Source organism: Panulirus ornatus, chromosome 20 (assembly GCF_036320965.1).
Source record: "Panulirus ornatus isolate Po-2019 chromosome 20, ASM3632096v1, whole genome shotgun sequence".
NCBI lineage: Eukaryota > Metazoa > Arthropoda > Malacostraca > Decapoda > Palinuridae > Panulirus > Panulirus ornatus.
The window spans coordinates 66,599,759-66,743,937 of record NC_092243.1 but is presented as its reverse complement, the minus strand read 5'-3'; the positions used below and the strand labels follow the sequence as shown (position 1 = coordinate 66,743,937).

General features: G+C 38.9%; 6 protein-coding genes across 12 annotated transcripts in view; 5 read left to right on the top strand and 1 right to left on the bottom strand.

Annotated features, from left to right (window-relative positions):
• Positions 1-18,713, top strand: part of LOC139756082 (beta-hexosaminidase subunit beta-like) — an 89,149-nt gene extending 70,436 nt beyond the window's left edge. Inside the window, exons 3-12 of the mRNA XM_071675105.1 lie at positions 1-41; positions 363-499; positions 929-1,086; positions 2,004-2,108; positions 2,929-3,036; positions 5,277-5,415; positions 11,137-11,234; positions 13,662-13,742; positions 16,159-16,332; positions 18,395-18,713. The exon at positions 1-41 is cut by the window's left edge and continues 102 nt beyond it. Of these exons, the coding sequence (XP_071531206.1) occupies positions 1-41; positions 363-499; positions 929-1,086; positions 2,004-2,108; positions 2,929-3,036; positions 5,277-5,415; positions 11,137-11,234; positions 13,662-13,742; positions 16,159-16,332; positions 18,395-18,610 (1,257 nt within the window). The 3' untranslated portion in view covers positions 18,611-18,713. The remainder of the gene's footprint in view (positions 42-362; positions 500-928; positions 1,087-2,003; positions 2,109-2,928; positions 3,037-5,276; positions 5,416-11,136; positions 11,235-13,661; positions 13,743-16,158; positions 16,333-18,394) is intronic.
• Positions 18,714-26,475: 7,762 nt separating this feature from the next.
• On the top strand, positions 26,476-28,202 carry LOC139755758 (uncharacterized; the record flags this gene model as incomplete). Its single annotated transcript, XM_071674384.1, has 1 exon — positions 26,476-28,202. A coding segment is annotated over one exon (546 nt), but the record flags the coding sequence as incomplete, so codon positions are not given.
• A 25,944-nt stretch (positions 28,203-54,146) lies between these two features.
• On the top strand, positions 54,147-89,759 carry Taldo (transaldolase). Of its 4 annotated transcripts, none has more exons than XM_071675102.1 (9): positions 54,147-54,334; positions 63,812-63,932; positions 70,850-71,089; positions 72,968-73,093; positions 75,261-75,397; positions 77,445-77,555; positions 78,929-79,085; positions 80,547-80,666; positions 89,586-89,759. In XM_071675102.1, exons 1-9 carry the CDS (start codon positions 54,238-54,240, stop codon positions 89,626-89,628), a joined length of 1,152 nt encoding a protein of 383 aa, XP_071531203.1. In that variant the 5' UTR covers positions 54,147-54,237; the 3' UTR covers positions 89,629-89,759. The 4 variants fall into 4 exon arrangements, with proteins under 4 accessions (XP_071531203.1, XP_071531202.1, XP_071531204.1 ...); XM_071675101.1 differs by having other exon boundaries at positions 80,547-80,681; XM_071675103.1 differs by lacking the exon at positions 80,547-80,666.
• On the bottom strand, positions 89,644-101,963 carry ND-39 (NADH:ubiquinone oxidoreductase subunit 39). The gene is made up of 8 exons (XM_071675100.1): positions 101,838-101,963; positions 98,847-99,061; positions 98,162-98,353; positions 96,553-96,654; positions 95,103-95,236; positions 94,814-94,975; positions 93,048-93,235; positions 89,644-90,094 (listed from the first exon to the last, which is right to left on the bottom strand). Exons 1-8 carry the CDS (start codon positions 101,899-101,901, stop codon positions 89,919-89,921), a joined length of 1,233 nt encoding a protein of 410 aa, XP_071531201.1. The 5' UTR covers positions 101,902-101,963; the 3' UTR covers positions 89,644-89,918.
• Positions 101,964-108,222: 6,259 nt separating this feature from the next.
• LOC139756079 (uncharacterized) lies at positions 108,223-134,273 on the top strand. 2 transcript variants are annotated; one of them, XM_071675097.1, is made up of 7 exons: positions 108,223-108,509; positions 113,059-113,155; positions 118,686-118,891; positions 124,837-124,965; positions 129,032-129,196; positions 131,352-131,577; positions 132,819-134,273. In XM_071675097.1, exons 1-7 carry the CDS (start codon positions 108,459-108,461, stop codon positions 133,523-133,525), a joined length of 1,581 nt encoding a protein of 526 aa, XP_071531198.1. In that variant the 5' UTR covers positions 108,223-108,458; the 3' UTR covers positions 133,526-134,273. The 2 variants fall into 2 exon arrangements, with proteins under 2 accessions (XP_071531198.1, XP_071531199.1); XM_071675098.1 differs by lacking the exon at positions 129,032-129,196 and having other exon boundaries at positions 108,347-108,509.
• Positions 134,274-143,705: 9,432 nt separating this feature from the next.
• LOC139756077 (protein lin-9 homolog) overlaps positions 143,706-144,179 on the top strand; it is a 100,377-nt gene continuing 99,903 nt past the window's right edge. For all 3 annotated transcript variants that reach the window (XM_071675095.1, XM_071675093.1, XM_071675094.1), the window contains exon 1: positions 143,706-143,798. In XM_071675095.1, the coding sequence (XP_071531196.1) occupies positions 143,744-143,798 (55 nt within the window). In that variant the 5' untranslated portion in view covers positions 143,706-143,743. The remainder of the gene's footprint in view (positions 143,799-144,179) is intronic.

Sequence of the window (144,179 nt, the reverse complement as noted above, 5' to 3'; positions counted from 1 at the left end):
GACCTCACTGGATGTGATGTCATTGATGCTGCCTTACATAGGTATGTCTTTTTTTTTTAGAATGATTATTAAATAAGATTGTAGGTTTGTTTTGTCATTAGCATGAGCATGCATTCCATTTTCTCTACAGATAAAATTTTATTGATAGCGGTTTTACTGAACATCCTCCTTTATGTGTCTTATTTCTGTCAATCACAGTCTCAGTGCATTTTTGATAACTTACCTCCCCAGTCCTTATCATATGCTGTACCATGTTGTGCAACTAACAGTGAACCAAAAATCTTCCCACTGCACCTTTAGAATTCATCGTATCCTTTTAGAGAATTTACACAATATGACCCATTTTAATCCCATTTTTACAGGTATCAGAATCTGGTATTGATTGACCCTGAGGCCACTCCTGACCCAGGACTGACTCTGTTACCATTCCTGAACGTGTCAGTGACCTCAGGCTGTGATCACACACCACATCTGAACCACCGCCCAGACTATGAATCTTGTTAGTATGAATAGTTTCATTGCAGGATTAGTACCTGTAGAGGTACTTTTTTCAGGTTGTTAAACTGTATGCGATACATATTCTCTTATTTGAGCCAAGGAATTCCTTGTAAAATTATCTGTGAAGCATACGGTTTTAATACTTTTACATGTATTTTGGTATTGGAGACAGAACAAGGAAATCGAGACCTAAATTTCTAGGCCTTTTTTACTCAGAAATAATTATCTTGATGCAGATGACATACACATACTTTACTCTACTATATTTCTCTAATTTTTGGCAGTATTGCTTGAGTGAGACTGTTACTGGAAGAACTTGATGAGACATCATTTAAACTTATTTCAAACATTACTCCACAATATATTTTACTGAAATGAAAACATTTCTTAGAAGCCACCAGAAGCTTTTCTTACCTTTCTTCTGCTACAGACACACTGGAAGTGGCCCTCACTGAGGAGACAAAGACAGAGGGAGCTGAGCCAGTAATGCGGGGTTCTGCCCAGCTGAAGGCTCATACCGTCTGGGGAGCCCTTAGAGGCCTAGAGACCTTTTCACAACTGGTCCACATCACTGAACCTGAGAATCATGTGAGTATTATGCTAATATCAAAAGGTGGAAAAATTTCATCTTAATCAAAAGTAAGGGAGCATTCCTGCTGCTAATTCTGTAAGTGAGGGAAATGGTAGAGTACATATTTTTTTCTAAGACTTATTTACCTTTCTTTCATATCCTTTTTGTCATAGTTTTATTTCGACATTCCTGTATTCACCTAAATCATTTACTTGTATACCTGTGTTGCTGTCATTATTTTGTCCTAACAGAATCTAATCCCTCAAATTCCCTGCAACCCATGCATTGCCTGTATCCTTGATGCTACTGAGGTTTCCTGTGCTCCATCGTACAGAAAGTGATTTCCATCACTCCATCACATCCTCATGCTTATCTCCCCTCGCTTCCTCATTTCTGCATGTTCCCTTCGGCCATTGCCATCAACAGTGGTTAAAGTGAAGGGTGGCAGCCCTTCCAGCTAAGAAAATTACAAAATAGAGCTCCCCCACCCTCATCAGTAGGAACATGTCTCAATGTAAGTTTTATGCCTTTTTAGTATGTTGCACACAATTTGGTATCTTTATTTTCAAACATATTTGTTGAATATCATCTTGGATTGTGGTTTTCTATTTTTAAAGGACTTGGTGGGTTAGGCATGGTCTTCCTACACCACCAGATCTCTACTTCAGCTGTTGGCCAACAGTATGGCATACTTTTTCCTCCACATTTTTAACAGTTATTGCTTACCATGGCCCTTAATTCTTCTACAAGGCAGAGTACCTTTATACCTAATTACCATATTGCTATGCTTTTATACTTTACCATAATGTCAGCTCCCTGAGAAGCACTAACCCCTCTCATGTTCCCACATTCCTTTTATCCCTTGCATTATTCCCTCAACATGACTCACATCCTCAGTGCCCCTGTGTGTGACTGACGTCTGCTGTGCCCGCAGTATCGGGTGAATGTGACGCATGTGGAGGATGCCCCGAGGTTTCCCCACCGTGGGCTGCTGCTCGACACCGCCAGACATTTCCTGCCCAAGAACACTCTTCTTCAGGTATATCCTCATCCATGTTTGTAGACTCATAAGAGCATCAGCATTTTGAAAATAATGAAAAGATTAGTATGCTGTGAACTTCTGCAGTTACATTTACACCTCAGCCAATGGGAGATGGTGATAAGAAGAAAGTTCCAAGTGATATGTCTTTAGAATATGTATTTTCAACACAGGTATGTGGAGTGTTTCTCTTATACATAGTTACAGCATTATAGATGCAGTGTATAATACACATCCTCTGCTAGTGTGGATGGACTAATATCCCTATATCATATTCAGATTATGTGTATCTGCTGGCACACAAACACTCATCCTGTAAGATGTACTAAACAAGGTTTTGTCAGATGTGTTAGTGATGCTTAATCAATACATCCACACATGGAATCATCATTTGTTAGTGGTACTACATTATTTGTGTAATTATAGCAATCACTTTATTGTACAGTTATTATAATAGTGGAACTGTTTCATGTTAGTTTTTAATTATGCAAACTTACATATTGACAGAAATCGACATACATACATTTGGATTATACTGTATTTTGTTCAACTTCGTTGTTTTCAGCTATAGAAATCAATGATATCATATGCATCATTAGCAATCACTTTATTGTACAGTTATTATAATAGTGGATCTATTTCATGTTAGTTTTTAATTATGCAAACTTACATATCAACTAATTAACATACATACATTTGGATTATACTGTATTTTGTTCAACCTCATTGTTTTCAGCTATAGAAATCACTGATATCATATGCACCTTGCTCTTACATTCCTTGTTATTTCATGATCACTAAGAATCTGTTTATTTTGTAGGCATTGGATTCAATGGCTTGGAACAAACTGAATGTTCTTCACTGGCACATCGTTGATGATCAAAGCTTCCCCTATGAGTCCAAGATCTTCCCCAACCTCACCCACCATGTAGGTCCCATACATTTGTTTTTTGTTTGTTTGTTTTTTCCACAGCCCTCTATGTGTCTTTCACCATCCTCAACCATTGATATCAGTACTTCTTCCCTATCTTTACCTTTCATGTGACAATAGTTTCATGACCAGACTCCACCTGGCCCATTTCTTTGCCTGAAACATTTGTTATGCTGTCTCTGCTTTCAAATTTTGCTGAACATAACGTGAAACTACATTGTATAAAGAACTTTTTATCTGTCTACCACTGATATCTTGTCTTAGAAAGTTTAAATATGCAACTCGTATCTTAATTTTGCAAAAATGCCTTTATCCCACATTCTCCCACTCTATGTACTTTTTGCCTTGAACTTGGTGCCCCTTGCTCCTTCAAAGTATGTTACTTTATATTTGTAGAAACTCCTGAGTAAGCCTTCCATCTCCATTCTTCTTATATTTTCTCTGCCCCTTCCCACATCCTTTGTATTTCTCTTAACCCCAGCTCCACCCTTCATGTGAGTCTGTACCTCAGTCTCACCCTCCACATGAAACTTCTTTCCCTCAACCATGTCCTTCATGTGAGGCTTTATTCCTCACTTCACATTGTTTGTGAATCTACTTGACAAAATTATCCACATGATTCTGTCTTCCTTTACTTTACCTTCCACATTAGTTAGTTTTAGCTGCCTATTGTTCTGTACCATAGTGTAATTCCCCATCCTTACACTTTAAATTAATTTGACTCTCTAAGCCTCGACATCAATATTGATTTCATTCTGTGTGTTAATTAGGCTTTCTAAGCCAGACTACCTGTAGATTAAATTTTCTTAGCCTCAGCCCTTTGCAGGTTTCTCCCAGCATCACCCACCTTTGAGTTTCTTTTTAAACTTCGGTTTTCAAGTGAGTTTTCCTCCTCAAACTGACTCTCCTTATTAGTACTCTTCCCTCTCTTTGCCTCCTAAGTATTTGCCCTCCATCCTAACCCTTCTCATGGGCTCCTCTTGCAACTTTCTTCTCTGTGACTTTGTTCTCAGCAAGTCTCACTCTTTTTGACAACTTCCCCAGCTATTCCTCCCATAGGAGTTTCTCCCCCACTTTCTTTCCAGTCTAACACTATTTTGTAAGTGAGGTTTTCGTACCCAGCCACACTCTTCATGTGATGTCCATCTTCAATTTAACTGTGCTCATGATTACTTTCCTCAACCTCACATTCCACATGAGCTTCTCATTCTTTTAAACTTCAGTCTTCCCCAATCTCACTTGCCACCTTAGTTCTTTCGTCATTTATTTTTCATATGGATTTTTCTTTCTATCTTCAACTATTACTTGAGTTTCTTCTATTATCTCATTCTTCATGAGAGATTTCCTCTCCAGCCATACCTTCTATTTGTCTCACTTTGCCTGTCTCAATCTCAATGTTAGTTTTTGTTTGTAAAGTCACCATATGTGCAAGCAGTTTATATCCCTATTGTACTTATAAGTCCTTATTCCTCATCCTCAAACACCATGTTAATTAGCTTCCTCCAACTATACTCCACCTGACATGAACATGTGTGCATTACCTTGGTTTTTAAAGCAACTAGTTTTGTGAATTAGAAGCACAACAGAATGTGATTTTGTTTGAATTACAGGAAAAAGAAATTGTTTGCTCTGCAATTTCTTACATTTAAACATTAAGAGAACAGTTTATCACAAATAGAAATGTGACTATTCTATATCAGTGTTTTTAACCTTTTCTTATGGAGGAACCCTATAAGCAAAATGTTATATTTTCTGGAATCCCCCAACTTCTCCACTCCTTCTTTACCTTTGTTGTAAGCATGGTTTTAGAGCTCCATAGGCAATTTTGTAGCATAGCTAGCCAAATTCAAATTAAAAGAGCTCTGTTTATGAATAAGTAGGCTTCCATTGATTTTTTTTAACTACAAAATTTTGTAGAACCCTTGATTGAAAATCACTGTTCTACACACTACAATTTCTGTACACTACTGCTTTGTCCAAAAACATAACAGGGGCTTTTAGAAAATAGCTAAATACCCATCAGTTGTTAAAAATTACTATGAATCACCATCTGGATAATTTTATGTCATTACTTATGATTTCTAAGAGTGGTTTACTTCTTAATGATTTGATTTTCATTTGACATTTAAATTCAAACTAATATAGGTCTCTGGTAACCCCAAATAATTGTTTTGTTTATTTTCTCATCTGTAATGCCTTCCCTCTGGTTGTTGTTGGACTTACTGTTTTGCTTTTAGGGTGCATACACACCAAGGCACGTGTACAGTCAGCGAGATGTGATGGACATAGTGGAGTATGCTAGGTACCGTGGCATAAGGGTCATTCCAGAGTTTGACACCCCAGGGCATGCTCAGGGCTTTGGCAAGGCCTTTCCACGTAAGTATATGAGTACCTTTCATTGTGCATTGTGCTGTCTGTCTTTATGTATGTTTCTTGGTAATAGCTTGGTTGAAAAAGTAAATACCAATGGTATATGAAATCAGACTTCAGTCATATATGAAAGAACCTTCTCCATTTAGCAAAAATTATTGCATGGTATGTATTAGGTTTTTGATAGTGATCTTTAAATCTAATATTACTTTTTTTTGTAATCAAATGCCATTAATATCCCATACTTGATTTTTGGTACTCAGCACATAGATATGTAACTTGCAGTTTGTTAAAACTAACAGATTGATTGACCTTGGTCACTTTGAAGTTATACAGGCTTGACTTTACCCCAGTTGATGGTTATTTTCCATATTTAGGTTTATATCTATTTTATTTATTTTGCTTTGTCACTGTCTCCCGCATTAGCGAGGTAGCGCAAGGAAACAGATGAAAGAATGGACCAACCCACCCACATACACATGTATATACATACACGTCCACACACGCCAATATACATACCTTACATCTCAACGTATACATATATATACACACACAGACATATACATATATACACATGTACATAGTTCATAGTCTGCCTTTATTCATTCCCATCGCTACACATGAAATAACAACCCCTCCCCCCTCATGTGTGCGAGGGAGCGCTAGGAAAAGACAACAAAGGCCACATTCGTTCACACTCAGTCTCTAGCTTTCATGTAATAATGCACCAAAAGCCACAGCTCCCTTTCCACATCCAGGCCCCACAGAACTTTCCATGGTTTACCCCTGACGCTTCACATGCCCTGGTTCAATTCATTGACAGCACGTCAACCCCGGTATACCACATAGTTCCAATTCACTCTATTCCTTAGATTTAGGTAAAACTACTAAATCTAAGAAAGCAGGACTTTACCTTGTATGATCGCTGTGGGCAACCATCCCTCGCTGCATGAAAAGAAATCCAAGTTTCTCACCATTATCATTGGAATGATCGAATACTGACAACAAACCTTCCCTTCCTACCTTACCTAGCCTTCTTTTCTCCTTAGTAAACCTTCATCGTGGGTTCTTATTATGTTCTACCCAGCAGACGGTTCTCTCTTGTGTCTGCTTTTTCTGATGTACTCATTCTGTTTGAAAGTTTAACATGAAATAAATCAGTGTGTTAACTGCCTTGATTTCTCTCTCTCTCACTCCTCTGATGCAGATGGAGCAACGGAACAAAACTATTCATGGGCACATTAAAAAGATTATATAACAAATGGATTTGTATGTAGCATTTATGGATCTGGAGAAGGCATATGATAGAGTTGATAGAGATGCTCTGTGGAAGGTATTAAGAATATATGGTGTGGGAGGAAAGTTGTTAGAAGCAGTGAAAAGTTTTTATCGAGGATGTAAGGCATGTGTACGTGTAGGAAGAGAGGAAAGTGATTGGTTCTCAGTGAATGTAGGTTTGCGGCAGGGGTGTGTGATGTCTCCATGGTTGTTTAATTTGTTTATGGATGGGGTTGTTAGGGAGGTAAATGCTAGAGTTTTGGAAAGAGGGGCAAGTATGAAGTCTGTTGGGGATGAGAGAGCTTGGGAAGTGAGTCAGTTGTTGTTCGCTGATGATACAGCGCTGGTGGCTGATTCATGTGAGAAACTGCAGAAGCTGGTGACTGAGTTTGGTAAAGTGTGTGGAAGAAGAAAGTTAAGAGTAAATGTGGATAAGAGCAAGGTTATTAGGTACAGTAGGGTTGAGGGTCAAGTCAATTGGGAGGTGAGTGTGAATGGAGAAAAACTGGAGGAAGTGAAGTGTTTTAGATATCTGGGAGTGGATCTGGCAGCGGATGGAACCATGGAAGCGGAAGTGGATCATAGGGTGGGGGAGGGGGCGAAAATTCTGGGGGTCTTGAAGAATGTGTGGAAGTCGAGAACATTATCTCGGAAAGCAAAAATGGGTATGTTTGAAGGAATAGTGGTTCCAACAATGTTGTATGGTTGCGAGGCGTGGGCTATGGATAGAGTTGTGCGCAGGAGGATGGATGTGCTGGAAATGAGATGTTTGAGGACAATGTGTGGTGTGAGGTGGTTTGATCGAGTGAGTAACGTAAGGGTAAGAGAGATGTGTGGAAATAAAAAGAGCGTGGTTGAGAGAGCAGAAGAGGGTGTTTTGAAGTGGTTTGGGCACATGGAGAGGATGAGTGAGGAAAGATTGACCAAGAGGATATATGTGTCGGAGGTGGAGGGAGCAAGGAGAAGAGGGAGACCAAATTGGAGGTGGAAAGATGGAGTGAAAAAGATTTTGTGTGATCGGGGCCTGAACATGCAGGAGGGTGAAAGGAGGGCAAGGAATAGAGTGAACTGGAGCGATGTGGTATACCGGGGTTGACGTGCTGTCAGTGGATTGAATCAAGGCATGTGAAGCGTCTGGGGTAAACCATGGAAAGCTGTGTAGGTATGTATATTTGCATGTGTGGACGTATGTATATACATGTGTATTGGGGGGGTTGGGCCATTTCTTTCGTCTGTTTCCTTGCGCTACCTCGCAAACGCGGGAGACAGCGACAATGTATAAAAAAAAAAAAAATAACAACAACAAGCATCATTTCTCAGAATATGGTCTCTGACAGAATAAGCTATTGGATTTTTTTTACAGAAACCTGCGTGGGGGGTGTTCTTAATCCCCTGTCCCCAGGGATAATATATATGTATATATATATATATATATATATATATATATATATATATATATATATATATATATATATGTATAGAGTTTTGGAAAGGGGGGCGGGTATGAGGTCTGTTGGGGATGGGAGAGCTTGGGAGGTGAGTCAGTTGTTGTTCGCTGATGGTGCAGCGCTGGTGGCTGATTCATGTGGGAAGCTGCAGAGGCTGGTGACTGAGTTTGGTAAAGTGTGTGGAAGGGGAGAGTTGGGAGTGGGTGTGAATGAGAGCAGGGTTATTGGGTGCGGTGGGGTTGGGGGTCGGGTCAATTGGGAGGTGGGTTTGAGTGGAGAGGAACTGGAGGAGGTGGGGTGTTTTAGGTGTCTGGGAGTGGATCTGGCAGCGGGTGGAGCCGTGGAGGCGGAGGTGGATCATAGGGTGGGGGAGGGGGCGAAGGTTCTGGGGGCCTTGAAGAGTGTGTGGAGGTCGAGAGCGTTATCTCGGAGAGCGGAAATGGGTGTGTTTGAGGGAATGGTGGTTTCAGCAATGTTGTGTGGTTGCGAGGCGTGGGCTATGGATAGAGTTGTGCGCAGGAGGATGGATGTGCTGGAGGTGAGGTGTTTGAGGACAGTGTGTGGTGTGGGGTGGTTTGGTCGAGTGAGTGACGTGGGGGTGAGAGAGATGTGTGGAAATAGAAAGAGCGTGGTTGAGGGAGCAGAGGAGGGTGTTTTGAGGTGGTTTGGGCACATGGAGAGGATGAGTGAGGAGAGATTGACCAGGAGGATGTGTGTGTCGGAGGTGGAGGGAGCGGGGAGAGGAGGGAGACCGGATTGGGGGTGGAGGGATGGAGTGAAGGGGATTTTGTGTGATCGGGGCCTGAACATGCAGGAGGGTGAGAGGAGGGCAAGGAATAGAGTGAATTGGAGCGATGTGGTATACCGGGGTTGGCGTGCTGTCGGTGGATTGAATCGGGGCGTGTGAGGCGTCTGGGGTGAACCATGGAAAGCTGTGAAGGTATGTATATTTGCGTGTGTGGACGTATGTATATACATGTGTATGGGGGGGGGTTGGGCCATTTCTTTCGTCTGTTTCCTTGCGCTACCTCGCAAACGCAGAAGCTGGTGACGGAGTTTGGTAAAGTGTGTGGAAGAAGAAAGTTAAGAGTAAATGTGAATAAGAGCAAGGTTATTAGGTACAGTAGGGTTGAGGGTCAAGTCAATTGGGAGGTGAGTTTGAATGGAGAAAAACTGGAGGAAGTGAAGTGTTTTAGATATCTGGGAGTGGATCTGTCAGCGGATGGAACCATGGGAGCGGAAGTGGATCATAGGGTGGGGGAGGGGGCGAAAATTTTGGGAGCCTTGAAAAATGTGTGGAAGTCGAGAACATTATCCCGGAAAGCAAAAATGGGTATGTTTGAAGGAATAGTAGTTCCAACAATGTTGTATGGTTGCGAGGCGTGGGCTATGGATAGAGTTGTGCGCAGGAGGATGGATGTGCTGGAAATGAGATGTTTGAGGACAATGTGTGGTGTGAGGTGGTTTGATCGAGTAAGTAACGTAAGGGTGAGAGAGATGTGTGGAAATAAAAAGAGCGTGGTTGAGAGAGCAGAAGAGGGTGTTTTGAAATGGTTTGGGCACATGGAGAGAATGAGTGAGGAAAGATTGACCAAGAGGATATATGTGTCGGAGGTGGAGGGAACGAGGAGAAGAGGGAGACCAAATTGGAGGTGGAAAGATGGAGTGAAGAGGATTTTGTGTGATCGGGGCCTGAACATGCAGGAGGGTGAAAGGAGGGCAAGGAATAGAGTGAATTGGAGCGATGTGGTATACAGGGGTTGACGTGCTGTCAGTGGATTGAATCAAGGCATGTGAAGCGTCCGGGGTAAACCATGGAAAGCTGTGTAGGTATGTATATTTGCGTGTGTGGACGTGTGTATGTACATGTGTATGGGGAGGGTTGGGCCATTTCTTTCGTCTGTTTCCTTGCGCTACCTCGCAAACGCGGGAGACAGCGACAAAGTATAAAAAAAAAAAAAAAAAAACCTCGCAAACACGGGAGACAGCGAAAAAAAAAAGAAAAAAAAAAGAAAAAAAAGAATAGGAGTAAAGGACATGAGAGGATAAATAGAAAAATTATTGTGAGAAAGGGAAACACTATGAAGAATGGCATTGGACTGTCTCTAATTAACCAAATAATGTAAGGAAAGGGATGAATGAGACCAAATGAACAAAAGGCAAAGAAAGGCTGAAATAATATTAAGAAAATTATGAAAGATCATGTTCATACATTTGCAAAGATTATTAAATGAAGATTCAGACTGAAAGCAAAGTGCTTCATTAAATACACAAAGGATAATGATACGGTAATTAGTAATAAGACATTAGTATGGCACATTAACAAAATATGAGAAAGAGCAGTATGAAACTTTCTAAGCAGATAGAACTAAAGTTAAACAGTGTGGACGGGCAGTCTATGCAAATAGTAAACTTGAGGGAAGAAAGCTAAAGAAGATAGGGTACTTTTATATTCTTTCACAGGCTGATGGGTACACATTTAGGTTGTCACTAAAGGAAAGGTGGCCTTTATCATATATACTCATCTGTCTCCAAAGGAAAGGTAGGAAGTAGAAAAACTGCAGCTTCTGTGATGTTATGTGTTTTATTTTCCAGCTGTAGGCTCTCCTTTGAAAACTTATTTTCCCATTTATGATTTCCTCACATTTTTACGTATATTCCTTTTTGTCTTTCTTGTATTCCAGATGTATTCATGCTGAGGTAACTCCCATTATCTTTCACATTACATTAGCTTGACACAAGGAGTTGCCAGCTATTTGACTCATAAGATAATTAAACCAATAGTCTGTGTCCTTTAGCAAATGTTTTAACCTTTGCTGTTGGATCATTACCACTTGAAGGTGTGGATATGGTCAGTAGCTAGAATGTTTGGAAAAGATTTTGAATGAGTTGTCAAGCTTTGACATTAAATATATACACTGATATGGATGAACATGTAGGTATAACACATGTGGTGAATTTCAAGATGTAAATGTTATTGAATAAAGGCATTTGTCACCAGACCTGTTGACTCCATGTTATGGTGATGGTCAGACAGCAGGCACTCCCAAATTCCCCTACCATGCTGCCTACGAGAACCTCGACCCCACAAACCCACAGGTAAGTCAAGTGCAGCACTGGTAAGTCCATAAGGATGATGAGCTGAGAATAGATTAATGAATGATAGGGCACAACCTTTACAAGTGAGAAGTGAGAGGCCTCCATGAAAAAACAATGGAAGAATTAATGGCTAGTTGGATGAAGGGGACTGTTTTGGAAGATGTACATTGTTTGACTGATGTTTTTGAAATAAACACCACTTTTGGAAAAAAGTAGTTGTGAAGGTTATGTGGCTGAGACACTTACTTATATACTAAAGTGCTCTTTACCTATTTTTTTTCTCATAAAAAAAAAATAAGATTTGTACTTGAAAATTTAGGTACAATTGTCCACTGACTGTAAGATCCCTGTATGATTCTTCAAATAGAAGGTTATTTATGCCTGTGACAGAGAACATAAGCAGTAAGGGGAAGTAATTAGAATTATTGGTACTAATCTACCAATTAGATAATCCATGTAAATCATTAATAGAAGTCAGGTGCATGAGCACAGAATGAACTTGTTGGTAGCTTTCCCTTCAGGAAAACACACCAATGGTAAATTCATTAGTGCTAGTATGTCCCATGAAGGCTAAAACTTAGTTGATCTCGACAGAGTAGTTTAAAAATGTACTGTTGAAGAGTACTGCAAAAGATTCTGGAATTTATGTGAAAACAGCAAGAGACATTAATGTAGATTTTGTCATTTTGCCAGTCTTTGGTTTGTGGTTATGACCCTCATTTGTGCAAAATTTATTTTTATGAAAGCTGCATGTATGCACTTGATCCATACCATGTATACAGGAATAGATGTAATGATAATAGTTATAAAGGATAATACATATTGTCACTCATTTAAGTGTAGCAAAGTACAGCAGAGGAATGATAATAGAAAATTGAAACAATGTACATACATACTCATAGATAAAGCTGTTAATAATTAAAGATATTAGTTGATTATTTATTTGAGATGTGATTTGATCAGCAAGGTTACAGTGTGTCTTAAAAAGTTGCTTTTATAAACTGCCAATGAGATGAAATAGGAGAGAGGAAAAACTGTGAGGCATGAATGGAATGCCAGGCTTTCTTTCACATACTGAATTATGTAACTAGAATTAACTTGATGTATAAATGCTAGGGGTTGAGGGTCAAGTCAATTGGGAGGTGAGTTTGAATGGAGAAAAACTGGAGGAAGTGAAGTGTTTTAGATATCTGGGAGTGGATCTGTCAGCGGATGGAACCATGGAAGCGGAAGTGGATCATAGGGTGGGGGAGGGGGCGAAAATTTTGGGAGCCTTGAAAAATGTGTGGAAGTCGAGAACATTATCTCGGAAAGCAAAAATGGGTATGTTTGAAGGAATAGTGGTTCCAACAATGTTGTATGGTTGCGAGGCGTGGGCTATGGATAGAGTTGTGCGCAGGAGGATGGATGTGCTGGAAATGAGATGTTTGAGGACAATGTGTGGTGTGAGGTGGTTTGATCGAGTAAGTAACGTAAGGGTAAGAGAGATGTGTGGAAATAAAAAGAGCGTGGTTGAGAGAGCAGAAGAGGGTGTTTTGAAATGGTTTGGGCACATGGAGAGAATGAGTGAGGAAAAATTGACCAAGAGGATATATGTGTCGGAGGTGGAGGGAACGAGGAGAAGAGGGAGACCAAATTGGAGGTGGAAAGATGGAGTGAAAAAGATTTTGTGTGATCGGGGCCTGAACATGCAGGAGGGTGAAAGGAGGGCAAGGAGTAGAGTGAATTGGAGCGATGTGGTGTACAGGGGTTGACGTGCTGTCAGTGGATTGAATCAAGGCATGTGAAGCGTCTGGGGTAAACCATGGAAAGCTGTGTAGGTATGTATATTTGCGTGTGTGGACGTGTGTATGTACATGTGTATGGGGGGGGGGGTTGGGCCATTTCTTTCGTCTGTTTCCTTGCGCTACCTCGCAAACGCGGGAGACAGCGACAAAGTATAAAAAAAAAAAAAAAAAAATAAATGCTAATATGAAGCCACAGTAGTGAGATTATGATATTAGAATTGTGAATTTGATTTTCACAAATCTATAGAAAAAATAAGTTCTAAACCAGAATGATTAAGTTAATTCTCTACACAGTAGTACAAATATTATGGAACACTTGCTTTAAGAAATTATTTCTAAGGTTTTTCGTATGATTGTTTACCGTAATATAGTGCCATTATTTGTATACATTGTAGTGTTTCCTTTAGCACCAAAATGATGCTATTCATAAAATTTCATTGTTATGTATTTTCAGGTATAAGATTTTCTCAAAGATTTGCAAAATATCAATCTTTCATTTGTTACATCTTATAGCAGATCTAGGTATTATTTAGTTAAAGACTTAGTATATAAAATTTCATTGCTTATTTCTCCAAGAAGTTATAGAAGTCTGTCATAAAGATTCATTAGATAAAGTTTCATGGGATGTATTTTGCTACAGGTGTATGACTTCCTGAAGGCCTTCCTAGTAGACCTGAAACACACTTTTGTCGATGGGTACATCCACTTGGGTCTGGATGAGGTGAGGCACTATTCCTGTTTATTGTTATCCCTGAGTAGAATTCTGTGTATCTGTTAAATTATATATGATAGACTTAAGGAGGATCTTCAATATTTGACTTTATGTGTATATTTCTTTTAAGTTAGAGCAATTGCAGTAGATTAATAAGGTACTAACTTTAATTAGTTTATTTTAGTCAGTGATGCACTTCAAGATCTGAGGATATATGTATACGATCATTGTTAACACTCACATTCCCTTGTCTTTTGAATTGTATATATGTACTATGTCTTTTACTCATGGTGGACACACACACACACACACACCAGCCTTAGCAAGGTACCCATTTATTGACCAGCCCCAAGGTGAGGGTGAACACGTAGGTTGGGTGGGGTTCAACTGCCATGCCCACACCCCAGGCAGGCCCATGTTGACTTTTGGTTAGTAATGCTATACCATGGAGGCCAATGTATGTATTTATATTATTCATTTATTATACTTTGTCAGTCTCCCACATTAGCAAGGTAGGGCAAGGAAACAGATGAAAGAATGGCCCAACCCACCCACATACACGTATATACATACATGCACACATACATATCTATACATTTCAGCGTATACAGGCATATACACAGACATATACCTATATACACATGAACATATTCATACTTGCTGCCCTCATCCATTCCCGTTGCAACCCTGCCACACATGAAATGGCAAACACACACACACACACACACACACACCGCTAGGAAAAGACAGTGAAGGCCACATTCATTAACACTCAGTCTCTAGCTGTCATGCACCAAAACCACAGCTTCCTTTCCACATCTAGGCCCCACAAAACTTTCCATGGTTTACCCCAGATGCTTCACATGCCCTGGTTCAATCCATTGACAGCACGTCAACCCCAGTATACCACATTGTTCCAATTCACTCTATTCCTTTCCTACCTTTCACCCTCCTGCATGTTCAGGACCCGATCGTTCAAAATCAATGTATGTATATGTTTGGTATTAATTTACTGATGTTGATAAAACTGTGAGATTATATTGGTCTCCAAGAATAGGGTGTGGTTATACTTCAAGAATTCCTTTTCTGCAGAAGCATGCTATTTAACTGCTCTCTTATGCTGAAGTCATGAGATGTTATTCTGTGAGTTTACTGACACAAGGTTTTGTGAGAACCAAAAATATGATTGTTTTTTAAAATCCTTTTGCACCTGACAGAAGTGATATTTTGGTGTAAAACTATCACAAATAAAATTCTTCTTTTGAAGGATAAAGGTTACCTGTAGGGAGGATAGATTTTAGAATTTCTTATACAGGATATACAGAGCTAAATAGTGCCTTTGAAGAATTCCAAAACATTATTATAGAAATCTATAATGAGGCTATGACATGAGTACCATTGGCAGAGAATAAAGCAGGTAAGAAATGAAAGAGCTATGGTTTAACAAAAGACAAAGAAAATCTGAAAAACACAGATATACTGTTCTATGCGGAGGAAACAACTTCAATGACATCTGTGATTAATTCTTACAGTGCTTTCCCGGAGTGAGTATGATACCATCCCAATACTATGCTTTTGAATACAAGTATGATAAAACATAAAAGTTGTTGCCTATATAATGGTCTTACATTATCTAATATTTCTCCTGATAATTTTCACAAATATTAACTAGTCAACTTGATAGCCAGCCCATGCTGTTCTTTCATTTTTATAATCCAATATTATGAATTTATGCATATTACCAGTGGTTAGTATCTCTGACCACCATCACTCCCTACTAATGACTTTAGTTTTAGGCTCTTTTCTAAAACTTTTGAATAACTGAAGTATTACTCCCATAGATCTTGAAAAGACACAAATGTTATATCTTTTCCTATTAGTGTATTTCTTTAAACAGCTGCATGGGAGAACAGCAGCAAAAAATATGAAAGCATCGTGAACAACATCAGACATGACTAAAATCCAAGATTACATAATATTTATGCATGTACAAACTGCAGTTTTTATGATGCATCATTTGTACAAAGGATATTGTATATAGTAACTCCTTATCTCCAGCAGCAAATCAATTCATATATCATCTAAAAAACACTAGTGAAGCTTGTATATTCAAATGTTTACCCAGTTAAATGCACTGGGATGCTAAGCATCAACTAGTTTCCTTATTTTCGGTTTTAGATTTGTTCATTATGTAATGTTAATTCTTCAAAAAATTATAGATAAGTTGGTCTATAAACATTACCATCCATTCTGTAGTGCTTTACTTGACATAACACAAAATCTTTGGTTCCACCAGATTACAGAACTTGTTCACCCAGAGGTCTGTTAATGATATTTACTATTAACTTTCCTTTCTCACTGTGTTGTTTTTCTCATGTATCATTTTATACCAGTAATCTTAACACTTTCCCGTGATGCTCCATAGGTGTCTCTGCCCTGCTGGTCAAGTTCTCCTGTAGTTCGAGCCTTCATGAACCGTCACAACTACACAGAAGTGCGCCAAGTAGAGCAACACTATGTTGAGAAAGTCCTTGAGCTGGCTGACCTTACACCTATCAATTATATTACCTGGCAGGACCCAGCTGACCGTGGCACAAAGGTAGGTCATAAACTAATGACAAAACCTATATGTACATGACATTCAGATTGAACATTCAGATTTGGGACTCAGTAGACATGGTCATCTGGATGGATCATCAGAAAACTGCAGGAGTTAACTGTAAGCAGGGTATAATTAGGTTATTTTCTAATAAGAAAATTCAGCTGATTTCTAAACATGTATGGCTCAGAAGTTGTTTCATGTGGTATGATTATAGGTGATACCATTATGTATAATAGCTAGAGGATGGATGTGAGTGAATGAGGACTTTCGTTGTCATAAACACGATAAATGGCAAACGAGTGGGAAGGAAAGAAAAGAAATCATTAAACAATACAAATGTTCATAAAAGGTGGCAAACATGTATCAGGGTTTGCTGTTACTGGTGTTGTATGTTTAGAAGAGTGAAAACTCCAGATATTATTGACTATTTGCAGTGGTGTCTTTATGATGTAACCCTTTGCTCTGATGGAAATATGAATATGTTAATGCAGTGGCTCCTTACCCATTTAAACTGCTTATCACCAACATGTCCTCTTCACTTTGTGTACTAGATTATAACTAAAATCTCAATTTTACATAATAATTTACTTTGAACTTGTATAACCCTTTATGTTTATGGCTTTACTGAACTGTATTAGTTTTTCAGGAGACTTTGAGAAATTATTTTTTATTTCTTTAGTGCTCATATGTGAAGATTGCTTTAGTTTATTCATTTATGCCATTGTTTGTATACATTTTCCATACTACTTAACTTTCTAATCATTGACCATGCTAAGTCATTTTGGATTTTGACTTTTTTAGTGAGATTTGATATTTGATTGCTCTTCAACTCATCTTGAGGGAAGCAAATTATGCTTTCCTTTTTAGAAACATCAAGTATGCCTTAGCCAAAACCATGTCATTTAAAAAGGCAAAGCCTCAGTCAAAGCTGTATCAGCTGAAAAGGTAAATTCATAAGTGTGATAACCCCTTGAGGGTTACATTAGTTTTCCTTGAGCCTTTTCACAGGTTGCATATAAACTTTTTTTTTTTTTTCAATGAAATGAAAGGCTGTCATGGACTTTGAGTTTATGAAAAAAATCATATATTATGATGCAAAACAATAGATAAAATTTTGACATTCTTGAATGTGGAGGACCATAGGAATAAGCCTTAGAGAGGTAAGATTGGAGTTGGTTGTTAGATACCGCTATGCAGTTGTCTAGTTTCATTCATTTAGCAATAGTTGGAAGTAGGTTTTTCTAGGGGACTTTTCAAGGCCCTTATGACGTATGACAAATATACGTGATAGCTTTAGCCATCTTTAATGCAAACCACAGATGGAAATGATGATACACAAGCTCTGACTTGTATCCGGCCTCAAGCGAATTCATAAATTTATATCAGTAACCTGTTAAGCATTAAAGAAAAAGAAAAAGTACTTGGGGATATACCTCCATGTGTACATTCTGTATTTCAAACTTAGTTATTGGTCAATAGCCTTGCTTGGTTATGTTGAACAGACATCACAGTTAATATGAATGCTTACTGTTCCTCAGGTTCTGAGATGGAGGTGAATCATGCATCCATGCACCTGCCCTTATATGCATCTCAGATTGTTCTAATTTTTGACTACTTTGGTAAACTTGGTAATGCATGGGCCACTAGCTGAGGGCAATTCTAGCGCAGTGTTTTCAGAGGAAATTCACTGAGTTTTAAAATGTTATTGACAATTTGCCCACTGTGACACCCAGCACTCAGATTACCCCTCCTTAGTATGGACTAGCAAATCAAGCTGCATTGTGATCACTGCATTGAAAGAAATCATAGCAAGGACATTATTTGATGTTTGTTTTTTTTGGCCACTGGAAAAAACCTCATAGAATGTGAAAATTTCGAATATGTCTTTCTGAATTATCATTACTCAAGTATAGATTGTACAGTTCAGAGTTTGCTGTCTTCAGATAACTTGATCCTTGGAAATTTACTTCAAGAGGCTAATATCTCTTGTACATTATTTAGATAGGTAACAAACTAGAGACTTGTCACAGACATTTCAGCTGCATCTCTATGTTTCCAGATGGCAAACACAAGTGTTGTTCAGGTGTGGAAGGATGTATCCCTCTCACCATCCAAGATAAAAGGATGGCGAGAGTATTTGCACGACCTGACAGCAGCTGGCCACCAGGTCATCTTATCTTCTTGCTGGTACATCAACTTCATTACATATGGCCAGGACTGGAAGAACTTCTACAACTGTGACCCCACTGATTTCCAAGGTTTGATAATGTGGTGAAATGTTTTAACTCATAATGTTTGCTTGGTTTGCAGACCTACAGGATTGGATAGTACATAGACTCATGAATACATATTGATTACAATAGTTATAATTTAGAATTCTAGGGTTTTATTTTACTGTTACACATAATTATCTAAGATTTCTGGTCTTAGATATATATGTTTCACAAGTCTTTGAACATACAATTGTGTGCATATATTAATGGATAGTATCTGAAATTGGCATAGATGTGGATATTTACAGCAAGTATAATCACTGATTTTTTTTTTTGAAAAAATACTGTGAAAAATGAAGAAATTAAAGTTTATACACAGAAATGTCACAAAAGTACCTGTCACATGGCATTATCGTCCAGGAATCCTGATGTAGTTTTTTAATCTTGTAATCAGATCTCATTTAAATGTGTTGCTCAGTGACATCCATTGTTCAATACGCTCAGTTTCAAATGCCTGCTTAGGGGTTAACCTGAATTAAATGTACCATCACCACACACTTGTGCATGGAAAATATCTTTATATAGACCATATTTTCTTTATTATTTTGAGATACCACATACTGTGGGTAGTGTATTTATTTGATAAGTGACTAATATTTATAATTGTGAAAACATTTGTCAACTCAATAGACATCAGTCCCAGCAACTAAGAGTGAAAGAAATCATTTATTGTTGAGATGGATTTTGTGCTGTATGAGGCTAAATACTATTCACTTTTATGATTATCACTTATGATCTGAAGAATAACATGAAGGCTGGAGAGAGTTTGACTGATTCGTGTACATATTAGAGATAAAGAAACAGGACAAGCAGGGTGCCACCCATCATATGTCACCTATGCACCATGTTGTGTTGCCACTCACACTGCTAACAGTGTCAGTCAGTATTTGATGATTTATGGTGAATGATATTTTAAAAAATTTTTCATTAATGAATGTTAATTTATTGTAACAAAATGTTACAAAAACCATATTATATATATATATATATATATATATATATATATATATATATATATATATATAGGGTTGAGGGTCAAGTCAATTGGGAGGTGAGTTTGAATGGAGAAAAACTGGAGGAAGTGAAGTGTTTTAGATATCTGGGAGTGGATCTGTCAGCGGATGGAACCATGGAAGCGGAAGTGGATCATAGGGTGGGGGAGGGGGCGAAAATTTTGGGAGCCTTGAAAAATGTGTGGAAGTCGAGAACATTATCCCGGAAAGCAAAAATGGGTATGTTTGAAGGAATAGTAGTTCCAACAATGTTGTATGGTTGCGAGGCGTGGGCTATGGATAGAGTTGTGCGCAGGAGGATGGATGTGCTGGAAATGAGATGTTTGAGGACAATGTGTGGTGTGAGGTGGTTTGATCGAGTAAGTAACGTAAGGGTAAGAGAGATGTGTGGAAATAAAAAGAGCGTGGTTGAGAGAGCAGAAGAGGGTGTTTTGAAATGGTTTGGGCACATGGAGAGAATGAGTGAGGAAAGATTGACCAAGAGGATATATGTGTCGGAGGTGGAGGGAACGAGGAGAAGAGGGAGACCAAATTGGAGGTGGAAAGATGGAGTGAAAAGGATTTTGTGTGATCGGGGCCTGAACATGCAGGAGGGTGAAAGGAGGGCAAGGAATAGAGTGAATTGGAGCGATGTGGTATACAGGGGTTGACGTGCTGTCAGTGGATTGAATCAAGGCATGTGAAGCGTCCGGGGTAAACCATGGAAAGCTGTGTAGGTATGTATATTTGTGTGTGTGGACGTGTGTATGTACATGTGTATGGGGGGGGTTGGGCCATTTCTTTCGTCTGTTTCCTTGCGCTACCTCGCAAACGCGGGAGACAGCGACAAAGTATAAAAAAAAAAAAAAAATATATATATATATATATATATATATATATATATATATATATATATATATTATCCCTGGGGATAGGGGATTAAGAATACTTCCCACGTATTCCCTGCGTGTCGTAGAAGGCGACTAAAAGGGGAGGGAGCGGGGGGCTGGAAATCCTCCCCTCTCGTTTTTTTTTGTTTTTTTTTAAATTTTCCAAAAGAAGGAACAGAGGGGGCCAGTTGAGGATATTCCAAAAAAGGCCCAGTCCTCTGTTCTTAACGCTACCTCGCTAACGCGGGAAATGGCGAATAGTTTAAAAGAAAGAAAAAGAATAATTATCTAAGATTTCTGGTATGAATTCAGTCTAATAAGAGATATGATCAGTCCCATGAGCTCCTGTAGGATATCACTCAAATTTATCATGAATAAGGTGCATTTACTATCTTGAATAACATGAATACAGTATTTGATTTATCAGTACAGCACAATATTTAACAAGCCTGAACAACTAAAGATACATGAATTCATGAAAAGGGACTCAACTTTTGGTTGTTAATGCTCTTACTTCCATTACTTGAATATCAGGTTGAGATGTTGCAAGTCTTTTTTTAATTTATGATGTCCTTTATGTTATTTTTCCATGAAGCTTAAGGGCATGGCTACAGAATTGCTATTTATGCTGATTTGTAAATGGCTGAAACTATAGATTTAGTCACATTTAGTTAGTATTGATAGGTTTTTATCTGCAAAACTTATATCATCTGCCATCAGTCCAGTATCTACAAATACTCATGACAAGATTTTACCTAAGGCATGGCCAGCATGTATTACTCATTACATATCTGTTTTTGTTTTTTTTCAAGATTTTATGGTACCCAATCTTTACACAGCTACAGTGCTTATTAGATTTAGGTTGATAATCATTTTCTTCAGTCAGCTGATGGTCAGTGAAACAGAATTGTTTTTATTTTTCTTGTAGTGGGTATGATCAAAACTGAACATACCATCAGCAACAGTAGAGATAACTAACACAGTACCTTATATTCAAGCTGAGAGAGCTCAAGAGGGTTTGATATATGGAGAGAATGAGTGAGGAGAGGCTATATCTCTGATGCTTGTTCCCACACAACAGAGTATCCATAACTAGTGAATTCCAGGGCTGGTTCTTAACCTTTAGTGCTTCACACTTAGCAGGCCACTGACAGAGGGCAACTCTAGTGTAGTGTTTGCAGAGGCTGAAGTAGCCCATCATTTTTTTTTTCCTTCTTTTTTTTTTTACATTCAGTTTCTAAGGCTTGTTTCAGTTACCTTAATAAGTATTAAGGTTATAAAGGTTGTATTTCAAGCTGAGAGAGCTCAAGAGGGTTTGATATATGGAGAGAATGAGTGAGGAGAGGCTATATCTCTGATGCTTGTTCCCACAGCATCAGAGTATCCATAACTAGTGAATTCCAGGGCTGGTTCTTAACCTTTAGTGCTTCACACTTAGCAGGCCACTGACAGAGGGCAACTCTAGTGTAGTGTTTGCAGAGGCTGAAGTAGCCCATCATTTTTTTTTTCCTTCTTTTTTTTTTTACATTCAGTTTCTAAGGCTTGTTTCAGTTACCTTAATAAGTATTAAGGTTATAAAGGTTGTATTTCAAGCTGAGAGAGCTCAAGAGGGTTTGATATATGGAGAGAATGAGTGAGGAGAGGCTATATCTCTGATGCTTGTTCCCACAGCAACAGTAGTATCCATAACTAGTGAATTCCAGGGCTGGTTCTTAACCTTTAGTGCTTCACACTTAGCAGGCCACTGACAGAGGGCAACTCTAGTGTAGTGTTTGCAGAGGCTGAAGTAGCCCATCATTTTTTTTTTCCTTCTTTTTTTTTTTACATTCAGTTTCTAAGGCTTGTTTCAGTTACCTTAATAAGTATTAAGGTTATAAAGGTTGTATTTCAAGCTGAGAGAGCTCAAGAGGGTTTGATATATGGAGAGAATGAGTGAGGAGAGGCTATATCTCTGATGCTTGTTCCCACAGCATCAGAGTATCCATAACTAGTGAATTCCAGGGCTGGTTCTTAACCTTTAGTGCCTCACCCTTAACAAGCCACTAGTAGAAGGCAACTCTAGTGTAGTGTTTGCAGAGGCTGAAGTAGCCCATCATTTTTTTTTTCCTTCTTTTTTTTTTTTACATTCAGTTTCTAAGGCTTGTTTCAGTTACCTTAATAAGTATTAAGGTTATAAAGGTTGTATTTCAAGCTGAGAGAGCTCAAGAGGGTTTGATATATGGAGAGAATGAGTGAGGAGAGGCTATATCTCTGATGCTTGTTCCCACAGCAACAGAGTATCCATAACTAGTGAATTCCAGGGCTGGTTCTTAACCTTTAGTGCTTCACACTTAGCAGGCCACTGACAGAGGGCAACTCTAGCTCAGTGTTTGTATAGGCTCCTATCTAATGGTCCTACTGACTACTACTACCTAATGCCCCTGCCTAATATTCTTACCTGTTATTTCTACCTAATGGTCCTGCCTAAATTTTCCTACCAACTAACCCTGACTATTGCTCATACCATTTTGCCAAAAGGCAAGGCTAGTGCATAGTACTTTCCACAGGAAAATCTAGAGTTACAAAGAATGAGCTAGGTGAGTTAATTGTTGTTCAGTGTTATGTATAACAAGAAGAGATTTTATGTTTGTAGACAGAATGCCAGTTGTCCACGTGTGGGTGAGGCAGAAGGAAAAGACAGCTACCTTGGTCAGAGAAGTGTAACATGACAATCACTGAAGTGCTGGCATACTATGCAGCAAAGATGATATAGATCAGAAGTGGATGGAGCAAGCAGATGAAAGGACAAGAGTGAAAAAGATTTAGTGTGTTCAAGGTCTGAACATGCAGGAGTGACAGTGATGCATGGGATAGATTAAATTGGAGGAATGGGGTATCCAGCAGATGACATGCTGTTAATAGACTGACCCAGGGCATATGATGTAGCCAGAGGAAACCTTAGAAATATTTGTAGGGCATGGTTTTGATTAGGGGGCTGAGGTTATGTTACATTGCACATGACAGTTGGAGAGTGGATGTGAGCAAATGAGGCCTTTTCTTCATCTGTTCCTGCTACCTCATTAATAAGAGTAACAGCAGACAAATATGAAAGAAAGAGTTGGGTCACTTCATCAGGTATCTGATGCTTGAACAGCTTGCAGGTGACTGAAAGCTTAACTGCTGGAGGAAGATTTTGTAAGTGGCACCCAACTCTAAAAAGGAAATACAATGCCAAAAGAAGTCAGTTTTCATGTACATGGACAATACCTCATGAATAATAGGTACAGATACCTTTAATATAAGTAATCTTCATACAAACATCAACTGTATTTGCGCTGTAGCACAGATAGTTCTCACCTGCAGTAATAGAATAAGAAAACTTGATTTTACTTTCATTAGTAGATTTATGGTTTACATATATAAACACAGCCCCACTAAACATACTCCCATCTGAAATCTCATTCTCCAAGTTACAATTTCTTGTTTGCTCCATGAATCCCACCCATCTCTTCAACAACACAAATCTCTGATTCAACATATCACAAGACCCCTTTTATTCATAGCACACGCATACTAGGAATAAAAAGCTTATCCCAGCCTCACACTTGAGTAACCGCTACTCACAGATCCCACCACCCCATATACATACAACTGACAAAATACATATGGAGAAATAATCCAGCAAGCCTTAAATAACCAACCTCTCACCTAAGTCTTATAATCCAACCCCCTCCCTAGAGAAACATGATTCATTTGTCTATCTAAGCTCTGGACATAGCCCATCACTTCAACACCACCAACACCATTTCAACATATCCCAAGACCATTCATGCCCATGATGAAACTACCATAAAGAAGACACTGAGCACCTTCTACTCAGTTGCCCTGCGCTCTTTGGACATAGACATACTTACATCACAACACTTTATGACCTGTGGTCCTGCCTGGTAGACATACTTAATTTCCTGAGTGTTGCCAGAGCCTCATAAAGATAAAAGGAACTTGGGGCAGGAAGTAAGTATACGTATATATTTTTTCATAATTGGCCACTGTTTCCTGCATTAATAGGATAATGGCAGGAACAGACAATGAAAGGCCATATACACTCATATCCATTCTCTATCATATGCAATGCACTGAAACTGTAGCCTCACATCCACAACCAGGCCCAACAGACCTTTCTTAGTTTCCCCATATATTTTTTTTATTTATTTTACATATTATACTTTGTCGCTGTCTCCTGCATTAGCGAGGTAGCGCAAGGAAACAGATGAAAGAATGGCCTAACCCACCCACATCCACATGTATATCCATACGCATCCACACATGCACATATACATACCTATACATCTCAACGTAAACATATATATACACACACAGACATATACATATATACACATGTACATAATTCATACTGTCTGCCCCTATTCATTCCTGTCACCACCCCGCCACACATGAAATGACAACCCTCTCCCCCTGTATGTGTGCGAGGTAGTGCTAGGAAAAGACAACAAAGGCCACATTCGTTCACACTCAGTCTCTAGCTGTCATGTATAATGCACTGAAACCACAGCTCCCTTTCCACATCCAGGCCCCACAAAACTTTCCTTGGTTTACCCCAGACGCTTCACATGCCCTGGTTCAATCCACTGACAGCACGTCAACCCCTGTATACCACATCGTTCCAATTCATTCTATTCTTTGTATGCCTTTCACCCTCCTGTATGTTCAGGCCCCAATCGCTCAAAATCTTTTTCACTCCATCCTACCACTTCCAATCTGGTCTCCCACTTCTCCTCGTTCCCTCTGCCTATGACACATATATCTTGTTTGTCAACCTTTCCTTACTTATTAGTTCAATATGTCCAAACCATTTTAACATACCCTCTTCTGCTCTTTCAACCACACTCCTTTTATTACCATACATCTCTCTTATCCTTTCATTACTTAATCAAACCACCTCACACCATATATTGTCCTCAAGCATTTCATTTCCAACACATCCACCCTCCTCCATACATCCCTATCTATAGCCCATGCCTCACAACCATACAATATTGTTGGAACTAATATTCCTTCAAACTACCCATTTTTGATCTTCAAGATAAGGTTATCTCTTTCCACACATTCTTCATCGTTCCCAGAACTCTTACCCCCTCCCCTACCCTATGACGCACTTCCGTTTCCATGGTTCTATTTGCTGCCAAGGCCTCTCCCAGAAATACTTCACTTCCCCAGTTTTTCTCCATTCAAACTTACATACCAACTAACTCGTCCCTCAAGCCTGCTGAAACAAATAACCTTTCTCTTATTCACATTCACTCTCAACCTTCTCCTTTCACACACTTTTCCAAATTCAGTCACCAACTATTGCAGTTTCTCACTCAAATCAGCCCCCAGTGCTGTATCATTGGCAAACAACAATTGACTCACTTCCCTGGCACTCTCATCCCCAACAGACTGCATACTTGCCACTCTCTCCAAAACTCTTGCATTTACCACCCTCACCACCCCATCCATAAACAAATCAAACATCCATGGGGGCATCACACATCCTTGCTGCAGACCAACCCTGACTGGGAACTAATCACTCTTCTTTCTTCCTACTCGTACACATGCCTTACACCTTTAATAAAAACTTCCCAGCAAATGAAAATTGTCATAGTTTTTGTCTTTCATTGTAATACTGATTGTGCTTGATTTCTTTTGTTTTTATCATTTAGGTAATTTTGACTATTTCTTTGGCTCTCCTTGAAATAAGAACTTACCACCTCATTACATGATTACTGGCTGTCACAGAGTATATGGAATTAGAACTAATAGCTTTTTTAACTATATTTCTAATTTTAGCTGCTTTTCCTTTCATGTCCATGAAACTTCCCCAAGCTAATGTATTTCTGGCTACATTAGAACATGGATATAACTAATGTAATACTGAAGTATACTCTTCTTATCATTCCCAAGCTAATGTATTTCTGACTGTTTTACAACATTGATATTAATAATGTAATACTGAAGTATACTCATCTTATCATTTTATGTTGCATAAATTTTTTTTTGTTATATCACAGACGAGGTGTCCCAGCCCAACCTATCCTGAATGGTTACTGTGGTGAATGGGAGGTTCCTCAAGATGTTATGATGTCTACACCTCCCCCCACCACAACTACAACTACCACCACAACTACTCCACCTCCAACTACCACCACCACCACAACGACACCATCTACTACTCCATCTACCACCTCTTCTACCACCACAACCACTACAGCTCCTACTACTACCACCACCACCACTACCACCACCACAGCTTCATATTCACCACCGACCCCAGCACCTAAAGATCCACCTTCCCCAGCTTCCCAAGCACCATCAGCAGGGCAGCAGCAAGTAGAAAGCCATACTAATATAGAGCAGCCTCAGCAGCCACAGCAGCCTGCAGCTGCTGCATCAGACCCTGCTGTTGCAGCCACCTCACAGGCAACCCCTGTAGCTACACCTGCGGGAGATGCAACTGTTAATGAGCAAGCTGAAGCTGTGCCTGGAGCGTAGGATCCTAATGGGCTATACTTATAAACTCTTGACAGTGTCATGTGCATTTTTGCTGTGAAAGTATTATTGGTCTATTTTTTTGTTTTCAGTAATTTTTCACAGTGACTGATTTTGCTGAACTGCAAACAGTGGCAATCCATACTAAATTCTGCAGCCTTGTTTTTCTTTGACACTTGTCTCTTGCTCATGTGACTTGGACTGCAATGAATGTAATTATTGTTGTCATTTGTTAAATTGTGTTTGTTTTATATATTTTTTTTAATTCAGAGCATGTGTGCAATTTTTTATATGTTAAGCTCAGTAGACAGATATGCCATACACATGTATATTCCTGTTTGTTGATTTACCTATTCTCTATTACAGCTGAAGTGCACCAATTTATTTGAATTTCGGGAAAAACTAAACCAATAAATTCTAAAGGGCGAAGACCCATTAGTGTGGAATCAAAATCCATTTCCAGAAATAAGGATTTGGAAGTGAGTTATTACATCGTTTGTTTTAAGCTTCCAAAAGAGGAATAAAGTGTGAAGTCTAGTGTAGTTAATAAGACACAGTTCTACACAGAGAAAAGTTCTTGCTGTGGTTTTCATATATGTGATCAATAGTGCTTCATACAAAGACTGCCTATATTAGCAGCATGAAAGAAAATGAAGTTGAATATACAATTTTTTTCTGAAGATTGTAATCAAATCGATACATTATATGTATACAGGGTATTTCATGATGCAGCGCTTATTGGCACTGACAAACAAGTATGGTCTGTTACTCTTTTTTTATGCCCATGAGTGATATATCCATCTCATTACCACTGTTGTCCATGTCTTTGGAATCATTGAAGTGTCATCATATCATCCCAAACATACTTAAGAATATCATGTCTTTCACACATTATTTAATATTGCCATATCTGTCACACACTATTATAACTTTTACAAGCACACATATAAACAATACTACACCCCTCACACGTTCTGCCCATGAGCATGATTTTCTTTGTATACTACTACTGTGTTTTTACTTGGTCTGTGCCTAGATGGTGCTAAATTTGTGAAACATGCTGTATGTGTTATGGTGATAAATAGAAGATGTAGAATAACTACATTGCTATTTATTTAGGAGTGTTTTGTAATACATGTACACAGATCATATTTTACTGAGATTCTAATAAATATACTACTTAAGGTCCTTGTTTTATATTGAAAATGGAATTGTTCATGGTAAAATAAGATATTTTGTGGGACATGAGATGTTGTACATTTACAGAGACTAATTTGCCCTAACAGTTATTGAACCCTCTTTTCACATATTCTTCAATGCTCCCAGAACCTTCACTGTTATGTCTCACTTCTACTCCCATGATTCCACTTGCTGCCATGTCCACTCCCAGGTATTTAAAACACTTCATTTTCTCCATATTTCTTCCATTCAAATCTGTCACCAGTGCTATGTTGTCAACAAACAATATCTGACTCTATTCCCAGGCCCCCACCTCATCCTCTGCAAACTGCATACTCTCTCTCTCTCCAAGACTTGCGTGTACCCCCCTCACCACCAAATCAAACAGCCTTGGCAACATCACACTTCCTGGCTGCAGACTAACTTTTGCCAGGTACCACTAACACACCTTTCTTCCTACTCTTACATGTACCTTACACCTTTGATAAAAACTTCTCATTGCTTCTAACAGCTTTCTTCACACACCAAATATTCTTAAAACCTTCCACAAAGCATGTCTGTCAGCCCTCTCATGTGCTTTCTCCAGATCCATAAATGCAACGTACAAATACTATAGTTTCTTCTAGGTATCTTTCACACATTTTTTAAGCAATCACCTAATCCACACATCCTTTACTAATGGAACCACATTGTTCCTCCCCAACTTGATGCTCTGTACATGCCTACCTCATTTGTCTTCACCAAACCATTTTCTCTCACTTCCCATACCACCTCAACCCAAATGCCCATACATCTGTCACTATATCATCAAGCACATTCAACAGTCCTTCAACACACTCACTCTACCTCCTCCTACTTCATCACTTCATGTTACCACCTCCCTATATGTCCCCATCACAGATGTTTCCATTTGTTTTCTTGTTTTATGCAGACTACTAACCTCTTTCCAAAACATCATCTGATTCTCCCTGAAGTTTACTGATATTTCTCACCCTAACTCTCATTTACCCTCTTTTTCAGTCCTTACACCTTCATTTTGATCACCTGCCACTATCTTAAAAAACTCCCAATCATTTGCACTCTTTCTCTGTATACCTCTTTTTTTCTCTTCCCTAACAACTTTATGTTGTCATCCCACCACTGACTACCCTTTCTAACTTTCCCACCTTCCACCTTGTGCATGCTACAAACTCCTCTTGTACATGCCAGCACAGCTTCCCTAAATACCTCCCATTCCTCACCCACTACCCTAGCCTCATTTACTCTCATCTTTTCCCAATCTATGCTCAATTTCTCTTGATAATTCTCCACACAAGTCTCTTTTCCAAGTTCACATATTTTCACCACCCTTTTCTCACTCCTAAGGTTTCCTCTTTTCCAAAACCTTCTACAAACCTTCATCCTTGCCTCCACAACGTAATGATCAGATATCTCACCAGCTGTCCCTCTGTGCACATTCACTTTCACAATTCTCTCTTTTACACGCCTATCAATTAGTATGTAATCAAATGATGCTATCATTCATCTTTCCTACTCACATATGTCCTTTTTAAGCCAGGTGTTCCCAATCACCAGCCCTCGCTCAGCACACAACTCCACAAGCTGTTTACCATTTCTATCAACTTTATTGAATACCCAATGGCCCCAGTTTTCCCACAACTGTCACATTACTCACCTTTGTGTGTAAATCACTCAACACTAATACCCAGTCTCTTGCATCAAAACTGTTGACACAATCAGTCAGTTGTTCCTCAAACATTTGCCTCTCATGATCTTTTCATGACTGGATGCATAAGCACCAATAATCATTCATCAATCACAGTACACTGGAATTTTTTAGCCATATCAGTCTTGAGTTCACTTCCTTACACTCTTTCACACACTCCCTTCTGCTTCAGCAGTAGTGGTATCCCTTCCTTAGCTCTTGCCCTCACCCCAACCCCTGACTATATCATCTGTCTATCTATCTACCTGATGCCCATTCCCTCCATGCTACAGCAAAAGAGTCTCCACTTATCTAAGTCCTTACATGCCTCCCTCACATACACCATTCCATGCATTCTTCCACCACTTCTTTCTCTCTAGTACTTTTCAACTCTGTTACCCACCATCACAGATGATCTTCCTCCCACAATGACCCCTTAATTGTACTGTCATACACTCGCCTTGTTGTATTCTTTCCACATACCCAAACCACCTCAACATATTACATTTCACCCACTCTGTCACTTCACAATCCATTCCCTGCCTTACTAAATCTCCCATACACCCCTTCACTTCTTTTATCATTCCATCTAGTCATACCACATGCTCCTTTCAAGTAGCTCATTTCCACAGCCTGGATTCGTGATCACTGTGGCTGATTCCATGTCCATGTTCTAGGTGCATGGGTCAAGGTCAAGAGGACTGTATGGTCTTTACAGCCTTTCTTCACTTCCATACTTACACCTCTACCCTTCATTACTCTATTAAAGGACTCAGTGACTCTTCTAACCTGTACTGCTCTTTGCCTTATCCCTCCTTCATTATCACCAAACTTACCCAAGATAACTATCATATACTTAAATTTTGTCACCTCTTCCAGTCTTTCTTTCCCCATATCTGTAACACAGTTTAGTACTGTTTCCTTTCTTATTCTACAGAGCTTTGCAAAATCTATACTTTCACTCTGTTACCTTTAAAACACCATTAGTTGACTCTTACTCACATTTACTTCAATTGTCAACACTTACACACATCATAAAGCACACTTACAACCTTCAGCAACTCCTCTTCATACTCAGCAAACAGCACAGCATCATACACAAATAGGTCTGTCACAAGCTGCCACACCTCACCACCACACTAAATCTCTAAACCCCCCTTTCCCTACTTTTGCTTTCATCTGTTTTATCACCCCATCAATACATATGTTAAAAAAACCTCTGTGACATCACACAGCCCTGCCGCACACCCCACCCTCATGCAAACCGAAACCTTTGCCCAACTCTCCCTCCAATCTTATATGTGCATTTGCTCCTCTATAGGATGCTTAAACACCATCTAACAGTTGTCCATCTACCCCATGTATCCTCAATACATCCCATACAGCATTCCACTCAACTCTGTCATATGCTTTTCTCTAGATCCATAAAAGCTACTTACAGGTTTTTGCCTGTTCCTGAATACTGTTTTGCAGTCATTCTCGCCACAAGAATCAAATCCATACGTCCCCTACCTTTCCTAAAACCCCCTTGTTCTTCATCTATTCAGCATTCAGTCAGTCAGTCAACATTTGCATAAACTTTTACTAGTATACTTTCTAGACTTACCCCCCTTATAATTGCTACATACATACTTAGCAACTTTTCTTTTGAATAAAGGGACAATGATAGCTTTCACCCAATCCTCAGGCAAAGAACTGTGAAAGCTATTATTATTCCTAAGACATTTCCAAACCATTCTTCCCCTTTACCCTTGATCTTTGTTTTGCTCAAGAGCCAGAGCCTCCAGGTTCCTTTCCTCAAACATACTACTTATCTCTCCTTTCTTCTAACCTTTGTTACATCCACAAACATTAAGACATTCCAGCCTGAGCTTTCAAGGAAGATATGCACTTCCTGCTTGGCTCCTTCTGTTCCATCTTTTAGAAATTGAAATACAGATGAAAAGGCCTCATTTGCTCACATTTATTCTGTAGCTGTCTATGTGTAATGCACCAAAACCACATTCCCCTAACCACAACCGGGCACCACAAACCTTTCCATGGTTTCCCCCACCTGATTCATAAGCCCTAGTTCAGACTGGCAATATGTTGTCCTTTGTACACCACATCACTCCAGTTCATAATGTCCCATGCACGCCTCTCATCCTCCACCATGCTCAGGCCCCAAACAATCAAAATCCTTTTCACTCCCCTTCCATCTCCAATTTGGTGTACCCCTTCTCCTTGTCCTTTCCACCTTCTATCACTAATTATCTACATATGTCCAAACCATTTCAGCACACCCTCTTTAGCTGTCTACCACACTCTCATTACCAGGTCTCTCTTTCACCCTTTTATTGCTCACTCAATTAAATCTTATCACACCACATACTGTACTGAGAGATTTCATTTCCAACATATCACTCTACTTTGCATATTCTCATCTACAGCCCATGCCTTGCATCCATACAGCACTGATGAGACTACTGTACCTTCAAACATATCCATTTTCACCCTCCCAGAAAAGAAATTCTCTTCCCACACATTCCTTAATGCTCCTAGAACCTTCACCACTCAAGCCCATCCTTTGACTCACTTATGCTCCCATGGTTTCATACACTGCCATATCTACTCCCAGGTATCTAAAACACTTCACTTCCTCTAAACCTTCCCCATTTAAACTCACACCCCAACGAACCTGTCCCTCTGCCCTTCTAAACCTAATAACTGCTTTTATTTACAGTCACTCTGAACTTCCTCCTTCCACACACACTCCCAAACTCAGGCACTGACTTCAGCAGTTTTTCACTTGAATCAGCCACCAAAGCTGTCATCAGTGAGCAACTGACACACTTCCCAGTTCCTCTCATCCCCTGCAGATTGCATACTCACCCCTCTCCCTCACCACTGTATCCATAAAAATATCAGCCATGATGACATCACACCCCAGCCACAGACATCGTCACCTGGACCCACTCGCCCTCTTCTCTGCCTATTTGCACACGTGCTGTACACTTGATGAAAACTTCTCACTGCTTCTAGTACCTTCCTTCCAACATATATTTGTAAGACCTTCCACAAGGCACCTCTATCATATGCTATCTCATACAATCCCAATATTTCTCTTAAGTATTTCTTACGCATATTCTATAAAGAAAACACCTGATCCACACATCTTCTACTGCTTCTAAAACCAATCTGTTGCTCTGTCCATGCCTTTACTGTACCATTCATAGGATGAAAATCTTAATTACCTAAAGAACAACACAGTAACCCCCTTTGCAATACCATCTACTGCAGCCACTTTGCCACTTTTAATCTTACACAAGGCTTATACTACCTCTTCTCTTTTTATCAGACCACTTTCCATGACTCTCTCACTTCACATAGCTCCCCAATGCAAACGTCCAACATCTGCCATTCTATCAAACACACTCAACAATCCTTCCAAATACTACATCTCCTCAACTCATCATGACTTCCCCATTTGTCCCTTCATCGGTATTCCCACCTGTTTTTTCCCATTTGTCCTTTCACCAATATTCCCACCTGTTTTTGTTTTTCTCACATTAATCACCTAACAAAACAACTTATTCTTGCGGAAGTATATTGATAATACTTGCTCACCCCAACTCTTATTTGCCCCCTTTTTCTACCCTTGCACCTTTCTCTTGACCTTCTGCCACTTTTTCTCGTGCATCTCCCAATCATCTGCACTCCATTCCTGTAAGCACTGCCCATGCATCTCTCTTTTCTCCTTCACTAGCAATTTCACTTCATGATTCCTCCATTCTTACCAGCCCACCTAACACCTTCCACATGTTACACACTTCTCTTGCACATGCCAGCACTGTTTCCCTAAATAACTTCCATTCCTCACCCACTCCCCTTGCTTCATTTACTCTCACCTTTTGCTATCATGTTCCCAATCTGACATACACCGATCTGAAACCACACTCCCCAGAAAAACACAAGTTACAGTCTTCTGCTTGCCTCTGCACATCACCTATCACTACAACACTACAAACACCATTTCAACACATCCCCAGACCCTTCATGCCCATGATGCAATTGCCATAAAGGAGACACCAACCATTTACTAGCCTGTGTTCCTGAGTGCTGCAGAAGCCTCATAAGGATAGAAGGGACTTGTGGAGCAGGGAGGTAAGGTATAAACATTCTTTTTCTTTCTTTTCTTTGTGTGTGTCTAAAGTTAATTAGATGGTTAGTTAGTAAGTTATGAGGAAAAAGTGGTAACTGAGAGGGTGGTGGCATGCACAGAGCATGACTTGGGAGGAACAATGTGGTTTCAGAAGTGGTAGAGGACGTGTGGATCAGTTGTTTACTTTGAAGAATAAGAGTAAGACATACACAAGAATTGGTATGTAGTAATTATGAGGCTGGAGAAAGCATGTGAAGGGGATGATAGAGAAGCTTTATGAAACACGTTATGAATATAAAGTGTTGGAGGAAGGCTATTGGAAGCAGTGGGGAGTTTTTATGAAGAGATTAAGGCATGTGTGTAAGTAGGTAGAGAGGAGGGTGTGGTTTCAGTTAGAGATGAGTTGCAACAGGGGGGGGGGTGTTATCATGGCTGTTTTTTTTTGTTTTGTTTTGTTTTTCTTCCCAGATAAAATGGCACTGGTGACACATTTGAGAGATACAATTATTTTTAATTGGGAAAATATGCAGAATGAGAAAGTTGAGAGCAAATTTGAATAAAAGCAAATTTATTGGGTTTAGTGCTGAAGAGAGAGAGAGAGAGTGGTTGGGGTTTGAATGGAGAAAACTTCGAGAACATGAAGTATATCAGATGGCAGAAAATGAAACAATGGGAGCTAAAGTGAGTCATATGGTGGGTAAGGGGGAAAAGGTCTTGGGAGCACTGAAGAGGGTGTGGAAAGAGAGGTCACTATCTGGGAAGGCAAAGATGGGCATGTTTATATGTATACAGTATTAAATGTATGCCATGGGCTATTGGTATGGATGTACAAAAGAGGGTGAATCTGTCAGAAATGAAACATCTTGAGAACAATTCAGGTTGAGGAAGGTTGACCTTGTAAGAAACGATAAGGTAAGAGAGAATTGTGGTAATAAGAAGAGCATGGTAGAGAAAGCTGAAAAGAATGTGTTGAAATGATTTGGACATATGGACACAATGAGAGGAAAGGTTGACAAAAAGGATATATGTGTCAGAAGTAAAGGGGACAAGGAGACCAAACTGGAGATGGAAGGATGGAGTGAAAAATGTTTTAAGTGGGTCTGAACATACAGGAGGATGTAAGTCAGGCATGGAATTGCATGTATTTGAGCAATGTGGTATATGGGGGATATGTGCTGTCAATGGACTGAACCAGGGCATATGAAGTAACCGGAGGAAACCAGGGAAGGTTTGTTGGGCCTGGCTGTGGATAGGGAGCCGTGGTTTCAGTACATCATACCACATGACAGCTAGAGAATTGATGTGAATACTGCCTAAGTATTCCCAGTATTTCATAGCGGGTGACTAAAAGGGGTGGGAGCGGAGGGCTGGAAATCCTCCCCTGCTGTTTTACCTCACAAAAAGAAGGAACAGAGGAGACCAAGTGAGAATTTTTCCCTCTAGGGCTAAGTTACCTGCTCATGAAGTTACCTCGCTAAGACGGGAAATGGAGAATATATATATTGTAGGTGGAAGGATGAAGTGAAAAAGATTTTGAGCGACTGGGACCTAAACATACAGGAGGGTGAGAGGCATGAATTGGGACGATATGATAAAACAGGGTCAATGTGCTGTTAATGGACTGAACCAGGGAATGTGAAACGTCTGGAGTAAAACATAGAAAGGTCTGTGGGGCCTGGATGTGAATAGGGATCTGTGGTTTCGGTGCATTACACATGACAGCGAGAGACTGAATGTGAATGAATGTGGCCTTTTTTGTCTGTTTTCCTGGCTTTACCTCACTGTTTCCTGTGGGGCGGGGTAGCGCCAAGAATGGATGAAGGCAAGTATGAATATGTACATATGTATATGTCTATGTATACGTACGTATATATTGATATGCATATGTGTATGGGCGTTTATGTGTACATAGGTGTATGTGAGTGGATGGACCATTCTTCTTCTGTTTCGTGGCGCTACCTCGCTGACCTGGGAAACGGCTTTCTGCACAGTTCTTAAGAAGTGGCGATCTGGCCCAGCATGACCCCTTAGTCTCTCAAACAAAAATTCCCGCATTTTTTCCCCACGTTATGCAGTGTTCACGGAGAGGTCTCTCGTCAATGAGTCCCATCCTCATAGTCTGGCACTTTTTTTGGACTGAATTTCAAAATTCATTTATCAGGTCAATTTTGATAGTCTGTCCAGGTCCTCATATATGCTGATGAAATCCTCGGGATTCCTTTGTTTGTTTGTTTGTTTCTCCGCCCATGACCTTGACATCAACCGTAAATATAAATATTCCATCTGACTAAATAACCTCTGAATAATGGATGCTGTATTAAATGCATGTGTGGTGCAATGAGTCTGGTTCACGTCCCAGACTTTTATTAATGGTGGAGTGATATATGTGACCAGTCTGAGTCAGCTGCCACCTGCGTATTGGCACGTAGCCGTTTAGCTTTGATCACACGAGCCTAAACCATCTACCATCGATGGAACATGGCTCCCAGGTTGTAAGGAGAGGTATGTCATTTTCTTTAATCATCATAGTGTGTCTGGCTTTATGTGATCACTTTTGATTAATGAGAAGTCTGACCAGATATAAAGTTCGAGGTACTGTGGGGGAAATCGTGACCTTCTCTTTACTTGACAGGATTAATGGCTTAAACATAATAGTGTGCGTGTATATGTGCACTCCAATGTACCTAGTTGCATAACATTATGGACTTATAGACTCTATTTCGTCAGTTCAACTGTTATTCACATCTAAAGATAACCAGCCAAATTAAGTAAATCGCACAGAGATCCTACTCAAGTCTTTGAATCTTCACGAATGTCTTGAGACAGGAGATGGAACACATGCACTGTCCTTTAGAACTTTGTGCCACCTGTCTCTACAGCTTCTGACATGGTCGATGGTTAGAGGAGAGATGGCAGAACCAACCATTTCTCCCCTGTTCACCACTATCAGAGCAACTCTAACACTATGACGGCAAGACATGACCGTACATCTTACTCCCCTACCACCACCGGTGTCACAAGATGCTACACTTTATCTACAGACGCATAACATCCAACACAAAGTCAGTTCTGAGACTTAACTCTCATCATTAAACACTTGAGTGTACAACAACGGGTCTCATTCCTGGGCGGCCCCAAGAAATGACTGTGTTTTACAATTATCTTGGATTTTCTAATCCTGTCAAAGAATATAAAAAAAAGTTTGAGCCTATAAACTGACAAGGGTCATTATGGCCGTTAAAATGGTCCCCATCCACGTACCGAAAAACTGCCTTCTTCAGAAGAGGTGTTAGGGATAATTCTGAAGACTAAATACACTCTAACTGCAAACTATGAAAAGTAAAAATTATTACAAGAATCTTTTTACCTACAGACGTGTGTGTGTGTGTGTTACCGGACTCCACCTGCTCCAGGTCACACCACGAGTGAAGAGTTCAAAGGAGTTTACATTTCCCTCCTACAAATGGAAGTAGCGCAACTTTGGGTTGCAGGAACCTTGAGAAAGGTCCTTGATAACACCACGAGCCGTAAAAAGAAATTAGTCCTAAGGTAATCGTCATCATATAAATTTATATAGAGTTTGTTGAAATATAGCTGTTGCTGTTGGTTCATTCCTAACGCTAAGAGCTGATATATATATATATATATATATATATATATATATATATATATATATATATATATATATATATATTGAACTGAATTCCCTGGGGATAGGGGAAAAAAGAATACTTCCCACGTATTCCCTGCGTGTCCTAGAGGGCGACTGAAAGGGGAGGGAGCGGGGGGCTGGAAATCCTTCCCTCTTGTTTTTTTTTTTTTAATTTTCCAAAAGAAGGAACAGAGAAGGGGGCCAGGTGAGGATATTCCCTCAGAGGCCCAGTCCTCTGTTCTTAACGCTACCTTGTTAACGCGGGAAATGGCGAATAGTTTGAAAGAAAGAAAAAAAAAAAAAAAAATATATATATATATATATATATATATATATATATATATATATATATATATATAAGATCTTTTTTTAATAGTTGCTACCTTTAATGGTCAGTTATGCTCTTGACATACAGTCAGTATGCCACACCTTTCTAGGCTTCGGTCATGATGAAAAATCGTCATAGTTACATGAAGGTCACTTTACATTTAAGATGGTGAAATCAACGAGGCAATGCAACCTGAATAATGAATGTGTACATTGACCAACATTTCAACCATTGTTTCCCCAACTACAGCCGTGGTGCTGTGTTGCTTTACACAAAACCTTGGAGAAATATACCACATATTTTTTTTGTTTGTAATATATCAGTTTATACGCTCATAAGTTTCCATCAGGATTTCTGAATATGCTAAGGAAAAAGTCATCATCTCTTCCAACTGTAGGCCTGCCTTTTTGTACATACGGCAAACACCTATGGAAATACGTGACTTTTGGATAAACTTTAGACTTGCTAGAAATATATATGTGTGTGTGTGTGTGTGTGTGTGTGTGTGTGTGTGTGTGTGTGTGTGTGTGTGTGTGTGTGTGTGTTTGGTTTTGATGGGAAGTGGGGAAACTAGATATAGAGTTTGTAGCTGGGGGTGAGGTGTGTCCAAGCGTAGAAAGGTCGGCCACCGACCATGGAGGATGTAAGTCAAGGTGCTGTGCTAGACTGCCTGCCACTGGCTACCCCCACCGCAAGTTTCCCATGCGCGCTTTGTTCAAGCCCTCGAGGACAACGGCTTAACTCCTTGGGGTACGAAAACTTAACCTCTTTGGTATGATGACTTCAAGCCCTTGGTTGCGAAGGGTACGATGACGGCCCTTGAGTACGATAGCCACACTAATACGATACCATAACCTCCTAGTACGACCATTTAAACCCTTAAATACGATACTATTATCATTATCTGTACGATGATGTACATCACTGTACTCAAGAAATGTCTCATCGAACTCAAGATAAAAACAGAGAGAGAGAGAGAGAGAGAGAGAGAGAGAGAGAGAGAGAGAGAGAGAGAGAGAGAGAGAGAGAGAGAGAGAGAGTTTCCAGTGAAAATAATTTCACCGAAGAAAATCAATTTAGAGCCTGGTAAGTCTCTGTTAGCAGGGGTGTAGCCAGGGGAGGGAGGCGGGGAGCCGAATGCCACCTCCCTTCGAGCTGAACAGGTGTTGATAATAATTACAATTACAATTATCTTAACCCTTTCAATTCCGCGGAAGGAAACATAATAATTGTACGTATATGTCAACTGTTCCAATGATCTCCATCCTTGATCATAGTTATCATGTTTGATGAATGTTATCATACATTATACATCAAAATTAGTCGCCGGACACTTAAAATACTAACTTCTTTACAATCTCTGTCCAGTTTTCACGAGAATTTCCCTAATATTACTGACTAAATTTAACATTCAAATAAACTCCAGGAAGCGCTGCGTTCTCTAATATAGTAGAATCAATGAGTTCTTACATACACTCTTGTTTTTGAGTTTTTAATCATTTTCTTGGCGAGTTCTTTGACCCTTCCTCTCTCCCCTTCCATCGACCAAATCCTGGATGTACAGTGTCCCCCAGCCCCCCTCGCCTCCTCCCATCACGTCTAGTGTTTCCGCTACCACGCATAGCAACTGGCTATACCTGACTCTATCTACTTGTGGTTTGCACCGCGGGTGAAAATTCACTTACCTTCGGCGAGGACGTAGCGTCAGTAGTAAACTGTATAGTCTCGTCCAAGAACTTCTCACTGTTACAGGAGTGCCACAGCCTTGCAGCGGCAGGAGCTCCTGTAGAAGGGATCCTAGGATTAAACAGTAATAATATGGAGTGATGATAGTCAATGTGTAAGATATACTTTGCATTTAGTCATAAGATTTCTGCAATGAAGAATCCTTGTAAGCGGATGTACACATCACTGGGGGACGGAAGTATACAGTAAAGTAGGGAAGTCAAAACTAAAGCCTTTAATATGTAAAGAAAAAACAGGAATGTATATAAACTTGGTTTCATATATACACAGCTAAGCTACACAGTCCATATGAGTACAAAAGCACACACTTTATATATATATATATATATATATATATATATATATATATATATATATATATATATATATATATATATAAAGAAGACATCGATCACATACTACTAAACTGCCCTCCACTGTTTGCAGGTTGACGCACAAACACTATAACTTGTCACGACCGGCGGACATGGCCACCTTCCTGAGTGCTGTAGAAGCCTCATAATGATAAAAAGGGACTCCTGGAGGCAGGAATTTTTAAGGCAGTGCCTAACTCCATCCGCCTTTAGGGTATGCGAGTGGAAAGCTACCTTTGACGAGGCTGTACCACAAAGATTAGTCCTACAGTCGTCGGCTTGTTTTGCGGAAGACTCTGGAAAGAACCTGGTGTAATATATAGTAAAAATATGTATTCTGTGTTAAGTTATAGTCGGCATGGGTAACCGAATGCCCTTATTAAGGCCATTTCTTTACTTCTAATGTATGAGTATTCCCTATGCTAAGTTACGTACCCAGGTTCTCAGTCATCCGGTAAGGGATGATGAACAGCTGTGTGGACTGTGGACTGGCTGCAGCGAGCAGGGTATCGAACACAGCCAAGCTCGAATCCGGGAGGCCCGGGAATGCGCCACACGGCCAGCAATACAAAACGTTATACCACAATATGTCGTAAACATACTGAATAAAAACAAACATGAAGTTCAAACATTTGTGCGACAGCAAAGAAAAACTGGGTCCCTCGGAATGTAAAACTATTTCACCAAGCAACACAAATAGGTAAGAACATGTTGCCATTACTCTTATAGACAGTTACGAAACCTGCTTTTAATTTGTGGAAATCACTGGCTGGGGTGGATGTGAGTGTTGCCATCTTTGTGGGAGGGAGGCGAGAGAGAGGAACATACCCGTGGGGAGTCCAAGTGTAAAAACAGAGACGCAGACACGGCCACTTGAGCGGAATAAATGGAAGAAAATCGTATAGTAGTTACGCCATTGTGGCGCGTCAAGGCAAACACTTGGAAGGGAATATAGTTACCATGAGGGAATAATGAACATCTGCAGTGCCCCGAGGATTGTGAGCTTAAGTGATTAGCAAGTAATCGGGGAAACAGAAAGTAAATAGCACATCGGAGACACGGGAAGGAGAAAGACGTAAGTTATGGGAAGCATAAAAAGTAAAAATTTGTGTATTATGTCTACTGGCAACTTGAAGCAGCCGGAAGAGCACGACAAATGACTTTAAGATGTACCAAAAATTGGATGAAGGATTAAGAAGAATGAAAGTAAAAAAAAAAAAGACATAACAACAGTGATATTAACAGCGAAGCAGCAAAAAGTTAACACGGTGAAGAAAGATAAAAATGGTCTTGGGACCTTCGACATAGAGGTAAAGTTGTCATGTCAGCCGTGACGTCACGTCAACCGAGCGTCACGACGTCACGTCAACAGGTCCGTCACGACCTGCGGCCATGACTCACACACGTCCAGGAGAAAGTCGCTGGGTCCGGCAGGCTTCCAGGACGACGTGTTAACTCCTGGGGGGGAAAAAAAAAAACGTACCTGCAAACCTCAGGTGAAGGCGAAGAAACTTGGCCTATGGAGAGTCGTGATATATCCAAACGAAGACAGTAAATAGCAAACCCTTGAAAGAGCAGGTTGGGGGTAATCAAAGAAAGGTAACGTTATTGAGTTTTTGATTAATTATATAGTTTACGTAAATAAATAAGGTCGGGCGGAGGACTTTACAACTTACTTTTTGAGTTTTTGATTATAAAGTTTACGTACTGAAGGTCGGACGGAGGACTTTAGAACTTACATACTTTAAGACGGTTAGGGAGTGGAAAACAAGAAATGTTCGCTTGTTTACGGCAAAGTTTAAGGCTTAGTAGAAACGTAAATAAAGTAGGGAAATCAGTTTTAGGGATGCATGTATGAAAGCAAATACATGATAGGCGCTGTGGTTTCATTTCGCCATTCTTAGCTTAGTAACATAGGTGTTGAAGGTAAACCAGTAATAATATTAAAAACAAAGACCATACTGAATTGAGAGGAGAGTAAATACAGGAAAAAAAAAAATTGTGAAAATTGTAGTCACTAAATGTAAACGATAAATGCCTCGGGCGACAGAACGGCCAAGGACAACTGGAAGATATTTACATATTTACATCGGAGACGAGTCAAATCGTGGAACACAGGCAGCAGATGTTGTTTGCCTAGCTCATTTTACATGGCGCTCTGGTGAGAGCTAAGAAAGACGAATAGCACAGTCGGGACAGTCTTCCTAAACCAGACAAAATCTAAATCACCCTAAACGTACAAGTTTATGGAAATTCAGACTTTTTATCTGGTAGCCACTTCGTACAGTTTACCTTCTTAACAGACGACTGTAGTGTGTACTCTGGCAGCTAAATATCCTTGTAAAACATTAAGGTATACATCTAAAAAAAAAAAAAAAAAAAGGGTCAGAACAAGGAAGTAACTTGAAAAATGATAAACCTACCCGAATAAATACAGATGATGAAAGTTGGTAAAATGATGAAGAAAACCGCACTACATAGATCGGATCAAATCAAGTGAGGAGTGTGTGCTTTCAGGCTATTAGAAAGCACTAGACACCTTTATAAAGAGAAAAGTAAGCGAGATTCCAAAAAGAAATAATGAAGGCCATTTTACTTCGATGACAAATGATATACATCCGAGGTTCCCATTCCAGTCAGTCTGGCGTCCCTGATCTCCATAAATGCATACAGAGATGCTCAGTTGGTTAGAGAAATGCATCATATCCGCCACCAGTGTAAAAAAAAAAAATGGCTAAGCTCCTGTACTGTTTCCATGAATGGCTCATGTATTTTTTGATACTAGTAAATGTAGAGTGATAAAAATGAGTAATAAAGAACTCGTACCCAGTCTATATGGCTAGCCATCATGCAAGAGAGAACCCAGAAAGATCGCCCAAACTGAGCAACTCAAAGCTAAAAACTTTAATTTGTCACTAGAAAAATATATAAGTTCTATGACTGAAAAGCATATCCACATTGCGTCCAGATATATGGACAAGACACTCGAGATGTTTACTGCAAATTAGAATATGCATCTCTTAGTTTCGTCTTTTCATTTTGAGAAGCATCACAGAAATTAGACTAAAGACCTGCGGTGGGCGGTAGAAATTATCATCTGAACTTACAAACAGGAAAACAACTCCTTAGGCTGGAAGGAGCAATTTCCCGAGAACACTTAACAATAAAACGAAGCAAAATAAGAACTGGGAAAGATAAAAGAAAATTGAGAGATAAGATTACTGGACGAATACTTTAGATTTAAAATTGTATAATACAACATGAGGCAGAGACATAAGCCCCTACGAATGTCACCTTTCCCATACATATGACTCAGCCCCACGACATCACACACACACATTCAACATTCCTCATGACCGTTCATGCTCACGCTGCAGTGACCGGTCATGCTCACGCTGCAGTGACCGTTCATGCTCACGCTGCAGTGACCGGTCATGCTCGCGCTGCAGTGACCGGTCATGCTCACGATGCAGTGACCGTTCATGCTCACGCTGCAGTGACCGGTCATGCTCACCCTGCAGTGACCGGTCATGCTCACGCTGCAGTGACCGTTTATGCTCACGCTGCGGTGACCGTTCATGCTCTTGCTGCAGTGACCGTTCATGCTCACGCTGCAATGACCGTTCATGCTCACGATGCAGTGACCGGTCATGATCACGATGCAGTGACCGTTCATGCTCACGCTGCAGTGACCAGTCATGTTCACGATGCAGTGACCGGTCATGCTCTAGATGCAGTGATCGTCTGAGGAAACCGACCACTTTACCGTTCAGTTTCCCCCGCGCTCTCTACACACAGACACATACACATTAGGACGCTTTATGTAGCCGGAGGTCCATTACAGCTGCTAATACTTCCAAGGAAGGGCAGAAAATTATGTAATCTTTGAATCACAGGGTGTAACAGTTTTGATTAGAAGCGGTATCTCGCTTGCAATGACTTCTTTGGTACTTCCCTACCATGAACACTGTGCAGTACAGTCTCTCATGTTCAAATTAATTCACGCTCTCAACATTTATTTTTTCGGGTTAGCTGTAATTACACTGTATTATTTGGACTCAAAACGGGGTAAAAACAGTGACTACCAGACGGTAACACCGCCTTCACCTTGGAAAGTTGCGGGAACTTTCCGGGAGAAACATCTTCCCAGTCATAATGGCGCTCGGCTCGGCTCGGCTCGGCTGGGGCGACGTCAACCACTGTTACCAACGTAGCTACACCATAAACTACACTCACATTACTCAAAATTGCTCTGTATAAAATTTATAGTACTGTAGTGCTTGACGTGCGACTTATGACATCTGTGCATGTACGGGAGGGAATTATACACTAGTGAGGCCTACATCATTATTATTATTATACAACTCATGGTAGTTTGCCCCTCATGATGATAATGAAAAGACGAAATGTGAACTTTGCCATCCACGTTAATTCCACAACCTGCAACACAATTATGTATTTAGAGTTCAGATACTATTTTACCGAACATATCACACAAACTTTACTTACTTCCAAACCAATAATTTTCTCTCGAGCAGTTGCAAAGTATCTTAACTTTGCTTACTATAGAGAGATCACATGTTTATATCTTCAAACAATCCAAACACTGTTGTTCAGTTTTTCTGAGCAAGTCACATAAAAATGTAAATTTCAGAATAAAGACTCCAGTACTACCCAATCTTTGTTATCACTTCCATGCAAAGTAACTTTTTACTGTAATTCAATCACAGAGGCCCAGTTCCTAGACCATTTGTTCACTGTATCCTCGTATGCGTCACCGCCCATAGGATGGGTGAGTGGACAATAAATTTGTCAGACTTGCAACAATAATTAAAATGAACGTTTTAAACAAGTTTAGTTTCATAGCTCAGTTGTTGTTCATGCATCATATTTAGTCTAATAGTACTTCTTTACATTCTTTGTAACGCGTCTCTTGGTTTATGTTTGATTCTTTTGACGTTGCATTCTCGCACCATTCAAAGAACCGTTCACTGTAGGCGTCATCGAACTAGTTTAAAAACAAAGGTTATGATCAGGTCACCCCTTACTCTTATCTCTTCCAAGGTGAACAGATTGGTGGCCTTTAACCTTTCACCGTAACCCTGTTATGCAGTTCTCTTCATTCTGGTCCCATCTTGGTTGCCCTCCTCTAGACCTTATAAAACACTTTTGTGAGAATATTATAAAATTAATCATAATATTGACAGTCAAGTGTTTGCTGAATGTATATAATTTCTATACATGTTAAGTCCGCTTGAATTGCTTGCCTGCAGATAATTAGTCGCCTTTACAATTCTCGTACGATTGCGATAAGACAGATACAATGTCGACCTGCAATTTCGTCTCACACACAGATTACTGCAGGGAAATTTCTCGTTATCTGCCCACCAAGCCATGCCTCGTCTACCCTGCAAGCAGCGCCTTAGGACATTATCAACGCCTCTTCCCTCGTGCACCACAGGTAGAGTACCTCTTTTCATTCCTGTTCATGAACCAACAGCAGCAGCTCACTCCTAAGGTGCATTTCCCGGCATATAAAGGTGTAGCATTATTATGATTCTCGTGTGTCTGAATCCCCCCTCATCCCTAAAATTCCATGATGAAATTCATCTTAATAAACACGAATCATTGCCCGGAAATTATATCATCGCCAGTATTAGAAAAGTCCAGTGCTGACTTCGACCTATGACAATTTTGACCCAAAAATCAATCGCGGTTTTTTTTTAATGTATGCCTTAGACCTTCACACCACATATGAATATAATGGGATACTGGGTTTAGCAGCCATCCTACATAAACTAAATCGTGAACTATCAGATGGAGAAATTTACTACAATCGTAACACAACTTCATTACGTTGAGCCGTAGATAAAGCAAAACAAAAACGAAAACGAACAAAAAAAACGCACCAGACGAAATCATTTTCAGAACCGAAGTGCATCGGTGACCTTAACCCTAGACCTTTCGAGACACAATCAATGTTCGACGTTTTCCCGTAGTATCTTTAAACTGATATTAACAAAAATGGGATTTAATAATTTCGCAGTTACAATGCAGAAACTACAGTGTGTCGAACGGACAATAGACGGAGCTCATCTCTGAAGAGCCACACATTAATTCCAAACTGTGGGCCTTAACATAATGATTACACCATTCATCCCGACAATGACAGTGACGCTATTTCATTTGGCTGACACTCCTGGTGTGCCATCTTTATCTCATTTATAGCTAAGTAGGTATACAATTCTTGCACGTAGCTCTCTAAAAAGAACAAATCTCGTGAACTGCATTACATTAGACTATATATATATATATATATATATTGCCATATCTAGTAAGGAGAAAAAATTACGGACAACGGTAACGATTTAAAAGAAGAAAACGGAGAAAATAAGTGCAAGATCTTTCTCCATACCTAACACTAATGGAAAATACATCATACGCTCTGGATATACGTTCATACATTCTATAATATCTCGTTTTCGGACCTGTCACAGGTGATACTAACAACATTCAAATAAACTCGAGATACAGGTTTAATGGTGGGTCTGCCTCCTTAACCCCCATACGCTTTGGAGATTCTATAATATCTCGTTTTCGGACCTCTCACAGGTGATACTAACAACATTCAAATAAAACTCGAGATATAGGTTTAATGGTGGGTCTGCCTCCTTAACCCCCCAACCCTCCTTCCTTCAATCTCCGACTTCCCCAGGGAAGTCCAGAATAGACTGAGGCGTTCAAGGTTAAGTCGTATGACCACAAGACGATGATACCGCAATGAACCTGGGGAAGAGACATATTATCCTCTCTCTCTCTCTCTCTCTCTCTCTCTCTCTCTCTCTCTCTCTCTCTCTCTCTCTCTCTCTATCTATCTATCTATCTATCTATATCCGTCTATTATATATATATATATATATATATATATATATATATATATATATATATATAAAGATCACCTAGAACAAGTTAATAATATATATTTTTTACTATTTTCATATCCTTTTAACGAAGCGTCAAAATTTGAATCTCTCTCTCCCCAACGGTTATAACTGGCAGGCGGTCGGGGGATTTTACCAAGTGCCCTGCGGTCAAGAGTGTAAAGAAGGGTAAAACTGGATTACTTTTTAAGACTCTTCGAACAAGAACAGAAATTAGTAACTTAATATTTGCAACGAGAATCTATAAAAGTCATTATCCCCATACAGTAATAATTTTCTTCACCAGAAACAAGACGAAAGGAGAGGTTGATTTCTTGAAAGCGGACGAAAATATACGATAAATTTGATGCCATACTGAAAAAAAAATACAAACGAGGTACTCCGATCACCTGTAATTGAGTAAATGAGTTTCAAATTAATTCCCGTCCCTGGAGGTATATCAGAATAAAGTTGTTCCTAGACACAAAACCTCCGTTGATCGCCTAAACTACCTATAATCACGGAATATCATGTAATGGCGGACGTGGGATAGATTTTAGTACGAGTGTTCCAAGGAGAAAATTCTATATGCTTACATTGTGGTGAGGTGTTGAGTGTAAGATATGTCTTGCCTCTTTTCCTACTTTATAGAGTGACACTGACCCATTTCACTATGTGATACGGAAGAGATATGAGTCTATAGTTGACCAGGGCATGAGATGCAGGTCAACGAAGAGATTCAAAAGGGGAAAGTTGAGAATATTTGTGTCACTTGTGCAACAAGCAGTAGGCAGCCATGACCTTCCGCTCGACTCGTCCGAGACTTCGGCGGCAACTGGAATCATAAGTTTTAGGCGTTTTAGGGAAAACCCAGCACAATTTTAGGAAATTACTTCCTGCGTTCTTCCATTATGCTTACAAGTTTCCAATATATGACGCCGTTACTCGTCCAAAAGCAAGTAATAGAGACAATTCTAATGTAATTGTAAGGACACGTGTGTGTGTGTGTGTGTGTCTGTAATGGCAACAAACCCTGGAATGATTCATCGTTTCAATAAAGAGTCCGAGGAAACAAAGCAGGCAAGCCTAGCTCGCCTGCAGCACCTCCAGCAGGATGTGGAGGCCCCGGCCTCAGTGACGTTACGTGACGTCACCAATAAGAGTCCTACCATTGGCTGGGCTCAAATAAATACCTGCGCTCGCCACCTCAGCTCACATTCCGACCATCTGAACTACCCTCCTCCAATATATGACTATGGCTCCGACGAGTCCGTATGACGGTGTACCTGATCGTGGTATCTTGTCGCGATTAAAGCCATTCTTTTGTACAATATTTTGAAAAGGTCAGCATGTCTGTGATTCATCCGAATACCAAAAAAAAAAAAAAATAAAAAAAACAGCGATGCATCAGCCCATGGCGCACCCAGTATGGCCGCCAGGCTCAAGCTTACTGAAGTAATCATGAACAACCGGTTTTGGATGCGTACCTGAAGGAGTGAGAGTACGTTGTCTTGTTTCAGCAGGAGAACACTGCAGGTTTCAGGCAACTGAGTGAAACAGAGATACGAGGAGTTATGAACGGAAACACTTGGTACACCCGTGTAAGCCTATGTACAACTTGGTCTCCAAGCTATATTCACTCTTAAGCTAAAATCACAACAAATGAAATTATATGAGTCATGAAAGGTGTGAAAGAGTCATTATGCCTCCGGATTACAATATCTAATTCGCATGGACACCTTATGCACCAAGGAAAGGTTATGGTCGGGAAGAGAATATATTGCCAAATTATGTTCTTTCGATTGTTCCCTCTTCCATGAACGTGTAGTAAATCTATAAAATGACTAACTATACAGTGGAGGGAGACTAATACTTCATATATATATATATATATATATATATATATATATATATATATATATATATATATATATATATATAAAGTATATTCAGCTTCCAAAGTGTCGCTTTGAATTCATTACCATTTTCAGATATACAATTATTCAGTCTCTGCTTCTCTTGCGTGTTGACAGGACGAACTACGTAACTTCAAAAGTGCCACTAGGGACACTAATGTCACGAAAGAAGAAAATAAAATACCTTGTTTTTTTTATATTTATTTCCGGTCGTCTGGCTGTGTGTGTGTGTGTGTGTGTGTGTGTGTGTCCGCCATGACATCACTTCCGCAGACCAAGACGCAAAACGACTGAAAACTGCCTTCAAAAACGTCTGTCACCATGACAGGGTAATTACCCACTTTAAAGTTTATTCGCGAGACTTTGATAAGTCATCATATTCGGTATGGGTTACAAGAGTACTACAGGACTAGGCGTTGACGTTTTAATACATTATCTTTGAATTCGAATGCCCAAGTTTCAGTGAGGAACAGCACATAGCTCTCCAACCTAAACTTTCCAGTACATGATAATTGACAGACTTGCTAATATATAATGCTATTAGCTACCCACAATCTTCATACTGAATGCTTGTTACCATAGGTACAAACCTCATCTAACACGAAAAAATATGGAAATGGATGTAACGAATTTACTTTGTTCAATTTTAATCACTGGTTTACATTTCTCTGATACATTCTAGAAGGTTATCTATGACATGTGAAGGAACTGAACGAGTCACTTCTCTCGTTCTCCATCACTAATGTAACTACAGGCCCACATCATGAAAGTTCTTCACATAATAGTATCCTAGGATGTCGTATAATTGTAGCCTAGTGACAAAGATGGCGAGAGCCCTTCTATGGGTACAGAGTGTAGAGCGACCCCACTTGTAGATATTGACGTTAGGGTTATTAACTGTAGGTTCTTATCTACAACTAGACAGGATAGCTTCCAGGACTGTGCAGTTATATAAATCTCTGAACTTCAATATCTGCCAACGTTTCCACCTGAAAGTGGAATGCCCAATATTACAACAACAATATTACAATATTACAACTCACATTGCTCAAAATTTCTCTAACCCCTACAACTTTCCATCTATATTTCCCTACATTTTCCTTTCCAGTTCCACCATTTGTGTAAGCTCTCCCCTTATTGGACTTCCTGCCACGAAGCACTGTTCTCACCCATGCGTCCAACTCACTGCAGAGGGTTGCAATATACGCCACAATCTTTCCCCGTGTCTGTAAACCTACATATTTCCCTCCCCATCCCTAGGAACCATCCATGCCTTGGTGCAGCCAGCCTATCCCTAAAGAAAAGATAATACTCTATCCCCACCAACTATAACCCCAATGTGCTCATTCCCGCCATCTCATCTCAATGCTCACTACCTCAAGCACTCGGTATACAATTTCCTCCTGCCTGATCACCGATGCAGATTTTGTAGTTGTTGTATTCTGACTCACCTTACAATTAAGACTGATCAAGGCTGCTGGCCCAGACCGAATCAATGGACATATTTTGATGTTGTGTTTAAAGAGCCGTCGACACTTATTTCACGTAATATCTTTCAACAGTCTTCGGGTAATGATGTTCATATACCACCAACACTATGCAAGACAACTGGACATGATGCGATCGCTTCTAAAGCGAAATCGATGTGCAGAAGATGCATCTCTGTTCTTTGTTGATCACGTACTCGAGCACATGGACAAATCTAATACTATTGATCTAAACCTTTTTGGTAAAGACACTTTATGTAGATTATTTTTTTTTAGTGCTTTTAGCACTATTCAGCCTCATATTAGTGATGCGAAAACTTGAATAACTTGATTCTCAGATATTAATCTAGAGAATTAAGTTAGAATTTATATTCATATCATTCCATTTTAGCATCATTACATGAGGCTAAATCAATGTGAATCAATGTATGAAATCAATGTATGAATGATGACGTGTATCGAGCGGAAGTAAGAAATTTTCGATTATGGCATAATGATAATCACCTTGAATTCAATGTTCAGAAAAAAAAAGAATTTTTTCTTTAATTACAGGACCTTGCCAGTCGCTCAGGTACCTATGTATATGAGTGGCGACCTTGTAGAATATGTGAAGGAATATGAATATCTTGGTACAATCTTTGATCATTTCTTTCGATAAGATGTGGAGGAACTGTGCAAAAGGGTAAATTCTAAAACGTGTTTTGTTGGGAAGCTTAACAACCTTGAAATTGATAGTGTAATCATGGATTCATTTTATACAGCTGTTATACACTCAGCAATTTCAATTTCAGTCACTTAATGTGGAAACTGTAATTTAGATTCAAAGCAAATATAAACAGTTAAGAACTGTATTAAATCAAGTGTCCAGAAATTCACACAAAAAAAATGCATGATACAAAGATATAAAGTAATTCAGTGACCAAAATCATCCAAAGAATAATACATTTCAAATGCTACCCTCAGGAAGATTAGAATCAAAAAAACCTTTATACCAGCGAGTATAACAATAATTAATAATGGGTAAATTAGTTTCAATTGGTACTCCTGATTGCTTAAGGTTCGCAAATTAAGTTAATGTGACTTGTATGTTGTATTTCATAAATGTTATATGACAATGATTTAGGATTTTTTTTAGGTGATGAATATAAAGATACATCTGTGTGAAACTCCTTAACTGTCCTTGAAAAATAAACAGGCCAAATTCACATTATGACATGACCAATAAGGCATTTTGATTTATTTGATTAACCTCTGCTGGTCCTTCTCTCTCAAGAGTGTGTCGTAGCACCGCGACATCTGCAGATCACCTGGCAGTGCATAACGTCAGTCTCTGCTTGCTAAAACTCGCCTCCCTTTGGCTCCTCCGCTTCTCTCCGTTCCTCATGCCCAACTCCCGTCACGACCACTCCATGACAGTGGCTAGTGATGCAGTGACTACCCCCCCCCCCTGCGTATCCCATCAACAGTGGTGTCCATCAGGGCTCTATCCCATCACCCGCTCTCATCCCCCTATTAACGACATTCTCTCTTCAACATAGAACGCGTTTCGGTATGATGCTGATGATGCCAATGTCCACACTTCAACCCATTTTCCCTTCACCACTCCTTCTAATACTCGTTTTCTTGAAAGTGCTTAACAGATTTCTCTCTCTCTCTCTCTCTCTCTCTCTCTCTCTCTCTCTCTCTCTCTCTCTCTCTCTCTCTCTCTCTCTCTCTCTCTCTCTCTCTCTGCGAGAGTTATTCTTTTCCCTTCATTCAGTTTCAGAAACGACATTATTCACCCCTGTAATGATTAACATAGACATATCCTCCACTCTATTCCAGACACCCTATATGATCAGCATAACAGTATATGCTCCTCAAAAACTGGGACTGTTGTATGTATATACGTGCAATGATTATATTTCCTAAACATCAATTTCATATTAACTGAGGTTGTATTCGCCCCAGTACTGCTCAGATCTCAGATAAGGTTCATCCTTCGACTCATTGTTAACGAAAGTCTCTCTCTCTCTCTCTCTCTCTCTCTCTCTCTCTCTCTCTCTCTCTCTCTCTCTCTCTCTCTCTCTCTCTCTCTCTCAATCTGTTCTGCAAGTATTATTCACTATTCTGTAAGGTGTTTTCAAATGTCCCTTCTTCCAAGACTTAGACCGAGGGCACGGGTCTGGCTGCTGCTTCCTACAGTTTGTGTGCAGAGGCCGACGACCACTCGAGGATTGACCGTTATGATACCTCCTCCTTCCTTCCTTCCTGCAGCTAAACCGAGGAAAATTCTATCCTGCTTTCGTCTCTTTCAGAATCAGGTATACAAACACCAAAACGGAGCCATTATCAATTTCTTACATTTTATCTTTATCTGCTTCACCCCAGATGACCTTTGACCGGGTCATTTTTTTTTTTTACCCATGTCATGCTGGTCATTTCTTGATTTAAAAAGAAAATGTAGACCCCCTCGCCCCAAGGAGATCCACGCCCCCTTCCTCTTTGCCCCCCCCCCGCCTCTCCTCGTAATGACTGTGTCTCTGTCATGATAAGTACATAAAGCATAGGACTATGGGGGAAGAATCTGAGCGACATTATACGCAAGGATATACTGCACACCTGCCGCTAATCCTATGGACCATGCTACCACCAGAGCCACGCCATGATGAGTTGAAGAAACCAATATTCCCTGGGGGCTACCAGAGCCGCCATGGGCTGACGCGGGCCCCAGGGAATGGGCGGTATTTGGCCCCGCTAAAAGGGGAAAGGGGGGCCTGCGACAAGATAGATGACAACAAAAAATAAATACTATATTTTGTTTTTATATTCTAGTTTTTGTTCAGTTACTCTTTTGATATTTCCTGGCCTCGGGGATTTTGGCCAATATATTCCCGCCCTCTCCGTGAGCCTGGCCTTGCCCGATTTTCTTAGATTTCGTTTATTTCCTCCTTTTATTGATTGCGTCCCTGGGGAAGTGACCTTGATACATAACTATATCATGAAACAAACTTCTATCATTTATTCTTGATAGATAGATCTCAACGTGATTATTCTAAGTGGACTATTCTAGAGACAGACCTTTTACTCATATCGGTTGAGACAAAGGTGAAATCCATGTCGGCAAAGTTGACAGGTTTCCTTATTCACTTATATTTTCTTGGATGACATTATCAGCAATGCAAATGCTGAACAGCAATTCAAATGCTTTCTTTCTTTTCTTTAAGATTTTGATTCTGTAATATGTACACAGTGAGGCTATGAATAGGATCCATTACACTTTTTTAGTTTGAAGCATCAAGATCGTCCATTTGGTAGAAACAATTGTAGACTGTTGTAGACAGTCCATTATCTGCTAACTCAACCCCATAGCGTTTAATGGCGGGTTATCACTAAAGAAAATAATCTCTACTCTTATATAATCTCTTCCTTAAGCTGTACATGTAGGGGATGATTAGCCATAGTAGTTATCTGTAAATAAAATCAGTAAAGACCACTGCATGCAACTCATTTCTATCTCCACATTTCTACTACTTCCGCCATTGTAGTGGGCAGAGTGCAGTTACACCTATACCCACAATTCTGTGCTTATCTTCAGATTTGTTTTACCGCAATGAGACTTACTGATAAGAAATATTGGATAACACGGGATGTTACACGACATACAAAGAGGTTGAACAGCGCGCGGTCTACCATACTGTGCTGCCCCCTACCGACCGGCCAGCCAAACAATTAGTGTGTGGTTTGTGGGCGGCGCGTGTAGGCTGACGTCACGGTGAAATCAATATATAAAGCCTGTCACGTGTGATCACGATGTCAGAGTCACCTAAAAAGAAGAGCAAGATGGCTACGTCGCTGGACCAGCTGAAGGAGATGACGGTGGTGGTGGCGGACACCGGAGATTTCGAGAGTAAGGGGCTTCTCACCTGTGTGGCCACCTGTTGTTGTTGTTATCGTTGCCGACTTGGTAGTACTACCTGGGCGGTGGTGCCCCCATCCCCCCTCCCTTTTTGAGTGCCGATACCTCAACAGCTTATAACCATTAGAGTGAACCATTTCTCTGCTGTGGATTTTTTTTTTAATCAATCGATAAATGAGTGATGTAAGAATGCGCGTTGCTGGTGACAGCTCAAGGTGTGAAAATCTACCTGACTTATTCTGTCATGATTACAGTGACCCAACGAGTGAAACAATTGCTGGATATTTTCCTCAGTGTCAGTAAAGAAACAAATATCCCTTAAACTACACATTCTCATCTTACGTTCAGCATTTCATGAAAGTGTGGAAATGTCAAGTGTTGTCACTGTCCAGCAGTGGCTGACTGTCACCCACAAGCCTATGCGGCGCTTTGGCATGCTGTCACTGAAAATATATATTATCAGCGGATTAGTCAGTTTGATGACTGTAAATTGCCATTGATCCGATATACATCAGATGTATAACTTTCAAACAAGGCAGTCAAGCTTGTTCGGCCCTGACTGGAACATGGAACGACACGCCCACCACACACGTAACTCGGACTACCATGTTCCATGAAGAATGATGGTATATCTTATTATATATATATATATATATATATATATATATATATATATATATATATATATATATATAAGATGTTTTGCGTTATGGGCACCACTGGAAAGACTTTTTTGGATATGGAAAATACATATGTCCATCAAATACTTGGTAAAAGTAACTGAGGAATGAGATTGATGTCGTGATGAGGTGATGATGATGAGGTCTTTGAAGGCTGGGGAAACTGTTGAGGTGATTAATGTAAAGGTCAGTGAAACGTCAAGAAATCGCCAGAACCTATTCAAACCACCTGAATTACCCACACAGTTTGTCTTATTGTAGTAGAGTAGAAACAGCATCTGTGTTCTACCACATATGGTAGAATGTTCACTGAGAGGTTCATTATATGACACATTTATGTGCTTGAATGCACAGTGCACAAGAATTATCTAAATTTTCAGTACTCTACCACAACATGAGATTCAAATACATGTACTGTTACATGGTAACACCTCTATGTCAGTATGCTTGATGTCCTATCAAGATGTGTTGTTCAAAAACACAGCTAATGACCTACAGTGTTCCAAATCCAACCAAAGAGATTAAATACAAGAGGGAAAGAATTTGACCTTAATTACAATATCTTCAGCATTTATTAGGGGTTTCATTTGGATCCAGATACATTTCCAAAACTCAAAATGTATCTTTTTAGGTTATCATGCTTTACATATATATTTTACTTTTATACCATTGTCCTAAAATTTGCCCAGTTTTTGCTGCTGACATAACTATTTGATTAATATCATAAATTGAGGGAAAGCTTACCCTTGAAAAGTCCCCTTCTCATAAGGTATATCATCATCTGTACCTGGAAAATCTTACTCCAGAATAATATCCTGCTGGCATATCTGGTATGATGGAGAGTAGAGATAGACCCACATTAAAAAGGTCTGGTGCTGGGGATTGCATCGCCTCTTGGTCTGTTGTCTGTGATTGACATTCAACGGCATAATCTCCTTAGTTACCTATTTGTACTGAATAAAGAGGGAGTTATACATTTATGGGGCCCCATTTCTTTGACACTGTTATCATACTTCTTGAATTTCTGTATTCTTTTTGCATTTACCATTTCCAGTCAATCTCTTGCAATCATCAACGACTCTTATACTATGTACAAGTTTCTTACTTAATTCTGTTATGCTCTCTGGTTCATCTATCCCTACACTTCTTAGAATACTGTCCACTGTCAGCTTTGGTGATCACTTTTAAAAACTTAAAGATTGTGGTTAGGTCACCCCTCACACTTCACTCTTCCAAGGCGGGTAGATTTAATGCCTCCAGCCTTTCCCTGTAGCTTAGCTATCTTAATTCTGGTATCTTTGTTGCCCTCCTCTGGACTTTATCAGGTCTTTCTGCTTCGTTAGGTGCAGTGACCAAAGCTGGAAAGCATATTCAAGGTTTAGCCTTATGTAGGATATGGATAGTTTGCTGAATATTTCTTTATCCATATACTTGAAAGCTATTCTTATATTTGCCAGCAGACAAGTATAGATTTACTTTTGGCCTTTTGTAGGATATGAATAGTTTGCTAATATTTCTTTGTCCATATACTTGAAAGCTATTCCAACATGTGCCAGCAGACAGCTATTCTCCTAATAAGAGGCTATGACAACAGGTTAGGGATCAATGTTTGCTACCAAGTCCCTCTCGCACACAGAATCTTGAAGCTTACTTGCTGCGAGATGATAATTATATTGAAGCTGTCTTTAACTTATTTCCATCTTGAGTCATTCCTTAACATCTGCTTGGGTTGACTTTCATCTGTCACGATTCTGACCAACTTTGGATTATGTTTTAGGCTGATGCAGTTCTCTTCACTTTTCACTTGTATCAACTTAAAACATATTCAGGTTGGATTCTGTACCTTAAAGCTAGTCATTTATGTAGATCAGTAGAGTCATGGTCCCAAAACTGAACCCTGTGGCACTTCGCTCTTTACTCAACCTATTCGAAAAAAGCTCATCTGACATGCATCTTTTATTCCCTCTGAGATAACTTTTATCCAACAAGAGAGTGTCCCTTTATTCTTGCTTGGTGATTCACTTTCGTGATCAGCCTCTTATGTGGTACAGTGTCGAATGCCATTTGGCATTCCACAAACACAAGTCTTTCCAGCCTTCTGTTTTGTCCAAAAATGAGCTCACTTTCTCGTAAAACTGGAAGAGGTTAGTTACATGTTATCTCCTTTTCCTAAACCATGCTTTCTCTCAGGAATTTTTCCCTATGGTTTCTAATGATCTTTTCTGAAACTTTATTCACCACACTCATTAGTAAGACTGACCTGTGGCTCAGTGTCTGTTCCTGGTCTCTTATGTCAAGGTATGATATTTTCCCTTTTCCATTCCCTTGGCACTATGCCTCTCCCCAAAAACAGCTTGAACACTTATGTTGCTCACCTGTTTCACACATATGATGAAATTTCATCAGTACTATGAGCCTTTTATGGGTAAGTCCTTTTAATATTCTGTTAATATTTCCTCTAAGAATCTCAACTTCCAAAACTTCCACTCCATTCCATCTCATGGTTGTTTGGGTGAAAACACTCTTGAACTTACTGTTCAGTTCCTCCCATATCATAACATCATCCTCTACAATATTTCCCTCTGAATCCTGTATCCTGATTAGCTGCTCCTTAATTGACAACTGGCTCCTGATCAATTTATGGAATAGTTTTGATTTACACCCATCTTGTCTTCATATCCTTTCAAAATTTCTTTGGTTCCTTTCTAATCCTGCTATACTTGGTCTGTGCTTTCTTATACCTTGCCATTGTGAGTCATCTAGAGTGCCATCTATATCTTCACCACTGCATGTCTCGAATCTCTTTTGCTTTATGACATCTTTTATTTTACTGTTTCCCCTGAATTGTTATTGGTGATACATGCTCAGTCATTGATGTAATTGTTGTATTTCAATGACAAAACAGTATTCTGTCCCCAGTAATATGTGACATTATGATAAGTTTTCGCATGCTACCACATAAAATTTTATGACAATAAATCACACTTAACCCTTTAAGGATGGGACCAAGAAAATTTGAACAAGTCCCTCAGATGGAGGTTTACTGAGAAATTCTTAAAGAATGTATAAGTGTTACCAGTTAATAGGAAATATCAAGAAAAGTTGAAAAAAAAAGAGATCTTGCTGCACAGACATTTAGATTTTAATGGATGTTATTTTTATTTTATAATTTGTCGCTGTCTCCCGCGTTAGAAAGGTAGTGCAAGGAGGCAGACAAAAGAATGGCCCAACCCACCCACATACACATGTATATACATACATGTCCACAAATGCACATATATATACCTATACATTTCAATGTACACATATATATACATACAGAGACATACATATATACACATGTACATAATTCATACTTGCTGCCTTTATTCATTCCGTCGCCACCCCACCACACATGAAATGACCCCCCCCCCTGCACACACGCGAGGTACCACCAGGAAAAGACAACAAAGGCCACATTTGTTTACACTCATTCTCTAGCTGTCATGTATAATGCACCGAAACTACAGCTCCCTGTCCACATCCAGGCCCCACAAAATTTTCCATGGTTTACCCCAGATGCTTCACATTCCCTGTTTCAATCCATTGACAGCACGTCGACCCAGGTATACCACATCATTCCAGTTCACTCTATTCCTTGCACGCCTTTCACCTTCCTGTATGTTCAAGCCCCGATCGCTCAAAATCTTTTCCATTCCATCTTTCGACCTCTAATTTGGTCTCCCACTTCTCGTTCCCTCCACCTCTGATACATATATCCTCTTGGTCAATCTTTCATCACTCATTCTCTACATGTGACCAAACCATTTCAAAACACCTTCTTCTGCTCTCTGAACCACGCTCCTTTTATTACCACACATCTCTTACCCTTTCATTACTTACTTGATCAAACCACCTCACACCACATATTGTCCTCAAACATCTCATTTCCAACAAATCCACCCTTCTCTGCACAACCTTATCTATAACCCATGCCTCGCAACCATATAACATTGTTGGAACCACTATTCCTTCAAACATACCCATTTTCAATTTCCAAGATAATGTTCTCGCCTTCCACACATTTTTCAACGCTCCCAGAACCTTTGCCCTCTCCCCACCCTGTGACTTGCTTCCACTTCCATGGTTCCATCAGCTGCCAAATCCACTCCCAGATATCTAAAACACTTCACTTCCTCCAGTTTTTCTCCATTCAAACTTACTTCCTGATTGACTTGTCCCTCAACCCTACTGTACCTAATAACCTTGCTCATATTCACATTTACTCTCGGCTTTCTTCTTTCACGCACTTTACCAAACTCAGTCACCAGCTTCTGCAGTTTCTCACCTGAATCAGCTACCAGCGCTGTATCATCAACGAACAACAGCTGACTCGCTTCCCAAGCCCTCTCGTCCCCAACAGACTTCATACTTGCCCCTCTCCAAAACTCTTGCATTCACCTCCCTAACAACCCCATCCTTGAACAAATTAAACAACCATGGAGACAGCATGCACTCCTGCTGCAAACCGACAGTCACTGAGAACCAATCACTTTCCTCTCTTCCTACTTGCTACATACAAATCCATTTGTTTTTCAAAGTATTTCTCGTATACATTCTTCAAAGCAAACACGTAATCCACACATCCTCTACCACTTCTGAAACCACACTGCACTTCCCCAATCTGATACTCTGTACATGCCTTCACCCTCTCAATCAATCCCCTCCCATATGATTTCCCAGGAATACTCAACTAACTTATACCTCTGTAATTTGAGCACTCGTCTTTATCACCTTTGCCTTTGTACAATGGCACTATACATGCATTCCCCCAACCCTCAGGCACTTCACCATGAGCCATACAAATATTAAATATCCTTACCAACCAGTTAACAACTCAGTCACCCCCTTTTTTAATAAATTCCACTGCATTACCATCCAAACCCACTGCCTTGCCGGCTTTCATCTTCTGGAATGCTTTCACTACCTCTTCTCCATTTACCGAATCATTCTCCCTAACCGTTTCACTTCACACAACACCTCAACCAAAATATATCTGCCACTTTATCATCACACATTCAACAGACCTTCAAAATACTCACTCCATCTTCTCACATCACCACTACTTGTTATTACCTCCCCATTACCCCCCTTCACTGATGTTCCCATTTGTCCTCTTGCCTTGCACATTTTATTTACCTCCTTCCAAAATATCTTTTTATTCTCCCTAAAATTTAATGATACTCTCTTACCCCAACTCTCATTTGCCCTCTTTTTCACCTCTTGCACTCTTCTCTTGACCTCCTGCCTCTTTCTTTTATACATCTCCCAGTCATTTGCACAATTTCCTTGCACAGCTCGTCCAAATGCCTCTCTCTTCTCTTTCACTAATAATCTTACTTATTCATTAACATATGACATTTGAATTGCCAGAAATCTAGAAGCTTCATGAGAGTTCGTGAATATATTGTTTCGAAGTGTTCTATATAGTTAGAAGGGATCACTGATATCATTTATCTCTTGTATTTTTTTCTCGATATTCCTAGGTATGTTATTACCTTTTTTCTAGTTACCCCTGCCATACCACTCTCCCTTTTAGAAGAACTTTCTTAAAATGTGACATTATATTTTACTACTCTGTCACGTTCACTTTTTACTTTTCCATCCAATGCAGCTGGTGTGTGTGTGTGCTGAGCTGATATTTGGGTCAGGTTGCAAGTTTCCCTCACCATCAGAGCAACCAAGGCCTCCTTGTATATTAAAACCTGTTATTATGTTTAGGCAGAATAGACCTTGTTCCTCCTTACATAGATAGTGCTTCTGAATTAATTTGATTAAAATTTTTGTAGTACTTGGTAAAAAGAATTTGAAATATAGAATTTAGGTAGCAGTGAGGAGTTTGCATACTGTTCCTTATACTGAAGTGAATTTGGTATCCTCTATAGAGACTTGGTTAATGTTATTAGAATAGTGATTGTAAGTGGAGGTTTGTTGTGTTTAAGACTATGTTGAGGGCAGTTGTTTAATGTTTGTTGGATCATTTTTGTCTGTATGTTTTCTCATTCTTGTGAAGAATGAGTAAGCTGTTTATTTCTGCTCTGAGTTGGTGGTTAGTTATAGTGGGGACTGGTGCTGTTTAAAAGAATTTAGTGCCAAGGATATTGAGATTGGATTGCATTGGGAGGATCCTCATTTTGTTTTGTTGATGTTAAGTGTTTATGGTTGTTGGGAAGCCAGTGATTGTTATGAGTGTGCTGTTTTATGGTTTTATGCCTTCATTTGACAATGGATGACAAGGTAGGTGAGGCATAGTATTTGGTGGAGCAAATTAGTTTTGTATTGAGAATATTATGGGATTATTTTCCTTGTCCAAATTGGTACCAATAAGTGTTATGAGAGCATTTAGTTTGTTGCTTTTGTGTTAATGTTTGTGGTGTGGGGTTGAATATTTTGTGTGCTGTATGTAATATTTTGTGTGCTGTATGTCATGGCCAGAATAACTGAAATTTTTTTGGTGGGAGCTATTGTCCATTCAAGGTGATGGGATGATGCAGGCTGAGATCTTGTCTTTCTGGGTTTAAAAGGGTGATTGGAGACTTCTATGGAAAATGCACACATTTTGTTCTGGGTAAGCCACTGTTCTAGTTTTGTGAAATCTGTTGCATGTTTATTGTTGCACTTGCAGTCTTTGTATGCTGTCATATGATTCTCATGTTGTTTGTGCATAATAAGACTGTCACACTCATATCTGCAAAGGTTGATGAAAAGCCATGTAGGAAGAGATTAAAGAGGATTGGAGAAAGAATTGCTTCTTAGGGAATTCCAGGGTAATGCTTAAGTGTTTTAGGGGTGAAGCCTTTGTAAGAAACTCAGGCTTGGCTGCCAGCTGTAAAGTTGGTCACCCACTTTTAGTAATTATTTTGGAGGGTGGTGTCAAGTATCTATTGTATGAGAATGTGTTGAGGGACAGTGTCAGATGTTTTGATGATGTTTATGGCCATTGAGATTGTGCAAGAGAGAGAGGGGGGAGGAGTGGGGGTCATGAAGCCACCCAATATTTCTTGTGCAAGATTTGTGTGCAGTATGGTTTTTGAGTGATTTTGTCTAAAGTCATAGATGAGGGTGGAATAATTTACTTATTTTTTTTTTGTTCAGTTTTTCAAAGAGTTAGGATACTAAAGACATAGGTGGCAAATGATGAAAGGGGAAGGGATAATTCGATTGTTTGTTGTGTTTTAGGGTCCTGTGTTGGCACTTTTCAGGATGCTCAGGATTGTATGTCCCAGAATTTATTGAAAATATTATAAAGCATTTGGATTGCAGTTAGGCCAAAGTGGTGTATGTTGAAGTAGCAAGTTGCAGTAGAATTCTTAAAAAGTTTTGATTGTTTTATGTACATCAGAGAACATGAGAAGTTTTATGTTGAATCATTGTTTGTAATGCTGGAGAGATCGCTGGTACCTAGAACGCAGATCAGGTAGTATAATTAATGCAAACCTACCAATGTATTCCCTGTGAGTTGTAGAAGGTGACTAAAATGGATGGGAGCAGGGGACAAAATCCTTCCCTCCTGTTTTACTTTTCCAAAAGAAGGAATGGGGGGCTCAGCCATCTGTTCTTGATGCTATTGCAGGAAATGGCGAATATGTATAAGGGAAAAGAAAGAAGAAAAATATATATATATATATATATATATATATATATATATATATATATATATATATATATATATATATATATATGTATATATATATGTGTGTGTGTTTATGGATGTAGAAAAATATAAGATTTTAAGATTGAAATATTGTATATTGTAGTTTGATTGATAGAAAGTTACATATGTTACTCTAATGAAGAAAGTCCAGTACCTCATTGTATTTTTCAAAGAGAAACAGTTTGTAATTCCTCTGTTGTTGTGCTTAGGCATGCTGACTCAGTAGTGTGCTAGTGCCTGAGATGGTAATCAATACTACATTCTTGTTGAATATTTTAGTGTTCATGGAACAGCTTTCATGAGTTGATTGTATGATTGCATTCTTAGCATTATTATTTTGATATAGTTACACCCTTAGACACTGGCTCACACAAAAATTTTGAAGGTAAAGTTTGGGAACTTAATACTCAGGAAATGTACTAAATTGAATCCTAGTTTTTGTAATAGAAAAGGTAGGGAAAATAAGTGATATAGCTTTGCCTTGCAGGTAATCATGATAAAATATCAAAAGAATTTAGATTGCATTGCAATTGAATTTATCATTTACAGTCTTTCTTCCTGATTCTAGTCTCTAAGAACATACATTGTTGGTCAGCAAGATTGATATGTGGAAACCTTCACTAAGGGTCCAAATTTTTCATGTAGTTTTCTTTTTTGCCTTTATTATTCACAGCAGTAACAGCTTCCTTGTCTTTATGCTTCACTCTTTAGCTTTTTACCCTGCATGGCAGGAATGTGATCCCCTCGTATAAAGAAAGCTGGTTCTGATTAGTGTTATATAAGATACTTTTAGGATGTTTTCCTGAATGTGTTCCTCATATTGCTTTATTTAGAAAAAATGTCTGTGTAGCTGGCAGCTTTTCAGCATGCAGTCTTTCAGAGCTGCTGTGGTGGATAGTTGGAAACTAGTGGTAATTTATTTTTCTATGGATTACCTAATGTTACTTTTTAATATTGACATTGCTTCTGGACAGAGTAGATGATTGGTAAGGATGAAAGACTTAAATTTACCTTAACTGCCACAGGATTCTTTTACAGGAGGAAAATTTTGAAACTGCTGAAGCTAAAGAAAATTCCTTTTCTTCCTCTCCCCAGCAATGAAGAAATACAAACCTACGGATGCCACCACAAACCCCTCACTCATCCTGCAGGCAGCCAACATGCCGCAGTATGCCTCACTTATTGATGAAGCTGTGGAATATGGCAAGAATAGCAAGTATGTTTGCTTTTATACTTATTTATTAAAGCATCTCATTTAAGAACATGCTAATATTAACTGGTAGTGTGGTAAGGGCATTTTCATGAATCGCTTCATTATTTTTGTACGTCATTGAAAAGTCAATGAAATTACATTTACATCTCAATGAAAATGGTGTTACATGACTGGTGCTAAACTTAAAAAATATGGTTTATTTATATAGAGAAGGGCCTTTACTATCAAGCTGGCCTTGTATGAAAGGTTTAGTTGTGTTGAGGGTTGTCTGCTCTGGTGGTCAGTGCTGGTGTGTGGAAACATTGGTGATTACTGACTCGGAAGAGAAAGTCTTGCTCAAGGTTGAAGTCGGCTTAAGTGATGAAATATTTTCTAGAATGATTTCTTTTTTCATCTTTTGCTCTCTCATACCAGCTTTGTTTGTTTTATGTTCTTTTGAGTTTGGTATATTCTTTCATAGAGGACCAAGCATTTAAACATATTGATAGTGAACACCAATACATTATATGATGAGGGAAATTTAGTGATATTGATTGCCCATTCAGGTATACCTTATATTTTTGATATGATGTTTATAGCATAGTGAACAGTCATAAAGGTATAGTTATATAAACATTACTCTTTTCAAGCCTGCCAGTTGAAATTATTCTTGTATTATACAAGGAATTGAGAGATTACTTTTCAAGACTGTAGGAAAGTGTTCTTGACATATCAGGGCTGTGACACTCCAGTTTGTAGGAAGTTCTGTAAGGAAAAATTAGATGTATTTGTTCTAATCAGCATCAGATATAGTTTGTTTGGTACAACTTTTGTATGTTGATTTTTTTTAAGGGCTGAATTGAACTACCGTAATTAAAGTTGGATTGTAGCAAATAGTTTGAATAAAAGTATGAACTTTGAATTACTTAGTGTTCTATATTAGGTGTTTAGTCATAGTTGGTTTCATACTGTGGTCAGAGTGGAGTGTTTAAGTTGTGGGTTGCCATAGTTCATTTTGTTAAATGCTTTCTAAAATTTGTATTTACTTTATCCACCCAGTTGAAATTAGTTTGGGATAATGGACAGTTAAAAATATTTACACTTTCAGATTTCAACTCGTGCTACCTACATTTGATAGATGATATGACTAATGTTTGTTGAAGATTCCCTACTGATATCGCATTTGCTTTGACTGGTAGTTGATTGGGGTATACAAAAAACATACAGATTTAAGAGAAAATTTTTTGATGTATATAAAAAATGGAAAAATTTTCTGAAATGTGATTACTTTAGCTTTAGCTATTCTCAGTAAACATTGCTTGAAGAAGGATTGGTACTTTTAAGTCCATTTTGATGTATGTACCAGAATTTTAGTTGTGCCATTTCTTGGTAAACTGAACTTTATTATTCAAAGTTCATGTGTTTTCTGCTTGATGTAGAGGTGGGGATTGTTATGATTCATTCCTTAAAGGAATCATAAATGAATTTTAACTCTTTTAGTTGATGTAGATTGCTTTATCAGTTATAATTCTTGCAGTAAATCCTAAATTTTTATTTAAAGGAAAGATATGGAGTCCCATATGTCCATTTTAAAGATGCATGACAGCAATGATGAATTTGATTAGTAAATTAGTAATGTTATACTCTAGCATAAGAAATAAGTAAAAAAACAGCATTTCCTTTATCAGCTTGAATTAACGACAGTATAGTTTTTGTAAGTTTTGGAAGGAATGGTGTGCTTGTCTCTTTTAAGTATTAGTACTTAATAACATTCAAGAATTATGATATTAAAATGTTCAGTGCAAGTGATTAATAAAAGGTGCTGCATTATCAGCAACATTAACTTTATAAAGCTTTGATGTGGATTTCCCTTCTCACTGAAGTTGAGCTTCTGGTGAGCACATCCCTGTCAAGGGTTGTAGAGCATAAAGCATGTCATTGGTGCCTAGTCAGGCACAGCACTGACTCATGCTAATTCCTGCTACTCGGAGAATGTGGTTGTACCTCGGTTATGAAGATAACTTGGACTGTGTGATTTTTTAGGAATTCTTCATTTAACTGGTTTTTAGTTTGTCACAAAATACAGTTGTATTAGTTGAGTAGTTTATGTATACTTATAGGTTTAATGATTTTGATGATGTGAGAGAGTAGATAAGAGGAACATTTGTTAGGGGAAATTACTTTTTGCTTTTTTGAACTGACAAAATTGTGTAAGTTGCATATATTTTTTAATATCATTATACATATAATCGGTTTCCTGCGTCAGCGAGGTAGTGCCAGGAAACAGACGAACAGTGGCCCATCCACTCGTATACATACACATATGCAACATATACAGACATACATATGTACATATTCATACTTCCTTGCCTTCGTCCATTCCTGTTGCAACCCAGCCCCACAGGAAAGAGCATTGCTACCCCTTGCTTCAGGAAGGTAGCTCCAGGAAAACAGACAAAAATGGCCACATTCGTCCACACTTGGTCTATATCATGTGTAGTGGGGTGGCAACGGGAATGGATGAAGGCAGCAAATATGAATTTGTATGTGTGTATATATGTATATGTCTGTGTATGCATATGTTGAAATGTATAGGTATGTATATGTGCATGTGTGGGCATTTATTTATATACATATGTATGTGGGTGGGTTGGCCCATTCTTTCGTCTGTTTTCTTGCCCTACCTCACTAATGCGGGAGACAGCGACAAAGTATGAATATATGAAATATATATATATATATATATATCCCTATCCCTGGGGATAGGGGAGAAAGAATACTTACCATGTATTCCCTGCTAGTTGTAGAAGGCGACTAAAAGGGAAGGGAGCGGGGGGGGCGGGAAATCCTCCCCTCTCTTTTTTTTTTTTTTTTTTTTTTTTTTTTCCCCCAAAGGAAGGAACAGAGAAGGGGGCTGGATGAGGATGTTTCCTCAGAGGCCCAGTCCTCTGTTCTTAACGCTACCTCGCTGACACGGGAAATGGCGAATAGTATGAAAGAAAGAAAAGATATATATATATATATATATATATATATATATATATATATATATATATATATATATATTTTTTTTTTTTTTTTTTTTTTATACCTCGTCGCTGTCTCCCGCGATTGCGAGGTAGCGCAAGGAAACAGACGAAAGAAATGGCCCAACCCCCCCCATACACATGTACATACACACGTCCACACACGCAAATATACATACCTACACAGCTTTCCATGGTTTATCCCCAGACGCTTCACATGCCTTGATTCAATCCACTGACAGCACGTCAACCCCTGTATACCACATCGCTCCAATTCACTCTATTCCTTGCCCTCCTTTCACCCTCCTGCATGTTCAGGCCCCGATCACACAAAATCCTTTTCACTCCATCTTTCCACCTCCAATTTGGTCTCCCTCTTCTCCTCGTTCCCTCCACCTCCGACACATATATCCTCTTGGTCAATCTTTCCTCACTCATTCTCTCCATGTGCCCAAACCATTTCAAAACACCCTCTTCTGCTCTCTCAACCACGCTCTTTTTATTTCCACACATCTCTCTTACCCTTACGTTACTTACTCGATCAAACCACCTCACACCACACATTGTCCTCAAACATCTCATTTCCAGCACATCCATCCTCCTGCGCACAACTCTATCCATAGCCCACGCCTCGCAACCATACAACATTGTTGGAACCACTATTCCTTCAAACATACCCATTTTTGCTTTCCGAGATAATGTTCTCGACTTCCACACATTTTTCAAGGCTCCCAAAATTTTCGCCCCCTCCCCCACCCTATGATCCACTTCCGCTTCCATGGTTCCATCCGCTGACAGATCCACTCCCAGATATCTAAAACACTTCACTTCCTCCAGTTTTTCTCCATTCAAACTCACCTCCCAATTGACTTGACCCTCAACCCTACTGTACCTAATAACCTTGCTCTTATTCACATTTACTCTTAACTTTCTTCTTCCACACACTTTACCAAACTCCGTCACCAGCTTCTGCAGTTTCTCACATGAATCCGCCACCAGCGCTGTATCATCAGCGAACAACAACTGACTCACTTCCCAAGCTCTCTCATCCCCAACAGACTTCATACTTGCCCCTCTTTCCAAGACTCTTGCATTTACCTCCCTAACAACCCCATCCACAAACAAATTAAACAACCATGGAGACATCACACACCCCTGCCGCAAACCTACATTCACTGAGAACCAATCACTTTCCTCTCTTCCTACACGTACACATGCCTTACATCCTTGATAAAAACTTTTCACTGCTTCTAACAACTTGCCTCCCACACCATATATTCTTAATACCTTCCACAGAGCATCTCTATCAACTCTATCATATGCCTTCTCCAGATCCATAAATGCTACATACAAATCCATTTGCTTTTCTAAGTATTTCTCACATACATTCTTCAAAGCAAACACCTGATCCACACATCCTCTACCACTTCTGAAACCACACTGCTCTTCCCCAATCTGATGCTCTGTACCTGCCTTCACCCTCTCAATCAATACCCTCCCATATAATTTACCAGGAATACTCAACAAACTTATACCTCTGTAATTTGAGCACTCACTCTTATCCCCTTTGCCTTTGTACAATGGCACTATGCACGCATTCCGCCAATCCTCAGGCACCTCACCATGAGTCATACATACATTAAATAACCTTACCAACCAGTCCACAATACAGTCACCCCCTTTTTTAATAAATTCCACTGCAATACCATCCAAACCTGCTGCCTTGCCGGCTTTCATCTTCCGCAAAGCTTTTACTACCTCTTCTCTGTTTACCAAATCATTTTCCCTAACCCTCTCACTTTGCACACCACCTCGACCAAAACACCCTATATCTGCCACTCTATCATCAAACACATTCAACAAACCTTCAAAATACTCACTCCATCTCCTTCTCACATCACCACTACTTGTTATCACCTCCCCATTTGCGCCCTTCACTGAAGTTCCCATTTGCTCCCTTGTCTTACGCACTTTATTTACCTCCTTCCAGAACATCTTTTTATTCTCTCTAAAATTTAATGATACTCTCTCACCCCAACTCTCATTTGCCCTTTTTTTTCACCTCTTGCACCTTTCTCTTGACCTCCTGTCTCTTTCTTTTATACATCTCCCACTCAATTGCATTTTTTCCCTGCAAAAATCGTCCAAATGCCTCTCTCTTCTCTTTCACTAATACTCTTACTTCTTCATCCCACCACTCACTACCCTTTCTAATCAACCCACCTCCCACTTTTCTCATGCCACAAGCATATTTTGCGCAATCCATCACTGATTCCCTAAATACACGTATATATATATACGTGTAGGAAGAGAGGAAAGTGATTGGTTCTCAGTGAATGTAGGTTTGCGGCAGGGGTGTGTGATGTCTCCATGGTTGTTTAATTTGTTTATGAATGGGGTTGTTAGGGAGGTGAATGCAAGAGTTTTGGAAAGAGGGGCAAGTATGAAGTCTGTTGGGGATGAGAGAGCTTGGGAAGTGAGTCAGTTGTTGTTCGCTGATGATACAGCGCTGGTGGCTGATTCATGTGAGAAACTGCAGAAGCTGGTGACTGAGTTTGGTAAAGTGTGTGAAAGAAGAAAGTTAAGAGTAAATGTGAATAAGAGCAAGGTTATTAGGTACAGTAGGGTTGAGGGTCAAGTCAATTGGGAGGTGAGTTTGAATGGAGAAAAACTGGAGGAAGTAAAGTGTTTTAGATATCTGGGAGTGGATCTGGCAGCGGATGGAACCATGGAAGCAGAAGTGGATCATAGGGTGGGGGAGGGGGCGAAAATCCTGGGATCCTTGAAGAATGTTTGGAAGTCGAGAACATTATCTCAGAAAGCAAAAATGGGTATGTTTGAAGGAATAGTGGTTCCAACAATGTTGTATGGTTGCGTGGCGTGGGCTGTGGATAGAGATGTGCGCAGGAGGGTGGATGTGCTGGAAATGAGATGTTTGAGGACAATGTGTGGTGTGAGGTGGTTTGATCGAGTAAGTAATGTAAGGGTAAGAGAGATGTGTGGAAATAAAAAGAGCGTGGTTAAGAGAGCAGAAGAGGGTGTTTTGAAATGGTTTGGGCACATGGAGAGAATGAGTGAGGAAAGATTGACCAAGAGGATATATGTGTCGGAGGTGGAGGGAACGAGGAGAAGTGGGAGACCAAAATGGAGGTGGAAAGATGGAGTGAAAAAGGTTTTGTGTGATCGGGGCCTGAACATGCAGGAGGGTGAAAGGCGGGCAAGGAATAGAGTGAATTGGATCGATGTGGTATACCAGGGTGGACGTGCTGTCAGTGGATTGAATCAGGGCATGTGAAGTGTCTGGGGTAAACCATGGAAAGTTGTGTGGGGCCTGGATGTGGAAAGGGAGCTGTGGTTTCGGGCATTATTGCATGACACCTAGAGACTGAGTGTGAACGAATGGGGCCTTTGTTGTCTTTTCCTAGTGCTACCTCGCACACATGAGGGGGGAGGGGGATGGTATTCCATGTGTGGCGAGGGGAATGAATAAAGGCAGACAGTGTGAATTGTGTGCATGGATATATATGTATGTGTCTGTGCGTGTATATATATGTGTACATTGAGATGTATAGGTATGTATATTTGCGTGTGTGGACGTGTATGTATATACATTGTGTACGGGGGTGGGTTGGGCCATTTCTTTCGTGTTTCCTTGCGCTACCTCACAAACGCGGGAGACAGCGACAAAGCAAAGTAAATAAATAGATAAAATATATATATATATATATATATATATATATATATATATATATATATATATATATATATGTGTGTGTGTGTGTGTGTGTGTTTACCATTAAGGATATGTTTTTGTAATTACTAAAAAGATTTGTTAGCTTTTCATATTCCTCCATTTCAGTAAATTTCTGTTAGATACTTGTGTGACTTGAAGTGGATTAATTTATTATCTTTCAGGAACAAGGATGACCAGGCGACTGAAGCAATGGATAAGTTGTTTGTCTTGTTTGGATGTGAGATTCTTGGCATTGTCCCTGGGCGAGTGAGTATTGAAGTTGATGCTCGTTTGAGCTATGATAAGGAAGCTAGCATCAGCAAGGCTAAAAAATTCATTGCTATGTTTGAAGAACAGGGCTTCAGCAAGGAGCGGATACTGATTAAGCTTGCTTCCACTTGGGAGGGAATTCAAGCAGCCAAGTAAGTTAAGACTAGAAAACCCATTTTTGTTGTTAGAAGTAATAGTAGATTAGTTATCCCTAGTTGACTTTGAGGATGGTCTTTTCTTTTTCCTTGTACTTCAGTACTTTCAACTTTTCTCCTCTTAGTTCTCTCTTAGAAAAGAGCATCTTTATCTTTTTAATTGATCACTTACCTTTCATTTTGATGGAAGCAAGGTATCGAGTATTTCTTGAAACTTCAGGCTATCTTTTGTTAATAGGACTAATCCTCCCCTTCCTTTGCCTTCTCTTTTCTTTCTTCTTGTACCTTTCTGTGTCCACAGCTCCAGTAATATCATGTGCACCTTACCTTTTACAATTCTTTGATTTTAGCTCTTTACCTCCAACTATCAATCAGTCATCATTTGAATACATTATTTCTAATCTGACATTACCATCTTCTAACACTCCTGCCCTCTCTGCTGTTCTAGCTGAGCTGCTCTATCCTTTTGCTACATGTGTCATCTTCAGTTTTTTGTCTCCCGACTGTACTCCTTGATTTCTTCTATTTCGTTGAAATTGTCACATATGATGAATATCCTACTAAATTTCACCATGCCTTTATGATCCTTAGATTTTCTGAGTGCTTCCTGGGTTGATGAATGGCAAGGCAGACATATTCATAACTGGTTTTCCCCCTACGTCATGGTTATTACTACCAATTCTTCTCCTTTTTGTTATCCTGGAAATCACATCTGGCAGTCCCACAGCATCCAGTAATCTTTTAGTATGCATTTCCTCCTATATTCCTCTTTCTTCTCTATCTGATGTATGATCTTACAAGCCAAATATAATTGAATGATTTATGCCTTTCAATTTCCTGATTTCCTAATCTCTTTAATTTTATCCCTTTTATCTTTTAATTTTATCCCTTGGTGTGGAATTGTCAGCCTCTGTGTGTCTAACTTTCTCTATTGGAGGCCTAGTTTTAGGTACTTGATACATTACAGCTAAAGAGTGGTTGTGGGCTATTCATTCTTTTGCATGTACCTAGTGCTTCATTGCTATACTAGAAACAGTGAATAAGTTTGAATATGAAGTAACTATAATTGTCAAGGGTCAGGTAATTCCTTGAGATTTTTTCACTGATTATGCATAGATTTATGTACACTTATTTTGAATTAAATTTCATCAAACTATTCATCTTTTCAATTAATGTGAAACTTGAATTTCTAAACATTTTTATGCAAGAAAGAATTTACAAATAAGATTAGAAAAGCTGGGTAACCTTAGTGTTTTGTTTAAACTTTCTTTTTTTTCAAAATATATCTGCTGTGGATGTAATGGAATCATTTAGAATGTAGGGATGGTGTGGTTGGAGACTGGTTCCACTTTATAAGTAAACTTAGAAAGTAAAGTGAAAGGTAAGAAGCACTCTTATAAGTTTGGGAGTTATGTTTTGTTTTTGATATGCCAGGTATGGGTTAAGTATCTAGGGGCTTTGTTCACCTGACCTACTATACTGAATTGTGTGAATGGGATGATACTGATAAGTAGATGGATGGATGTTTTCTGCAATGTATATGCACTTTTTTTCATTTTAAGATAATCCCAGTCATTTTAATATTGTGCCACATCGACATTTAAACCTAGGGACGCTGCTGAGGCCTTTCAAATCTTCACTTGTGAGTTAGAATTGGGCAGCACGTGGCATTTGTACATGCCATTAGTCAGAAAAGAAAGTATGCGATCCTTCAAACAGGTGGGAAGATTATGCTTACAACTGTGTTGTCAGGCTTGTCTGACTTGCTTGCATATGTTGCAGGAATTGTCCTTTTGAGGGTTACATCTTTAATGCATTCACATTAATAGAATGTGAAAGGGACATGTATTCAGTGAATCTTTTCTTCATCCTTAGGGTGCTGGAGGAAGAGTTCGGCATTCATTGTAACCTGACGTTATTGTTTGGTTTTGCTCAGGCCGTAGCTTGTGCGGAAGCTGGGGTGACCCTTATCTCTCCTTTTGTTGGACGTATCCTAGATTGGTAAGTTTGATTTTGTTATAATAAAGGAAATTATATTATCTAGTGGGAGCCACTGAGCTAATCTGTTTTGTAGTTTACTTTACATTATGTTCTGTGTGCTGAATGGTATTATCTTAAGGAGTCAGATAATAAAGAAGTGTGCATAGCGGGGAGAAATGATGTATCTTATAGTTATGTTCCTGAATGGGTGTGAGATATGTAATTAATAACCATGATTCTATGTATGAGTGAGAAACACACAATTACAAAATTTCTTGCACAGTTTTCTTGTGAATTTTTGGAAATGATTTGACAATGTTACTTAGTCTTGGGAAGAAGTCAATGACACAAACATGAATGGAGGATGGCTAAAAATATGACTTTATAGGCTTTTTTCAAAACGGCATAGTGTAAGAGATTGTGGACCTTATCCATCATGAAGGTTTTGCAGAAATAGAAGACAGTGATATAAAAAACTTCTTGTATCATGTGCAGAGGAACTCATGAATGAAGATTTGATGGAAGTAGAGCAAGATTGGTTTGCTTTAGCTTTAGTTTACAAATAATTAGTTTAGAAAAGTTTTTTCATGAACAGGTCCCTTTCATAAGTTAAGGTGTAGGTGGAGTGTATTGGCTACAGGAATTGTATTTGATTATGTGAAAGAGATATTGGCATGATATTGGATGAGAGACAATATAGGAGACAAGGCAGTTCTTTGTCAAGAATTTTTAGCAGAGAAAATATTGTGCATATTATTCTTTGGTCAGGTGGTACAACCTAACTTGCTAAAAGCATTTATGTTCTTAGCACCTATTAAAAAGGAATTGGTGAAAATAATATTCATTATGTACATCAAGAAGGATGTTTGATAAGCACTGGAATTGATAAAACTGAAAACAGAAGAGAAGGTTGCAAGATCATTTGGAACTATGGATGAAATAAATATGAAGACTCTACTTAAGGAACCATGTACATTGACAAGATTCACAGGAGAAATGGACTTGAGATGCATATGAGTAATGAGTTTATATGGTATGTCATAGATTTCATTTGAACTAGACATGATACATAAAGCATTGAATAAGGGCATAGTCAAGATTTCATTGTTAGTAGCTTGTCTGACAGTTAATGGGATGTAAATAGAGTTCCATAAACATAACTTGTCTAGTAACACATTAATGAATTATGGGAAAATACTTCTTAGCCTTTAGTTCCTCGTATTGCCACTGGCAGAGGGCAGTTCTAGCACAATGTTTCCAGAGGCTCTCACCCAATGTTCCCATCAACTACTACTACTTAACGTTCCAGCCTGTTACTTCTTCCTAATGCTCCTGCCAAATGTTCCTACCTATTTCTTCTACCTAATGCTTCTGCCTAATATTCATACTTATTGCTTTTATTTATTGTTCTTACTCTTTTGCCAAAAGGCAAAGCTAGAGATTGTGCTGACCTCAGGAAAATCTAGAGTTAGGAAGAATGTGTTGGGTGAGTTAAGTGTTGTCATGTATGTTTGTGAACAGAATACCAGCAGTCCATGTGTGGGTGAAGTATGAATAAAAAGACAATTACCTGAATCAGGGGAGTGCAGCTTGACAACCACAGAAGTACTGGTTCACTATGCAGCCTCCAGTAACACTGCTGACACCTAAGTGGGTAGTACCCCTCTGGTCAGTGGCAGGCCAGTAGCTACTACCTACTTTTACTGTGGCCATCCTCTTGAGGGAGTTCCTGGAGGGGACGGGCATCGGAGATATATAGAATTGAAAATGCCCAAAAATTTCTTAGTCCAATCTAATTTAAACATTTCTTGGTGGGTGTTGAAACTGACTGAAACAAAATTGTTGATACTGGTTGAGAGTATCCTTATTCTGAAATTTTGAAAGTTTTATAGCTTTTTCTTTGAAGGTATGGAATTTTCTTCAGTTCTTTTGTTTGCTGAATCATTTTTCATATGTTGCTGGCATTATTGCTTGGTCATTCATACCAAAAATAATGACTGGAGTTATTGGAAAGACTTGATGTGGCACCTTATAGAAAGGATAAGAAAATAACACGATAGATAAATATTATCTTCTCTAAAGCAGGTGTAAAGTAGTATTACACCACTGTGAGTAAAAAGAAGCACATGTGACATAGTTAAACATATATATATGTAAACATTCTTAATCCTTTTCTGTTCTTCATCAGGTATGTGGCAAACACAGACCAGAAGTCCTTTGAACCCCACGAAGATCCAGGAGTGAAGAGTGTCACTCGGATCTACAACTACTACAAGAAGTTTGAATACAAGACAGTTGTTATGGGAGCTTCATTCAGGAATAGTGGTAAGTATTAATAACCCTTACATGATAGTATTGATTTCATTGCCTATCTTCATGAGCATTTTAAAGAAATTATATATTTTCCTTTATGAGGTGATAGATTGACATTTAAAAGTAACAGAATTATTCAGAAAGTTTTGTAAACCCATTTACTGCTAATGTGCTGTATATGGTATGGGACACCTCTGGCAGTTAAATTCGAGTGCTCTGTAGACTCTGGATCATTTGAAAATACCGAGTGCTGAAAATAGCAGTGGTGAGTTTGGAAATAATTACTGGCAACTCAGACAATGTTGCCATACCCCTTACCCAAATTTTTTCACCTTTGCTGGTTAGTAACCATTAAATGCCATGGAGGATAAAACTGGCAAGAGAGGAAGCTAGATATAAATGAACAAAGTGAGAGAGGGAAGCCAAAAGAGGGAGGTTAGAGATGAGACACTGATGCCTCACCCTTAGATATTTCAAGGGTAGCTACACATGACTTCTTAAAATCTTTCAAGGATGATGACCAGACATTAGTAAGATAGAAAAGAATATTACTAGTGTATCTCCTCTTACAAAAGCCATACTGGTGATCAGAGAGAAGACTATGATTTTCAAGGTTTTTCATGATATGGGAGTTGAGGAGGGGTTAAAAGACTGAAAATTGTATATGTCAAAGCAATAGGATGATAGTTAGAGGGGTCAAAATGGTCACCCTTCTTAGGGATGGGATGTATCAATGCATGTTTCCAAGAAGGAAAAGTTTTGGTTTTTCAGCAGAAACAACAGACATGCAAGCACATGTGAGTTCAGAGGCACACTTCCTTAGGACACGGGGATGGATGCCATCAGGACCATAAGCCTTTCTTATATCCAGAGAAAGAAGCACTTTTCAGACTGTCTGAAAAAAGATTATGAAAAGAGGCATAGGATTAGTAAGAGGTTCGTCAGGGGGTGAAGGAATGTTAGAGTCATCCAAAGTGGAGTTAGAGGAGAAGTAGGAACCAAAGAGAGTTGCTTTGTCTCTGGGCATGCATGAAATAGAGTGAATTGGAACAGATGTGGTATACTGGTATCAGTGTGCCATCAGTGGACTGAACTAGTGCATGTGAAATGTCTGGAAAGATCTATGGGGCCTGGATGTGGATAGGGAGCTGTGTTTATGATGCATTAGACATGACAGCTCTTTTATGGATGTGAGCAGATGTGGCCTTTATTCATGTGTTTCCTGAAGCTACCTCATGGGCACATGGGGTGGCGATGGTATTGCCTGTGTTGTGGGATGGCACTGGAAATGGATGAAGGAGAGAGAGAATACTTCCTGCACATTCCCTTCGGGTTGTAAAGGTGACTAAAAGGGGAGGGTGTGGGGGTTAAAAATCCTCACCTCCCATATTTTTGCTTTTCCAAAAGAAGGAGTAGAGAAGGAGGCCAAGTGAGGATATTCCTTCTAAGGCTCAGTCCTCTGTTCTTAATGCTACCTCACTAATGTGTGAAATGGTGAATACGTATGAATGGATGTATTGATATTGAACATTCATTAACTGAAATATTTGAAGAACACATCTGTACATTAAATCAATGAAATTGGCTTCAAAACATGGAAAGTGAGTGATCGGCTCATCATGTGGTCAGTCTGCTGGTTTGTGTATACAAATATTCAGTGCAGTGTTAATCACAGATAGCTGCACACAAGGAGATATGGCAGGCCTGTTGGGGATGTATATGGTATTTCCATTTGTTGTAGCAGAAGGAAAATATTTGTGATGCTTGTTGGATAAGTCCTGTTGTTGTTAATGGGAGTAAATATGTGAGCAGATGTGTCCATTCGATGCTGCAAAATGGTTAAGAGAGACATGTTATGCGTTGAACTGCACATTGAAAAAACTCTCCTTGTATGTTGTGTGCACAGCACGTTGCTTGCTTTTTATTACAAGAAAGTATGAGAAATCCCTTTACATTACTTTTAGAATAAAGTATTATTAGAAGTGTGATATGAAAGCATTAGAATGTGCATTTCCATCTGGTATTGCTTGTACCTCTTAAAATCATATACTTCGTTCAGGTGAGGTCCGTGAACTTGCTGGCTGTGATCTCCTAACTATTGGGCCAAAGTTCTTGGAGGAACTGCAAAATTCTACTGAACCTGTTACACAACATCTTTCAGAGGCCAGTGGTATGTATATCTTTTTGTTTGACAAATGATGTTGGAATATGTGCATACTTTGTTACTAAAGTGATATTTTGTAAGTAATAAAAGTATAAAGAATGTCTCATTTATTGCATAAGTAAGTTAAAGTATTCATTTTATGAAAAAGTTTGGGTCATGCATTATCTTTGTCTATTAGACATGAAGTATTGAAAGAAATAGGCATTTGCAGAAAAAAATCCTACGTTTGTAAAAAAATTGAGGATCAAGACTAAAGATTGTTGTGTTTTAAGAAAAGGGAAGTGTAATGAATAGTAAATAAAGGTTGTCCAGTTATATAGATTGTGGAATAAGGCTAAGCATCACCGGAGTCATAGATTATAAATGCAAAACATAGTGCAGGAGCTCTTGTACTTCCTTTTGATTTTGAAGACATTCTCAACTCCTGTGTATGATAAATTCATTACGTTGTGAAATGTACACTGGCAAAAATTTTCCCTTCCTCTATATTTTAGTCTCTTTTAGTCCATTTATTCACTTACAATCTTACATACTTATGTATTGCAATTAGTTCTGATCACTGCACATGTTTGATTACGACTTATAGAAACTCTGATTCACTTTTCTTTATTGAGACTTTTCTTTCTCCATTATTGTTCAGCTATTCATGTGTCAACAGGGTAGTGCCAGGAACAGATGAAAAAAAGGTTTTGTTTGCTGATATCCATTCTCTAGTTGTCATGTGAAATGCATTGGAACCTCAGTGTTAAGTGTTAGAAATTCAAGATACCAACATTGGTAATAGTCAGTAAACTAAATCTCTGTAGCCAGTATTTTGATTGTTGCTACTTGAGCCTTTCCAAGTGAACAATATTTGTGTAGGATTACTCATGTTATCCTTAAAATGGGGAAAACACATCTTTTTACAAAGATGATTCAAGTTACATTATTTTTTTCATCTACCTCTGATAACATTCTGGGGTAAGCCATGGAAAGCTGTGTAGGTATGTATATTTGCGTGTGTGGACGTATGTATATACATGTGTATGGGGGGGGTTGGGCCATTTCTTTCGTCTGTTTCCTTGCGCTACCTCGCAAACGCGGGAGACAGCGACAAAGTATAATAAAAAAAAAAATACCTCTGATTACTTATTCTCAAGATTTTTTCAGTTAGTTCACCTTTATTTACAAAAATTTATATTGTCATATTATGTTGTCTCTTGCTTTGCTTGCTCTTTTTCTGCTATGTTAAAGCGTACTTTCATTTCTTTTCATATTGATTTCGAATCTTGGTGTTCCCCATCTCTGCCATTTTTTCCCACATTGCTGAATCAGAATTTTCGTAGAACTTTTTTTATGTGGTTAAAGTCAGTATTATCCTGCTCTTGTTCCTCCAACAGCCAAAAAACACGACTTTGAGAAGGTAGAGATGACTGAAGAAGTGTTTCGATGTGAACTAAAGAAGGATCAAATGGCCGATGACAAACTCTCTGAAGGAATCGTAAAGTTTGAAGCAGATGCAATGAAGCTGGAGAAGATGCTACAGGAGAAGCTGAAGTAATATTTTTTGTTTGTGACATTGTTCCTAGTGGGTTGTGTGAGCTTTTAGCTGCCAAAAATATTTAGTTCCAGATAGTTAAAAATCATTGATAGGAATTTGCAGTTGCAATTATTAGTTAGGAAATTTCTCAAGATTTCCTTAGAAGTTGTGTTTAAATTTCTTTTCAGAAAAAGGGTGAATGGCTTGATATATAGTGCTCTCACATTCCACAGTGCATTCCATCTTCCTCTTTTCAAGTAGTAGTTTTTTATTCACACTGCAGGAACACTAACTTGTGGAAAATTATCTAGTTTATGCAAAAGGTTATTTAACCTCCAGTATTAGATCATTTAATTTATATCAGTTAGTTGCTATGAACTTTAGGAAAATTTAAAGAAGTAAATGCACTTGAAATTTGATACAATTAGAAGGGAAATTGATTAATTTTTAGTTACATAAATGAAAACTCAGTTCCTGTGAAACTTTTATTCTTGTACATTCCAGAGCTGGTCCATTCGATATTTTACTTTTAAGGTACCTTGGGGTTAATTTGCCAGACCTAAAATTGCCAAAAGGAGTTCTTGAAAAATATTAAGAAAAAACAGTGTAAGCTGTAACCCTGCAATTTATGTTGATCTTTTTTCCAATATTAGCTTGTAATTATTTAAAGTTTATACAGAACCATGCTTACAGTGATTACATTAATAGTTTATAATAGAGGTACATAACTGCATTTATTTTAATAGAATGTTAATTTAATACAGTACAACTGTTGACATGATGTACATAAACTAACTTATGTAGCAAAATTTTTTTTATACACAAATATTCCTCATTGAATAAAGATTATCCACACCAGATCCAATATCTTTGTACACAGTCATATGCACAAACCAGAACAGCATGTCATATATTTGATACAGGTTTGAATTACAGGGAATCTTCATGTGTAATTGTATTCTTTAAATTTGTTAGTCAAATAAATGTAAAAAATATTAAAACTTTTCTTATAGAGATGTCCTGGTTGTAGTTTTCTGCTATACAATCTATTGATAGACATAGATTTGTTTATTTTGTTTTTTGATCAAGGGGAGTAATTTTAAAATCCTACTTTGACCATTATTTATGCCTTTGTGTGGTGGAAGGTTAAAGAACTTTACTGGGATACTGAATTGTAGATATTACTGTAAAGCAAACAGTAGTAAACATTTAATGAATTTGAAAAAATAAAAGCAATTATTTGTATAGAAAATATTAAAGAAACAATTACACATCTGGGAAGACATCTTGTGGAACACCTTTTCATTCAAGCTTTTTCCACAATTAAACAGTTATGGAGGTGATTGGAAGTAGATAAAGGGTGATGGCAGAATTCACTATTTAAGCATTGTACATTGTATGCTTTGCATTTTAAGAATGGTAAGATTGGACTGCACTGTGCTGTATTAAAAAGCTTCCACTGATGATGTGTGGACCAGGGATTGCTGGAGCCTTAACAGGTTAATCGTGCTGGGGAAATTGAAGCCTGGGTGCAGTGATGCAGGTGTGGACATGAAAGCTAAGGATAGAACTGACCAGCTGTGTAAGACCAGGAGCAGGTATGATGTAAACAAGTAGGTACTCAATCTTTAAGGTAACATCTCTTCTTGGCCTTGTTATAGCGGAATGGACAAAGGGCTGGGAAATGCGGACTTGTAATATGGATGCATTGGTTACATGGTTGACTGTTTCATTTTTACTGAGGACTGTGTTCATAGACAAGACCAGTTTGAGTGAAGTCAGTACAAAGACAGTTTTCCATTGTTGAAAGGGGGTTATTGTTCCAAGCCAACATCAAAGTTCACCTTTTGACAAGCATTCTCTTTTATTAAGTTTTTATGTGTGCATTAATATAAAAAAAAAAGGCATAAATGTTGAATGAACATGAGTATACTGTACTCGCCTACATATTTTGTTTTCTACACAAGTAAAGGTTGATGTTAGGAGAGTGTAGAGAACTACAGGATTGTATGAGAATAGAATGGCATAAGAGTCATCAGCAAATAGCTGGAGGGTCACTTAAAGTGAAGACGAGGGATTAACAAGGACTGTTGTGATAAGATGGAGTAACAGAACTTAGCAGTGCTGATTTTTTTATTCTGTTCAATCCATACAGCTATCTCACTCCATTTTTTTTCTGTGTTCCTTTCTCCTGTTGCTATTTGGCTGTAAGTGCAGCGGCATTTAACTGTGCTCTCATTTTGTCTGAATTCTTCTTGGTAGCACATGATTTATTCACACTGAATGCCCTTAAAAGTGCAAAGTTTTTCACCATTTTCAAGTCTATTAAATATCTCTAATCTAATTTCTAAGACTTTGCATCTTCTTAGGCTTCTTCACAGGCAGCCAACAACTAGGGAGGTATATTACCAGGTAGGTGTCTTTCTATTTCACCCACACATGGACGACTTGAATTCTGCCAACAAACATACAGTCTCTCCTTGTCACACATTACACTTGAAGACACTGAACTCACACAGCTCATTCTACGTAATTTTAGATGTTCCTGCAGAGAGCGCTATGCACTAGCCCCATTTTTGGCAAAATGGTTAGGAGCAATAGACAGAGGTAGTAGGTAGGAACATGTAGGCAGAAGCATTAGGCAGAAACATTAGGTACATGTAGTAGGTAGGACCATTAGGCAGGATCATCTGGTAGTAGTAGTTAGTAGTAACATTAGTGCAAACACTGCACTAGAATAACTGTTTGCCTGAGGCCTCTTAAGGGTGCAACACTGGACCTCACAAGTCATGGAAATCTATTTCTGTGGCCACCCCCTTAAGAGAGTTCCAGGTGGGAACGTGTCAGAGATATAAATTTAAAGGATGTTTTGGGGAAGCCATTATCATTAGGAAGGAGAAGAGATCATGGCAGTCTTCAACATATTTTTCCAAGGTACATTTTGTACAAAGATGAAATATGTGATGTGCAACTGCAAAAGTATGAATTTTAGCTTGGTATAAGCAAGCTTTGAGTGGAAAATAGTAAATTGCATATGTGTAAATTTCATTCTTGTGGAATTGGTGTAAATAAGGGTTTGATGCACAGTTAAAAAGGTATTGCTAAACTTGCCAGCTCTAGCTTTTGAAACACAAAACAAAGTGTTTTTATATATTACCTTGGTGCCTTCTCTCCTTATTTGGCGATGACACTATAAAGATAGGAAACTGTCTAGTACCATTGGAGGGTTGAAGGAACTTTCATGGATGGAATTGTCAGATACTTGTACACTCCTGTTATTTATATTGAGAATTTGCTTCCATTTGATAGTAAAACACCTGCATATTGAAAAAAAAATTATTTAATTGAAATCAAATATAACAGTATAACATGATAGAGTTGATAGAGATGCTCTGTGGAAGGTATTAAGAATATATGGTGTGGGAGGCAAGTTGTTAGAAGCAGTGAAAAGTTTTTATCGAGGATGTAAGGCATGTGTACGTGTAGGAAGAGAGGAAAGTGATTGGTTCTCAGTGAATGTAGGTTTGCGGCAGGGGTGTGTGATGTCTCCATGGTTGTTTAATTTGTTTATGGATGGGGTTGTTAGGGAGGTAAATGCAAGAGTCCTGGAAAGAGGGGCAAGTATGAAGTCTGTTGGGGATGAGAGAGCTTGGGAAGTGAGTCAGTTGTTGTTCGCTGATGATACAGCGCTGGTGGCTGATTCATGTGAGAAACTGCAGAAGCTGGTGACTGAGTTTGGTAAAGTGTGTGGAAGAAGAAAGTTAAGAGTAAATGTGAATAAGAGCAAGGTTATTAGGTACAGTAGGGTTGAGGGTCAAGTCAATTGGGAGGTGAGTTTGAATGGAGAAAAACTGGAGGAAGTGAAGTGTTTTAGATATCTGGGAGTGGATCTGTCAGCGGATGGAACCATGGAAGCGGAAGTGGATCATAGGGTGGGGGAGGGGGCGAAAATTTTGGGAGCCTTGAAAAATGTGTGGAAGTCGAGAACATTATCTCGGAAAGCAAAAATGGGTATGTTTGAAGGAATAGTGGTTCCAACAATGTTGTATGGTTGCGAGGCGTGGGCTATGGATAGAGTTGTGCGCAGGAGGATGGATGTGCTGGAAATGAGATGTTTGAGGACAATGTGTGGTGTGAGGTGGTTTGATCGAGTAAGTAACGTAAGGGTAAGAGAGATGTGTGGAAATAAAAAGAGCGTGGTTGAGAGAGCAGAAGAGGGTGTTTTGAAATGGTTTGGGCACATGGAGAGAATGAGTGAGGAAAGATTGACCAAGAGGATATATGTGTCGGAGGTGGAGGGAACGAGGAGAAGAGGGAGACCAAATTGGAGGTGGAAAGATGGAGTGAAAAAGATTTTGTGTGATCGGGGCCTGAACATGCAGGAGGGTGAAAGGAGGGCAAGGAATAGAGTGAATTGGAGCGATGTGGTATACAGGGGTTGACGTGCTGTCAGTGGATTGAATCAAGGCATGTGAAGCGTCTGGGGTAAACCATGGAAAGCTGTGTAGGTATGTATATTTGCGTGTGTGGACGTGTGTATGTATGTGTGTATGGGGGTTGGGCCATTTCTTTCGTCTGTTTCCTCGCGCTACCTCGCAAACGCGGGAGACAGCGACAAAGTATAAAAAAAAAAAAAAAAAAAAAAAAAAAAAAAAATTTAGAAAATCTGGCTGTTCTAAAACTTGCATTTTGAAACAAAAACAATGCAGTTATATTTCAGCTGAATTATTGTATTTCATTTGCATTTCATTTGAAGACTCATTATGTGTGCATTACATTCTTTGAAGGGTTTGTTGATGACTAGAATAACCACTCACAGCCACATATGACATCGTCCAATTCGGATGATTTTGCTTATAGGTTTGTATCTTGAAAATTTTGGTCAATCATGTTAAAAGTCATGAAATTATTGGAAAATTAGCATGCATTGGTTTGATAATCTTATTTAGCAATTTGATAGTCTTGTTAATTAATGTAATGTATTTTTGTCTTCCTATTCAAATATTTCCTCACTACTGCCAGACTATGCCTGCCAGAGGTTACACCATGAGTGAAAAGACATCTTTGGGGGTCATTTTTGTCAAAGAACTCACTTCAAGGTAGTCTACTTGTCCTTGCTACTGAGAGTAGTGCAGCCTTAGGCTACTGGAAATTGTAGAAAGAGGCCCTAGGTAAAACCAGAACTGTTTTATAGAAATTCGCCATATTTATTTATTATACTTTGTCGCTGTCTCCCACGTTAGCGAGGTAGCGGAAGGAAACAGATGAAAGAATGGCCCAACCCACCCACATACACATGTATATACATGCATGTCCACACACGCACATATACATACCTATACCTCTCAATGTATACATATTTATACACACAGACATATACATATATACACATGTACATAATTCATACTGTCTGCCCTTATTCATTCCCATCGCCACCCCACTACACATGAAATGACAACCCCCTCCCCCCACATGTGCGCGAGGTAGCGCTAGGAAAAGACAACAAAGGCCACATTCATTCACACTCACTCTCTAGCTGTCATGTATAATGTACTGAAACCACAGCTCCCTTTCCACATCCAGCCCCCTCAAAACTTTCCATGGTTTACCCCAGACGCTTCACATGCCCTGGTTCAATCCATTGACAGCACGTCGACCCCGGTATACCACATCGTTCCAATTCAATCTATTCCTTGCACGCCTTTCACCCTCCTGCATGTTCAGGCCCCGATCACTCAAAATCTTTTTCACTCCATCTCTCCACCTCCAATTTGGTCTCCCACTTCTCATTCCCTCCACCTCTGACACATATATCCTCTTTGTCAATCTTTCCTCACTCATTCTCTCCATGTGACCAAACCATTTCAAAACACCCTCTTCTGCTTTCTCAACCACACTCTTTTTATTACCGTACATTCTCTTACCCTTTCATTACTTACTTGATCAAACCACCTCACACCACATATTGTCCTCGAACATCTCATTTCCAGCACATCCACCCTCCTCCGCACAACTCTATCTATAGCCCATGCCTCACAACCATACAACATTGATGGAACTGCTATTCCTTCAAACATACCCATTTTTGCTTTCCAAGATAACATTCTCGACTTCCACACAATTTTCAACACTCCCAGAACTTTCGCCCCCTCCCCCACTCTATGATTCACTTCCGCTTCCATGGTTGCATCTGCTGCCAAATCCACTCCCAAATATCTAAAACACTTCTTCCTCCAGTTTTTCTCCATTCAAATTTACCTCCCAGTTGACTTGTTCCTCAACCCTACTGTACCTAATAACCTTGCTCTTATTCATGTTTACTCTCAGCTTTCTTCTTTCACACACCTTACCAAACTCAAGTCACCAGCTTCTGCAGTTTCTCGCCCGAATCAGCCACCAGCACTGTATCATCAGTGAACAACAACTGACTCACTTCCCAGCTCTCTCATCCACAAGACTTGCCCCTCTTTCCAACACTCTTGCATTCACCTCCTTAACAACCCCATCCATAAACAAATTAAACAACCATGGAGACATCACGCACCTCTGCCGCAAACCAGCATTCACTGAGAACCAATCGCTTTCCTCCCTTCCTACTCGTACACATGCCTTACATCCTCGATAAAAACTTTTCACTGCTTCAAACAACTTGCCTCCTACACCATATAATCTAAATATCTTCCACAGAGCATCTCTATGAACTCTTATCATATGCCTTCTCCAGATCCATAAATGCTACATACAAATCCTTTTGCTTTTGTAAGTATTTCTCGCATACATTCTTTGCATTATTACATGACAGCTAGAGAATGAGTGTGAACGAATGGGGCCTTTGTGTCTTCCGAGCACTACCCCGCACACATGAGGGGGGAGGGGGTTATTTCATGTGTGGTGGGGTAGCGATGGGAGTAAATAAAGGCAGACAGTATGAATTATGTACATGTGTATATACATATATGTCTATGTGTGTATATATACGTATACGTTGAGATGTATAGGTATGTATATTTGTGTGTGTGGACATGTATGTAAATACATGTGTATGTGGGTGGGTTGGGCCATTCTTTCATCTGTTTCCTTGCGCTACCTCGCGAACGCTGGATACAGCGACAAAGCAAAATAATAATAAAAAATAACATTCTTCGCCATATGTTAGTTATAAATAAAAGTAACAAGTGAATATGTTTCCCTCAGTGAAACTATTATATTTTCTAACGACGTTCATCATCCCTTCATTTACTTATTGTGATTTTTCATAACCACATTAATATTTGGTAAATGGCAATTCATCACTTTGGCTCTAAAATTCTTCTTAAATGAGTTTCACTAAAGCAGGGAATTATGTTTACTTGTACAGTTTCAATAACTAAAAAATTCCAAGAATTAAGCATCTATGTTGAAAAAAATATGCCTTAAAGAAGGGATTTTTTGTGTAGAAAATACAGAGATTAGCAGAAGTACCAACCAAATCGAAACTTTTGAATTCCAGTTAACCAAGGGTAGCAGTACTTTATTGTTGCTGACTGAACAAGTGCTGTACAACAATACCAACTCATCGTGACCTCCAAAGCTAGTGACATGTTCTGTTGGTCTCAAATTGATTATGGCTAGGACTTACCAATCTGGTTTAATATTGTCCTTTGCTTCTCTTTGGAATTTAGTTTTGCTTAACTTCTTGTGTAAACATAGAGCTTTGGGATCATAACCAAATAATTAAAGGAATGCAAACAGCAACAGTTTACTGGGTCCTGACGAGGCTGTTTGTAATGGTGGTAGAGATCAGAAACTCAAATTTTTGTGGTTAAAGTAGAAGACACTTATGTTTCAAAGATAAAAACTAGTAAACTTTCCATGTAACTAAAGAAGCACATAGAATTCAGTCATGGATTTAAAGCAAAATATTTTTAAAGTCTGTTCATCAATGTCTCAATGGTACTGCTTTCAAGTACTCTAATTTTTTAATAATTCTATGTGTTAATAGGTAATTGCTGGTAGACTGCCAACTAGTAGAGGTAGTGACCACTGTGTAGTGAGCCAGTACTTCAGTGGTTGTCAAGTTTCACTCCTCTGACCCACGTAGCTGTTTCTTCTTTCCGTTTAATCCACATGTGGACTATTGGCATTCTGTTCAGAAACATACAATCTCTCCTTGTTGCATATAACACTTGACAAGACTTAACTTGCGTAGCTCATTATATGTAACTCTAGCTTTTCCTGCAGAGCACTATGCACGAGCCATGCCTTTTGGCAAAATGGTAGGAGTAGTAGACAGAAGTAAAGTAAACCCTCAGTTCAATGGACTAATTAGGAGAAGGGGTGTCCATTAATTCCAAAAGTCCATTAAAGTGAATGTAACCTATTTCTGTGTCACATTTAAGTTCACACGCTTTCTTTTAACTCCTCCATCTCTTGAGGGTTTAGTGTGTAGTACAATAGTTGGGCGGCCGAAACCGGCAGTGTGTGTGAACGCTCGCTGGGCAGTTGGAGGCAGGAGTCGACTGAAATAGAGGTGATGCCACCCCTCTCCTGTGAAAGGATACTTTCTTATGATAAAGTGAGGGTGGACTACCTGCTTTCATTGCACCTCTTTCAATCACTTGATGCCATTTTGAACTGTAAGGTTTGCAAAATTATTTAGTAAATAGTCATGATTCTGAAATAACAGAAACGCTCTGTGTACAACCTGACTACAGGATAGCTTGAGGCAGACTGAGACAGAAACAAAGGGAGTCTACCCCACACTACCAAAAACAAGTGCGATATGAAATGCACATGGTGCGGCTTCTGAGACTTTTTTTTTTGATTAATTAATATACTTTATTTTTTTGTCCATTTTATCGGGATCTGTTGAATCAAGGGTTTGCTGTAGTAAGTCGGAACATTTAGGCAGGAGCATTAGGTAGTGGTACTTAGGAGGAACATTAGGTAGGAACCTCTGCAAACTGCTCTAAGAGTTTCCCTCTGCCTGTGACCTATTAAAGGTGAGGCACAAAAGGTAAAGAAGTGCCACTGGAGTTTACTAATTATGGAGTCCATTGCCATGGCCACCCCCATGAGGGAGTTCCTGTTTAGGAAAAAAGTACTTTTCCTAACTCAAGGTAAAACATTTGGACACGAGTTTCTATCCATTACTATGAGTGAACTCAGATGAATTTATACCTAAGTAGTTTATTAGATTGAGACTATTGAAGCCTTTGATTTTAAATACCTGTATTAGATTGTCTGTTAACCTCCATTTGAAGCTATATAAATTTGTGTCATTAAGTTGACTCTCGTAAGATTTGTTTCTCAGTCTGTGATCTTAGTAGCCTGCATATCTACTTATGCTGTTTTGTCAATATATTTTTGAGTGAAGTGACCAAAGCTTGAACTCAGTTTTCAAGGTGGGTATGCACTATTGAAAGATAAAAGAGTGCAGATGTTTTTCCAAGGATTGAATTTTGTTTGCCCTTTCTCTATTGTGCACTGCTTACTTGGCACTAGGCCACCAGAGATTATTACACCCATCTTTTTCTTCATTTCCCTTTTATAATTCAGTGGAATTCTTACTGTAGCTTGCCTTCTCATTTTTACCACTGTTCTATCAAACTTTGTGCTTATTAATGTGAAAATTCATTTGCCAGATGTAAGAGCAGTCCACCTGTTTGTCAATATCAGTTTGAAGCTGGAGACGTTGAATTTCTGTATTGAATTTATTACTCAGCTTAGAATTGTCTGCAAATTTTGATGTCTTAAGATGTAGCCCATTATCAGTATCGTTATTATACACAAAAAAGAGAACCAAACCCAAGACTGATCCCTGTGGCCCATCACTTGTTATATTTAACTTTTCTGAGGCTTGACCATTAATTTCTATTCTTTGTGTATGGCCAGTCAACCAACATCTTCTCAACTTAAGCTTATCTTTAATTTCTACAGAAATGAAGTTATGAACAATTTCATAACTCAGTTTCCAGCACATTCATCCACCTCAACTGACTGTCAGTCACATGCACCTTCAGTTTTCTTCATTATCTGTCTACCTATATCTCTGATGCCCATTCCCTCTGGGAACTCCCATCAAAGGAGTAGCCACAGTAAAAGTCTCCACATATCCCTGTCTTTACATGCCTTCCTCACATATGCCATTCCATGCATTCTTCCACTATGATTCCCCATGTCAGAGCTAGTCTTCCTCCCACACCAACCCCTTTAATCATACTATCAAACACTCATAGCTACTTTTTTTCCACCATACTAACATTCAGCCTAAATCTACAACCCTCTTAAATCTTTCTATCAATCTTTTGTCTTCTTATTCAACTGCTGAATCACCTTTTTCCACTTAACTTCGTTTTTCAATTCAAAGCTTTTCTTTCTCATAAAAAATAAAAAGTCACAGGCCTCACTATTAAAGTGAACTTGTAATCATTATTGTTCATCTGAAACTTGAGAAAAGGGAAGAGCGATAACTCAAAACTGGCTAAGAGGTAAGAATGTCTGTGGAATATGTTAGCTAAAACAGGTTTACATTTCAGGGCTGCTCCTGGCCGGTCTCTCCTCTGCTGCTACAAGGCATGAAATGAAAATCCTATACTAGATTGTAACTTTATATTTATATCTCCTGAAATTCATGTACAATACTATTTACAATGTCTTGGAGTATATCTATATTTTCTGGATATAGATTTTTAAATAAATAAGTAAAATTCTATGTGTTGTAATTGCCAGTTATTTCATTTTCAATTCATAAAAATGATCTCCAAGATGAAATGAGAAACTACTATTTTACAATTAGTTTACAAAATACATGACCTAATTTTCAAAACATACATGGTTTACCACTGACCTATACTTATCATAACTATAATTCAGTTTGCTGAAATGAACTTAGGAGGTTCAGGGGGTTCAAATTCACCAACTTCTTCTTCATAGTAGCGATCAGCTCTGAATGGTTTAAGCTCCCAATCTATGCGATCCTCCATCTTTGTAAGAGTGACCCCAAGATCCTCCAGGGTGGGTAGACCTGTTGTTACATCTGACACTGCTTCCTGAAAGAGCATATTAAATGTGAAACATCACATACATAATATATCTACAGACTTGAGTCTTCAAAGGCAATGCAAGAGACATTTCTTAATTCAACAATCTCTCAGTTATAAAACTGAAGGTAAGAGAGAGGTGTGGTAATAAAAAGAGTGTAGTTGAGAGAGCTTAATAAGAGGGTGTAATGAAATGGTTTGGACATATGGAGAGAATGAGTGATGAGAGGGTGACAAAGCGGATTCATGTGTCAAGAAGTGGAGGGAACAAGGAGAATGGGGAGACCAGATTGGAAGAGGAAGGATGGAGTGAAAAAGAGTTTGAGTGATCTGGGCCTGAACATGCAGGAGGGTGAAAGATGTGTACAGTATAGAGTGAACTGGAACAATGATGTATACTGGGGTCGACGTGCTGTCACTGGACTAGACCAGGTCATGTGCAGCATCCAGCAGAAACCATGGAGAGGTGTGTGGGGCATGGCAGTGGATAGGGAGCTGTGGTTTCGGCACATTACACAAGACAGCTAGAGAATGGATGTGATCGGATGTGGCATATCCTCCTCTTATCCTGGCACTACTTTGCTAATGTGAGAACAATGATAAAGTATGAAAAAAGTCCTTGTTATTCACCACCAACAATGAACCTGTGTATGAAATTATGACTGTGTTCACTATAAAAAGAAAAAATCCTTCCATGTCCTCCTCACACATACTACAACTTTCCCTTACCTCAAGTGTTAGTGTGGTGTAATATTTCTAAATATATTCATGTTATTTACTACCAAGGCTGTGTCAATGTATGAAGTCATAGAGAAGAGTTGAAGAATAAGCTTCACAGAAATGACAAAATGTCATCACCATGTCTTTCTATCGTGTCAGGAGCAAAAATGTCATTCACACTCCAAGCGTTCACTTATGACTGAACTGAACCAAAACAAAGGTTAGTAACATTGTGCATTTTCTTTTAATTTAGAAAGCTAATCTATCATTTTATAGTTTCTGTTTTTCATGGCATGAAAATGTTTTGACCATGCACACCATTCATGGGTAAAGCAAGCAAAATATGTGGTAATTGCTATGAGCTAGCCTTGCCTGATGGCAAAATCTCAAAGTTGGTGATCAATGGAAGGTAGATATTTCCTTCCTCCTTCCACTTCTGACTTACAGATCCACACAGTCAGTCTTTGTCTACTAACCCTCACCTTTATCTTTAAACCTTTTGGCACACCCAGGTCAGCTTTCAATCCCACCACACTTTTTAAGAACACTTTTCTCTTACTATATCCTTACTTGCACAGCCAATCATCCTCAAACCACATATCACCCTGGTGCATCTCATTTCCAGCATGTTTACCCTCTTCCACTCTTTTGCCTTTAAGTCCCCAAACTATTGAGACTAATATACCTTCTAACAAACCCCTTTTTTTCTTGCACATAATCTTTTTTTTTTCCATAAACTCCTTAATGCATACAGGACCTTAACCATTTCTCCCATACGTGACTCACTTCAGCCCCTATGGCTCCATGCGCCACTACATCAACTCTCAGGTGCCTATAGCACTCTACTGGCTTATGGCCCTCCCATTCAAAATTACAATGACATCATCTTGTCTCATACCCCCACTGCACCTCACTACCGTACTTTCGTTAACATTTACTTCCAACTTTCTCCTTTCAAACACTCTATCAAACTTTGTCACCATCTTCTATAATTTCTCTCGGGAGTCTGACCCAGGAGCCATGTCATCTGCAAACAGCAAATGATTCCTCTCCAGTCATGACAAAAATCCACATCAAGGCCAAGCCTTAATGGAAATATAGCAAAAATCCTGAAACAGAAAAAGAAAAGGCAAGGTAAAGTATCTACAAATTTTTAAAGTAAAAAAAATAACCTGTCTTTTAAAAGGTGTCAGGTCATACTTACTGGGAAAGGCATGAGAAGGTAAAGAGTTCCAAAGCTCTGACATGTAGGGAAAGAAAAAGTTTTCAAAACAGCCCACACTCGAGTTGCCATTGGCCACACAATAATCATGTGATGCAGCAGCTTGACAAGTATTGCGTGATCTAGCTAGAGGTATGAACAGACAAGCAGCCAGCTCTTGGGAGCAAAAACCAAAGTAATACCTATAGAAGAGGGAAAATGAACCTACATTGCAGCATAGGGCAAGGGGGTCAAGTTTGAAAGTTAGCCTGGGACAGCTTATAAGTCAGACCACTTTTAACTCAACTCTGTCAAGTAAGGATGCAATCGTTGGAAATGGTAGATGTCAAAGCATTAGGATGATAGTTAAGAGGGATCAGAACGGTCACCTTTCTTAGGAGTGGAATGTATCAATGCATGCTTCCAAGGAGAAGTTTTGGTTTCTAAACAGAAACGGAACAGACAAGCAACCACATGTGCAAGTTCAGAGGCACGCTCTTTCAGGATACGGCAATGTATGCCATCAGCATCTTATATAAAACCTTGCTTGTGTCCAGAGAAAGAAGTGCTTTTCGGTCAGTCTGAAAAGATACAATTCATTCTCTCCAAGAGCAAGTGGTTCCCTCAATCATGAGTGTATATGCCTCAGGTATTCCCTCAAGTCAACCCATCAGCAAATACAGCACTTGCACCTCATGTCAAGTGTCCCACCTGCAACAAAATCTATGAAGAGTTTACAACTATTTGGGAAAAATATGACAATATTAATATGTTTTGTAATCTTCCTCAACAATACGTAAAACCCAATAAGTCTAGCTAGCTAGTTCAAGTGAATGAATGGATCTATTATGAAGAGCTCTGGTCAAAAAAGAGGCAATAGGTAAGAATAAAGGTATAAGCAACTTTTTAATGAAAATACAACTACACAGAAACTGAAGCTCATACTGTGTAAACGAATATTCACTTGGATAACACTAAATATTCACTTAATGAAAGATGGTACACAATGAAATTCAAGAAAAGTCAGAAAAATATACTTGCCCGCTCCACTTTATCTCTGGAAAGAGAATTAACTGGCCAAGATGGACAGAACTCTGTGATGCGTGCCTTTAGCTGAAAGGCCCAGTCCCACTTCATATCATATCTGATGTAGCCTTTACTCTCATCCTTACGCATGACACGATGGAACCAGTCAACAAGTTCACAAAGCTCATAGCGACGGGGTCTGTAAAATAATGCATATAAGAATATCGGAAATGAGATGTTTGAGGAAAATGTGTGGTGTGAGGTGGTTTGATCGAGTAAGTAACGTAAGGGTAAGAGAGATGTGTGGAAATAAAAAGAGCGTGGTTGAGAGAGCAGAAGAGGGTGTTTTGAAATGGTTTGGGCACATGGAGAGAATGAGTGAGGAAAGATTGACCAAGAGGATATATGTGTCGGAGGTGGAGGGAACGAGGAGAAGAGGGAGACCAAATTGGAGGTGGAAAGATGGAGTGAAAAAGATTTTGTGTGATCGGGGCCTGAACATGCAGGAGGGTGAAAGGAGGGCAAGGAATAGAGTGAATTGGAGCGATGTGGTATACAGGGGTTGACGTGCTGTCAGTGGATTGAATCAAGGCATGTGAAGCGTCTGGGGTAAACCATGGAAAGCTGTGTAGGTATGTATATTTGCGTGTGTGGACGTGTGTATGTACATGTGTATGGGGGGGGGGTTGGGCCATTTCTTTCGTCTGTTTCCTTGCGCTACCTCGCAAACGCGGGAGACAGCGACAAAGTATAAAAAAAAAAAAAAAAAAAAAAAAAAAAAAAAAAGAATATCGGTAGATTCATTTTTATCATTCATTCATGATATTCATGAGTCAAATTCATAGACACTGCACATGGGTATACAAATAAAAGTAAATATGATATATGAGTATACTGATTGAAAACAGTAAAAAAGTGACAAGAGCATTCACCAGTTTGCCTGAGATACCCCCTTTACCTCTTACTAATATCAATTCTATCATATTTGAGGTAAAAAATAATGCAAGATGGCTGTATTGATCATTAGCTCTGAAAACCCTTAGTGATGAAGTGAATAAAGGAAGGAATGAACACCTCTGACCACCACCAACATAACCAACTTCCTTTCCCTTCAACCTCACTAATGGGATTGACTTTTTTTTTACTATAAATGTGGAAGATTCCATACCAGTGAGAAAATTAGGTTTAAAAGTCAAATTAGGATGTAGCAGAGATATTTCCAGAAAAAAAAAAACTTCAAATATCTTACTTCATTTCTTATGTATATGTACCGAAATAAGGTATAAATTTGTACACTATTTGAACAAACTTTATCCCTGGGGATAGGGGAGAAAGAATATTTCCCACATATTCCCTTTGTGTTGTAGAAGGCAACTGAAAGGGGTGGGAGCAGGAGGCTGGAAAAGGAACAGAGAAGGGGGCTAATTGAGGACTTTCCCCTCTAAGATTCAGTCCTCTGTTCTTGAGGTATATGTATAAAATACAAATTAACATTCATAATACTATAACATACAAATTCAGGTAGGATACAGACTGAGGAAGTGTGAAAGATTTTTAAGAAGCTGTACATTAAATGATCCACCTCATGAAATTGGGAACAGAATGATAATACCATAGAAACACAATGTCTATAATTGCCTCTATGGTAATCAATAATCGAACACGTTAGTAAGTTCACAGTTGGCACAGGAGCCAAACTAGATAAACCCATACCACTACATTACATTAATTAGGAGATCAAATGACAATGCACTAAACCACAGGAAGTAGTATTTACCCAACAGCCTCATAGGTTTTGCCAGCAGCATCTCGTTCTTTCAATACATTGACAATCCCCTCAGCAACATCACTGATATATACAGGCTGTTTCCAGATATCTTTGCCTGCCTTTGGTAGTGGGACAAGAAGGCCTTGATGACGCCACAAACCAGCATAGTACCTATTAGTTTAGAAAATATATTGCACTAAAACAATCTTACTTTGGAGGGTATAATCAATAAACAGTTATATATATAACCATGTATCATCCTTAGTCTCCTAGTACATTCAATCTACAGTTTTCTTACCTCAAGAAACGATCTTCTTGACCATATACATCACTGGGCCGGAACACTGTGGCTTCTGGAAAGGCATCCCTCACAGCCTCTTCACCAAGGCCTTTTGTTTTCAGAAATTTGGAACCACCTTTAAGTAAATAACCCTGAAAAGATAGTAAGTTTCACAGATAGTGTTGTTATTACACTCTACAGCTGTGATGTACAAAACCACAGCTTCCTATCCACAACTAGCCCCCAAAGCCCTTTCCATGGCTTCCACCAAACACTTCACATGCCCTGGTTCAGCCCACAAACAGTATGACATCCCTGTATATCACATCACTCCAATTCACTCTATTCCTTGCAAGCCTCACATCCTCCTGCATATTCAGGCCCTTAACACTCAAAACATCTTTTACTCCATCATTCTGCCTACTTCTACCTTTTCCTTGTTCCCTCCACTTCTGACATGTATACCCCTTTTGTCATCCTATCCTTTCTAATCCTTTCAGTATGTCCAAAATATTTTAGAACACCCTCTCCAGCTCTCATACATACTCCTCATACTACCTCACCACTCTCTTATCCTATCATTTCTTATTCAATCAACCCATCTTATACCCCATCCAGTCCTCAAATGTTTTCCTTTAAGTCCCATGCCTCACAACCATACAACACCAATGGGATTACTATAACATCAAACATATCCATCTTTGGCCTTAAAAGCAGTAACATTTTTCCACACATTCCTTAATGCAACTGGGACCTTTGTTCCCTCACCCACCCTACAGCTCATTTCAACTCCAATGGTTTCATTCACTACCATATCCACTTCCAAGTATCTAAAATACCCCACTTCCTCTAGTTCTCTCCAAACTCACTCCAAACAACTGTCTACAATGCTAAACCTCAATAACCCCACTTTTATTCACATTTACTGTAAATCCTCTCCTTTCACACACTCTCCCAAAGTCAAAGCACCAACTTCTGCAATTTCTTGCTTAAAAAAAAATGACTTGTTTCACTTCCCTAGATCCCCTCACCCTTAACAGGCTGCTTACTTGCTCTTCTTTCTGATACCCTAGCATTTACCTCCCTCACCATCCTGTCTTTAAACAAAGTGACAGCCATAATGACATCAAACACCACTGCCACAGACCCACGTTCACCTTGAACCATTCACCCTCCTGTCTTCCTACTTGCACAAACATCTTGTGCTCTTGATTAAAACTCCTCACCACTGAGAAGCTAACCTCACACACCAAACTTTTATATCATTTACATGATCTTCTTATATAATTATATACTAACAGGATTACGTATATCTCTTGTGCCCTCCTCAATTATTTCCACTTAGTCTAAGGTGTTCACTGATGTGTGTTACTTTCAATCTATGTTATTTCTATGCTGTGCTAAATCTAAATATTCATTAAAGTGACATAATTCATTTTACTTTTTCAATAAACAATAAATGAATTACCTCATGGTCAACATTGGAGTTGAGCGCTGACACATGGATGAATTTTTCAACCCCCATCTCCTTACAAATCCGAGCAATGCGATGAGCACCTTCCACATGAACCTGGTGAGAACATTAAACACAAACATATGAAATAATTAACACAACAAATAAGTTCATACACACATTTAAAAGGAACAGAGATAGGGATGTTGAAATACTTAAGAATGCTAAGGAGCAGATAAATTACCAGATAAAAACTGCATCATCAAACTACAAATGGTTGCCATCAGTGATTTCATTTCCAGGGCACACAACTATCCTCCATAAAAGACTAAACAACACTCTGGCCATGCAGCAGCTGTTCAAAAACCACCACTCACAACATTCAGCCAAACCTAATACTTCCCTTAATATGACAATCAAAAACCTACATAAAATTCATCCTGACAATACAACTTTCGCACCCTTCACTCCTACAACACCACCCTCCAGGCCCCATGTACCCTTCCTCCTACCTCCCCACATCACTAACTGAAAACAAAATCAACTAAATCATCACACATTCACCTAAGCACAGCTTCTGATGATTGTTCCACAACCACCCTACATTCGAACAACCTTTTCTCAAACGATCTTAATCTCTTCCTACAAGACCTCTCTCTTCCAACAAAACCTTCCACTGCTCCAAACAAACTTAAGGGTGAATATCATCTTATGTGTAGACCTCACAGTCCTATCAAAGCACCGCAGCACTATAGAGGCAACAATAAATATGCAACACTACATAAAACACTGGCTTGCATTAAACAAAACGCCTCCAACACCAGAGAAATTCAATCCACTTCTTAAACTCTGTTACACATGATTACAACCTCTCTAACCCTTACATTACCCTCAACAATTAGGCACTTCCAATCTGCAAAACACCAACTATACTCAGCATCACTTATAATGTCCACAACATTCATTCCTACCGCAAACATTATCAAAATGTCTTTAATTTCAAGCTCCACTTCAAACTATGCTTCAACTGCCCAGCACTCACTTATGTATGAGCAAACATCAAAACTACAAACCACAAAAATCAGGACATTAAAAAAATACCATTCATACAACAACCACAAACATTCAAAACCTACTCAATGAAACAAAAATAATTCCAATAAAATCCATCCTAACAAGTTTGGCACCCAACTCAATGCAACAGTAATGACTCTATCCCATCCAAGCCACTTTAAAATCACACAGAAAAAGAAACATCTTTCATATGCCACACTCTTCAGCCACCTTTATTCATGGATTCCCTATTCCTAACGAATATGATAATGATGGAACCACTTACCAATCTTCCCCTATGACTTTAGAGTTCAGAGTGGAAATTCCTTCAGCTCTGGACCCCATAAGCAAGGGTGATTAACCCACCCTAAGTAAATGAACAAAGGTACGATAATCAATCAAACATTTCCTACTCTCAGTGTTAACTGTGAGCAATAAACCATCCACTCTAACATAAAACTATGATTCATGATCTTCAACCAGATCTCCACCACCTAAATCCTCAAAGACGAGAATATATTCTTACAAAGACTGAAATCATACAAGGAATATATCTATATATCTTACTCACCTGTTCAAAAGAAAAGTTCATAGTTTCCCAGTCACGTCCAACAAGGTTGATAGCAACGTTGGAATGTTTGACAGCTTTACGAATGGCCTCTTCATCACACAAGTGATATGGCATGAAGAGCACCTGCCCCAAGTCACCCACTACCTTCAGCCGCAGCACATCATAGTGGTCACCACGATATGGGATAATAATCTGTAAGGACATAAATTCTAGAATAAATTATAAGCCTGCCTCATTTTCTTTATTTTTGGTTGACTTTACCCAGATATTTTTAATGCAACACATCTGCAAGAACTAGAACAACCTTTGAACATCTTAAGAAACCATCACTAAAGCATGAGCACTGGTGCAGATCTGATTCTGGGAAAGATACTATAGTTTTTGAAGTGTCAGCCTAACTTTCAGCAAAATGAAAGGATACATATTATTGAAAATCATTTGTACTAAACATTTCTTGCCTATTTATGACTTTGCAGTTGTAAGAATGCATGCAATAGATTCTATGTATCATACCTTAACTTGCACGTAAGATCAAGTAAACCAGAGACATACTAATCGAAGTTAATTATAAAGGTTCTCATCCCTGACAATACTAGCTAACAATTAATAACACTGATAACCTTCCTATTCAGTACACAGGACAATGTCCCTATTAGCAATGAACACACTGCAAATGATATCTTACCTGGGTTCCACTCTTCCCAAGACGGTTGCAAACATAGCGACCTACGAACCCTGAAGCTCCAAATACAGTGGCCACATTACCAGAGAAGGAGGAGCGTCCTCCTCGCCCCTTCCTAAGAGAAGCGACACTGGGTGTACTCAAAAACTGTATATCAGATGACGAGTAGCGTTGCTGTACTGCTGCTACTGTTCCAGCCCGAGTGAGAACCCCACATCCTAAAGAGGAGAAAATGAAAACAGTTTAACCTAACACCAAAAGAAGTCTTTTAGTACCTTAACATATGTTGTTTTTCTTCTTACGGAGGGGCTACTTCTCCATTGCTCCTGGAGATAAAAGATATGGACTGTATACACTTAAAGGGAACTTAGACTTGAGTTGGTTTGATACATGGTTGATGAAATTCAATCCAAGCAAATGTAAGGTAATGTCAATGGTACAGAGTGAAAGATCTCATCACCATCTAGCAGGAATAAGCTTCAGGACTGTGCGAGAGGGACTTAGGAGCCAACATCAAAGTCTCACATTAGGAGAATAAAACAGGAAACAAACTCTTGCAATTATTAGAATTGCTGTCAAGTATTTGTAAAAGGAAATATTTAACAAGCTATTCATACCCTACACAAGGCTAAAATATGCTTCTCAAGTTTGTTAAGTGTATCTAAAGAGGCACAAGCTAATAGAACAGTTCCAGAGGACATCAATGATGGTACCAGAATTAAGAAAGCACATAGGAAAATGCTATAGGCTTTAAATTTGCCAACCTTGGAAGGCGAGTTGATCATAACATTGAAGTTTTTAAACAGATTTATGATGTGGACAGTGAACAGTTCTTCAAGAAATGAAGAGACAGATCAAGCAAAGAACATAACAAGAAATCATGCAAGAAACTTGTTAAAAATGTTGTAAAGAAGTACTTATGAAGTGTGAGATTCGTGAAGGAATGGAAGAGACTGACTGGGGATATGGTTAACACAGACAGCATTCATAGAATTAAGTTGTATGATAGCAGAGAATGTTCATGAAAAGGGGCCCTACACTTGTAAAACTCCCTCCTCATACAAGTAGGGTATTACAGTGCTGTTTTTTCTTTTACATCAGCTGAGACAACATGAGTATCTGATGCCCTAATCAAAGTAATCTCATTGATACTGGCACTAGCTGAAGCGGGAGTCAGCGATGCTATTTCCAGTGTGGCGGGGTAGTGACAAAAACTGGATAAAGGCAAGACAGTGTGAATATGTACATGTGTATATATGTATATGTCTGTGTATGTAATGTTTATTATTTATTTACTTTGCTGTCGCTGTCTCCCGCGTCGGCGAGGTAGCGCAAGGAAACAGACGAAAGAATGGCCCAACCCACCCACATACACATGTATATATATATATATCTGTGCATGTATATGTTGATATGTATATGAGTGGATTGACCATTCTTCATCTGTTTCCTGGCACTACCTCTGATGCAGGAAACAGTGATAAAGTATAATGAAAAAATAATAATAATAATAATAATAATAATAATAATAATAATAATATTATCCCAGGGGATAGGGGAGAAAGAATACTTACTATGTGTTCCCTGCATGTTGTAGAAGGCAACTAAAAGAGGAGGGAGCAGGTGGCTGGAAATCCTCCCCTCCCGTTTTTAACTTTTCCAAAAAAAAAGGAACAGAAGATGAGGCTAAGTGAGGATATTCCCTCTAAGATTCAGTCCTCTGTTCTTAACGCTGCCTCGCTAATGTGGGAAATGGCAAATATATATGAAAAAATATATATACTTATACAGATAGTGAATATGTATCGGCAGAAATTGACAAATGCGGCAACATCGACATCAACTGTGATACTTCCCTCCTCAAGTGTGTCTGCTGGGTAACTGATAGTGACTGCTATGAAATTATTTGGCATCCATTTGCATCTCTCTCTTTACCCTTACCAAGGTCATAGCCTTGGAACTGTGGTTGGGATTCACAATGTGAAGATCTTCATTTGTGGTTGTTGATAACATGGCAAAGATCTTTCGCGACTGTCAACCAACTGACGTGATGTTCTGAGTATGGCATGGGACACCTCTGGTAGCTGTATGTGAGTGTGCCTTAAACGGTTTGGGGCATTTCAAAATCCTGGGTACGATAAGCTGAATTGGGAAACAATTTCTGGAAACACAGATAATGTTACCATGCCTTTTGCCCATATAATTTCAACTTAGCTGCTTAAAAACCATTAAAACACCATGGAGGATATTACATAATTTTTGTGTACATGTTGATATGTGTATACATGTATATGAGCATGTATGGACGTTCATGTGTTTATAAGCAGATGGGCCATTCTTTATCTCTTTCCTGGCGCTACCTCACTGACGCGGGGAACGGCGATCAAGTATAATAATAAAAAAAAGCCAGATGCTTCTAAATAATAGATCTATCAACTGCATAAGAAACAAATTTCTAAAATCCCGTGGGGTGTAAGCTGCACAAATGCTGTTCATTCTTACCCCTTGGACATTTCCTTGTGTATCAGGTTAGAGAGAACTAATTATCTACAACCTTTATTTTCATTCCCATATATAGAGGAGGTTCAAGTGTTAACAGCCATATATCTTCCTGGGAAGTTAATTTTGCTGGTAAAAGACGATCTTCCCTGATCATGAAATGTGACTGGGTCCAGATGTATTCAATCCACTCATCTTCATTCCTAATATCACATCATTAAACGAAATACAACTCAGATACTGTTCTCTCCCTAGATGCTACTCGTTATTTCAGGTGTCTATACGTATAATGTGGTTGGTGTAACACTACAGTGATGAAATACTAAAGGCCGGGATTCGATCAGCTGATGGATAGAGGGCCCTGACCCACGTAAACAATATGGTTTTGGCTGATGTGGAAGCTCATATCTTTGCCTTCACTATACATACAGTTAAAGTTTGTTCACAGAATGCATGAAGACTTTATATAAATTCATGAGATAACAGAAGGCTCACCCAGCAAAATTGTGTTTTTCTGCAGAGCCATCACAACACTCCGGTTGACCCCTGGCGGCCACATTGCGAACTATGAAACATTTATATCATCTATTACAAAAGTGAGAAATCTTGCCAGAAACCCAGTTACTGCAGACTATTTCATACAATTTTAATTCCAAAGTGTGACCGAAATTAAAAGGTAAAAGTATAAAAAAGTGCATTTCTAAAAAATTTGGGTTGTGTTCTAGTCATAAGGCCGGATTCAGACTCTGACTTTTTGAAGAGAAAGTCTCGTGTCGAAACGATCAATGCCAGTGTGCAAGACCTTCTGTACAGTGTATTTCCTCATAGTTTAGCTGTTTGGCCAATAAATCCCTGTTTTCCAGCTGTCTAACTTGTAATCCCCAACTGTCCAGCTGTTTAACCAGCGATCCTTTATGTTCAGTTGTGGTAATCCCTTCTTGTTATCAGACAAGTAATCCCCTGTAACCTCAGTGATGTCCAGCTGTCAGACCTGCAATTCCTTGTTACTCACTCAGCTATCTAGCCTGTAATACACTGATATCTAGCTATCTGACCTGTAATACCCTGTTGCCCAGCTATCTGACCTGTAATACCCTGTTGTCCAGCTATCTGACCTGTAATACCCTGATGTCTAGCTATCTGACCTGTAATACCCTGTTGTCCAGCTATCTGACCTGTGATACCCTGTTGCCCAGCTATCTGACCTGTAATACCCTGTTGTCCAGCTATCTGACCTGTAATACCCTGTTGTCTAGCTATCTGACCTGTAATACCCTGTTGTCCAGCTATCTGACCTGTAATACCCTGTTGTCTAGCTATCTGACCTGTAATACCCTGATGTCTAGCTATCTTACCTGTAATACCCTGTTGTCCAGCTATCTGACCTGTAATACCCTGTTGTCTAGCTATCTGACCTGTAATACCCTGATGTCTAGCTATCTTACCTGTAATACCCTGTTGTCCAGCTATCTTACTTGTAATACCCTGTTGTCCAGCTATCTGACCTGTAATACCCTGTTGTCCAGCTATCTGACCTGTAATACCCTGTTGTCCAGCTATCTGACCTGTAATACCCTGATGTCTAGCTATCTTACCTGTAATACCCTGTTGTCCAGCTATCTGACCTGTAATACCCTGTTGTCCAGCTATCTGACCTGTAATTCCCTGTTGCCCAGCTATCTGACCTGTGATACCCTGTTGTCCAGCTATCTGACCTGTAATACCCTGTTGCCCAGCTATCTGACCTGTGATACCCTGTTGTCCAGCTATCTGACCTGTAATACCCTGTTGCCCAGCTATCTGACCTGTGATACCCTGTTGCCCAGCTATCTGACCTGTAATACCCTGTTGTCCAGCTATCTGACCTGTAATACCCTGTTGCCCAGCTATCTGACCTGTGATACCCTGTTGTCCAGCTATCTAACCTGTAATACCCTGTTGCCCAGCTATCTGACCTGTGATACCCTATTACCTAACAGTCTGACTTGCAATCCTCTGTAATGAAACGAGATGACCTGTAATCCCTCAAACTACATTGATTTTCTGTCAACTAGTTAACAGACAACCCTAGAAGTAATTTGTCACCGGAAACGCCATGCGCTCCCAGTTCCTGATAAATAATGTTCTATGAGTATCCCATTATTTTTTTTAATCATTCCCTGTAGCATATCCAAATAAGATAATTGCAACCTGTGATTCGAAAAATAATGAAATGACCTGATTATAACGTTACAATTTCGTAATTTGCGTATCCAGAGATCTTAATTATTACAAGAACATACGAAAACTTTCAAAGTAACTTAGCCCCCTAACTTGGCATAAATGGTTACTGGTTTGTAAATGGCAATCGTGATCCTCTTCCATGAAGATTACATTTTGCCTGGGTCATGGGCTGGCTAGGATTATTCATTTTGGTTTCCTGTGATGATGGAACTTACAGGGAATTAAATAAACCCATCATGTTATTTATCTCTTTCATCGATTGGTACTGGGTAAAGAACACAAAATAATATCTATTCCCGGGTGAAGAAAACACAAAAAATCTACTAGAAAAAAAATAATAACCCAAGTGGACTACAATTTCTTCAATGTGAAAGACATTGTTATCAACAGACGTTAGGAAATCAGACTTAAAAGACAATTGAATTATGTGAACTGCTTTAATAAAACTGTAAATGTAATAAACGCTTTCGCTGTGACATCTGAAATTTGTTAGACATGTTAGCTGAGTCAGGTGGGGTGATAAGTTTTGCTAGGTATGTTTTTTTTTTTTATTTAATACTACATTTTATTTCGAGTATTTCTAAAGACTTCCACACTTTTGTTGGGAACGTAAGACCAAGACGTTTCTTTATTGCTGCAGAGAGAGAGAGAGAGAGAGAGAGAGAGAGAGAGAGAGAGAGAGAGAGAGAGAGAGAGAGAGAGAGAGAGAGAGTATTCTTGTCAAAATGAAACATATTCAGCTGTATAAGTAAGCTATGAAACTTGGGAACATGGAGACTTATACGTCTAGGAGTCACTTAAAGTGCACTCATATTGTGCTGGGATACACATACTTTATTCCACAATAATGATAATGATAATAATAATAATAATAATAATAATAATAATAATGATAATAACAATGATAATAATAATGATAATACTAGCGATAATAATAATAATAATAACAATAATAATAATAATAATAATAATAATAATAATAATAATAATAATAATAATGATAATAATAAAGTGACAGCATAAAAGAAATGTGCGTTGAAATCGTCACACAAAAGCGAGTAAATAAATCAATAATAAAAACATTTATTCCCTTTACACTGTTACGTCATACTAGGATTCACCTGTTGTGATGAAGTTCATGTTCCAGATAATTTGTCCTTTGAAGCGACAGACTCTCACGTAAACTTTCACATGATAGAAAAAACAAAGTTTTTTTTTCTTTTTTTGCTGAAAGACGTAAAAGTGTAAGACAAAAGCTTGAGGCCAGGTTACAATTGTGCTGTAAGGTGAAGCTCAACAAGTGAAGAAGAAAAGTATCTAACAATATCATTAGTTGACGTAATAGTGTTAGCTTACACTGATGCAAGTGGCTGGTCAACAGTAGAGAAAAAAGAAAATGTTTACTGTCCAAGAAAATGGGTGGACAGATATTACTAAAGAGGGGGAGGGGGTGCTCAATTGTTGGTGTTCATACCTCGCACTAATGACTATAAAATAACAGCCACCAGAGCTGTATCATCGGCGAACAACAGCTGACTCGCTTCCCTACACAAGCCCTCCCATCCCCTACAGACTGCATACTCACCCCTTTCCCCAAAACTCTTGCATTTAGCTCCCTAACCACCCCATCCATAAACAAATTAACCCTGAGAACATCACACAGCCCTGCCGCAAACTGACCTTCACTGGAAACCAGTCACTCTCCTCTCTTCCTACTCGTACACATGACTTACACCCTTGATAAAAACTTCTTACTGCTTCTAGCAACTCACCTCCCATACCATATACTCTTAAAACCTTTCACAGAGCATCTCTATCAGCCTTATCATATGCCTTCTCCAGATCCATAAATGCCACATACAAATCCATCTGTTTTTTTGAAGTATTTCTCACATACATTCTTCAAAGCAAACACCTGATACACACATCCTCTACCACTTCTGAAACCACACTGCTCTTCCCCAATCTGGTGCTCTGTACATGCCTTCACCCTCTCAGTCAATACCCTCCCATGGAATTTTCCAGGAATACTCAAGAAACTTATACCTCTGTAGTTTGAACACTCACTCTACCCCCTTTGCCCAATGGCACTATGCAAGCATTCCGCCAATCCTCAGGCATCTCACCATGAACCATATTCACAGAATAACCTTGATTACTGCGTACTGTAAATGTAGCAGTGTGTTTTAAAAATTCAGTCGTGTGAATTCGTCCAATAGTGCTTTGCATTTGGTTGGGTCATCATGAGGAACTGAGTCTTTTGACAACAAAGACAGATAATATCACAACACATTGCTTTTCGCGTCATGAAGCATTGGTTACAAAAATAGTAACAACAAGAACTGAAAAGTGTACTGAAAAATGTGACAATGGGAGGCTACACAAAGATAAAGTTGCGCTACAATATGCAGATAAGACTGAATATTCATTGTTGTGTAGATAAGATTATTGGCCTGCGGAGAAACGTTTAGAATTTGGGTAGGTAATCACTCCAGTTTATGGCCTTATAGTGTTCGGACCGGTGGACGTTTCTCGCTGTCATAACGAAATTTCTTTCAGCAAAAAAGATTTCAATTTGTTCCTGTAATATCTTTATTCAAAGATAATCGCAGGTCTTACACTACTCTATGACTTTTATATTACAGTTGTATCAAATCTTTTTATGAAAATTCGACAAATGTAGTTGATCTAATATTAAAAAAAAAAACAGAAACAATTTGTTCCTTTAGAGTGTAATGTATGGTAGCCTATATGAAGGTCTGTTTAGACATTTCTTGGTAATGCATAAAGATAGAGAATTTCTAGCCTCCCACACTCTTAGTTTTGTAAGACCCTTAACCCCACATATACTTATGAAGCGGTCGAGGGGAAACCCCTTACCCCATATATTCTCATGAAACGATTGAGGGAAACCCTCTAGGTCTAACCCCCACATAGACTTATGAAGAGGACGGGGAAACCCTTCTAACCCCATATATAAAGCGGCAGGGTAAACCCCTCTAACCCCACCTATACTTATGAAGCGTCTGGAAACCCCATATATACATTTAAAAGTCGAGGGAAACACCCCTAACCCCACATATACCTATGAAGAGGCAGGAGAAAACCCCCTAAACCCCACATATACTTATGAAGAGACAGGGGAAATCCCCTTAACCCCACATATACTTATGAAGGCAAGGGAAAACCCCCTTATACTTTTAAAAAGACAAGGGGAAAACTCCCTTATACTTGAGACAGGGGGGAAACCCTAACCCCACATATACTTATGAAGAGGCAGGGGAAACACCCTCTAACCCCACATATACTTATGAAGAGGCGGGGAAAAAAAAAAAACTAACTTCACATATTCTTATGAAGAAGCAGGGGGAAACCCCGTAACCCCACATAGACTTATAAAACTACTGAGGTGGGAAACCCCTCTCCCCCTTACCCCCAAACAATTATGAAGCAGCCGGGAGGACCCATGGTGGGGTGAGAGCAAATAAGGCCAATTTCTTTTTTTCCTCTCGTCTGTTCCTGATTAATGTGTGTTTGACGGGAAATAATGACGAGAGACTGTAAGATTACTTTTAGTAATGGGTGTCAATTGCCTAGGAGGTAGTATGAATACTATAACCTAATTGCGAGAATAATGAGTTTGTACGCTTACAATTATACTGTTACAGAATAATGTACGTCAGCAGAAATTCGCGACCTCTGCGTTATAGTAATTGCTCATATATCTATATCGGATCGCTACCTTACAGGAGGTGGCAATCTACCCGTGTAAGATGATATAGGAGGTGGCAATCTACCCGTGTAAGATGATATAGGAGGTGGCAATCTACCCGTCTAAGATGATATAGGAGGTGGCAATCTACCCGTCTAAGATGATATAGGAGGTGGCAATCTACCCGTGTAAGATGATATAGGAGGTGGCAATCTACCCGTCTAAGATGATATAGGAGGTGGCAATCTACCCGTGTAAGATGATATAGGAGGTGGCAATCTACCCATGTAAGATGATATAGGAGGTGGCAATCTACCCGTGTAAGATGATATAGGAGGTGGCAATCTACCCGTGTAAGATGATATAGGAGGTGGTAATCTACCCGTGTAAGATGATATAGGAGGTGGCAATCTACCCGTGTAAGATGATATAGGAGGTGGCAATCTACCCGTGTAAGATGATATAGGAGGTGGCAATCTACCCGTGTAAGATGAAGCATTGAGAAAAAAAAACCAAGTGCCAGCCATATGTGGTGTGGGGACTGTGGCCAGTGGCTGACTCATGGATTGCAGCAGGTGGCACGGAAGGTGCGGCTATTAGCTCCAATTACAGGGGACAAGGTGCCTGTTAATGTTGATGTATTATAGATATTGTCATTAACATTTGTAATGTCATTTTGTCTCAAACTCATCAACTTATATGGCCCCGATATTGTTCTAGTCCTCTCTCGTTCTTCGATATTAATGTAACGCATATTTTTGCTACATACGGGGTCATAGGCCATATATCTAAGAAGATAGTAAATAAACCCACTAAGGCAGAATACACATTATTCAGTACATTAATATGAATACAAGTGGTTCAATTTATCGTTTAAAATTCATATATATATATATATTTTTTTTTTTTTGGCTGGACTGAATAACCACCTTGGCGTATTTCAAATTTTAGGGAATACAGTTTATGTAGAGTCACGCGCAGTTGATAATTCCATCAATATCTCCCAATCATCGAAGTCCAGATAGTTAGAAGAATGTAAAGATTTAAATAAAGATGAAAAAAAGTCCTATTTTCCAATAGGATGATAAAAAAAGAAAAAATAGATCGTTAGGAGAAACAGTGTACAGTCAGTGTTTGTTTGACGACCGGTACGTGTTGATGCGTAGGATCTCCCTAGAGCTATGAAGACGCCTAAAACGCCAGATAAATTAAGTTCCTCTCACTTCTCCAAGGTAAACTCTTTGTTCGATATGTCAGGGAAGAGGTGTATTTAGTAGAGTTGAACTTTAATGTAAAGGTGGGATGTGTACAGGGGAGATGTATATGAGACCGCATGGCGGGAGTGAAAACAATCGTTGTGTTGTGCTCATCATCACATACACATTGGTATTTCTGAAGGTTATGCCTCAGGATCGAGAGATCAGTAAGTTGTATGTGACTAAGGAAGAATGTGTGTGTGTGTGTTATATTTCTTATGATGCCTGGGGATGTGGGGTGTGTTGGGGTTGTTATATAAGGAATTGGACAACGAGGCCTCCCTTACCATCGTCCACCACAACTGACTACTCTCCAGTGAACTATTTTATTGTCTGTATTATCGTTATTTACGATATCCCTCGTAATTATGGATGGCATTATTTTTCTTAGGAAAAAAAAGGGAAGTATTTTGGGTCTTGATATCGTATATTGTCATAGGGTATAAGTTTAAGGAGTGGCATGTCGTGATTAATACTCTTGAGAATTTGAGTTCTTCGTCGTCATTTTATGAACTTGTGGAACTGGACGAAAATCCTGTGAATAATGTAATGAATACATTTGAAACTACTTGAATGGACCGTGATGATTTAGTGTCGTGGTTATTTTGCCGACATTGCGTATTTTCTCAGCGTTTTGGAAGAAACATGTATTAGTGGACATTGATACCGAAGGAAGGTAATTTAGACATGACAAAGCCTTGAAATATGCTGAAATGCACTGAAAAGCATCAAATTAATCTGAAATAGCAGTGGTCATGTTCTAAGGTGAGTTGATAGAACAAAATTAGATTGTAAAAAGAAAAGTGTACCTTAAGTAGAAAAAATATTGTAATTTGCCCTAGTGCTCTCACCAGATTGGTTCCTCAAACATGTAATTACTGAAATGAGAGGTTGAAAAGAGAGAATTCCACATTAATGAAATACTGTGAAACTTTTCATTTATAAGTTTAGCTCTGCATCGAAACTAGCTGTGGATTTTGGCTACTTGTGGTTCAGGTGATTCAGAATAGTTTGAAGTGAATGCATAAATACCCATGGAGCATTTTTTTGATTGAATTACGTACAATTATGGTTATGTATACTATGTTGTATATGAGTAGTTAAAATAAAGGTAGTCAATACACACGTAAAGTGTCAGAAGAACCTAGAAAACTACTACGCTGCTATGGCCAGTCCCCAATAGATTCTGAAATCACTCAAAATGTATCAGAAGTAAAGTGTGTGACATTCAGGTCACCTATGTTGTGCTCAGATGAGCTGTTAGAACTATTATCAATATAATGGATTGATTGCCAGAGAAACTTTGATTATATTGCATTAGTGTTTTCGTCAGATTGGTCACCTAAATACCAGTATACATCTTATCCATATAGTAAAATTGAAAAATTGTTTCTTATGACATGAAGGAACTTCATAAGAAAATAGTAAAACGGTCAAGAGACAAGTGATATTGGATATGATTTTCATGGAGAAGTAAAAACTTCGTGGTACGGGTATATTCATAAGATGTGTTAAAAACAGCCCAGTGTTGACGATGTGTCTCCCAAGGCAGTGGTTTCACCTTGCATACTTAGTTTTTGGGTGCTCTTTCATTTTGTATTAGTGTGAAATCCTTGTGTTTCCATTGGTTCTAAAGATGATTATGTAGTTTTATAATTTGTTGTGAGACTATTATGTCTATTAGTTCATCAATACTGGTTTTTACCTATCCCTATATTTATGTAAAATGATTGTAAGGTATATATAAATGTACTTGTTAATGTTTCTTGAGTATACTTCAAGATGGAAAAGTTTTGTTAGATTATTTATTATTTCAATCTCCTTTGACAACTTGGTTTCATAAACAATACCAAGGACTGTACTTGGGCTCTAAACTTGTTAGGCTACTATTCCTGAAAAACTAAGGTCACCTCTTACAAATTAGCATTACACGTATGCTTTCATTTCCTATATTTTGTTTACTAAATATGCTGATGATTTGAATCAGTATGGTAACCATAAAAGCAGTCATTTGATTCAATTAAAATCACCTTATTGGCAGAGTGCAACATTATCTGTGTATTGTATGGGGAGGGAGATTTACGATTTACAATTGTTCAGCTTTTTAGATTTATGTATGACATTTGCAGTAATGATGTCTTTTATTCCAATTATACACTGATCTTTTACTCGAAGTACCTCTTTTTTTTTTTTCCCCCGTGTAATGTCTTCTAGTCACTGTATCCCTACATTTCTTTAAGGACTTTTCACTACCTGCATCTTCCATCTATTTAAAAACTTCAAGTTGGTGATTGGACCACCCCTAACTCTTCTGTTGTACAAGATGATCAAATCTAAAACCTCTTGCCTTTGCCTCCAACTCGTGTCTTAATTCGGGTGCCATCTTTGTTGCTCTTTCTCTTGCCCAACTCTGTTAGCTGTATGAGCTTCTTTAGGTGAGGTGACCAAATTTGAGAAGAATATTCTAGTTCTGTTCTAGCCTTATGTAGAATGTGAAGAGCTTGCTAAATATTTCCTTATACATATTCTTTAAAGCTATTCTAGTATTTGCCAGCAGACAGTTTGTCATCTTAACGATTCTCCTGGTGTGGAACTCTGGCAACAGGTTGTGGATGATATTGACTCCCAATTCCTTCTCACACGCAGAATCCTAAAACTTATATCATGATAGATAATGATTATATTGAGGTCTTGTTACTTTTTCACTTGCTTTGGTTGAATTTCATCAACCATGTGTCGAGCTAATTTTTGAAGTCAGTTGAAGTACCCTTGTAAATGTGTTTGTGTGTAATTACATACTTGTATGTATTGGGAGGGAGTTTGACGCTTGTAGGGCCCCATTTACATGGTGAACATTTCTATTATGGTGCTTTTTTGAATATATGTATGCTGTCTGCATTAACCATGTCCTCAGTCATTCTGTTGTTTTTGTTGTTTCATCCAACACTTTTATGATGTAAAAGTACTTCTTTACATCTTTTTTTTTTAAAGTTTCGTGCTCCATTTCACGTTATGTCTTCTAGTCACTCAATCCCTACATCTTTCAAAGAATTGTTCTTTTGTCTACATCATGAATGTCTTTGAAAAACTTAAAAAAGTGATCATATCCTCCCCACTCTTCTTTCTTCAAAGGTGGGAAAATTTATAGCCCTCAGCCTTTCCCTATAACTTAGCCATTTTAATTCTGGTACAATCTTTGTTGCCATCTTCTAGACCTTCTGTAGTAACTCTGTGCTTCTTTAGGTGCAGTGACAGAATTTGAGTGGCACATTCTAGTTTGGGCCTTTATAGGATATAGATAGCTTGCTAAGTATTTCCTCATGCATGTACTTGAAACCTCTTCTTATATTTGCCAGAAGACAGTTTGTTTTCATTACTGACCTCCTAGTGTGGGACTTTGGTGTCAGGTAAGGGATGATGTCAAATCCCAAATCCTGAAGCAGATCCTGTGTGATGTGTAAAATAGGTAGATAAAGGTAAGTAAGCAAAGCTTAGAAACTGTTAAAGATTAGAAAATTATCGAGTTGAAATAGATTAGGCTATGTAGGTACAGTATTTGGATTTACGTACAAAAACTGATCCTCCGTCTGTGCAATTCATTAGCTTATTCTGTTTTGGTCACCTTACTTGAAGAGAGTACAACAATGAGCCACCAAGATTAGAGAAGTTGAGATGCTTTTGAGGATGTAAGCAAGCAGGCATTTTTGGGAAGACTAGATTTCACTAAGTTTAGGTCTCTCTCATATAGTCATGTCTTTGCTGTTCTAATCTTGCACCACAATCTTTGTGTTTTTAATATCTTCCAGTATCACAACAGCCTCCTGAGAACCCAATGCTTTTTTAAGACGGCTACGATTTATGGTTGGCTTTCGCTTGCTTTTGGGACTGTGATGTCACCATATAAAGCTTAAATGTTGGTGGTTTATGCTTCCATAGTGGAAAAGTATGATGCGGGATTTGACTTATTTTTCTACAATATTTAATGACAGTATTTATGGCACGTCACTATCAATGTTTTCCTTTAAGCAGAGGTTAGTTGTAAAAGCATAGGAGTGAGGCTTATGTATGTGGAATACTGAAGCAATTTTTAGAACTAGATGAGCAGTGCTTATGAATTGGAATATTATTAAAAGATCTTTCTCTGGTTCTTATTCTTCTGTTTCTTGTTTTGTATTTTCATTCTTCTCCTTTACCTTTATTTTCTTTCTCAATATTGTTATTTATGGTACCTTAATATTGTGTCCTTTATTATGTTACCCTTACTCTATCAATACCCTGGTTTAAAAAAGAAAATTTGGTTAATCCCTTGTGGCTAGTGGTGATAATTCTTATCAGTTTCCTGTTGTGTGTATCCTGTCATACTTCAGAAGAAGTAAGACAAGTCTCTTAGTCACAAGGCTCTTGACAGTAATTGGTACTATGGTAAGATGATGTATGTTACTTTTGTTTATTATACACTAATCTGATTTTCTTTGAGTGTTCAGAATAAGGTGAATATTTATAGGTTCATATTGTTTCATTACAGTTCCTGCCAGAATATGCTGAATATGCTGAGCGTATTCGTAAAACACTTTACTATGGCAAGCTCCCAGCTACAGACCGTCCGTCACTTCCCTTTACCAGTCAGTGACTATGTTTATGTTTTTATATGGGTCACATGAGTGAATTTTTTGCCTTGGTCTTATTTCAGTTTTACAGTGTTCTGTTGTTGGTTATTAATGGATGAGGAGTATTAGTAATACAGTTGGAGTGAGAAAAAGATATGATGTTTAAGTATGAAATTATTAAACTTAAATATTTGAGAAGCGTGTAAAACTGCTGGTATGGATACTGCAGATATTGATTTCCAGCACTGAGAGATACATTGATGCACTTGTTAACGATATACAGATGATGTAGTTGAAAAGAGTCTAAATATTGTTTTTGTTCGAAATTAACCATGATTGTCCTTATGCAGGAAACAAGATCAGCAAGTGGTATAGATGTTTGTTTATCAGATTCATGGCTAATAGGATTAAACAGTGGTTTGCAGTTAAATGTTTGGATAAAAATTTCTGATGATGAAAGTTAACAAGCTGTTAAAATGTAATACAAGATGTTAAAGCTGTAGAAAGAAAATTTCTTTGTGGATTTCCACAGTGAGGGTGAAATGATGGGAAGATGCGAAGTAATTGCTCTATTGGAGCAGGATAAAGAAGTTTATGGAAGTGCATTGATCATAATCTGTTATAGAAGACAGAGCACAGTGGAATGGAAAGTAAATATTGTAGTTGATAATACATTATAGAAACACATGCTGATAATGTCAATGAATAGTAAACTGTGGAGCCAGATAAGTGTTGAGAGAGATGAAACAAAGAAAAATATAGGGAACATTTTTTGAGAATGATGAAATGTGGTACTAGGTTTTGAATATATCTATGAAAGGACTATAGTTTGGAGGGAATAGAGTACAACAAGGCTTCAGCCCATAGCAGGTTTGCATTCCTTGACACCGTCTCAAGTTAGATCTATCGAAACCCATGTTACAAGGGGATTGCATTCCTGAAAAAAAAAAAAAACAGTGTAACCTCTGGATAATTATACTGCACCTGACTCAACTTGACCTTGCTACCCACATACAGCACCAATCTCCAATCTCTGTCGAGAAATAATTGAAATGTTTGTTGAAAACGTACTGGAAAATGTAGTGCTCTGAAACATGTTGATGAAAGCTTTAGTTGATGCATTAGTGGGATGGGATGGACTGAGGGTTCCAGGGGTGAAGTAGAGGAGGCATTATGGTTAGCTATGTCACCTCTTAAAGTATATTTTACCTATTCTGCCATATCACAGGCGATGCAGACGACATCTATACTTAAGAAAAAATTGTGGTGGTAAGAGCTTGAGTTGATGATGGAGTGAAAAGGGGGCTGTTGGGCAAGTTATCATTGTTCCCAGGATCATCTGATTCAAAGTTGTTTTCAGTTGGAAGACGTTCAGACATATTAGAAAGTGCTTGCAATAAGTATTGGGGTAACATTGAACATGAACATATTTTGCTAGCTGTTAGGATTCAAAATGAATGATATTTTGCTGTGACCTAATTATGATATGCATGATGGGCACACAGATTCCCGATATTATGGTGATATTCTATAGTATGAAAAGAAATGTTCTTTTAGAATTAGCAATATATATGGATAAGGAATTTAGTTTTTACAGCATTGCATATTGAACCATTGTGTTATTTGTTGATACAACATGCCCTCATGATTCAAAAGTGATTGTGAATTCAAAATATTGTAAACTAAAGCCTTGTTGTACCTTACGAATAATTGTGAATTCAAAATATTGTAACGTAAAGCCTTTTTTTTACCTTACAAAAGAGAAAGAGGAAGCATTGATTCTTATGAATGAAAGTCAGGATTTAGAATTGGAGTAATAAATGAGATTGAAGAGGGAAAGTAAATCTGTGACATCTTATAGGGTATTTGTTCACCCTTAAGGCATTAAAATTGTCTTGCATGAAGTGTCTTATCTTCCAGTTTTAAGTGTATCCAAATTGCTTGCATGCTGATAACAGTCCTTCCTTCAAAATTTGATGTACTTTTAATGTATTCTTGATGCCGTCCATCTTTGATCACAAATATTTTGAAAGTACTATATACTGCACAGTCTATGATTCATGTTAACCATAGTAGAATAGTGAGGGGTCTTATGCAAGGAAATATCTAGTGGTGTTCATACTTTGAAAAGCTGCCAAAAGCTTTGGTAATAAGTGGTGTGTTTGTGAGGGTAATTGGTGTTAATAGTGGTCTCATGAAAATGGAAGTATATAGAGACCTCTCAATTTATGCAGTAGTTAAGTTCTTGAAAACTAATGTAACTCAAAAATGTGTTGCAGATAATTTAAGAAGTCTTTCAGTCGGTTCTATCTGTATCTCTGATGCCTTTTCTCAGCTGGAACTCTATCTAGGGGTTGGCCATGGCAGTAGGGTTCCCTTAGCTAGTGAACTCCAGTGCCACTTCTTAGCCTTTATTGCCTCGCCCCTAACAAGCCGCTGGCAGAGGGCAACTCCAGTGCAGTGTTTGCAGAGGCGCCTATGTAATGTTTATACTGATTACCTCTACCTTATGTTCTTCTCTGCTACTTTTACCTCATGTTTCTTCCTAATACTCCTGCCTATAAATGTACCTACCAACTGCTTCTGTCTATTACTCCTATCATTAAGACAGCACTGAATACTGTACTAGTGAAAATTTCAGTATGCATGTGCTAGAAATATATGATACTACAAAATACATATTGTACAATTAGTTCTGTTAATAAAAATGGGAAATAACAAACTTTGAGTCCTAGTCCTGTCTGATGCAGTCTTCTCCTCTTGGGAAATATTTGCTCTTGATCTTATATATTATATTATACTTGTTGCTGTCTCCCGCATTAGCGAGTTAGCACAAGGAAACAGATGAAAGGATGGCCCAACCCACCCACATACACGTGTATACATACACGCTCATATACATCCCTATACATTTCAACATATACATATATACATGCACAGACATGTACATGTATACACATGTACATATTCATATTTTCTGCCTTCATCCATTTCCATCACCACTACACCACACATGAAATGGCACCCCCCTCCCCCTGCGCATAAGCGAGGTAGCACTAGGAAAAGACGACAAAGGTCACATTTGTTCACACTCAGTCTCTTGCTCTTGAATCTTCCAAAATAATTCAGTCTCGTTCACATTAGATATCTGCCGAGGAGAATAACCGCTGTCTTCGATAATGTTTTTAAAGGTTCTCAGAAAATTTTCAGGAGCAATGACATCAGCAGGAACAGCTTCACAAGTCTTGATGTTGAGGTAAATGTAACATTTCCTAAAATTTGCCAACTAACCTGAATTTGTGTGAAATGTCTTTGTTTCTCCTACTACCAAGTATTACATATACTCTAGGTCTTTGTTTGTATCACAAGCATGCTGATGGGAACATTTTCAAGAGTTTGGTGTTCAATCCATGTGCTCTACATGCATTTAATTTTCCCCATTATCATCTTCAGGAATACATGGTCTTAGATGAATGGATAATTATTCCACTATTGGCTCGTTCATTAATCTTCTCTGCAGTAACACTGATAGTCTGTAAAATAAATTCACTGAGTCCAAGGGTACACTTAATATCAGCTGTTCATACACCTCTTTCATAACATTTGAGCACATCCATCTTAACCTCATTGTTGATGCCTTACTCTTCTTAACACTACTGGTACCAGAGAACTTAAAAGACAGTTTGATGGCGATGCGAGGGACGAATCACATGTAATATGCAGTATACTGCTGAGCAAATACTGAAGCACTCCTTGCTTCTCGCATCATTTTGTATGGCAAAGGTGTTAAAGTTGTTAATCAGTAAAGATATGTGGGAGTCAAGATCAGTGAGGAAAGCACAGTAGTTAAAAAGCTGATTTTAGAAGTAAAATCATTTATTGGAGGAGAGTACTGTGGCAGTTGAGGAAAATTCAACTGTAGAATGTGCAAGAATTGCTTTCCTTCCTTTGACCTGCAAAAGACTCATATTCAGGTGCTTGAATTTTTAAAGACTGATATATACACCACTATTGACCATTCCTAGTAATGTGGGCTGGCAATTTTCAGTAATCACTTAGTTGTATACTCAAAAGTTGTGGCAGTACCCTCAGGAGCAGATTGACAAAGAAAGGCAATGTCATGCGTAAGGTTTAGGGCAACAATCTACTTATAGCATGGTTGAGTTGAGGATTTACATAAAGGCTTGATTTCAGGTCTGGCTGTATGGTTAGAAGACTGGCAAAATTATCATGCCTGGGTAATTGCCCTCAGTATTTTACTGTATCCGTGATGGTTCACTGTACCCATGGAACTGCCCTCTGTACTTAGCTGTACCCATGCTCCTCATACTCACTACTTTTATACAAAATTATAATTTTGAAACATACCTTCCTACTCAAGCAACAGTAAGTGATTTTTAAGGGAAAGTAATAACCTGCTATAAATGAATCCTGGTCTAAATTTCATGTATTCTGAGGTAAAGATGGGATTTTTGCTCAAAAATTTTAGGTGTCATTGAGCTAGAAATGGGTGTAGTTTTGTTGGGCTTATTCTCGTTGTCTATTGAAAGTGAATAGGTAGGATGTTTAAAGCCACTTTTTTTTTTTTTATTTAAGGCTGGAAAGGAAAGCAGGGATTAGAATGGTGATTATATATAACTGTTGATGCTAACATCGTTTAGAGTGAGCCTTTGTTGTAATTGTGTGATGTATTGTTGCATGTTTGTTCATGCATGGGTAGTGTTGGGATGCTGCAACGTGATCGTGAGATCACATGCACTTGAGGGGACTTTCATACTGTGGTCATTGGGAGATTTTAGGAGATTATGAAAGAAGAGATTGAGGAAGGTTGGAGAAAGAACTGCTCCTTGGGATGTCAGTTTTAGAGCTTGAGGGTTTGAAAGGCATAACCTATGTGATGCACACTGCTTTGGCAGTCAGATGTGAAGTTGGCTTGCCAGGTTTTTGTTAATGTTGTAGAGAGTGGTATTATGTATGATTTGTGTGAGATTGTGTTTAGGGACAGTATTGAATTATGGATGGAGTGAAAAAGATATGAGCAATCAGGTCCTGAACATACAGGAGGGTGAGAGGCATGCAAGGAATTGAGTGAACTGGAATGATGTGATATACCGGGGTTAACATGCTGTTGATGGACTGAACTAGGGCATGTGAAATGTCTGGGGTATTGTTACTAATTTTGTTTGTGTGAAGTTTGTATTTAGTGTGGTAGTAGTGTGATCGAGTCTAAAGCCATGCTGTTTAGATGAGTGTGGGATATTTAGGTTAATCCTGTTGCATTTTTAAGGACTTTGCATGCTAAAGACATCAGTGATATGGGATTGATGTTTGGAGGGTTTCAGGTTGGGTATTATTTTGGCAAGCCTCCAGAATTGTTGAAGACATCTCTCAAGTGCTTTGATTGCAACTTGGGCCAAAGTAATTTATGTACAATTTTGATATGTTTTCAGGTCCTGTTTTCTTGAATGCTTTTGGTTTTGTTGCAAGTATCATGAAGGTAAATGATTGAAACTAAACTTTTTTAATTGGAATTTTCTAATACCAGGCATGACAGTAGAGAAGTTCAGTGAGCTCTGCCGCCAAGATGGACTGGAAAAACTGGACGTGCGTTATGCCTCCTCTGTGTGTTATGATGCATGTGTGACTCCTTGCTCCCTCATTCTTGCATTGGTGTATCTGGACCGCCTCCGCTCCCATAACCCTGAATACTTAGCCAACACCTCACCCTCACAGGTCTTCCTTGTTGCCATGGTAGGTCATATGGTGTGTTTGCATTATATTGCTTATATTGTTAAACTTTAAGGAGGAAAAATTCTCAAGAGTAGGCTGCTGTGTCTAAAAATGTATGAGAGTTCAGATTGTGTGAATTTTATTTTTTAACATACTGGTTATAGTTTTTATCCTTTTATTTTCTTTCATCTGTATAGTGTAGCCATACAGGATTTTACTTTCTTCCCCTACTCTTCTTCCCCCCTTTCCTTTTTCTTTCCCCATCATCTGTTTTCTAATGCCCTTTTCTCTCCTTAATGACAGTAAAATCAGTAGGAAAATCAGTGGTAGAATTGTAAAACATTTAAAGGACCACCACTCAATAAATAATTCTGAGCATGGTCTTCAGCAAAATTGTTTGACAGATCTGCTTGAGTTTTTTTGTGATATAATTATTGTGTATGACAAAAATATAGCATTTGATGTCTCATGGTTTTCAAAAAGGTGACTGGCCAAAATTAAGTCACTTTGCATTGCTGTGGTTGTACTTTGGTGGATAGGAAATTGGTTGAGGGCACATAAGCAAAGATTTTTTATTAATAGTCAAATCTCAGAATGGTTAGACGAAACTAAAAGTGTGTGACAAGGATCAGTTATGGGACCAGTTCCTATTATTATACATATTAATGATATTGATAATGGGCTACATTGAAAGATATCAATATTTGTTGATAATACAAAGCTTGGAAATAAATGTACATATGAATTTGAATGTGTACAGCTTCACGTTAAAATAAACTGATTGGACTGGGTTTACTGGTAACAAATGACCTTCAGTAAGTGCAAAGTTTTATATATTAGTAACAAATATGAAAGGGCAAGCTACTGTATGAATTCTGGTGAACTGCAGAAGGTAAATGAGGAAAAAGGCATTGGCATTATAATCTCTGGTGACTTACAACCAAGTAAGCAATACACAGAAGCAGTGAAAAGAGCTAACAATACTCTTGGATTAATGGATAAGGCCTTTGAATTAAAGTACTTGGAAATCATCCTTACTCTGTACAGTTCATTGGTTCATTTTCATGATGAATATAATGTCCAGTTTTGTTCACCCTAAACAGACATAGAATAGAGAGAGTGCAGTGTTGAGCTACCAAGATGATTCCTGAGCTAAGCCAATTAAAGGACCTGAATCTTTTATCTTAGAAAAGAGAAGGTTAAGAGGTGATCCAATACTAGTATGCAAAATTATCAAAGTCCTTGATAACCTTGAGCTGTTAAACTAATTAAAGACTTGATTAACCTAATTTCATTCATAGTATTGGATGCAAACTTGTGGACAAATGTTTTGCATTGAATGAAGCGAAGTACTTTAACAGGATTATTAACATATTGCCTGTTATAGTGGTTGGTGGAAGTAGTGTAGATACATTTAAGAAAAGACATGATAAATATTTTGCTTCTAGTCCTCAACTTATATGCACCTCCTTAGTCATACTGACAATTTGCAGTAATGATCTTTGAATTATCATTTTGCCTTTAAACTTTTACCACTCTGATCTCTGATTTCCTGATATCTTCAACTATGACAAGCAGCCTTGGAAAGACCTAGTGGTCTCGTTTTAATTCTGGTGTGTTCATTTGCATATCTGAGACAGAGCATATTAGGAGAGGTTTAGCTTGAACATTTAGGCATGGATTGTTGTTGCTGTGGTATGGCACTCAGCCAGCTGGGCTTGTTTTGTATCAGATGGCTTGTGTTATGGTAACTACATGAAAGTGAATTAGGTACTTGCACTGTATCAGTTTTGTTGCATCAGTTCGTGCTATATTCCAATCCTTCTGTATTAGAATCATTGTTTACATGGATACATAACATTTACACAATGTTGTTTACATAAAAAAATGTAAAACTAACCTCTTTTTCAACATTATAAACTTTTTTTACTACATTAGTTACTACATTAGTTACGGATGGAACCATGGAAGCGGAAGTGGATCATAGGGTGGGGGAGGGGGCGAAAATTCTGGGGGCCTTGAAGAATGTGTGGAAGTCGAGAACATTATCTCGGAAAGCAAAAATGGGTATGTTTGAAGGAATAGTGGTTCCAACAATGTTGTATGGTTGCGAGGCATGGGCTATGGATAGAGTTGTGCGCAGGAGGATGGATGTGCTGGAAATGAGATGTTTGAGGACAATGTGTGGTGTGAGGTGGTTTGATCGAGTGAGTAACGTAAGGGTAAGAGAGATGTGTGGAAATAAAAAGAGCGTGGTTGAGAGAGCAGAAGAGGGTGTTTTGAAGTGGTTTGGGCACATGGAGAGGATGAGTGAGGAAAGATTGACCAAGAGGATATATGTGTCAGAGGTGGAGGGAACAAGGAGAAGAGGGAGACCAAATTGGAGGTGGAAAGATGGAGTGAAAAAGATTTTGTGTGATCGGGGCCTGAACATGCAGGAGGGTGAAAGGAGGGCAAGGAATAGAGTGAATTGGAGCGATGTGGTATACCGGGGCTGACGTGCTGTCAGTGGATTGAATGAAGGCATGTGAAGTGTCTTGGGTAAACCATGGAAAGCTGTGTAGGTATGTATATTTGCGTGTGTGGACGTATGTATATACATGTGTATGGGGGGGGGTTGGGCCATTTCTTTCGTCTGTTTCCTTGCGCTACCTCGCAAACGCGGGAGACAGCGACAAAGTATAAAAAAAGAAAAAAAAAATTGATTGAGAGGGTGAAGGCATATACAGAGCATCAGATTGGGGAAGAGCAGTGTGGTTTCAGAAGTGGTAGAGGATGTGTGGATCAGGTGTTTGCTTTGAAGAATGTATGTGAGAAATACTTAGAAAAGCAAATGGATTTGTATGTAGCATTTATGGATCTGGAGAAGGCATATGATAGAGTTGATAGAGATGCTCTGTGGAAGGTATTAAGAATATATGGTGTGGGAGGAAAGTTGTTAGAAGCAGTGAAAAGTTTTTATCGAGGATGTAAGGCATGTGTACGTGTAGGAAGAGAGGAAAGTGATTGGTTCTCAGTGAATGTAGGTTTGCGGCGGGGGTGTGTGATGTCTCCATGGTTGTTTAATTTGTTTATGGATGGGGTTGTTAGGGAGGTAAATGCAAGAGTTTTGGAAAGAGGGGCAAGTATGAAGTCTGTTGGGGATGAGAGAGCTTGGGAAGTGAGTCAGTTGTTGTTCGCTGATGACACAGCGCTGGTGGCTGATTCATGTGTGAAACTGCAGAAGCTGGTGACTGAGTTTGGTAAAGTGTGTGGAAGAAGAAAGTTAAGAGTAAATGTGAATAAGAGCAAGGTTATTAGGTACAGTAGGGTTGAGGGTCAAGTCAATTGGGAGGTGAGTTTGAATGGAGAAAAACTGGAGGAAGTGAAGTGTTTTAGATATCTGGGAGTGGATCTGGCAGCGGATGGAACCATGGAAGCGGAAGTGGATCATAGGGTGGGGGAGGGGGCGAAAATTCTGGGGGCCTTGAAGAATGTGTGGAAGTCGAGAACATTATCTCGGAAAGCAAAAATGAGTATGTTTGAAGGAATAGTGGTGCCAACAATGTTGTATGGTTGCGAGGCGTGGGCTATGGATAGAGTTGTGCGCAGGAGGATGGATGTGCTGGAAATGAGATGTTTGAGGACAATGTGTGGTGTGAGGTGGTTTGATCGAGTGAGTAACGTAAGGGTAAGAGAGATGTGTGGAAATAAAAAGAGTGTGGTTGAGAGAGCAGAAGAGGGTGTTTTAAAGTGGTTTGGGCACATGGAGAGGATGAGTGAGGAAAGATTGACCAAGAGGATATATGTGTCAGAGGTGGAGGGAACAAGGAGAAGAGTGAGACCAAATTGGAGGTGGAAAGATGGAGTGAAAAAGATTTTGTGTGATCGGGGCCTGAACATGCAGGAGGGTGAAAGGAGGGCAAGGAATAGAGTGAATTGGAGCGATGTGGTATACCGGGGCTGACGTGCTGTCAGTGGATTGAATGAAGGCATGTGAAGCGTCTTGGGTAAACCATGGAAAGCTGTGTAGGTATGTATATTTGCGTGTGTGGACATATGTATATACATGTGTATGGGGGGGGTTGGGCCATTTCTTTCGTCTGTTTCCTTGCGCTACCTCGCAAACGCGGGAGACAGCGACAAAGTATATAAAAAAAAAAAAAAAAAAAGTTACTTTTTAAAGTTGGCCTCCTTCCCTGATGATTCCAATTACACTTTCTTTGATGATTTGTATGTGACTGTGGTGTATGATATTTTTTCTAGCTTTGTTTTAAGGTTGCTAGTGATATCTGTTTGTAAGAGATGGAATCGTGCATCAGCTGGGAATTCAAAATATTGCTGCCAAAGTCTTTAGCAGTCTTCTGGCATGTCATAGTGGACTAGTGCACTGGCAGACCTCAGCCAGGGTTCAAAATCTCTCTAGGATTAAACATACATTATTTAACATTACATAAACAGTATGTATTTATTTTGTTGCTGAGGTGAATGAGGTATTTGATCAACTTCTGAAGTTCTCTAAATGTTTTAATGTAAGAATAAGAAATACCATTAATGAGTTGTTTTAACTTGTTTGCAGTTCAAAAAGTGAGTTCAGCTAGGTACCCATCCAGGAAGGTTCCTGAGATCAAACTTTGCAGACAGAATGAAAATAACAAAAAAGCATCTTTGCCATTGTGATAACACAAAATAGATTCTTTTGGCATTATGCTATTCATGTAAATAAAGATATTTACTGATGGCTCAAAATGTAAGGCGTGTGTAGGCTTCATGAAGAAGAATCTTCAATAGCAAAACTAACAAGCATCATCCATATTTACTGAAAACTGTACAGCATGTAGGTTGCACATAGATTACTTGAAATTTGCCCTGTAATATCCCTATGCAATTAGGCTTAGTGACAAGAAGTCTGCAAGATAGACTCAGGCATATAGTTGCTATCATCTAATTCAAAATCTTTAAAGGTGGATTCACAGTGTACTAAGGCATCATCAAGTTTGTCATCACCTAAAGCAGCAACCAGATGCTGGCCAGCTGTATGCATTTGCAGCAGAGCATTGTGATTAGGTTGAATGAATATAGTTTTGTTATATTGTAAGAGCCTGAATATCTTGAAATGTAACACCACATACTTATATAGTAACACATCACATCACTTTTACAGAGGGATCAGAGTTTGTCGTGTGCATAAAGGGGCATTTATACTGAGACACAGCAGCAACAAGATTGATCAAACATGATGCATTATGTTGTAAGAGCTTAAATATCCTAAAATACAACACACGTACATAGCATATAGCAACACTTCACATCACTATTACAAAGGGATTGGAGTTTATCTTTTACAATTTTGAACCAGTGAAACATTGAAAAATACTAATGAATATTTCATAAACTCTTTACAACCAGTTTTACAGGCGAGTAATACTGCACAGTGTGTGAGGGGAACTATAGAGAGTTTTTAAAGAGCTTGCACTTAGCACCTTCTGGCATGGTGCTTGTTGGTAACTGATGCACTTATGGTGCAAACTGTCTAGGGTTGTCTTATATCTCAATAATGAAATTGGATTGCCATGAAAGAGTAGGCTTCAAGGAATGACTCACCTAAATTTCACTAAATGGGATTTCCTCAGTATGAGGTGTTTTTTCATTTATGTGACTTTCACATCAGGTGCCAATTGGATGAAAGTTTACATGAATGTGACATTTGTATCATGGTGCACAAGGATGTTTATGGCAGAATTTCATTGTAGGTACACTCTCTCTCTCTCTCTCTCTCTCTCTCTCTCTCTCTCTCTCTCTCTCTCTCTCTCTCTCTCTCTCTCTCTCCTCTCTCTCTCTCTCTCTCTTTGTTTCTCCTTATCACAGATTGAATTAGGGACAAATGAAAATGAGATACATTTGCAAATTATATATAAATAGAAGATGAAATATTAAGACTTCCATATCTTTAGTATGATACTCAAATGATGTTAAATTTTCTGTAGATGGTAGCAAGCAAATATCTGTACGATGATGGAGAGGAGGATGAGGTATTCAATGATGAGTGGGCCACATCTGCTGCTGTCTCTCTTACTGACCTCAATCAAGCAGAGAGAGAGTTCCTGGTTGCTATTGTAAGTTGATCATTTTCATGTGATGTATATCTCATTTATAACATTATGCATATTTGTGTATTTTACAAAGTATGCCATTTTCCACATTGCAGAAACCTCCAGGCATAATGGTTTTAAGATGATGGTAATTTTAAGACTAGTAAGCAAGCTTTTATTGATTGATTTTACTTATTGACAGAATGTGTAAAACAAACATTACCCTGATAATGTGCTGTATGTTAGAATTTTTTTTTGTGTGTGTGTTTAGGGAAGTGCAGAAATTTATTTTGTGTTTAGGGAAGTACATTGTTAGGAGGTGTCTTATTGTTAGCACTATTCCAGTCATGTTGCATATAACGACTTGTTCTAAAAGAAAATGCCAAATGTTTAATTTGTTTATGGATGGGGTTGTTAGGGAGGTGAATGCAAGAGTTTTGGAAAGAGGGGCAAGTATGAAGTCTGTTGGGGATGAGAGAGCTTGGGAAGTGAGTCAGTTGTTGTTCGCTGATGATACAGCACTGGTGGCTGATTCATGTGAGAAACTGCAGAAGCTGGTGACTGAGTTTGGTAAAGTGTGTGAAAGAAGAAAGTTAAGAGTAAATGTGAATAAGAGCAAGGTTATTAGGTACAGTAGGGTTGAGGGTCAAGTCAATTGGGAGGTAAGTTTGAATGGAGAAAAACTGGAGGAAGTAAAGTGTTTTAGATATCTGGGAGTGGATCTGGCAGCAGATGGAACCATGGAAGCGGAAGTGGATCATAGGGTGGGGGAGGGGGCGAAAATCCTGGGAGCCTTGAAGAATGTGTGGAAGTCGAGAACATTATCTCGGAAAGCAAAAATGGGTATGTTTGAAGGAATAGTGGGATCCAACAATGTTGTATGGTTGCGAGGCGTGGGCTATGGATAGAGTTGTGCGCAGGAGGATGGATGTGCTGGAAATGAGATGTTTGAGGACAATGTGTGGTGTGAGGTGGTTTGATCGAGAAAGTAACGTAAGGGTAAGAGAGATGTGTGGAAATAAAAAGAGCGTGGTTGAGAGAGCAGAAGAGGGTGTTTTGAAATGGTTTGGGCACATGGAGAGAATGAGTGAGGAAAGATTGACCAAGAGGATATACGTGTTGGAGGTGGAGGGAACGAGGAGAAGTGGGAGACCAAATTGGAGGTGGAAAGATGGAGTGAAAAAGATTTTGTGTGATCAGGGCCTGAACATGCAGGAGGGTGAAAGGAGGGCAAGGAATATAGTGAATTGGATCGATGTGGTATACCGGGGTTGATGTGCTGTCAGTGGATTGAATCAGGGCATGTGAAGCGTCTGGGGTAAACCTTGGAAAGCTGTGTAGGTATGTATATTTGCGTGTGTGGACGTATGTATATACCTGTGTATGGGGGTGGGTTTGGTCATTTCTTTCGTCTGTTTCCTTGCGTTACCTCGCAAACGCGGGAGACAGCGACAAAGCAAAAAAAAAAAAAAATTAGGATTTGTTTGATTGCAATGCAAATGTTAGAATTGACAAAGGTACTGCTTCAACATTTAGGGACACTTTTTTGGCATTGTGTTTGACCTTGGGATATATTTAGTTTGTCTTCACAGAAGGGTATACCTTGGCCAAGTTTACATATTTTTCTTTTTAAAGTGTATATATGAGCCAGCTGTTCTGCAAAATAATATTCCTGAGCTCCTGCTTTGCATAGTCTTGGGTTATGCCTGAGGAAAGAGTAGCATCTTCCACCTTCCTCTTACCACACTCTTAATGAAGCCATTGGGCAACAGCAGTGGTGGATGGGCCTGTTTGCGAAGTTTGAGATATCAAGTCTTATCCTACTCTCATCCAGTGACCATATTAGGCTTTATCCTCAGATCATCTTCACTTTAATAAGAATATGGTACTGCTGACTTCTGAGATGAAGAAAAAAGGCCTGAATGAAGAAGTCACTGATTAACCTTTTAACTATTTTACTTATGCCTAAAATTGAATTTGTAATTGTAACTGTAACTGCCTGGTTTTATATAAGAGGACATACATATGTGGGTGTATGGCATTAGGGGTTGTTGGGAATTATTGGATTATTTACTAATCGATAAGTGTCCAAATGTGACTCTTAGATGTAGATTTACTGAGAGGGGCAGCTGCAAGGCAAGTGAGAAAGTTTGTATTGGCTTTAGGGTAAATGTTAACTTCTAGTCTTGCATTAAACCTTTTCCCAACCATTTGTTCTTTGATGGTTCCTCCTGTATCTGTCCCTCATGTCTTTTCCCTGTGGGTCTTGCCATAACTGAATGGCCTTGTTAATACCTTTATTTAAGTCCTTACCAAAAAGCAGTCCTCGTTGAAATATAAACTTTAATACTTGGCTTTGTTGGTGTTTGTTTACTGTATGTTCAAACTTTCATATATATTTTTCTTTCCTTTAAGACTTGTTTTCTTTATTTTTTTCCAAGGAGTGATAGAGGATTTCAGATATTTCTTAACATAATAATTGTGAAATGAAGCCTCATTCATGAGAATTTAGATCTTCATCTGACATTGGCAGTACTGTTGTTTGCTTACAGTTAAACTTTATTCCTTTTTGTTTGGTCACAGCTGAACTTCTATACAGAAAATCTTAGCTATACTTATTCTTCATTATTTAAAGACACTGTCTTTATAACTAGATCTTTACAAAGAACAGTATTTAATAGAAATTAATATGCTTTAGTTGGCAGAGCTCCTGTGCTTTTGATTTGAACCGCAGAAACTTCCACTCTCAAGCTCTGTTAAACTCTCCGAATTTTGTGCAGTCATACATAATATCCACTGCATGTTTCACATGGTGGCACCTTCAGATTTTCCTGTTGGCTCCCCTCTTACTTTTGTGTAAGACTTTATTAGCTGTAGATTCTCAAAATCTTTGAAAACAGGGAGCACTACCCAGAGCTCTTCTTTAGTCAGCTTGTGTTTATCTCTGTTAGTCTGTTATGTGCCTTTGGTGTTACTGGACTCTGCTTTTTTGAGGTGAGAAGTTGGTAGACAGCCATCAACTAGAAAGGTACACTACCAGTACCACTCACCTGGATACTGCAAGGGTTAGTTATGACTGTGTAGTGAGCCACCTCTTCTTTGGTTGTCAAGTTGCACTTCTCTGACCTTGATATCTGTATTTTCTTGCTTCCTCACCCACATATTCCATGGACTGATGGCATTCTGGCCACAAACATACAATCTCTTGTCACACATAGTGCTTGACAACACTTAACTCACACAGCTCATTCTAAGTCTAGATTTGCCTCTATTGAGCACTGTTTGCTAGCCATGTCATTTGACAAAATGGTTGGAGCAATAGATAGGAGTTAGGAACATTATGTAATTGAAGTGGGTAGGAACATTAGCAATAGTAGGTTGGAACTTTAGGCAGAAACATTAGGATAGACAGAGAAGGTAGAAATAGTCAGTAGGATCATAAGGTAGGAGCCACTGGAAACACTGTGCTGGAGTTGCTCTCTGCTAGTGGCCTTTTCATGGTGAGGCTTTAGAGGCTAAGAAGTGGCACTGGAGTTCACCTGTTATGGAAACTGTTTTGCCAGGGTCACCCCTTTGAAAGGGTTCCTGGAGGGAGTGGGCATAAGTGATATAGATAAGTAGATAGAGGTTACACTGAGTAAAAAGTTGTCTTTAGTAAGACTGCTTCATTGGGAGTACAGTCTTGTCAAAGACTTTCTAATCTTGGGCTGCAGGAGCCTTTAGACAGGTCCTTCTTAACACTAGGATGCTTTCACAGATATTGGCTCAATGGCATTTCTAAATAAACAATTTATGTTCCTATTTACAAGACTCATCTACAGCATTGAATTTTGATTGTGTTATTACTCATTCTAAGTACTGCATAGGTCATCAGACAGTATCACTCCCAAATAATTTTTTCATTTAAATGATTACTCAGATGAATGTACACCATAGTTTATCTTTTGTTTTTGCTGTTATCATGTAAGACTTTTCTCTTATTGAAATGTGACATATATGGCCGTTTATTTCCTTAAATTCAATATTTTATTTCTGGAGTGGAACCACTTCGTTAATATATTTTTTCCTGAAATTCAATATTTTGCTTCAGGATTGGAACCTCTTTGTTGACGCCAAGGCATTTCTTTGTACCTTTAAACGTGTTGAGGGTGAGGTGGCATGGCGTGAAGGAGAGAGGAGAGGCTACTTCACTTACACAGATTTACTGTCACTGACGCATACTTTTCCTGCATCCTGCACATCTCTTCTGAACTTGGTTAGTGACCTACAGCATATTTACCTACTTTTACATGCATTTACCCCTCCCAGCCTAATAAGGTAAGATGAGCTAAGTCTCCATGGGAAAATTGTTTATTAGCATCTCTTTCCGTTCAATTTAGAAAGTGATGATATATAGGGTAAGATTTCTTGGCCCCCTGCATCATTTAGTCATCTTTTACGACATGTTGGAGATATGTCAGTAGTATTCTTTTACCAAAATCCCCAGGGATATGGCTAGCTACTAAAGCTAGTTATTTTGTCTTATTTGAAATTGTTAAGCCCAGGTTCATGTTAAGACTGATATTATCAAGCATGTTTGAAATTGGTATCATTAGTTGCTGATCGGCAAGAAATATTTTTCTGGAAAAAATAAGTCCGGGAATCATGTCATTTTTCATTTTTATAGGGAAACGGTAGATTTTCATCATTGTTTAGTGCCAAAGATATCTAATAAGATTATTTTACTTATACACAAGGAGATTTCTGTAATTAGATTGACTGTAGTTTCTCTGTACGTTTGAGTAATCATGTCCAGTTTTTATCAGATTTGGTAAGAGTACATGCTATCTGTCTATCTGTATCTTAGATGCCTGTTCCCTTCAGAAACTCCCTCAAGAAGGTGGCCAAGGTGAAAGAGTCTCTATAACTGTTGAACTCTGGCGCTGCTTCTTAGCCTTTTGTGCTATACCCTTAACAGGCCACTGGTTAAGGGCAACTTCAGCTTTAATCTCTATGATTTCAATGTCATGGGGTGGTTAAGAGGACAGTAAATTCAAGAGGATTAGGGAAGTTAATTGTGTTGTGAAATCCTAGGCTGAAACAGTTAGGGGAACGGCAGAGTCATAAAGAGAAGTGAAGGCATTGGATAGCATATTGCAAGGGAACTTAAGATCTGCGATGGTTCATGCACTGCAGATATTGAATTTATAGTAGGTGTAACATCATGGTTAGTAATGAAGACAGGAACCTGAGGGTTAGGGAAGTCTTTGGTAGATATAAAAGAATTGGGAGGTTCATGATATGGGAATAGTGAAATACTGGCAAGTGATAAAGATTAAGGCTGGATAAGTTATGATGTTCATGGATAAGAAATTATTTGATAAGTTGATTCATATCCTTCACCCTCCCAGTACTCTGTTCCACCACCACCTGACAGACACTGCTGCCTCATGTGCCACTTAGCAACATCTCTGGCAAGCAAAACTTGCCTTTGTTGTATACCTACTATTATTAATCTATGTATGCATTTGTTGTATACTTACTGTTATTAATCTATGTATCTATCTATATCTCTGATGCTTGTACCCAACTGGAACTCCCTCATGGGGGTGGCCACGACAGTAGTCTCTATAACTAGGGAACTCCAGTACTGCTTTTCAGCCTTTATTGCCTCACCCTTAACAGGCCACTAGCAGAGGGCAACTCTATCATAGTGTTTGCAGAAGCTCTTACCTAATGTTCGTACTTACTACTACTACCTGATACTTCTGCTTAATGTTCCTACTGACTACCTCTGCCTCATGTTCCTGCCTTCTTCTGCCTATGTTTCTACCTAATGTTCCTGCCTTCTTATACCTATGTTTCTACCTAATGCTCATGCCTAAATGTTCTTACCAACTACTTCAATCTGTTGCCCGTACCATTTTGCCAAAAGGCAGAGCTAGTGCATGGTGCTCACCTCGGGGGAAAATGTAGTTATGAAGAATGAGTTGTGTTAGTTAAGTGTTGTTGTTATGTATGACAGAGATAATATGTTTGTAAACTACTAGTATTAAGGTTGTAAAACTTCAAGAAAATCTAAACTATATTTGATATGTAGGGATGATGATTCTGGGAGCATTGAGGAATGTGTGGAAAGATAGGTCAGAATATGGAAGGGTGGACATGGGTATGTGTGAAAGTATAGTAGTCCTTTTTTTCCCCCCCCTCTCTTTTTCTTTCTTTTTCTCTGCCTCTCCCAATTTTGTCTCTATTATGAGTCTTAATCAAAACCTATTATTGCATTAACATGCTAATTGAATACTTCTAAAGTATTGCTGCTGAAGATGGATCAGTAACAACACTTGAATCCAACAGGAGCACACAGGTTTGATTGTACAATTTTTACCTTAGGTTTGATTGTACAAAAATTATCTTAAGTGTATTTGCAGGTGAGTCATGTGTTTGCTGTATGCATAGTTGGGTACACTGCTGCTGTTGTGAGTGTTGTTGCTGGTACACTATTAGCCCAACAGTGCAGTCAGCAAATGACAGCTGTAATGAGTCGCTTGACTTGTAATCTTTCAACGGCCAATGAGACTGTGGCAACATGCATGGATGATGTGATGCAAGTGGCACACTCAGATCACATTACGGAATCTTTGAGTGCCCTGAAAGGTTGGTTAATATTATTTGTTTCTGTGTGGTGTAAATGTTTTTCTGTCAATCCTTACCAGATGATGTGTTTTTATTTTGAAGCTTATTAAGACAGAACCAAAGGTGTTCTTTATTTTCATCAGTGTACTATTTCATTCTTTATTGATATTATTATTGACCTTGTAATTGATATAGATTAAGAATCGACCTTCAGAAGAAAACTTGCACTATGGTAATTCTGTTGTGAATATCTTGTTATCCTAAATGTACACCTTTTTTTTTTTTTTTTTTTTTTTTCCTGTCCAAAATGACATTTCTCAACCTGTTTCAGCAAATTGATATGTTATTCAATTTCTTAGATTCTCTTTAGGCTTTTCCCATTTGAATTGAAAATTTAGTCCCAAAAAGGACAATAGATTCTTTCTTTGACAATTAATAATTTTTCAGTTTTTATCGTCAGAAGTGGGAGTGTGGTTAATTTTTGCTTTTAGAAGCAAATTCTAGCTTATGCAAAAAGTCAAGTTATTGTTCACTCTGAAATAAGAGCAATTTTATATATATTTGGGTCAGATTTTACATTTCATGTTGGAAATATCTAAATGCAAAAAAATCTGAAATCCTGTTGACTTGCCAAGATAGGTCAAGAAAACATAATTTTGGACTGGAAAAAGGTGTAGTAAGAAGTACTAAAGTAATATTATGGTACCAGATGGAAAGCACATGTCATAGTGAGAAGATCAGTTTTGCAGGGGGTGGGGAATCATTTTCAGCATGTTTCTTCATCACACCAAGCTTATCAGAAGTTCTATTTTCAGTGACCAGTTACATCATTAGTCATAGTATCAGTAGGTTACCTTTGTGAGGTAGCATTGGGAACAGGCAAACATTGATGTCATTTGCACACACCCAGTCTAGCATGGCAGTGATGTAAATAGAACATGGGGTGAGATTTAAATAGGGCATTTGAATGTTTAGAGCATTGAAGGGTTATAAGATTTAGGAATTGTAACAGAAAGTTTTAGTTAATCTTAGCACATTTTTCCTTTCTTTTCCTCCTATCATAGGTACTAAAGACCACTTAACTGTGTTACTTCTAGCCAGTTTCCGAAGCCGTAGAATCTCAAGATCCAATTATTCTTTTTAATTGAAAGATTCTGTCTTGATAATGAAGAAAATGGAATTTGTCTAGAATTGAGACTCATGCTTACTGTAAGATTTCTGTGTATTGCAGATGCTTACTGTAAGATTTCTATGTATTGCAGATGATATTGAAACTAGCTTGGATGATGGAAGTAATGGAAATGTTAGCCTGCCTGGTCTACCATCTCGTGCCATCACAACTCTCACCACATCAATCCTGCTGGCGATGTCTTCCCCAAGTACACCCAGTCAAAAGCATCAGCATCTTCGTAGTGGACAGAAAGATTGTCAGTCTTGTCACTCCAATGTTGCTAACCAGAATAGTCGTAAATTAAGAAAAGATCCTCACAGTTTCTGTTTTGAACCTGATGACTCTGATTATGACCCCTCAGACACTCGCTTAAGCTTTACCACAGGACCTTACTGGTTACCTTCAAGCTATGGCCGAACACTTGGCCATCTTAGTAGTAATGCCATATCCTTAGATCTTCCAAACCTGGATCTGCCCTCCATTGAACGCCCAGTAAGTGGCCAAAAAGATGACTGGGTTTACTCAAACCCATGGATGATTCCTTGGCTCTCATGGCATAGTGCCCCTGTTTACAGCATGATTCAAAACTTTTCTGGCATTGGAGCTCCAAACATGGGTGGTTTCAGGAGAAGTGAGTATGGATGGGTAGACTGGCTTTCAAGAATGTCTGAAATGATGGAGGAAATGTTATCCAGTCTAGCACCTCACACACACATTGTGTCTCTGCCTCCACCACCCATGCTCAGCAGAGTTGATGTGGCTCATTCTGGCCCTGAACCTGTGCCTTGGATAATTTGAAATTGCCTGCTTGGATTCTTAGGATCCTTTTCTCTGTTGAAAGGATTTTTTATGTAGTAATGAATTTTGTGTATTCTGTCCAAAAAACATCCTCAATAATCCTTGTCAGGAAAAATTAGAAAAAATCCTAGTAATTATCTCGTATTATTTTTGCAAGCATATCAGAATTTTTGTACACTGATGAAATCAACTGTTTATCCCTATTAGATTTTCTTTTGTGTTTTGTGTATGATGTTTGTAAGCATACATGATTTTGTGGACAACATAATGAAATGGGTAAAGTGAGTTGTCACCTCAATTTTATGTGATAGTTATTTAAGGTAAATGTGAGTAGTTTACGATCAGTTTAATGGTATTTTGTTTTAATTTTGTTACTTTTGTTTACCTGTGTAACAAACTGAAAGATTAAGTAAACTTTGACTATTACCTTATATGTATTAATGTCAGTATTTCATAGATCTTTTAGTTTTATTTTTCAGAAACAAATATGCAGTTTGTAATGCCTTTGTACCCTTAAATTTGGTTTATAGACACTTGAAGATGTAGAAATGGTCAGTAACAAAAGTAATGTGGGAAGTGTGTGCTTATGCCACCCAGCTGTGACTAGGAAAATGAATGCATGAGTAAATATAAAGTTATTTTGACTTTACATGGCTTCAACCGCAGACATATAATCTGAATAACTTATGTTAGTCTGTAGGTTGTAATTGCTAGATATTAATAGTTTTGATTAAATTTATTACATATTCATTGTGTTTATTGTGAAAAAATATGCCCTATCATATATGGAAGAGCTGCCTAGACCTCTCTACATACATAGTATTCTAAAGGCAAATAATTATTTATAGAATGATTATATGAACTTTGAAGAGTAGTACTTGGTAGGCAGCTAACAACCAGGGAGGTATATTACCAGTACTACCTGCCTAGGTGTTGTGAAAGTTAGTGACTGCTGCATAGTGAGTCAGCACTTCATTGGTTGTCAAGTTGCACTTGTCTGACCCAGATAGCTGCCTTTTCTTTCTGCATTCTGTCCACAAATACACAATCTCTCCTAGTCATTATAACTTTTGACAACATTGAACTCGCACAGCTCTTTCTTCGTAACTAGATTTTCTTGGAGTGAGCACTATGCACTATATTGTATTTGCCCTGGTTCAGTCTATTGACAGCTTGTTAACCCCCTTTATACCACATCATTCCAATTCACTCTATTCCTTGAACGCCTCTTATCTTGTATGTTCAGACCCCGATAACTCAAAATAATTTTCACTTCATCCTTCCCCCTCCAATTAGGTCTACCTGTTTTCCCTGTTCTTTCCAATTCTGATGCATATTTCCTTTTTGTCGAACTTTCCTCACTCATTCTCTCCATATTTCCAGACCATTTCAACACTCTTCAGTTCTCTCAACACTTTACTACCACACCTCTCTTAATATTTACTTAATGAAACCTCCTCACACCACACATTGTCCTCAAACATTTCCCATCTCCACTCAGCCTTATCTGTAGCCCATGCCTCCCGTCCATATACTGGGACTACTATGCCTTCAAACATAACCATATTTGCTCTCCCAGATAATGATTTCTCTTTCCACACATTCCACAGCAGTCCCAGAACCTTCGCTCCCTCACCCACCCTATGGCTAACTTCCGCTTCCTTGGTTCCATTCTATGCCATATCAACTTGGAGATATCTAAAACATTTCACTTCCTTCAATTTTTCTCCATTTAAACTTGCACCCAACTAACCTGTCCCTCATTCCTAATACATTCACTGAAAATCCTTACCAACCAATCAGCAACATAGTCAGCCTCTTGCTTAAGAAATCCAACTGCAACATCATCCACTCCAGCTGCCTTGCCTTATCACCTAGCTTTTATTCACATTTACTCTCAACTTTCTCCTTCCACACACAGTCACCAACTTCTGCAGCTTCTAATGAATCTGCCACCAGTCCTGTACTGTCAGCAGATAACAGCTGACTCACTTCCCAGGCCTTCTCATCCCCAACAAACTGCATACTTGCCCCTCTCCAAAATCTTGCATTTACCACCCTTTCCACCCCAACCATAAACAAATAATCATAGTAACATCACACTCTCCTACTGGAGACCAACTTTCACTTGGTACCATTCATTCTCCTCTCTACTCGTGTCCATGCCTTTTACCCTTGATAGAAATTTCTCCAGACTTTTAGCAACTTTCCTCCCACACCATATATTCTTAAGACTTTCTGCTGGGCATCTCTATTGATCCTATCATATGTTTTCTCCAGATCCATAAATGCCACATACAGATCCATATGTTTTCTCTTTAAAAGAAACACCTAACCCATTTATCCTCTACCACTTCTGAAAGAAACCACACTGCTCTTCCCTAGTCTGATGTTCTATTCATGCCTTCAACCTCAAAATCAGTACCCTTCCATACTATTTACCAGGTGCACTCAAGCATCTCATACCTGTGTCTTTATATGACCCATACATTCACTGAAAATCCTTACCAGCCAATCAACAACATAGTCATCCCTTGCTTAAGAAATCCAACTGCAACATCATCCACTCCAGCTGCCTTATCACATTTCATTTTGCATAAGGCTTTCATCATGTCTTCTTTCTTCACCAAACTGCTCTCATGACTTTCACTTTGCATACCACCCTGACCCAAACACCCTACATCTACCACCCTGTCATCAAACTCATTCAACAAACCTTCAAATTACTCACTTCACCACTACCTGTTACCACTTCCCGTTTTGCTTTCTTCACCAATGTTCTTATTTGTTCTCTTCTTTTTTCGCACATTAACCCCCTTCCAAAACTTTTTCTCCCTCAAGTGTACTGATACTTTCACCCCGACTCACATATGCCCTCTTTTTCAACCTTTATATCTTCCCCTTGACCTACTGCTGCTTTCTCTCTTACAGCTCCCAATCATTTGCACTTCCTTCACTAGCACTTCATCCCACCACTTGCTACCTTTTCCAATATGCCCATCTCCCACCTTTCGCATGCGACATGTATCTCTCACATGCCAGCAGTTTCCATAAATATCTCCCATTCCTCATCCACTCCCCTTGCTTCATATACTCACCTGTTGCCATTCTACACTCAATCTCCTGGTATATCTTCATGTCTTTTCCAAGATCACTTATTATTACCACTATTCACATATTTTCCTTTTGTCCAAAAACCTCAACAAATCTTCACTTCGATTCCACAAGATGATGATCAGACATTCCACCAGCTGCCTTTTTCGGCACATTTTCATCCAAATCATTCTTTTACATGCCTATCAATTACTTTTTAATCCAATAATGCTTGCTGACCATCTTTCCTACTCACATATTTACACTTGTGTCACACTTTTTAAACCATTTATTCCCAATCCCCAGTCCTTTTTCAACATACGACTCCACAAGCTGTTCACCATTTCTATTCATAATACTGAATACCCCATGCCCATCAGTTATACCCTCAATTGCTTCATTACCCACCTTTGCATTCAAATCACCCATTACTAATACTTGGTTTCTTGCATCAAAACTGCTGACACACTCACTCAACTGCTGATAAAATACTTGCTTCTCATGATCTTTCTTCTCATGGCTAGGAGCATAAGCACCAATAATCACCCAACTTTCGCGATCCACTTTCACTTATAGCTACACTAGTCTAGAATTCACATTCTTACACCCTTTGACACCCACCCATATTTGCTTCATTAGTGTTACCCTCCCTTTACCTCGTTCTCTAACTAACCCCTGCTTTTACTCCTAAGACATTTCCAAACCATTATTCCCCTTTACCTTTACCCCCCAAATCCCGACCTAGAAGGGTCAGATCAAAAGCGCAAGTTAGGACTGATCATGGCAAGAACTAGAAACTAAAGACAAACGATCTGCTGTCTTTCGGAAAGAATATTAATCAACAGTTTAATGAAACATGCCAAAGACTAAAAGTATAAAGAAAAAAAAAGGGTTCTCAAGTCCTTACAAAAATATTAAGGTGAAGGTCAGTATACAGTCTTGTAGCAGGAAGTGATGTTGGCAAGATGGTGCCATAGCCACACCCCGGTCAGCTGTTAAATGAGGTCCAAGTGATGGTTGAAGAAAGGTTGATCTTTATGTTGAATGCCTCTTAGCAGGTGGGGAAGGAGTGACATGATAATCTTGCATGCTCATTTCCTCACCTCATTGTTGTTGGGAAGGAGAAAGATAAAGCTGGAGAACTGTAAGTGGTTTGGTAGAAAAATTACATGGATATTCTTGAGTTCAGGTGCGGGAAGCTTAAGTATATTAGATGTGATGCTTGTAATGACATGTTCCTTCCATAACACCGACAAACCTGTATAAGGCTGGGGCTATGCGAAACTGAGGTGTGGAACATGGCTAGAAGCAATGCTGACCTATGTGACCGTAATTGGAGTATGGGTAATTGTGTAGGTGGCAGTGAACCAGCTTTCGAGACTGTTAAAAGTGTTCGAGAATACCAGGTAGTTAAGAGATCTATTTTCAGCATTGATATCACAAGCATTGTTGATATATTTCCATCGAGCATGCGAGTCACTTAAACCATTTAAAAGGGATATGAAGCATAAGGATCCCCTTTTATAGGCTGTGGGATGCCACAGCTGAGGGACTAGAAGGCAGAGATGACTTTGTGAAAGCATACAACCTGATGATGCTTACTGAGGAAATGCAAGCCATGTAGTGAGATTTGGCCGCAGCACAAGTAAGGTTCATGTATGTTGATGATTATATTGTGGTTGCCTGTCATAATGTTTGGTAAAGACGAACGAACGCTAAAACCACAAAGGTCATACATTTGTTTAGGTTGCTGTAGATAAAGTCAAGGAAACTGTTGAAACAGTAGGCGGGAGAAGAGGTCTTTATATTACTGTACCAAGCACTGAGACTTTATGGAGCTCTCAGGATATGTGTAATCCTGATGAACTTCCTAACTGCAAATTACCCATGTACAGCTCATGATTTTTTTCCCTTCCACTGAAGATGACACAAGACTATACAGTCATTAAATCGTAAACACGTGTTTCCATGAGTTCATATAGTTAGTGCCTCTACAAGGCAAGTTTCATCTAAATCAAATATTAGAATTTGACGCCACAGTCCTACATCATCACAAGGTATCTAATTATATGGAATTACTGATATTGATAAACATTTGAATAATAGTGACTGAACTGATCCAGAAGGTTGAAATGAAGGAAAAGCCCTCAATGAAACAGAATGTTGGAGACCCTGACTAGATAATCTGAATGTGGTGACTAACAAAAAGAATTCCAACATCATGGCAGAAGTGTTATTTCTTACTCTGTTGATTACTTTCACAGGTTCGGTGGTAATTTTTCTGGTCAGTCCCACCATCAAAATAATGATGCCCCCTTTTTTTCAATCCTTCAAATGTGTTCCGCGAAAGGAGATGAATAATAGGCTATAAGCACGCCACGTTGGGCCGATTAAACAAAGAAATTCACATACTTGGCTGGCTGGAGATCAGAAGGGCATGGCAATGGTTTTAATTCCTAGTCGTTGCTTTGCGTATTAGTGAAACACAGGAAGTCCAAAGATGAAAAGAAAAACCTGTGAGAAAACAGAGGTGCTTGTGTAGCTCGGGGAAGAATACTCTATGCAGGATCATATCGAGAAGTCAATGGACATTGATGGCATTTTGCCACCGATGTATATTACACTGATTTTGGAGCGAGTCGAAGGTAGGGTGTGTCTGGTGAAGTGATGGTGAATAAGTTGAATTATTTCATTTTCAGAGAAATTAATTAATGACGCACGGAAAGGAGGGATTCTCTTTGTTCAAAAGGCCCAAACTCAAAGTTTACAGGTCACGCAAAGCACTGGCTGATGGATTGTTTCACATGTATGTTAGGAAAGTTGAAAGATTTATTGGTTAGCACGTATTTCGCAAATCATCTGTTATGGAGGCCTTTATCGAGGTTGCATTTTTGTTGGGACAGATTTCATTGCTTCATAAGCCGTTTTCTTCAGTTGTGACAAGACGTACCAACACAGCTGGTGCTATAAACTGCATTATCTAATCAATTAATCTCTCATGCTTTGCACAAGACTCCCTTTAACATTATCTATTCTCGCTTCATTTAAATATCCTGTACTTTTTTTTAATCCCCGAGTTTCAGATCATATGTTTTTAGTATAGTTATTAATGAAAATAATTCATATGCTCTTGTGTGTGTGTGTCTGTAAATGTGTGTGTGTCAGTGGAAGGTGATGATAACAACCGAGGGGTGTCATACATACATCATTTATAACACTTGAGCTTTATAAAAAAAAAAAATTAAAAACTGGACATGCACATACAAGCCATAGCTTGACGGGGGAATCACACAAAATGTTTCCTGTTCAGCTGGTGTGCCGCGCACATCCTGTGGCGACGCCCAACCTCTGGGACTAACCCAACTGTGCTGAGCCCTGCTCTGTGAGGGAACTATCAAACTTAACAAGATTGGATCATGCATAGATTTTCTCAGTAATCTATTTGTGAATAGCTTTCATATTACAATAGATAGCCTGTAATTACTTTTTCTTCTAAAGTCTGATAATTAGTGTAACCATTGAACACCGAGCAGTGCAGCTTTATGACAAGTAAAGTGGATTAAAGTCAGTCAAGAGTGCATGAAGATAACTCTCAAAATGTTTCCTGACCTCTCGTGTACCTGCTCACAAAACGTTAAGCGGATTTGTGCGAAAGACAATTCATTATCGCAAAACGAAAATGGTTTTCCAAGTTAATGAAAATGATTATAGAGGAAACGAAATCGTGTCACCGATTTTGTGGGAAATGAGAATCTTATTATCAATGACAGTTTTTTCTAATGAATCCCATATCTGTCAATGGCACTACATCTAAAAAAAAAAAAAATAGTATTTCGTGCCTTGACAGTCACATATAAACTTGACATCACTTGACATCCGATCGTAAAAGTAAGCTTCACATACTTGAAGTCATTCCCATGTTTTTTTTAGGGGGGAAATATGAGAATTTTCATTCCTCTGGGCACCATCTGCACGTGTTGGATCCTTAGGGGAAAAAATATGGCTGGTGCTATAGCTAAAAATGGATCCAAAAAAAAAGAGGTAGATTTTCAGGTACTTACACATATGGAGCAATTAAAGAACTCTTTTCGAAAGGAACTTTCGAGAAAATGTACTATTGAAAAGAGAGGAAATGAAAAGGATATGAGTATATACATTTTTTTTTAGAGGATATATACTGGATGAGTGAAATTGTGTAGCGGTCATTTCAAATTCTCGTGGGCTAGAGTCTCATTTTGCCGCGGGCAAAACCGAATTACGTTTTCAGTAACATTGTAATTCATTCCACTACGATCAGTTTTCCTTTACTGAATTTAGATTATTAGTTCAAAATTTGGTCAATACAAGGATAATTACTCACCCAGTGATGAAATTAAAACTGGAAAAGGTTAATGTGGGAAATATCCACGAAGTCTGTATGGTGAAAAAAAAAAGCCCCATTTGATAGACAAAAAGTAAGTGCATAAAGTTGTATGATACACACACACACACACACATATATATATATATATATATATATATATATATATATATATATATATATATATAGATAGATAGATAGATAGATAGAGAGAGAGAGAGAGAGAGAGAGAGAGAGAGAGAGAGAGAGAGAGAGAGAGAGAGAGAGAGTTGGATACCAAACGGGTGATAACAATACGCATAAAGTTGTCCTTGTGGCTAGATCAATACGATACAAAAGTAATTGGGACTGTAAAGTTTTCAGGATGATAAAGAAAACGTACGATGTGTTTTGCCATGGAAAATGATACGCTTTATATTCAAGAATGTAGCACATGGTGTGTGAATAAGGCACCAAAAAACACGTTTCCAGAATATACAGAAAAAAATATGCACGCATCACAAATCCTACACCAAACATCTTTATAAACTCTAACTCTTTCTTCCATTTCAAAGCGTCACCTTCCCTGTCATAGCCCCTTCCCCTGCTTCTCTAAACCACCCTGTTGATATGTCAAAGGAAAAACTACAGGACCCGAGTGGGTGTAGGGGCTGGGAAATAATGGGTGTAGGAGCGGGAAATGATGGGTGTAGGGCGGGAAATGATGGGTGTAGGAGCGGGAAATGATGGGTGTAGGGCGGGAAATGATGGGTGTAGGAGCGGGAAATGATGGGTGCAAGGGCGGGAAATGATGGGTGCAAGGGCGGGGAATGGCGGGTGCAGGTGTCTGTCGTCCAAATGGACCTTTGCAAAGGCATATTTGTTTTGAAAGTATCAAAAGAACTGTTGAAAAGCAGTTTAGAAGAGCTCATCTCATACAGAAGAGACCTCAGTCTTTAAGGAAGTTTTGGACACCACATGATGTTAGGTTTTCCCGTGTTAAGGTAAAGCTTGTGATCTTTGAGCGTATGATAAAAAAACAAACATATATCAAGATTGCTACCAGTCCACCCCCATTTGGATCATTCATATGTAAGTGGTAAATATGCTAATGCCAGAATGTACCAGAGATGAAAGTTTGACCTGGTCACCCAACATAGGGCTCGCCGACTTGCATCAAGTTCAGATACACATCGCCGGAGAACCACTTTGATCCCAAATACACGCCTTCTATTCACAATTAAGCAAAACACTGATCAGAAATGTTTAATAATCCTAAGGAAGCCACATGAAACGAAAGTTTTGATCAGATTCATCATGGAAGCTGGCCTTACGTATCATCTGTGGTCGGTACAGAAATTATGCCATGGTTGGTTGGTACTTTCCAGTTGTAGGTTGTAGCCGGCCGGCCTCTCGGTAGATCATAGGGAAACCCTGAGCCACACTCATTCCTCTACCCTACAGGACGCTCACCACGCACTTTGAGGTCTTCACAGACAACGGGAATCTGTAGTATCATTGGCTTCTAGTAATACTAAGAATATAAAGCATTTTTAGCTTGACATAGGTAAACGAAGCAATGTAGGCTACGGAACACGATTGTAGAGTCCCTCACTATTGCCCACCAGCTGTTGTGAATTATAGAAGTACTTCGTCATTTCTCCCTTGTTGCAATGTGATTTTTACAACTTGAATAGACATTGATTGATATGGAATATATGATGGTTGAATGCCATGGTCTGGTGGGAGGTTTCTCCCGTCGTAGTATGTCTGGGTGGAAAGGGTAGATGGGGGTGAATGGACTGACTGGCTGGACATTGTAGCATTGGTGCACCTGTCGCCACTGACTGCCTGAAGGTTTTATCGCCTCGATACACCTCACATTCACCTTATTCGATTTCCCATGACGTGTGGACAGTTGACTTATTATGTAATGAATGGACAATCATATTATCTCGAACATTTTTATATAATTGCAAATGTTATTGCATGGTTGAGAAAAGTTGACGGGGTTGGAATCGCGCCAGTCGCCATTTAGTAGTTAAGAACATTAAGTTCCGCTGGGTCTACAGCCCATGGCAGTGCAGTTACATAAAAAGGTTATGTAAGGGTCAGGGTGATAATACCTGTAAGTGACCGTGTAACAGGTTACAGCAGACTACAGGATGCGTACAACTACAGTCGCTAAGTGCCATCCAAGTTATTTATAGACAAAACCGCACGATGTTCACTAAAGAGAGGACATGACCGGCTCCAGCAGTCTCTCTGTGCACACCTGCACACATCTGACACCTCCATGTTAGAGGGTGTAATAAGATAACTAAGTAATTTAGCCACTTTGTTTAGAGGCAAGTGTATCTTATCTGGGTGTCTGGCCTTGATATTACTTAGCAGACCTATTGCCGTCGAGATAGGGCTTTATACGCACTAGACATGCTTCAAGATCGGTGTGCAAGAAGTGATAAACGAATACTCATTAATATAACTCCATGACAGGGGAAGTTAGGGGTTATTTTAAAGCTATTTGGAATAAAATCTGAATCGAAACTGCGGCGGTCCAGCAGCACGACGCATTCCACATGATGACGTGTGGTGAATTTTGCGGTTAATAATGATCCACCTTCCCCCACACTGCAAGACGGAACCGCATTACTTTGGAGATACTGACGTTAACGTCACGTGCTGAAATATAAAATCCACCCTGAATTTCGCGTTTTGCTGCAGAAATGCCCAAGCTGAACAGGGAGACGAGGTTTGCGAACTGGATCGACCGCGCCTTTCCCATAATGCAACAGGAGCTGCAGCCACATAATATGGCGGACACTCTTGAAAGCGAATTAGGTAATTTTTGTGTTATTGGTGTGTCCCACGCTCCCGCCCGGGCGGGAACTGCTCGGACATGGCCCCCAGGGTGTCGTGGTGCAGCGGGAGGCCGTGGTATTGGTGTGAGGGAGGTGTGTGGACCACAGGACCCCACCAGGAGCTATGTGTCCTGATGATTGTTTACATTTGGCTCTTCCCCCACGAATGGCGTAATACTCAAATGCAAAAATTCCCAACTCGGGCCTGATCCTCGCCACTGGCTGGTATCTGGTGATATTGTAGGAGGCTGGTGTTGCTTAGGGTTGTCTCAAGCCCAGCTGGGGCTCCCCCGTTCGGTAGGGATTGATTATTGAGCGGAATTCAGTATTTCTAAAAGTCTCTCAGGTAGGACGGATTGAC

Bases quoted from the DNA above. Each gene is read 5' to 3' on its own strand.
- Taldo (XM_071675101.1), top strand. From the start codon at position 54,238: ATGTCAGAGTCACCTAAAAAGAAGAGCAAGATGGCTACGTCGCTGGAC. The intron at 54,335-63,811 runs GTAAGGGGCTTC...TCCTCTCCCCAG, and splicing joins GGACACCGGAGATTTCGAGA to CAATGAAGAAATACAAACCT. The intron at 63,933-70,849 runs GTATGTTTGCTT...ATTATCTTTCAG, and splicing joins GAATATGGCAAGAATAGCAA to GAACAAGGATGACCAGGCGA.
- ND-39 (XM_071675100.1), bottom strand. From the start codon at position 101,901: ATGTGGCCGCCAGGGGTCAACCGGAGTGTTGTGATGGCTCTGCAGAAA. The intron at 99,062-101,837 runs GTGAGCCTTCTG...TCTCCTCTTTAG, and splicing joins GAAAAACACAATTTTGCTGG to GATGTGGGGTTCTCACTCGG. The intron at 90,095-93,047 runs GTATATTTTTCT...TCTTTCAGGAAG, and splicing joins AGATAAAGTGGAGCGGGCAA to CAGTGTCAGATGTAACAACA.
- LOC139756079 (XM_071675097.1), top strand. From the start codon at position 108,459: ATGAAGACGCCTAAAACGCCAGATAAATTAAGTTCCTCTCACTTCTCC. The intron at 113,156-118,685 runs GTCAGTGACTAT...TTCTAATACCAG, and splicing joins TCCGTCACTTCCCTTTACCA to GCATGACAGTAGAGAAGTTC. The intron at 129,197-131,351 runs GTTAGTGACCTA...GTGTATTTGCAG, and splicing joins GCACATCTCTTCTGAACTTG to GTGAGTCATGTGTTTGCTGT.